The 144,179-nt window shown below is 32.0% G+C and overlaps 1 protein-coding gene and 1 long non-coding RNA gene across 3 annotated transcripts; one reads left to right on the top strand and one right to left on the bottom strand.

Moving 5' to 3' along the window:
- Window positions 1–29,619: 29,619 nt before the first annotated feature.
- LOC115888797 (chaoptin-like) lies at window positions 29,620–142,827 on the top strand. Of its 2 annotated transcripts, none has more exons than XM_030908638.1 (6): window positions 29,620–29,858; window positions 86,217–86,393; window positions 99,800–99,944; window positions 106,094–106,204; window positions 126,711–129,709; window positions 142,293–142,827. In XM_030908638.1, exons 1-6 carry the CDS (start codon window positions 29,837–29,839, stop codon window positions 142,634–142,636), a joined length of 3,798 nt encoding a protein of 1,265 aa, XP_030764498.1. In that variant the 5' UTR covers window positions 29,620–29,836; the 3' UTR covers window positions 142,637–142,827. The 2 variants fall into 2 exon arrangements, with proteins under 2 accessions (XP_030764498.1, XP_030764499.1); XM_030908639.1 differs by lacking the exon at window positions 29,620–29,858 and adding an exon at window positions 82,024–82,048.
- On the bottom strand, window positions 71,302–71,944 carry LOC115888799. Its single transcript, XR_004051316.1, has 3 exons — window positions 71,851–71,944; window positions 71,692–71,799; window positions 71,302–71,639 (listed from the first exon to the last, which is right to left on the bottom strand). It is a non-coding gene; the product is annotated as an uncharacterized LOC115888799 (long non-coding RNA).
- Window positions 142,828–144,179: the final 1,352 nt, after the last annotated feature.

The following is a 144,179-nucleotide window of genomic DNA, read 5'->3' as shown; positions in this document are numbered from 1 at the left end:
CCAGTTTGTATGTTATTTTTTTTTCCATCGCATAGTATTTGTTGCAATAATTTTATTAAATTACACACTGTTGTAAGTCTTATATTTTGTGTCGGTAACAGTGTTCCGTTCATACACAATTTCAAACATCAAAACGAGAAAAACCACCGTGATTTTTTATACGCATGATTCAGGGATGAATCTGATGGACGCTCTTACAACATTTTCGCAAAGAGCAGAAGATTTATAGTACAGTGGGCGGAGTATTTGGACACGTTAATGACTGTAATTTATCTCCATTTTATCCAGAAGATGTTTAAGACGAAGGGCATCTCCAGATTTTTCCATACTCCAAACGTATATAACCTTTAAGGGCTACTTTTCACCTGTTAAATTTCCAGGAAGAAAAAAAGGACTCACAATAGAATTTCTAAAAATACCAGCCCACACGTTCAATTTCTTAGGGTTTTGTGTGTGCATCTCGTGAAAGCCCCTGGGGTTGTCCTCAGCCCAGTACCGACAGTTGTGCCGATTAACTACACCTTTCAAAAAGAAAGTACACTCTACCTAACCCGATCGTTCATCCTTAGTAGAGGTAGAAGGCCGATTCTGCATCAGTGGAGCAGTGGTGCAGGTGGAGCAGAGCGCGTAAATCAGCTAGGAACATGTAAAATAGGCTAATAAACAAGAATAAACGGGTTTGAACTGCTTTGAACAGCTTTTGAACAGCTTTGAACGGGTTTGAACAAAAACTGCACAGGTCTGTTGTTTTACGCTAAAAAGCTATTCAAAGCTGTTCAAAAGCTGTTCAAAGCAGTTCAAACCCGTTTATTCTTGTTTATTAGCCTATTTTACATGTTCCTAGCTGATTTACGCGCTCTGCTCCACCTGCTCCACTGCTCCACTGATGCAGAATCGGCCTTCTACCTCTACTATCCTTGTGGCAAGTGAAAAAATGATTAAACATCTAGAAATAATAAGAAAAAACAGCAAATTGGTCGAAGGAATTTATCCTTATCATTTACTCTGATAAATCTTTAAATAAACTTTTCAAATTTCAATCCTTCATATTTTCTCAATGGCTCGACCGATTTTCAAAAACGAAGCGGGAAAGTATAGAGAATAGAAAGCCCTTTTCAATGCGGTACCACTTGACCCCCTTCCCATTTGAAAAAAATTGGGGGATGACACCCCCGCTTAGAGGGTTGAAGATTTTGCAATAATTTTTGGGGCAAAAATTGTCCCCCTCACAAACAAAATTGACGTGTTTTTGAATTTTCTGAAAAAAAAATTACCCTGGCCGTTATGTCTTGCGGAACGTTTTCGATGGGCCACCCTGTATATTAGTATAGATTGATTGGAATAATCGTCGTAGTTTGAAATTCGAGAAAAAAGACGAATAAGCGAATTTGCTGGTCATAAACTCATAAAATCGATGTCCTAAATAAAAATCAGTTTCCAATATTCCCAATCGTATATTACTTTTTTTAGAGACGTATTTGTAAATTACTTTTCGAACTGAAAGTGCTGCAGCGTACACACAAGTTTCCAGATAAACTGGATCAAATTATAAGTTGTTTGGTTTATGCAGTGCTTTTTTAAAATTTAGTTTGACGTTATTTTTAGCCCAAGAGACTTGAATTTGCAGAGTAATTTAAACGGGGTGAGTCTCACCTCTATAACTTTTTATTTTTCCAGATAAAAAAGGAGATTTGGTGTGTTAGTATAAAGACATAAATTAGGATTGATTGACCAATCATCAATTGATTCCTGTTTCACCGGAAATGCCTACAACTTTTAATTTTTTCAAATGGCACCTTCAGTATATTTTTACTTTATTCGATTTTTGTTGGTTAGACACATTTGTTGTACAAGTAAAACTTACTGAAAAGTTTGTCTTAATTTGGATTCCACGCATTGATATTTTTACAAAAAATAACTTATTTTTTAGAGGCCTTTTTTCAAGGGCTAATCTGGGCCTACTTCTGCACAGATTCCAAACAGTAAGGGTCCTAAGAAGTGTTTAAATTACCTCTTAAATTAAGCATAAACCTATCGAAAATTATAATATGTTTGGATTTGTTGGACTGTAAGTTTATCTTTAATCGATATAACTAAATATTTACATGTTTGTGTTTTTTGGTTCGTCTTCAAGTTTATGCTTGAATAACTAATAAATTAGCCTAAATTATGTGCGTACACTGAGAAAAATTACTATTTAGTTTAAAGAGCATTTTAAGTAATATCTAGATAAATCTTTAAACCTGATTTTTCCGCTTCGATAGACACCAAGCAATGAGCAATGTGCAATTTCGTACCATCAATTTGAATTCTTCGTATTTGAGTGCCTTAGAGCTTCTCTTTTTAGAGGGTCCATCTGCACTTTCTTCCTTTTGGCACTTTTTGCCTCCCGGGATATTTTCAATTCGGTGTCAGTAAAAGGATTAAATTTAATATTATATTTTTTTTGGTATTTTTTCCATTAATAGCATGGCTGTTACATTCCAAATAGTTTTTACCGTAAAATCCCTAGTCTTGGCCGTTTTTCCTTTTCATATCAAATGCCCAATCGGTCAAAATATTGACCAGTGCCGAGATTGAGATGTTCGCATCCAAAATGTAGTTTCTATCTTTTATAAAGTCCATAAACTGTTTCTATACATACTGGTGATTAATTATAATGTTTTTCGGCTTACTTTCGGCAACTTTTTCTTCAATGGCACTTAAACAATCGTTTTCAAATCGAGACATTTTTAGAATACCAATTAAAAATAATTTACTTCGTGACAAATGTGTCATTGTTACTTAGATTTCTGCGGGAAATTTTCGCCGGGTAATTTTCGATTTTAGCGTGCAATTTATTTTTTATTCATATGGGATTTTTTGTACATGAGTGAAATATTCTTTACAAAATCCTACTTGTTTCTTTAGTGTAGTAGGCCTCTACAAAATCGATAATCCAGGTACGAATGTCTGGACATTGACATTAGCCGTGTGACCTTCATGCGGTTAATTTTTCATGAATAATTCAACTTTTTTCATCAAAAAAACAGTTGCCGTGATATTCCGCTCCGGCCCGAAGAGAAATTATTTAGTTTATATTCAAAAAAGTTGTCAGCTTCTATTAAACTTGAAAAATAACATTTCTACACTTCAGCATAAAATATCCATTACCAACTAAATCGAAAAGATTACTAAAATAGCATTTTCTTTAGAAAAAAAAACGGATAAAATAGTTGATTAAAATTGAGAGCTATTTGGTTTCTATTTTTATATACAGTATATCCCCTGATTGTCTTTAAAAGAGGAAAACCTTCTTGAACCATTTTAGCACAAGCACATTTTTTTCTTAAAATGTCAGTAATAAAAAAAAAATTCTCTTGTAAAAACAATCCGGTGTAGTTTGAAAACAAAGAATATTTTTTATGTTTTCGTATTTTTGCAAAATTGCCTCAAGTTTTGTATCATTCATAAAACTCGCACATCACATATCTCTCTTATCATAATTTTTAACTGTATGACATACTTTTCTTTAAAAATTTTAAAATTATTATTAAGGTTGCCTACCTCTCAGGCAAAGATATTCATAGATATTTTAATTTTTATGATTATGTTTACTTATATAACAAAAATTAGCTAATCAAATGCTCAGAATGCTTCCTTTCCTGCTCACTGCATAAAATGATTCTCATTTCAAAAGATCTTCTTATTCTAAAATCAGATGTGGTGTTCTACTTTTAAAAGCAGCTACAATCATTTCCCTCATGTTGTCGACAATAGTTGGTGGAGTTTTGTAAACCATGTCTTTAACATATCCCCATAAAAAAGCCTAAACTAGATACAATCAGGAGCATTTAAGTATTCTATTAATTGGTGAGTGCACACTGCATTCACCAACTAATAGAATCATATCAATTCTCTCTGATGTAGGATAAGGTTCCATTTTCGGCAAATTTCTGACAATTTTTTTAATTTTGACTGACAAAATAATAACTAGTTCTTAAAGTTGGACTAATTAGAGAGCTATGTTGTAGTAACGTCAGACATATCACCAGCCACCTAGATTTTATCAAATAATAAAGATCTACTGACACCAAACACTAAATCATAAAAATGAAAATATCTAAGAAAATAATTGTTTGAGGGGTAGGTATCCTTAAGAGTATTTTGAAGTGACATGAATTCCCCATTGAATATCGGAATAATATACTGGGTGTTCCATTTAAAATAAAAGAGTAACTTGCTTTTAAAGGTAACCAATGTTCGATATTAATTTTGTCTCACCCTGTGGAACTTTTTGGGTCAAATTTTAATTTGATTTTAAGTACAATAGTTACCTAGTTTAACTACATATTAGGCTATACCGGGTAAATTTCAATTTAGGCGGTTTTTATTGACTTTAGAAATTGTTTTCTATTTATATCGATGTTCATTTCTAAGCCAACTGGACGCCGTTTTTTTTTTCGATCATACGGTATAAAAACAGGTTTTGTTTTCTAAATTATTTTAAATAAAATAGTAAATCTCCTAGAAAGGAATCGAAATAGGTTTCCAATGTAAAACCTTCTTCTGCGTATCAGTGGAGCACTTTCTCTTGGAGAAAAATGGTGTAAACTGGCGTTGTTTATTTCCCAATGACATATTTACGAGGCCTTGGCGTGACTCGACCTTAATAAATCGTCTGGCGGTAGGCTTGCCAGGATAGCACTGAAATTAATATGAGCAGGCAGTTTCTTACGACTCCCGCTACAATGTTACACATGTACATACACTTATGTTAACAACCATAAATTCAAATGCTAACCTACTCCAAATAGAGTGGTAATAATTGCCTGCAATTTGATATCTATAGAAAAAAGGAACCATTACACCCTACCTCAGACAAGGAAAGAGAGTGGACAGGTAACACGCATATTTTCCCGTGATCGGTTAGTGAGGCCAAAATTCGATCGGCGGCCATACTTTGGTGACAAGATTTCGAAGTGACACCGAGAGAATTTTTAAGTTTTTTGTGACAACCGTTTTGTTTTAAATTTATAAACTGTATTGTTTAGTATGGTGAGAAGTTCAGCGTATGGCTGCAAAGGCCGAAGCGAGAAAAAAGTGGCTGGAATTACATTTCACAGATAAAAATCGATACACAACTTTTGTTATGTGGTCATAAAATGTACATTTTTTCATTATAGCAGTAAAAATATTTAAAATGCTTTTAATATGTTTTGTACCGCATCCAAACCAAACTATTTTTAATAATTCCAAGTAGTATTTTCAATATCCTTTATTATAATTAATGTTTGAAACTATAAATAATGCTACTCAGCATGGATTTCTCCAGTGGCGTAGGGAATTATAATTAGAGAAATACAATTTCTGCAATAAACATTTTTTATATATTTTACATGTAAAAAAATGTATAAAGTATTGTTATCAAATATGTAAAATAATTGTAAACATATCTATATGTATAGTTGTTATATAAAACTTAAATTTACCTGCCAAGATTTGCTGGGGGTGGACAAACTTGTGGTGGGCTACTTGTTACTACATATATTTTTTTAAATATTCTTTCAAAAAATTTGCTAATTTAGGTGTATAATAATAGTCTCAGTGAGTAATTAATAAAAATTTAAAAATAAATAAAATAACACAAAGCTTCTAGAATTGTTTATTTTTTTGTGGAAAATTAGGATATTCTTATGATTGAAGGTAACAAATATTAAAAATTACATTATTCATTGAATTCGTACGCAAGTGTGAAGGGGAATGGCTAGATTCATTATTATACCGTATGGTCGAAAAAAAACGACGTCCAGTTGGCTTGTAAATGACGATCGACGACATTCCCCATATAATTTTACATATAAAATGACAGCGATCTTCATTTCATAGCTATCGCTGACGCCGTCTATTTTCGATGTCGTTTTGTATAGATTTTATGTCATTTTATATGTAGAATTATATGGGGAATATCATCGATCGTAATTTACAAGCCAACTGGACGTCGCTTTTTTTCGATTATACGGTATAATAATGAATCTAGTCAATTCCCTTCACACTTGCTTACGGATTCAATGAATAATGCAATTTTTAATATTCATTTGTGAAATTGTCATTTCCAAACAAACAAGACGCCGTTTTTTTCAATCATACAGTGCTTATTTAATTATACATTATACACACGTTAATAAATAAATAATTGTCTTGATAATCAGAGTCCACTGTGACTGTTAAACAAATTTTGCATTATCGACTTAGATATTCTAATATTATAAAGGTGAGACTATAAAATACAAAATTGTATATGCATTACTCAAAAATGAACGATATATTAGTTTACGTTTTAATAAATATTTTGTACCGTCTAGGTACAAGCTAATTTCTGATGCTACGCCATTGGAGAATTTCGCGTGGTGACAACTTGCCTCATTTTCAGCTGCCGTGTTACCTGTCCCCTCTCTTTCCTTGTCTAAGCACCCTACACATTAGGGTAGAACGAAAAAAAATTTTTTTTTCAAAATATTTTCACACAAGCCTCAAAATGTGCCTTTAGATAAGTAATTTTTTTTCTCAAAAGCGATAGTCTGATTCATTCGATAGTTCCCATCGCTATTCTGAACAGAATGACATATCATATGTCAACTTTTGATATTCTCGCTTAATAAAAAATCGTATTTTAAAATTCAATCTAGAGTGCCATGGCTATGTTAAAGACACTAATTCTTAATTAAAGAGCTTTGGAAAAATAAATTTCATCATCTAATGTTTTTAGTGTCTTATCCTGGCCAGCTCGTATTTTTAATCATATCTCAATTGTTTCAAATGGAACGAGGGTAGCTCATTAGCATATTTGGAAAAATATTTTTTTTACGAATAATTTGATACCACACCTATTTAGAGTCAAATTGCCGTTATGAACCGCATGTTACGATTTCAAATAAACCATATGCAAAAATGTCAAAAGTTGACATATGATATAGGTATCATTCGATTCAGAGTATCATTTTCTATTAAATAAAGTAAAAGAATACCGAAGGTGTCATTTAAAAATCAAAAGTTATAGCCATTTCCGGTGAAACCGAAAGTGACAGAAATCATTGAATACGTCAATCAATCCCAATTTATGTCATATTCTAACATACCAAATCTCGTTGTTTTATCTGAAAAAATAAAAAAGTTATAGGGGGTGAGCCACTTTTGAGACGCACCCGGTATAATTAGTTAGAACTACCTGGATCAAATTAAATTTATCAATCCATTCAAAGTAGCCATGCAATCTATTAACAAACGAAGATCGTATAGTTGGAAATGCTTTGCAAATGCAACGCAAAAGTTCTCTGGGTTATAATTTCGTAGACTACGTGCTCTGCATTTAAATTCGCACAAACTCATTCTATACTCGCTGCTATCCAGTCCAAATCTTATTGGCACAACACTATCTATTAATAGCTGTAAAATAAGCAAATTTGAACTGTTTAAAATGAAATTCTACGTTGGCTAACACTTTCGTAAAAGAGTTGGAAAAATTTAAAAATATATTTGATACCAACTAAACTTTTAGTTACGTAATCGAGGGCGCGATTTTTCAATCCATTGTTGGCAACATATTCGTCGCCGGGCTGACTAACTGGAATTTAAATTACGCGCTGGGGATTCAGGTGGCAGCTTTGCTGAAAAAAATGTCAAGTTGTCGCATTTTTTTATTTATTTCCTGACATTGTCATTCGTTCAGACATTTTTGTTTTGTATTACGAGTTTTTGGTTTAAATGAATTGTGTTGTGAGACTTTAAGCTTAAAAATGTTTACTAGCAGACTTTGCAGTCGAACATGGTTCTTTTTAGAACCTCTTCTAGTGCAAAGTGTATAAGATAGCTTAATGGCCGTAAAAAACTCGCAGTAGTAATGGCCCTTTATGTCCTTTAAGTGTTACTAAGAAGGTGAGTTTTGTTGATGTAAATAATAACTGCTTATATATTTGTATAAGGAAATTAAAATAACTTCCGTTGCACATCATAATACGACCACCAGCAAACTCCATAAGACGACGCATGGTGTCATTGATGGCGTGCAACGGAAATTGTTCCAATTTTCCTATAATTAATTTATTTTTCTTTCCTAAATATTTTCCAAAACAGTGGGCAACGCTGTGCCAGTCAAGCTTAATCACCTGATTAAAAGTTAATTTGATATAGACTTAAGTATAGGCCTATTTGGGTTTATATTAATTTGGAAAAAAATCATATTTCAAATAAATAAATTATTATTTAAACAATTAATAACAGATGAACGTAACGTGAGGATTCAAGGTGAAGTTCGTCGCAAATATTGGCGGTGGAAATATACAAAAAACGAAGATGAATATAAAATAATAAGACGCGGATGAATGATGAGTTGATAGTTTGATAGCCAGTGAATGTGTCGGTGAGGTAAGTAGTTGAGTTATAGTTGGTTATAGTCAGCAAGATCGCGCAGTTCCGAGATATTTCTCTAAGTATTTCAGTTATACTCTGTATGTTAGTATACTCTGTCTTGTTTTTTTTTTCCAGCTTGTTTTACTACACTGATACTATATATTTTTTTGTAATGATTCTTTTAATCTAAAGAAAGTAGAACTTAAGCGACCCTAGTCAAACAAACAAAGCTAGGTCGCGACATTATAACCGATTTAAGTGGCGTATGTTTCTAAATTAAAGTTTTATAGTAGATATAGTAATATGAAAAAGGCCACAAAATATATTTTTTCCATAGCAACTGTTAAAATAGCCTTATATCTATCAAAAATAGTAGATAAAATAGTACTTTAACAGCAAGGGTAGATTGAATGATACTTTAACATCGAGGATAGGTTAAAAATTTTATTTCTTCTCGCACTTTTTTTAATTTCTTCCATTTTTGAAAATTTTTGTAATCCTTTTCATAAGTTATTCGGGATTTAAATGGAAGTAGTTTGGATATGGCGTTTGTCGCCTCAGCCTGAATATCTGTTGGTAATTTACTTATTTCAATTTGAGCCATTTCTGGCTCCAATTCAATCAGCAATCGACACGAAAGAGAATTAAAAAATATTGACTCAAAACTGACAACTAAAGAGACAGCTTTATTTATTTTTATTTGTAAAAATACATAGAAATCAACGCCAAATCCAGCACAATATTTTTTTTACTCGTAATGAATTCCTTGAAATAATACTTTCTGAATATTTTTTAAAACGTAACTCGCTATGGAAAAGAATATTGTTTTATACACGACAATAAAATTGCATTATCGTCTCCCGAAATTAATTGCGCCTTGATTAATCTTTTCGGTCTACTATTCTTATTTTATTTTTACCAGTTTTCTTCTTACTATTCTTATTTTATTTTTTCTTATCTAATTCTTATCTAAATTTTATTTCTATAGTACTCTGTGCAAAGTGAAGCTCAAATTAGATGGGAGAAAATTAAATATCTTATATGATTAGAAATTCAGCAAAGGAATATAAAATAAAGATGAAAAACTTGAGGATTAGGTACAGGCTTGGAGCTGCCTGGAAGATGAAGGTAGGAAATTTATCAAGTGACGATGCAAGTCTAGGAATTATTACAGAGCGCTGTTAGAGCTTACGCTTAAAATACTCTATGTCCAACTGATATTGATTAATTATCTCTATATGTCCTGTTCTTTTCTTATTTATATACGTCATACACATTGGGATCTTTTTATATATCATATACATTGAGCTTAAATATTTTATATACGGGGTTGTTCACCACATACGACTCGGAGTAGCTAAACGATTAGAGTTTTACAAATTGTAAGTTTTGGGTTCGTTGAAGGACTATTAGAACTACAAATAAAAAATATTTTGACAAGATAAGGAGTGTCCCAAATAAATAAAAAATATGAAAGTTGTATTTTTTTAATGAAACACCCTGTATATTATTACATTTTCAGTTTCGATTAAAATAAAGATAAATTTGATTAAGGTTTATCACACTTCAACCTTGCCATTTTTGAAATATTTTAAATTTTGTGAAATTGTAGTAAAAATTTTAAGGCTTCGTTTCTCCAAGGGTATCAAAGTTTCTAGTACTAAATATTTACTGAAGTTTATTTATTGATCAGTTATTCTCTTGCAATAATAAAAATTATACTACCTCATACAGAGTGTCTACAAATTTATTTTAAATAATTCCTAGCTTTAAACGGCAATAACTTCTTTAATTTAAATGGAATACCCTATATATTTTAGGAGAATCAGATGCACAATTTAATTGTATATCAAATTGTATTATACCATTTACCTGTTCCTTCAAGTTTTCGTAGAAAATTTATTTTCTTATAATTTAGAACTCATTTGTCAACATACCTATGGAATATTGACATTTTAGATTGTTTTTTAAGCAACAAATGTACAAAATGTACAGGTGCTAAAAACGATATTATTACTTGTCTATTTGTATACAAAAAGAAAGCCATTTAAATATTTATAAAAGAGTATACCATTAATTAAATACGCCACCAATATTTCCGCCCAAATATTAATTAATTACATACTTAGTTGTGTTAGTTAATAGATTATTCTAAATAAATGTGGATTTGAACCAGAAATCAATATAATAATAAGTTATAAAAATAAACGTCTCTGTTATAAATAAGCATCCGTCAAAAAATGAAATAAAATTTTTAAGGTATTACTTTTTACCACACTGTGTAATACATACATATGTTCCCGTCATCCCTTCGTGGGACATAGGGCTTCTAAGAGATGTTTCCATCTGATCCTATTTTGAGCTGTCTGTTTGATCTCTCCCCATGTTTTCCCGACCTCTTGGGCTTCAGAAGTTACTGTTCTTCTCCAGGTATTCCTTGGTCTTCCCCTGGCACGTCTTCCCTGTGGATTCCATTCAAGTGCCTATCTAGCGATATCTCTGTGGGGTCTGCGCAAAATGTGCCCAATCCAGCCCCTCTTTCTTTTCTTAATTTTGATATCTATTCGATTTTGTGATGTTCTTCTCCACAGTTCTTCGTTGTTAATTTGATTGGGCCAGAAAATTCTCAATATTCTTCGAAGACACTTGTTAACAAACACCTGCAGGCGATCCATGAGACCACGCGTAACCTTCCATGTTTCGCATCCATAAAGCAAAATAGATTTGACATTGCTATTGAAGAGCTGGACTTTAGTTTTTTTGCTTTATATAGAGGAGTTCCACACAGGTGTAAGCATGCCAAAAGCTCTTTGTGCCTTCAAAATCCTTTCCTCTATATCTTTCTCTGTGCCCCCATCGCTGTGAACCATACTTCCCAGGTACTGAAATTCATCAACTCTTTCGATGGCTCGGTTGGAGAGGTATAGATCTTGGTTGTTGGAGTATTTGACCTCATTTCTTTGGTTTTCGCCACGTTGATTTGAAGACCAACATTATTAGCTTCCTCTTGGAGTCTAAGAAGTTTTTGAGACATATCCGAATGTGAATGGGAAAAGATGCATAGATCGTCTGCGTAATCCAGGTCTTCTAGCCTGTTTAACAGTCCCCATTGTATCCCTAGTGGTTCTTTAAATGCTCTATTTAGTGCTACATCCAGAACGATGTTAAAGAGTAGCGGCGAAAGTATACACCCCTGTTTTACACCTACTGCAATAGAAATTTTCTCCCCCGCTTGACTTTTATGTAATACACAGCTTGTAGCATCATGATAAAGCATTTTAATCATGCGGATTGTTTTTTCGGGTATTCCTTTTTCTCTCAAAGCTTTCCAGATGGCTATGTGTTTTATAGTATCGAATGCTCTTTGAAAATCCACAAACGCCATGTATAATGGCGATCTGAACTCTTGAGATTGCTCTATTATTATTCTGAGAGTATTAATTTGGTCGATACATGATCTTTCAGGCCTAAAGCCTGCTTGTTCTTTTCTCAAAGTCGGTTCAAGGGCATCTGATATTCTTTTTTGGATGACTATAGCAATTATCTTGTTAATGGTGTTAAGTAAGGTAATGCCTCGCCAGTTTTTACACTGGGATAAGTCGCCCTTCTTGGGGAGTTTTGCAATAAGTCCTTCTTTCCACGTTGACGGGATATGTTCTGTTTCCCAACTGCTTTTTATTATTGTCTCTAGTAGCTGTACAATGTTTTCTGGGTGTATCTTAAATAGTTCAGCGGGTATATTATCAGGACCTGCCGCTTTGCCAGTTTTAAGCTGTGATAATGCTTGCTTAATTTCTTGAATCGATGGAGCACGTGTTGCGATTCTAGATTTGCAGTTCTCTGTTGGAGACGTTGGTACCTCATCAATATCATTTGTTACCTGTTGAGGCTCACTAAAAAATTCTGTCCATCTGTGCAGCTGATCCTCTTTTGAAGTCAGTATATTTCCTTCTTTATCTTTCACTATGGGACACTGTGTAATACACATACAAAATTCATTTTTTTAGTATTTGGAGCAATTATTATTAATCAACGCAAACAGTCAATTAATGCAGTTTGAATACTGGAATCATGTTAACTGAATATTTAAACTATTTTTTTATTTTTATAATGACATAAATGAACTATAAAGGCAATATCAGTATCTGTAATTTTTAAAAATTTGATACATCTTTAAAAATAATCTAAAATGTTAATATTCCATGGGTATATTGATAAATGAAGTCTAAATTATAAGAAAATGCATTTTCTACGAAAACTTGAAGAGATAGGTAAAAAATTGTATAATACAATTAGATAGACAATTAAATTTTGCATCTAATTCTCATAAAATATACAGAGTGTTCCATTTAAATTAAACAAGTTATTGCCGTTTAAAGCTAGGTAGTAATTATGATTATATTTGCTATGTTTTTGACGCATTCGAAAATGCGTAAAAATAACCAAAAATGGACATGCTGTTATTTACTAATTAAAAGGTGTAAAATAAGAAAATATAGGCCATTATAATCTTACGAGAATCAAAGCGCCTAAACGGGAGGGTTTATGGGAGTTAATTATCTCTCTCAGAAAGAAATTTATAAATATGTTATATACAATAAAATTGTTACAAAAGGAATTAATAATACCAATCAAAATAGAAAATCCAGGTCAATCTAAATTATTTTTTTTGCAGCCTCAAAACCTTTCAGGCGTATATTTACGTAACTTAAACCTCGCACTTACCTTAAGTACTACCCCTACCCCTCCCAGACTCAATCCCTAGATGCGCCACTGTGAGTAATTTATTAGAAACAACTTATAAGAAAGTTGTTGAATAGGTGTTTTCCTAGACTAAAATAACTGACTTAGTTTTACATCATGGTACAAAGAATACAAGGTATGATATTGCGCAGGTTGGTCGCTACGTCACAGGTGATAACAGGCGCTATTGGTCAGCACGCTCCGCGCGCCAGTTCAAATCGTCAAGATATTCTTATAAACCTGTTTTTTTGTTTATATACCGTCATTGAATTATCGCTAAGCAAGTTACTGTGGAGCAGTGCGTAAGGAGTCGGGCTAGGAAACGAGAGACCGGAGTTCGTATCTCGGCCGGGACATAACTTTTTATTTATTTTTTTAAATACTGTTGTATTCTATAGTTTATTTTTGTAGTATAAAAAAAGAACTATTTATTCTGTTATTTTTTAATCTCCGTTATTAATATAAATTGATTGTTAGTACAATACCTCATTTAATATAAAATAATATTCTACTTTTTGAAATGTATCGGGCCCTAATTGTACCTAAAAGTAATATATTTTTAGTGATATACCATATTGTAAACTATTTAATATTTCAGTCACTTAAAAAGTTAATTTGCATTGAATAATTGCCTACCATTAAAGGAAATTTGAGCTATATAATCCTTGATGGGCATATTCTGGGTATGCAAATACTTCCTTTAAATTTTGGGTGTCGTTCAACCGATTTATTCTCAAAACCAGAAACATCTACATATAAAAAGAAGCACAGGTCACTAATTATAATAAACTTCACCCTTGGTATTACTTCCACTAATTATAATAAACTTCACCCTTAGAATTACTTCTATCACAATTACAATACGTTCATCTGCATTGGCATTTTCTACTTTTCGATGGGAAACAATAAACTTCCCAACATTTTTTAAATGATGTAACAATTCCTCTTGTGGTTACTTTTCCATAGATATCCTCAACTCTGTCCTCATGTGAATTCAGAGGCAATGAAAATGAAAATTATTTACCATAAACATCGCAAACTAAAAACCTAATAAACAATTTTATACCGAATATAGAAATAAATTTAGTATTCTTACCTAAGGCTATTATCGACCAAATCCATGTTAATAGGTAATTATTATTTTTAAATATATTTTTGGAACTGCTGGTTTTAGTAATTATTAAATTAAATGAACTAAAAAGTCTTAAAAATAAACAGTTCTTAACCATAACCCCAAAAAATGCAGATCTCCTGTCAATTTTCTGTATTTTTTATTTATTCATTATTTTCATAGTGACGTCACAGGTGGTATGCGCGAACTGAACGAAATTGGAGCCGCTATCGATCATACCTTGTATTCTTTGTACCATGGTTTTACATTAGAACTTTTTCTAGTGGAAGTACTGCTTCGCGAGACTTGCTGGTGAGAGCAGTTGTGAGACTTTCGGTATTACAAACTAATCTAAGGCAATAAAATCCTCTTTGATCGTCTAACTTTAACCCAGAGGGACGGCATTATAGGTAAGTAATTTATCAATGTATCAGTTCGACATCGGACTTGCAACACACACCGCACCAGGGAGCCCCGCACAGGCCCTGCAGTGGTGGTTCAATTTGCATGGGCTCGCCCGGCCCAACTTGGAATTAGGAAAGTTTGTTTGACACGCGACTTGACTAATTACACACCGTACCCAGTCGAAAACTTGATTTCGATTCGAGATAAATTCCGTGCCCTGTTGCCGGAGTCTATTAGAATATAAAGTAAATAGCGGGGTAAATATACTTCAATGAAATACGTAATTAGGCTGCCAGAAACAACTGCAAACACACGACGCTTGTTTCTCTGTACGGAGGCAATGTTTAGAGACGGTAGGAATTTAACGAGACCGTTATCAAGATATTAACTTCTTAATTTCCGTATTTAACTATTATGCATGCGATTACAGTGTTATAATTATTAGCCATGGGAACTATCGAATGGTTACTGAATGAATGATTCCAACTATCGAATGGTTTTATTCGAATAAAATCATTTATTCATTTGTATACTAAAGCATATGTGACAACATCGCCGTGCGACTAATACCCCAGTGCAGTTATGACATTCACTATGCTCAAATTGAGCTTGAATTTTGGTACTTTTTGGGAAAAAATGTAAATAACTCGAAAACGATTTGTTATAGCGAAAAACTTCAAGAGGTAAAAATTAAAGAGAATGAAAAACTCTATTAGAATCGATAAAAAATAGTTTATTATCCTAACGCAATGACGTACAAAAAAAATTTGAAAGTCGAGCAATTTTTAAAAGGAATCACCGAAATGCAAATTACTAATTTTTTAAGCTTATTAACAAATAACATGGATATTTAGCATCAATTCGACTGAAATACAATCCTTGTGACATTTTCAAGAAATATTTTTTATTGGTGGGTTAATAATGTTTCAAAATTATCAAAAATTGTAAAAGCTATCCTTTACTAAATACATGTGTACTAATAATGTGCGAAAGCAGTCTCCACCTTGTCCCGGTCGGGGCTATTTGCACTTAAACCAAGATCTTATTGTTACCATTTTGTAAACAACTTGTTTTTAAAAATACAGTGACAGTTTGAAAAATTAGGCTACAGGTTGGAAGAAAAAAATGAAATGTAATGTAAACTGGCGACTTTCAAAACGTTGCAAAAAGATCCTCATCTGCGACAAATTACATCCGTTTTTTTAGATCCTGCAGCACAAAAATCTGAGCTAGTCGAAGCTGGAAATACATTCTTATTTTCATTATATAGTCGACATAGGCTCGCAAAAGATTTAGATCAGTTGAGGTATTTTAAATATAAAGCCCTTACATCTCGTCAGGTACTTATAGTAAAAATTTTGATTTAGCTACCTTACCTCCAACAACTAACGCAGCTGAAAATCATTATTATAGGACCTATTTATAAATGCAGTATTGGCTAAATAACGGAAAAGAGGCAACAGAATGTGGATGGAGTAAAAAAACGGATACCTTAGTTCCAAAAACAATGTCAAACGCAGTGGCACCAGAATTTGTATTGAAAATGATTTACTGTAATTGCAAATCTGGATGTAATAAACTATGTACCATTGCGATAAAAAAAAGTAGTACAAGAATTAGTAGTCCCAGATGGAACTCCTGGTCTAAAAGGATATTTGAATTATATTGATTTTTTTTGGATTTAGCCAACAACACTGTTTTTTTGTTTATCCCTAATCATCTGCAATGTCCCTTATGGGAACCCCATCCCTTAATCGCGTAAATATAATCGATTTTTGCTCTGAAGTTAAAGGCATTTTTTAAAAATTACGTGACATTGACACAAGAATATAGACCAGCAGATTAAATCATATTTTGTTGTACTATTTTTTTAATCGCAATGGTACATGTTTAAAATCAATATGCCATGTTCATGCTTATGTGGTAACTGTAATGGTATTTCTTGCGAGAACAAACAAATATCGGTCGATGAAGAACAAATCGAATAAAATTGTAAATTTCATTTTTTTTTCTAGAGATGACAGTTTGAAAAGTTAGATTACAAGTTGGTAACACATTTTTATTAAAATGGTCATAATTTGAATTATTGTTATTCGATTTGTAAGGGTATGTTAATAATGTATTTATCATAATGAAAAAGTGTTAAGATTTTAGGTTAAGATCGTAGATGATATTTATGTCAAAAAGACATTCGCAAGTAGTTTATTACATTTTATTTTTTTCTTCCAACCTGTAGCCTAATTTTTCAAACTGTCACTGTATTTTTAAAAACAAGTTGTTTACAAAATGGTAACAAAAAGACCTTGGTTTAATTGCAAATAGCCCCGACCGGAACAAGGTGGAGGCTGCTGTCGCACATTATTAATACACATGTATTTAGTAAAGGATAGCTTTGACAATTATTGTTAATTTTGAAATTTTATTAAACCACCAATAAATATTTCTTGAAAATGTCACAAGGACTGTATTTTATTTCAATTGATGCTAAATATCCATGTTATTTGTTAATAAGCTTAAAAAAATAGTAATTTGCATTTCGGTGATTCCTTTTAAAAATTGCTCGATTTTCAAAAAAAAATTGTACGTCACTGCGTTAGGATAATAAACTATTCTTTATTGATTCTGATAGAGTTTTTTATTCTCTTTAATTTTTACCTCTTGAAGTTTTTCGCTATTACGCACTGTTTTCGAGTTATTTACATTTTTTCCCAAAAAATACCAAAACTCAAGATGGCGGCCGATTTTTTTTTGATGACGCACACATCGGACAAATGGGGACTTTTAGTATGTTAATAAGGGTTACTAAGGCTAACTATTTTCAATGGTCGCAGCTTTCTAAAAATTTTTGCAAATTCAAAATTATTTGCACTGGCCTATAAATGGTTATCGTTGAGCCACGACTATCCAATGCATTTGATAAATGAAATATTTAGTAATTCGTTTCATTTTTGTGTGCGTCAGTGCATTATTAGTTCTTCAAAATTTTTATAACTTCACCTTGTAAATACTGTGCTGTTTTTGCGTTTACTAAAATATTTAAAATACAAAAATAGTAGTTTTTTAAATTGACGATACGCAGACCTATAGACATAGCATACGCAGACATATGCAGGTGGTCAAAATTTTTCCGAAAATTTGCTTGTTTTTCCGTAGGCCGATCTTTCAATTATTTACTTTTATATGGTATGTGGTCTATTTTTTTAATGGAAAATTTTGGGAAGTAGCAATTTTTAAGAGAGATGAGTTGAACTTACAATTAATTTTAAAAATACATATTTGTATTTTAGATGTTTTAATTAATATGAATTAGTTGTAGTTAATAATCATGTTTAAGTAATGTGGTTATCGAAATAAAATTTTGGGGTCAGAACATTAAATTGAAAGTTTTACACCGGCCAATTTAAAAAAAAAGTTAACGATATTTGTATTTTGTTTATGCTAATTCTCTTACATGTAGTTTTTACGAAAAAATATTTCATTTATTTTTTAAGGTAAAAGTAAGTATTAAGTTTAAATAGTAATATAAAGTAATAAAAAGTAATATAAATAATTTTGATGTCTAATTTTTTATTTATATTTTTTTTCCATTACACTGCATGCTTAGAAAATTAATAAATGTTTATATTTCATGATTTTAAAATTTGTTGCTAATATAACAAATTAGGTTTGTAATTATTATTATTTAATAAACCAACGTTGCCAAAAAAATTAGAGGCTATATTATTTTTAAATAGGATCTAATGTAAATAATTTTGACTCCTAATTTGTTGTTTATATTTTGCTACTACTTAAAAAATAAATAAATGTTTATATTTCATGATTAAATTTTTTTTTTCAAAAGTCAGTAACATGGAAACGGTAGGTTTGAGGTACATTGTGTGTATTTCGATTTTTGCTTAGAATTGAAGCACGGCACATAAATCATACGGCAGGCCAACTCGCTTTAGCGGGAACGCTACGCGCATATCCTTGCGCACGCCGCCATTATGGGTGCCAGCAACAGATATTAACCAGTGCCGTAGTCAGTCGTAGTCTTTGTCATCGACAGTTACGGCAGCTTAGAATCAGTAGCGTGCGGCTTAATTTATTTCATTCTTTTCTTGAGTGATATATTTTTGTTTATTGTGTGATATATTTGGTTTTTGTAGTTTAGTAGTACAATGGAAGTCTGAAATTCTTTTAGGTTTAATACTCAATCATTGCCTACGGCATTCAAAGTAATTTTTATTATTAGATATCCTGCAAAATGACAAACAAGATTCATTTCTAAATTACTGTTTTTCTGATTATCCGTATCTATTTTTAATTTTTATGGATAGCTCATTACAATTCAGAGAGAAAAGAACAGAGGTCTCGTTGTTTTTTATAATAAGGTCTGCCGTTTTTACTAAGATATTTGCCAGATCATTTTGGCAATTTTCAGTACCAGTGTGTAATATTCGTTCACAAAGTTTTTTAAATGTTCTTCTAAACTGGATGGATTTATCCTGGATGGGAATAATGATAGGTTTACAAGATATTGGAATTACTTATAGCTCATGACAATTCAGAGAGAAAAGAACAGAGGTCTCGTTGTTTTTATAATAAGGTCTGCCGTTTTTACTAAGATATTTGCCAGATCATTTTGGCAATTTTCAGTACCAGTGTGTAATATTCGTTCACAAAGTTTTTTAAATGTTCTTCTAAACTGGATGAATTTATCCTGGATGGGAATAATGATAGGTTTACAAGATATTGTAAACCTATCATTATTTCTAAATTACAGGAATTACAAGATAAAGTTATCGTACCAGATTTTTATGAGTGCAACTGTACACTCAAATCTCGCGACGAGCTTTTATATACGTTATAAGTTCATAAAAAGCAAGTTAAATAAAAGCTTGTGAAATAAGCTAGGGACTGCTCATTGGTAAAGATCTTACCATATCAACATTAGACACCCGAGCTGGTGTAAACTCTCTGTTCCCCTTCTGGTCCTCAAAACCTACAATATTATCACGACCACTATTATAAAATAAATTGCACTTGTTATTCATATCATCAATACATAGAACACAATATCGATTAAGTTCATCCGGTTCATCGAAACTTTCAACTTTTCTTTTTCAGAGTCTCAAATACACTAAGATTTTCTAAGCCAGGCTTGATATCGATGTCATATATTCATTATCTTAGGTTCTCTGGGTCTCTCTGATCAAATAGATTTGTCAAGAGCGTCTTATATATTTTTGGTCCGGAAAAGTATATAGCCAAACATTTATATTTAAATTCATCAGTTACTTTTCTTCCTTTAGCTGATTTGTTAATTTGTGCAATTTAAATATTAACAAAATTTGCTATGTCCATTGATGGACATAATTTGTACGTGTAGCCTCTTTAGATTGTTCAATAGATATTTTATTGGGTATTTCTTTAATTCTTGTTTGTAACTCCTGGCATGTTTTTTTTAATTTTAATTGTCTATTCTCTACAGTTAAATGTTTAATTGATTTTTTTCATTTTTACTTTTCGAGGAGTATGCGCGGTTAACGATTCATTTGTTTAGATAAAAGTATTGTGTAAAACAATTCAGTTTCAGTCAATTACAGTATTTTTTTTAATACGACCCTGTCTATCAATTTTTTGATACGTTTTAATCCGGTCCTGACTCGGCACCCATAATGGTGTTTTCAAGGTCAAATTTTATAGAAATTTTAAACAATGGGATCTGAGCCGTGTGATTTATATGCCGTGATTGAAGGAAGAATTGAAATATGCAATAATAAATATATAGGGGATTCTATTTAAAAAAATGAAACTTTGATGTGCCATGACTTTATGACCGACCCTGTAAACATAAATTTAATACTCGCCAATAGACATTTAAAAATTTTAAAAAAACTATAATTTTTGTATTTAACTTTTTGCGGTACCTTGTATATTTTACCTAATAATCGACCGTTTCCATACATAAAAGCGACCCTGTATAGTTACGTGGATACGTAAATTACTATGGAAACTGTCGCAAACATATCAACGACTCACATTTATCTTCTTTCTTTGTTGCACACGCGGTGCTACTACTCTGTCTATCCTTGTCGAGGACCTATCGTCCAGGCGCCAAATTTTAATATTAATTTTTAAAATTTAATTGGTAAAATGAATTTATTTGAACAATAAATTGAATGTTTACTGTCACAGAAAACAATTATATAAAAATATATTTAGCCACTCCGAAGGAATATCAATATTCTCTAACCAGAAAGTATGCCGTGTAGTTTAATATAAATAAAAAGCTCTTCTTACATTTGAAGATCTCGATCCAAAAATAGCCTTTAGCAGTCCTTAGTATAAGTATTTTTATTAGTGACGTTTGAAAAAAGAAAAAAAACTCTATTAGAAGCCACAAATGATCTCTCAAACACAAAATACTTCGAAGCATTTTAACAATTGAGCAATAAAAAATACAAAAGGATTTTATTACAACCCCAGTCTTGTAAATTTCCCCGCCTGGCGTGTTGATGGCAAAGTGAAGGGCCTTAGAAAGGAATTACCATTATATAATTTACTGACTTTATTGCTGCTTAAGGTTAATAGCTTCTTTCTTAGGGCGTTATTTAAATTAATGGTGAAGTTCGTGGAATCTTTGCAATTTAATCTCGAATATCATCGATTTTTCAATAAGAAAATAATGTAAAATAGCTTATAAATAGCGTAGTCAGTGGTTTACTAGAGTAAACAGAAACGTACAACGTTAAAATGAATCCTCGAGTTTGCTAGTTGCAAGTGAGTGGCGTTTTATTTAACTTTCTTTACTTTAAAATGACGCGAATAAGGAAATTCACTTCAGGGGAACGAATAGAGCCAAGATTGCAAATAGTTTTATTTTATCGAAATACTATTTTTTTATTAAATAAAAGAAAAAGCAAGATATACATGAAAAAAAATAGTGTGTGCACTATGTGCGCATATTTAAAGTAAAACTTCTTACTAACAGCTATTAAATTGAAGGATTTGAAGGATATATACTCTGTTTTTTTTCTCAGGTAAGATTTCGACAGACGATGACAGAAGAAAAGCAGATGAGGTCCCATACCAATCTATTTATTTTACTAAAAAAAGTTTCTAATAATTTTTAAGTTAACTATGGATGGGTTTAAATATAAATTCGTCATGCGTCGTCACTTGTTGTTTTTAACCAGTTTTATTGGTTTATTTCAAAAATGACAGATCGTATTTCAATTTTATTGGTTTGACGGAACGATGAACGACAAACGGACGCCGATGCGTATGAACTCGCCTTTAGATTTTTGACGTTTGTCAAAGTCTTGCCAAATTATAGGTTATAATTTTCTGACAACTTTTGTCAAATACCCTGCGTTTTGGAAGATGATGCATTTTGATTCGTGTTATTACGAGTGTTCTGTGTCTTTTGAAGTCAAGTGGAGGAAAAATCGAGTGAAAATTAACTGTAGAACCCAGAGCACAGTTTATGGATAATACTCGCTGCCCAGGCAGAAAGTCTTATACAGATACACCAATAAAGTTACTATCAATAAAGTTCGTATACCATCTCGTCGTAGATAAGTGCATCTCGAATATGGTAGAAGAACCATACTAAACACATACTAAAAACTGGAGTAGCTGTAAAATATCGACATCACACGATAGGTAAATAATGGATTTGAGTACTGCAGAAAAATAATGTCAAAAGGTACTGGTTTAAAAAAATTAAGATTAAAGTTAATTAATCAACCTGTGAGGTATAAAATTTGGTAAGTGTTATTATTAATAAAATAGTTTGTTTTATCTATTCCTGCGGAATATTACAAATTTGTATTTGTACATAAGTTATATTGATAAAATATAATCATAAATGCGGGAAGTTTCATAAAGCTTGAAAGTAAGAAATAGTTCTTTTTTATATTTTTTGGTATGTGGTGTCTTGTTTTTGTTTGTTTTGTATTAACACATACCGTTTTTTATTAAATAAAATAACTCGATTACATTTTTTCAGTTTTATGCAGTTTTATTCACAATATTTTGAAGTTACTTGTCAGTGAAATTTTAAATACATATATTAATTTCCTGCTATGCGTTCCAGTTGTACCAACTTATTTCTTTGTAAAATAAAATAAAATAAACTACTTTGAAATTAAAATGACAGACACATCTATCACTGTCAAGGATCTTCTCGTTGGACAGACTATATAATTTTTTATAAATGCTTTTTATAAACTTCAAAAAAAATAGGGTTAATATAAAACCGTATACTATTTTAGCTTTATAATTTTTTAATGTTTTTTTTTAATTTTTATTAAAAAACGATAATTCTATTACCCGGCTGGATAGCTGAGGCCATTAACCCTTTGAATAAGAAGACTAAGGAAGGAGCATATCAAAAATCTTAGGTACACCGCGATGGGCCTCAAATATGGCCGACTTAAATTCCGGTTTATCAGTGTCGTTCTAATTTTATTTAAAAAATGTAAAACTATGATGTAGGGTAGACGTGGGGTAGACTCAATAATTTGTTGTTTTATTTTACGTTGTGAATAAATGTTGGTAGTTATTAAAATTGTTATAAAAATATATAATTCTAATAAAAATAGATAAGTTATAATAAGTATTTATTACCAGAAACATCCGATACGCTACTGAAGCAGGTAAGTCAAATTAACGTATCTAAACTCTTTGACATATAATCTTTGACAAGCAATAAATAAAAGCTAAAATGCAAGAAAAATATATAATTTAGTTAATTTAAGTGAATTTCATAAATGATCGGTTTACTACACGTATGTATATTATATAAGGTACCTGAACCAATTAAGGCCACGTTAAGGTTTAAAGGGGCATTGCAAGAAAAATATTAATCCAACCCTTGTAGAAAATATTGGGGAACAATTAGTGCTTCATATATGTTGATCCTACATCAAAAAAAGTATAATTTTTTGTTTGTTTTGTGGATTTTTTTTGTTTTTTTAAAAACACTGCAATTGGCCTTATTGGGTAACCCAGGCACTTTTAAAGGCCACGTGCAGAAATTGATAAATAGGAGCTATTACAATAAAAAAAACAATTTTTTGTTGATAACATTTTTATTTAACCAAGAAACTTACTAAATTTCGCAATCGTAACAAACAAACTTGGTTTTATTATCCCTGCATAACCCGACACATTCCTCATGGACGTATCGGCAACACAACACACAAAGTCGCATGTCTAACACCCTATCTTCCTTACAAATAAAGCAGTACCAACTCTCCGTTGATGGCTTTTTACTTTTTAAAGCTTTATTTTTATTCTTAACTTTGGAAGTTGAAGGAGTTAAATTTTCTCTGTTACTCGTCGAAGGTACCGCAAAACTAGTGGAAGGTTCGGCAAAACTAGAGGAAGGTTTGTTAAATAAATCTCTGACAACAACTTGAGCAGCTGAATTAATTGCTTTGCGTCGTTTAGTGACTGGAATTTTTAATTCAGGTGTTGGAAACAATTCCTTCATACTCTCCCTCGATTCATTCAAAATTGAGTCTTGATTTTCATTCCTAGTTTCAGGTTCAATTGCATCAGTAGTTTTATTACCGTTACAATCCAAAGATATTTTCTTCTTCAGAACCAAATTAATGAGTGGTTCATTATCAGAATCACTATCGGATCCTTCTTCTGATTCTGAAGAGCTTAACGTTACTTCGTTACGAGGATTTATTTGTGGATCTTCCATTCCATCTTCATTATTAGCTGCAGGAGATGCACGATAGGACAATCTACTAGGAGCAAATGCAATTTCTGGTATGGAATTAGGGTTGTATGGAAATATTCCAGTGGCTTCAAAAGCCGACTGTAAATTTTTCACAGACATAGCTTTTGGGTAAATTTCGCTGAGTATCTTACCAAACCGAGTTCTTGTTATTTTTCTATCAGGAAAAGTTGTCCAATACAGTAATACTTCTTCGTCCCAATAATGTTCAAAGCTGCGAAAAACGCATTTATCAAGTGGTTGTAACTCGTGTGTGGTGTTGCTAGGCAGACACAAAAGAGTTATTCCCAATGCATCTGCGGTTTCAAAAACAGAAATATCCAGGTGAGAGGCTGCTCCATCCATTATCAGCAAAACGTCTCCTTCGGGCTTAAATTTAGCGAAGTGCTGTAGCCACTTACAAAAAACACTTGTGGTCATGCTCCCCTTAGGTGTCATTTCAATAACAGTCCCAGGAGCCATATTTTCTTTCCATTCGTCCTTGCACCTTTTTCCTTTAAATAAGACCATTGGGGGTATGGCTTGACCAACTGCGCTGCCACAAGCGACCACAGTCACGTTTTCGGCATGCTCCGTTGCAATTATGTGAACCCTCCTTTCACCTTTTCTGGCAAGGACCTTTTGCTGATGGTGTAGGGTCAATCTGCAACCCTTTTCATCCATGTTAAATATCAAGTGCGGCTTGTCAATAAAGTTTTTTTCAGTCATTATCTGTTTTAGTTTAGTAAAATAGTCATTTACAATGGTTTTGTTCATTTTTTGGGCCCTAGCGGGATTAAGAAGCTGAGCTTTACGCTCGGTGATTTCTGGGTGCCTGGCAAAAAATAATTTTATCCATCTTCTGCCAGCCATTTCCTTTTCTCGATTAAAACAGTGTCTAATATTTCTAGTGTTTGCAAATGTATACACCGACTTTCGAATGATTTTGTTTGTCAAAGGTACTCCGATATTGCCTAACCTTATAATACGTTGACACAACTCATTTTCTTGTTCTACGGTTAGTATTGAGGATCTCCCCAATTTCTTAACGAAACTTCCAGTTGTGACATGGTTTCGAAGGGTTCGTCTCGGAATATCATAGCGCTTAGCCGCTGTCAGGACAGGCATTCCCTGATTTATACTCGCAAGAGCTCTCCTCAACTGCTGCTCGGACCATTTTGCTCTTTGTGTGGGTGGTATGTTCTGAGAATAGAGAAAAAAATAGGTAAGAACCTAATAAGGCCACATAGTTCCTAACAAGGCCACTCAGGTGGCTTTATTAGGAACGCATAACCTTAAAACAACAAACCCTCGTAACTCCTTTAAAGTTGAAAATAACAAAAAACCCAAATTACTTCCATTAAGCTAACTTACCTTGGTAACTCCTTATATAAAAAGAAAAGTTATAAAAAACAATTTTAATAAAAAATCACAAACAACATATACAAGAATCCCGTTAACGAAAACGGCTACAAACCACGATGTACTGTAACTCCATCTGTTGGCGATTTTTTGAAATCACCCATAGACTAAAGTTATAGAGCGCATGGGTATATATTATTGTTAGTTACAATTTTTACGTTAGGTTTGTTTTCTGTCGCTAAGGGGCGTATGGCCTTATAGTAGCACTGGCCTTAATTGGGTAAAGTACCTTAGTCACTTATTAGCGAAAAGTTGTTCCATTATTTCACTCAATTTTTGCCGAGATCTACCGCACGCTACACAACCAACTATTTTAGAGTCTTTTTCGATAAATCGCGATAGTGTCACTGTTAATTTAAGTTCTGCCACAATTTCCATCTAGATTTACTACCTTTATACAACTATCAGTAGTAGAATAAATAATAAATAACATAAAATAAGCTCCGTAAAGACTGACAAATCCACAAAATTTCAAATCAAATTCAAATGTGTCAAATGAATCGTCAAACAGAACTGTCAAGGATCCCCACCCTAGAGTGCTTTTTCCGCCCACCATGCATGAATACATGGATAGCATTATGCTCCTTCCTTAGTCTTCTTATTCAAAGATTAAACCAAAATATTACTACATCTATATCTCTGACTACTAGTAACTGCTACTAACCAACAATTTGTCTTGTGTAATCTGTGGTCTGTTTTTCTTTAAATGTTTTGTTCATTATTTCTGTTGGGGATTTATGTTTAAATTAATGTTAAACTCTAATAGAATATGTAGTTTTTTTGCATAATCAAAAATTGTCACTCTAAATTTTACATAACCAAATTGACACTCTAAATCGCTGTCTTTTTTAGACAGATGTCACTTGCCTTGTTTGAACGTTGTTAACAAGTTTCATCTTAAAATAAAATTTTAATCAATCACAATTGTTTATCTTTATCATTTACCGGATTAATAATGCAGAAATTACAGCTCAGTTAGAAACAATTCATTATTCATAGTGATTTACAGTAATTTTATTAAATTATACGAATATTCTCGTTGATTATTATTGGTTTGAAATAAATATGATATGATTACTATAAATTTTAATTCTGAGTTGGAAAATGAGCTACTACTGCCATTACTCGCTGACGAGTATTTGACACGCATCAAAAGATGGCCACGAAAGGCGTTTGAAAAAAAAACGTCAACGTGCTGTTAATTCATAAAAAATTCTATTATTACAGAGGATTATAAAGTAAAACCTAAAATCGTGTCGAGAAATCAACAGAACATAGATTCAGTGACACTATTTTATTTTCATCCAACTTACATACGTATGTAAATTACTTAGAACAAAATAGAGATATAATATATTTTCCATAGAACTTAATATAAATCTATAATACCTAACTGTTCTTAAAAACAACTTGTCCTTGTAACTATAAAAAAATAATATCTAGAAGGAACAATCTTCTTATACTAGAAAAAGTAAAATTTTACCTGCAAAGAAACTACACAAAGTGTAATTTTTGAAGTAAAGCTGGCCATACTCTAAACATTGAGTAAAATGTCCTGGAAGTTTCATTTTTTTCATTCATTTTTTGGTTTCGATTGATAATCTGATTTTTTTAAGTTAATTTGTTTTGGGTAATTGCTGTGGTTAATTCCTGTAACTTTTTTTTTGCAAAATAATATTTAGTACTATATTTTTAGGTAGACATCTTGCACTTGGGAATTTTGCGATCTTGAATGCTGATTACGAACAACCAATCAACAAATTTTGCGATATCGTCTGCTGTTTATAAAAGGAGTTTAGGCAGATTTGCGATATAGTTTGTCCAACGAGAAGATCCTTGACAGTGATAGATGTGTCTGTCATTTTAATTTCAAAGTAGTTTATTTTATTTTACAAAGAAATAAGTTGGTACAATAGGAACGCATAATTAATATATTTAAATTTTGAGTGACAAGTGATTACTTCAAAATATTGTGAAAAAAACTGTATAAAACTGAAAAAATCTAATCTTGGTTAATTAACTTTAATCTTACAGATACTCCAGTTTTTGGTACCATATACGAGATGGTATACAACTTTATTTGTGGCTAATACAATTCTTTGGCCATAATGTCTGGCAAACTGTGTTTCTGGTGGTCTCTGGGCACCGAATATTAACTGTAAACTATGGTCTGGGTCAACACTTAATTTTCCCTCGAGTTTTCCTACACTTGATTTAAAAAAAACACGAAACACAAGTAACAACACAGTTCAAAATGCAAAATATTTATCATTTCTATTTGACATAATTCGACACAAAATTATAACCTATAATTTGGCAAGAGTTTGACAACTCTCAAAAATCTTAAGTCGGCTTCATACGCATCGGAGTCCGTTTGTCGTTATCGTTGCGTCAAACCAATAATAGGGAGTTTTCGTTGCTTACAAATTGCAATTGCGGTTAACGCTAATTGACAACTTTAACATTTCAATTTTGAATATCGTATATCGTAACCGCTAGCTGCCGATATTTTACGGACGTTAGCCAAAGCCGTTAACATAGCGGTACGCATGCGCACTAGCGCAGTAGAAACACAACATTGAAAAATACAGATCTAACCTAACCTCATTCTATTTTGTTTATGTTTTGATTATTTATTTTATCTGTGTTAAACTCGTTGGGAATTCTTAGTGCTTCAACTAATCGAGGAATGTCTTTTTTTTCAAAGAGGAAGTTGGTGGGAATTATTATTGCTGAGGATTATTATTGCTTGTAGAAAACCCTTAATTTCCAGAACACTCTTGAGGCGCTGCTGACGCTGTGCAGAATTTCAGAGTCGATATTGGCCTTTTCCAAAATCAAACTGCCGAGGTAATTGAATCCTGCTACATATTCCAATAGTTCTTCTCCGATTTTTATAGCATTGTTGTGATCTACCAGGGAAGTGCACATGATTTTAGTTTTATCGATGTTCAGCTTAAGGCCCAAAGCCTCGTATGCCTAGGTATATGTGTTCAACATTTCTTTTAATTGCTGTAACGTTTTTGCAACTTTTATGTTGAACAGACCGCCGACGTATCTTTATCTAATGTCCAGCAAGTGAGCTAGATGCTTTACCTAGACCGTTATTCCGAAACTACAAACATATCGATGATAATATGCATAAAATCAAGGTTGGTATAAAATTTAAGGCCCTGTGTTACAGCCTTTAATATTTACCCCCAACGCGCGTAAAGACCCTGTAGCTCAGAAACGCAGAGTTTTATGAAAATGTTTTTTACAGCATCTTCCATTTGACAAAAAAAAATGGTACAGGTTTGTGCAAATCGCATCCTTCTATCTCATTAATAACGGAGATACCGTATGATTTCAATCAAAATGGCACACCCTTTACATTCTTGGTACGTTATCCACTGGAAGTTGGAGAAGTGGAATTTTCCTTTTGAGGATGTTCCAAGCTCTTGACTTATTAAAATAACTAATTTGGTTTTATATCATCTCGCCCAACTTTTTGTAGTGGAAGACTGCGTTGCGAGACTTGACAGTTTTTTACATTGTTGTGTTTTTGAGGTGATTATTTTTTAATTTATTTCTGTTACTTCAACAATCAATTAATCAAGCTACTCGAGCTTAATATAGTAATCGAAGGGTCATTTCCATTAATAATTAGACCTTTGACGAAACTTGGCACACACCTCTATTTGCTCGTCGTAAATTGCGGCGCACGCTCACTGGCAACGCCGCCTCGGCGCCGTGTTTTACCTGTCGTCCATCCGCGCGAACCGTCGCGACGTCCAACGTTTCCAAAGTTTTGAAATCGGAAACCCACAGTGGAATTTCGTGGGGCGTCGGGGCGGCATCGCGACGCTTTGCTCTCGGAACTCGGTTTTTTTTACGTCGAAGACGAACGATGACAAAAAATGACACGGAGTTTGACAAGTTGCCGTTGCTGCTTCTGAATTGGGAACGTCAAAAATCTTTCAAATATGTACCGGCTTCTAATAGGAATACGTAAAGGACGTTGTTGGATTGTTTAGGGGTTTAGTGGTAGTTTTAAAGTGACTGGTGTTATGTTAAAGTTTCAAATACCAAGTACGTAAACAAGAAATTTATTTTATAATTTAAATATTTTTGTTTGGTTTAAATTTATAAACATTTCTTTACTACAGTATGTCTCCGGATTGTCTTTACAAGAGGAAACACTATTTTATTAATGACATTTTGAAAAAAAATGCATTCTTAATGGTTAATATATAATGCTTTGAGAAAATAAAAAAAAATTAAAATATGGTGGAATTCTTCCTAAAGTGCAAAAGGATTTTTAGGTGAATGTCCTAAAAATCAAAACGCGGTTCTATGGTAATAACTTTGTTTTCATTCTTTGATAGACTGTTATTTATATAATTTTAATTAACATAATATTTTTTGTTGCTTTAAAATGTTAGAAAACCACAAAATTTATTTAGTAAGTAAGCTTAGGATCGATCTGAATTGAAATGTAACAATGATGTGCAAAAATCTCCGATCTAGATATTGTAGTTCTCTAGAAACTTCTAATGCACGCTCAGCCTGGGACACCCTGTATACATAAAAGGAGAAGAAGAAAAAGAAAACAACGCTTTATTGTACAAAAAGCCAAAACAGCTTCATCGACAAAGCAAAACAAAAAAAGCACAAAAACAAATATACAAATAATACAAAAAATGTCATACAATACAAATCAATTCAAAAAAAAATTACGTCATAAAATTACAAATAAAACATATATGGACATTGCAGAACACAGGCGTATCTAGAAAATTTTACAAAAGGAAAACTGTAAATGGATAAAATCAGTTATAATAACATAAAATCAAGAGTTATAAAATATTAAATACTAGACCTTTAACCAGTGTGTGAGATGATCAAAATATTAAAATTAAAATTCTAAATTGTTCATGATTAAACATCAACAAAAAAGTCGTTTACCGCATATAGGGCTCTCTCCAGTAAGTATGATTTCAGAGCTTTGCGAAATGCGGGAAAGAATGAAAGTGACTTGATATTCGAAGGCAAATGATTGTACATTTTCTTGGCATTGTACAGTATTGAGCCCTTAACTAGTTCTGAGCTCGGGGTTGGCAGATAAATATCGTGCTCCGCATTCCTAAGTGGATAGTTGTGAGAAGGCCTTTCCGGAATAGAGAATATGTGCTTGCGGATTAAGCAAACGGATTCAAAAATGAATAAGGAAGGAAGAGTCAGTATTTTGAAATTTTTAAAGAAATTCTGGCAGTGAGTTCTACTGTTTAGTCCCAATAAGTATCGAACTGCTCTCTTTTGAAGTTTGAAAATACGATCAAATTTTGTCGCGCAGCAAGTACCCCAGAATGGAAGGGCATAACGAAGATGCGACTCAAAAAGGGCATAATAGACCATTCTAGAGGTTGATGAGTTAAGTTCCTTAGACACTGATCTTAGCGCAAAACAGGCAGAGCTTAGTTTCTTTGATAAGGCTTCGATGTGCAAGTCCCATTTTAAAGAGTTGTCCACAACAAGTCCTAAGAATCTCACAGAGTCCACGACGTCAATAGTGGTGTTATTAAGTACAAAAGGTTGTATAGTACTTTTATATGACAAAACTTTAGTTTTTGAAAGGTTGAGGCATAGGAGATTAGAATCGCACCAAGATTTAATGGTGCGTAAGTCACTAGATATAGTATCATATAGTGCCGTAACATCTGGGCCGCTCCAAGTGAAACTAGTATCGTCCGCAAAGAGGCAGATTTTACCGCTAATGTCTAGATTTGCAATGTCGTTGATAAACACCAGAAATAAAATAGGACCAAGTACTGAACCCTGAGGGACACCACATTCTATAGGCTTACAAGAAGACATAGACGTATCAATCCTCACAAGCTGCCTTCTGTTGCCAAGATACGACTTAAGAAATATTATTATAAAACTAGTTTTAACACATTTCATATTATGTCATATCGTCTGACGGATTGTTGCATTGTTTAGCTAAAAGTAAACTGGTAAAAATAAAATGTGATTCATAGACAATAGAATTATGAAAATAATTTATATGGTGCATAGTGAAAGCACGATATTATTATCCTATTTACATATCTATTCGCGTATTTTTTGTGTTATTGGAATCAGCGTCTTTGTATCTATTTATAATAATTAATATTTCTGTTAATAGATATACAGGGTGTTCCTTAATGACATTCTAATATTTAAGGAGGCGATTCTAAGAAAAAAACTTCATATGAATATATGTCTTAAACATCTTACCTTTTCAGATACAGAGTGGTAAAATTTTATATCTAATGTTATATTTGTTACATGTCTTCCATGTATCAAAATGCTTATTTTGATACACAAAAAAATGTTTTATTTCTCAATTTCCTACAAGCCGGTCCAAAAATGATTGCCACACAACAGTCACCTTATTAGATTTTCAGCGATTTTACCCTGAAGTAAACTGATTAATTTTTTTAAGCAAAAAACCATGCGTTGCATTGGCTGAAAAAAATCAAGAGATAAAAAATGTTTAGAAATAAATGGAGATTTTGAAAATAATTTTTATTTTAAGAGAAGTCAGTGGTGTACTACTTTTTTCTCCAAAAATATTTAATATAAAACCTGTATGAAAGGCACAGGTTGAAATAAATAAAATTCTTTGTACATAAAAAAAGGTATTTTGATGCATAGAGATATCTATAATAAAATCAGAGGTATTATAAAAAAAAGTTTTTTTTTCTAGAAAATGTTACTACCCTGTATCTAAGAAATTAAGATGTTTAAGACTTACATTCATATGAAGGTTTTTTTCTTAGAATAGGACCAAGAATCACCAACTTAAATATTGGCATGTCATAATTAAGGAACACCCTGTATAGTATATAAATCCCATATCATTTACAATGACAGTTTAATACTGCTTTAGTCGAAAAATTTATGGTTGATATAGTATTATCTGTGTCTTATATAGCGTAGATAATTACTTCTGTTATGGTTAAATTCAAAGTAGAACTATGATTTTACAGTTTTTTTTGTACAGAGCTAGGAAGATACATAATTATATAAAAATAATTAAAACACCTTTGGGATTATCTCACTTCTGAAAAATTGAGAAGTTCATTGTGCTTAGTTTAAATAAAATATTAACAACAAAGTGACAATCACGTACAATAGAGTTATGAACATAATTATACTATGCATAGAAGAAGTAAGACATTTATTTATATTTTAATATAATCCCATAGCATCGAAAAAAAAACGGTGTCAGAGATAGCTTGGAAATGAAGATCGCTGTCATTTTATAAAGTAAAAAAAAGTAAAGATTTCAGTTAACGTCTCCTTTTTGCTGCCAGGGCTAATCTGGACGGGGCTTACTTTGTTTACGCGGATTCCGAACCGCGGTCCTCGGCCATATCGTGGTCAGTGGCCTACTGACTTAGGAAGTGTCTAAATTAACTCACGAGATATCCGATCTCATCCGGCCTCGAACCGATGTGAATGAGCAGTGTGTATCAATAGATTTACACTTTTCCCTTGGACAACAGCACGATACAGAGTTTCGAACCGGTCACCCGCCCATCCACCAGCATCGCCTTACGTCGCTTAACTTCGTTGCGCTGTTATTTTATAAGTAAAATTATAAAATGTTTAAAGCCACCGACAAACTAGTTTTTCTTTGGTTTTGAGGCAGTGACGTCTTACAAAAATTAACTTTTTTTTAGATTTCTCTTGCAGTGGTAAAATGCCCTTACTTTAAAAAAAACGTCAGAAAGGCATAGACATATATGCAAGAAACCGATGGTGTCTATGTAACCCATATCTTTATTTATTGTTATTTTTAATGTTACTGTTTTGCTACAGTACTTTTTTAAAAATCGTACCAGTGTTCTTCCTAAAATTAACTTTTTACATACATACAAAAATACTATTTTAATCTCATTTATGGCAATACTTGCATATATATAAATTTACGGTTATGGTAAATAAACTTTTATAGTATGTTCTGAATATGAAATAAAGACGCAAGTTATAACTGAACATTACAAAACAAATTTCACTCAATTATAGTTCCCATACTTCAAAGAATAATAATTTATTACAAATTAGACATCTAAAGTTCTGGTGTTCATTATTAATTCAATTTTTAACGATAATGACTAGACAGTGATTAACGAGCAGTACGGGATCTTAGTATATCTAAATTAGGAACATTGGCAATATGCTCTAGTAAAATCTTTTATATACCGGGTGAGTCTGAAACGTAGCTCACCCCTATATTTTTTAATTTTTTTTAGATATCAAAACGAGATTTGGTATGCTAGTATAGGACATAAATTAGGATTGATTGACGTGTTCAATTGTTTATGGTCACTTCCTGTTTTACCGGAAATGATTACAACTTTTGATTTTTGGATGACACCCTCGGTATACTTTTACTTTATTGGATAGAAAAAGACACTCTGAGTAGAATGACATACCACATGTCAATTTTTGACACTTTCGCATATGGTTTATTTGAAATTGTAACATGCGGTTCATAACGACAATTTGACACAAGTATTGAAAGAGCAAATGTGTGGTACCAAATTATTCATAAAAAAATGCTTTTTCCAAATATGCTAATGAACCAAGGAGGCCGAAATCGACAAAATATCAAGAGGCAAGTTTGAATCAGCATTTAACGGTCTGCTCAATTTTGCTAAGAAGCTAAAGTAAAGTCCATGGCGTACATATTTAAAAAAAAAATACTTTCAATGATAATCCATATGCACGTTCTTGGTGAATATGTCGACATTTTTTAGCATTAAAATATGTTGCACTTATATATACAGGGTGTCCCAGAAATGAGTGCAGATATTTTAAGGTGTGGTAGATCTGGCCAAAATAAACATATTTTCTCTTTACCATTTTTAAAATAAATTGAAAATAACCGAGTTACTTAACTTTGAAAATTTAAAAAAATAATCGCAACATTTTGAGACCCACCGGCAGATATTGCCAACTACATCCAATTACACGGATCAAGCCCGGATTTCAGTTAATTCGACGCACTGTGTTGCCATATGGACAAGAAAGTATATGTTTAAAAGTAAGTCATAAAATCACAACACCTGAGGAGTTTGCAGAGATGCATTACATTTTTAAGATTGTGATATTATTACATAAAATAAATTAAAAGTTAAATGTTTAAAAGTTAAAAAAGTTAAATTAAAAAACTTACCCAACATTAAAAAAGATACTTATGACAGATCGATGTAACTGCGATAGTTCTCTTTTTCGATACACCCTTAACTAAAATACACTTCATTGTGCTGCTTTACTTGTACATGCTATTATAAAAACTGCTAAAATAACAGTCCCCATTTTTAACTTAACACATTATTTTCATATAGGCTTCATCACAATTTGAACCACTGATTTACAAAACACCTTGAAAAGCACACATTACACATTACTTTGAATACTACCTCTCTGAATGAATAAATGTTGAGAATTATTGTCTCTTACCGCCACTTTACGAACTACTTTCAATCTAAGAAAATACATGTTTCACTCAACAATTTTGTTTTTTCGCTACTTTTTCGATGTATTTCGACAATTCCGTTGACAGCACAACCGTCGGCCAAGACAGTCGCGCATCACTGGTTGGTAACTGCTCACTGCTCCTTTGTCGCGTCGGCGTGTCGAGCTTGCGTCATGCGAGGTTGCCGTAGTTTCAACAATTTCAAATTCAAGACTCTAGAAGCAATCAAATTCTTATTAAATTTTAAAAATAAAACAGAAAAACATGAAAGGAAACAAACAAAACACAAATGAATTGATTATTGATAAGGTCACAAAAAAGAAATTTCTAAAATGTTTATCGTAATTCAGAATTCAATATATTAAAAACAGCCCGACGAATAATCAATTCATTTTTGTTTTGTTTGTTTCCTTTCATGTTTCTCTGTTTTATTTTTAAAATTTAATACGAATTTGATTGCTTCGAATGTCTTGAATTTGAAATTGTTCTAACTACGGCAACGTTGCTTAACATCATCGTCTGACGCAAGCCCGCTACGACGGCGCGGCTCAAAGGAGAAAGGACCAGTTCACACGTGGCACTCTTGGCCGACGCGCGACGGTTGGTCTGTCGAAATACATCGAAAAAATAGCGAGAAAACAAAATACGTATTTAAAATTGTTGAGTGAAATATGTATTTTCTTAGATTGAAAGTAGTTTGTAAAGTGGCGATAAGAGACGGTATTCAAAGTAATGTGCGCTTTTCAAGGTGTTTTGTAAATCAGTGGTTGAAATAAAACAGAGAAACATGAAAGAAAACAAACAAAACAGAAATTAATCGATTATTCGTTGGGCTGTTTTCGATATATTGAATTCTAAATTACGATAAACATTTTAGGAATTTCTTTTTTGTGACCTGGTTGTGAATAATATGATGAATCATTTTCGTAAACGTCATAAACGTAATGTTTCAGCCGTAGAGAAATCTCAGGTGAATAAACAAGTGGCACTAAAAAGTTTTTTCAAATTTCCCGGAAAATGTCAAGAAAAATTTTAAATTTTCAACATTTTTTTTTCGCAAAAAAAACTCATAGGCGTGTTTCTGGGGTTGAACTATACTACCAGTTAAAATATTTGCACTTATTTCTGGGACACCCTGTATATATAACAATAAAATAAATCGAAAGATTATTAAGACTTTAACACCCTGTAGCTACGAAACTAAACAGAATCGGACCTATGTCGACATGAAAAATAAATCTTATTTTTACGCCAAAAATCTCCCACGAGAGATGGCATGTTTTTGGAAACAATCTGTATATCATCAGTATGTTAGTTTTAAAAAAAAATATAAAAACTCCAGATGTGACAGATTACCATTTTTACTTAAAATTTTTTGAATTTAGACAGAGAAAAGATTTAATATCGGGAAATTTAAATGAATTCTTAGAAAAAGCGCATTTCTCATGAATAATTTTAATTTTTCCGACTGTGGCCGGCCAAAACCAATCCGTCTAAAATATCGCAGCGTCTAAAATGAAAATGAAAAGTTAAAAATATGCAGCGGAAAAATCTCACAAATGTAAACTATTTTATAGAAAGTCTTGGAATTTTAGAAGATTGCTATTGTAGAGTGGAATTACTAAAGTATTTTTTAATGTAAGAGTTTCGTTAGCCGGGAAAAAGGTAGAAAAGTGGAATTTAGAATTTTAGAATTTAGAATAAGTGGGAGGGGGGTTAATCTCTGCGACCTTAGAGATCTATTGTGTCCCCCTTTCTTGAGTTATAACTCATCATACAGTCCCAGGACTTCCTACGGAGACCCGTGTCCTTCACAGTCGAGGAGCTACGACCCAGGCCGGGTAGACGAAACGGTAGCTTGTGTCGCCTTGGGTTTAGAGGTAGGAGGTAGGCTCCCGACCCTTGGAGGAGGTGGTAGCTTGTATGCCACTTGCGGAGGATGGTCTCACGCAAGTGTCAGCCACCTCTCCTGTACTTCTCTTTGGGTTTGGCCCCTTGGAACTTTCATTGTTACTGTTCCCAGTGTCGCTAGGGGGTTTCCCCACAGCTTCACCGGTGATGTTTTTATTACTATTATTACCAGATCTCATAGTGTTCCCATGAGTCGCTAGGGACAGTCGGTCCACTTCTACAGAGCCCCGCATGTAGAAGTAAGGGGTAAAATATAATGGGGTGCCCCCCGATGCCCCAAGGTTGAAGCTGTCCGTATAGCCCCGCCCGGTATCGTTATATGTCTTGGTGCAATTCCCTGGCCACGACACTACAGTCAGGGACAAGACGATGAGTGAGATGCTTCTTAGACCAAGCCAAGTGCTAGAGGGGATTCCCCAAAGCACCTGACCAGGAGCTTCCCCACCAACGACAAGGTCTTGCATCTCCTAGGGGAAGAAAGTGGAATTAATCAAAGCGGTTTTTCCTGATTTTCTTTGTATATTAATGTACTAACAATAAGTTCAAGGATTATGATTTTTTCTAGTTAAACTTCTTTAACTTCCCCAGTGACTCACTCGCCGTCATCAAAATTCTAAGGTACTTCTAGATGTGTCACAAACTTCAAATTTCGAATTTTAGGTAGCTTTAAGCTTATAGTAAAAGGAAAAAATGAAAAACTCGAAATATCTTTATGGATCACCAAGTTATCTGTCTAATATAGTAATCTATACTAATATATAAAATCCTTAAGTGACTGACTCACTGATTAATCACGATCCTGCTCAAACCACTCAGCGTAAGAAGCTCAATTTTGGCATACAGGTTGATTCTAGGGTGTGATTAAAAAGCATTTTTCGAAATTCCAGATCCAAGGGGGTGAAACCACCCCTGAAATATTGCAATATTTTTTAATTTAAAAATGGTCAAGTTCCGAAAAAACGCTTAAACACGTATATTTTATTTTGTTTTTTTTAAATATTTTAAGATTTTTTAAAAATGTATACAGGGTGTTTCGAAAAATCTGGTCATTGATTAATCACGATCCCGCTTAAAGCGCTTGACATAAAAAGCTGATTTATGGAAAACGGATTGACTTTAGGGTGTAGAAACTCGAATTCTAAGGGGGTGAAGCCACCCCTCGAATAGAATATTTTTATTTAAATACCGGTGAGTTTTTCGTAAAAACTCTTAAACACGTAAAATTTATTGTGTTGTTTTACATATTTTAAGATTTTTTAAAAATTTATACAGTGAGTGTTTCATAAAATATGACCATTGAGTAATCACGATTCTGCTTAAACTGCTTGATGTTTAAAGCTGATTTTTGGCAAACGGATTGACTGTGGGGTGTAGACCTTCGATAAGGAGGGGTTTCTCAAATCTCAAATTCCAAGAGGGTGAAAACGCACCTCAAATATTAAAATATTTGTTATTTAAAACACGGTTAGCCTTTCGGGAAAACGCTTGGACACGCATAATTTATTTTGTTTTTTACATATTTTGAAATTTTTGAAAAATTATACAGGGTGTTCCAAAAAGTTGGGTAATTGATTAACCACGATTCTGCTTAAACTGCTTGACGTAAAAAGCTTATTTTTGGCAAACGGATTTTTCGAAAGTCAAATTCCATCGAGATGAAACTACCCCTCAAATATTACCAAGTTATATAATAAGATCGCCATATTGTTTTTTCTCATGCTGACATAAATGTGAGAAAATTTTATCCAGTTTGTATGTGAATGGAAATTCTTGCTTTGCTTTATCATCACCATTACAAATGATTAATTCGACGCGAACGAAGTCGCGGGTACACGCTAGTCTTTTATAATTATGGTGCTGTGCAATTGCCACGTCCTTATAATTATTACTGAATTAAAGATGACTAATGTTGATACTAACAATTTATAACAAAACTAGTTGAAGCCTGGCGCATCCGCCACGACATGCGACATCAGGAAAAAAAATACTTTTTATTTTTTTTTAATTAAACGATAAACAAAAAATCCGGCGACGACAGTTTTTAGAAGAGCCAATTAGAAATATTTTAGTAATAAAAGTAACTTTCTTTACGTCGTTACTTCAGTAGAGACGACACAGATAAACATTAACATTTTATATACAGGGTGTCCCACTTAAGATGGATACAAGCCAATATCTTGATTGTTTGTTGAGCGATCTTTTTCATTTTTGGCACGAGGCTGTATGGCTATAAGACGTACATTTTGCCTAGGGTAAGAAATGCGATACGTCATAGACGTACGTTTTAATGGGGTTTGATATTTTTCGAGACAAGAGTAAACTATCCTTAGGACAGTATTTATTTCAAATCTGATAAATTATATTGAATCCTCCTTACCCAAGATACTTAAGTTCTAATTTTGATAAATATTAATACAGGGTGTGTTATTAAAATAAGACATTTTTATTGTTATTATTATTTTTTAAGTACTTACGACGCCACTGGATAAACAACTGGTTTATTATCAATAACCAATTATGAATTAATAATCGATTTAAGTTTTCAGATAGCTTCCATAATAATTAAGATACGATACAAAAAAACTAAATATTTTCAATTTATTTTGTTTATTTTAAAAAATTGTTTTTTAAGTTTGCTAATACAAATGAATAAAATGAGTTACAAAATAATTTTAAAACCCAGTTTTCAATGGAATCTGCAATATGATTTTTATTCGTTTTATTGAGGAATATTTAAAAAATCCAATTAGTTGTTTAAAACAATCACTATTAACTTTGAAAAATATGCTCTAAACAAAGATTTATAAAACTGTAAAATTTTTTAAAGTAAACAAAATAAATTGAAAATATTTAGTTTTTTTGTATCGTATCTTAATTATTATGGAAGCTATCTGAAAACTTAATTCGATTATTAATTCATAATTGGTTATAATTGGTTATTGATAATAAACCAGTTCTTTATCCAGTGGCGTAAGTACTTAAAAAAATAATAATAAAATTAAAAATGTCTTATTTTAATGACACACCCTGTATCAATATTTATCAAAATTAGAACTTAAGTATCTTGGGTAAGGAGGATTCAATATAATTTATCAGATTTGAAATAAATACTGTCCTAAGGGTAGTTTACTCTTGACTCGAAAAATATCCAACCCTATTAAAACGTACGTCTATGACGTATCGCATTTCTTACCCTGGGCAAAATGTAAGTCTTATAGCCATACAGCCTCCTGCCAAAAATGAAAAAGATCGCTCAGCAAACAACTAAGATATTGACTTGTATCCATGGGATACCCTGAACAGGACAAAGTTGAACTAGTAGAGAAACTAGTGAAGAAATTAGTGAAAGAATTGTGTTGCGAGACTTGGCATTTTGTGAAATTCTATGTTTTTGATGGTTTTTGATGATTTAATTTTCAGACTCTTTATTATACAGTTGTTATAACTCTATTTCGAAAACTGTATAACTTTGAAACTTAAAATTTAACTTATAAACCTCTGCTACCGACGGACACGTTGGCGAAGGTCAATTTGAGCGAAATTATACAGCCTTCACTTTAATGTAAGTTTCATTTTACCAGCTAGATGAGGAACTCTAAAAACAATTAATATTAAAAACTAAATGAATTTTTAAGTTGCTTTGAAATATCCGGAATAATATAAAAACTGTTTGGCAAATAATTTCGTAGTCAAAAAAGTGCATAGCCGGAAATTGCTTTCTAGTTAATATTTTTTAATAACTCAGTATTATATAAAGATTGTCCTTTTTTGTAACTTAAAACAATTTTAGATATTCTCAAGAAATTAAAAAAAATCAGATTGTTCTCTACAATGCACAGTGGTTCCCAGATAGGTCATTACTTAGAAATATTAATTTCAAAATGTTTGCATGAAACTGTTGCTAATACTTTTCTTATATTCCCCTGTAAACGATACATAATAAATAACAAAATTAAGTAAGCCTAGTGTAGCACTTTTTTTATTAGAAATGTCACATTTTTGCTACTGGTATCAAGCTGACATAAACAGTTTTCAGATAACGCCAATTAATTACATATTTTATTAAAATTGATAAAAGCTGTTGCCTTTTTTGTAATGGACGTTCGAAAAGAAGGTCAAAAGAACTGTTTTTTTTTTCTTTTTTGCACTTAATTAAACCTAAGTAATATTAGTTTATGGCAATTGATTTGAAGGCAACAAAAATAGTATTTTTACATTTTTGCTTGTCTTTATCTTTCAAATCCTCTTAAACGGCATGATAATACTTGTTGCTTAAAGTATATTGCATATAAATTAATTGCCACTGGCTGCTGCGAATTGCCGCCGGATCTTATACCGGGTGGGTAAAGATTGACTTTTTGTCTTAAAATAAAAGTAACTTATTTTTTCCTCTTCGTGTCAACTTATTTCGTGGACACACTGTATATCAATTAACAATAAAATTGTATTTATAAAATGAAACAACTGTCTCTTTTATTTTTTAACATTTAAAATAAATTTGACCTCTTCAATATGAAAAAACATGTACAGGGTGGACCATTTTTGTTGTTTTTATAGGGTATCTAGGAAACCGTGAGAAATGTTCAAATTTTTATACTGCAGTCTCGGGTTCTTTTTTTGAAAAAATTACAATGGCGCAAACGGATCGTGGCTATCTTGATCGGTTTCGAAGCTACAGGGGGATTCTCAAATTTTGTACATTTTGAAGATGTTCGATAGTTTGTTTATTTCAGCAACCACGGAAAAATGAATTAAACATTCTAAAGGCACTCTTCTGTGTAGAATGCAGTGGCGTAGTCAGACTTTTTTCGAAAAAAATATTTTTTGAGATATTAACTTTACTTATGTTTTTTTAAATAGGATCCCCCGTATATTTTTAAATTTTCTTATTCAGCTTGGCATGGGCTTCTCGAATATATATATATAAGACTCTATATTTATTTTCACTATTAACCTCAACATTTCAAATTTTTCTTAAAATATCCACTTAGTGGATAGTAGGCCGCGCCGAGGAACAAAGTAAACGGTTGTCATGGTGATCGGAACATACCTTTGATGGATGCGGGACATTTCATTTCAACATATTGAAGTGTGTGTATTTTAAATAATAAAAAATGAGTATATTATAATATGTTAGAATGTTATATTGAGTCTAACAAACATAAGCAAATGGCAGCTGATTTATATTTTGTGCGGTATCCAGAGCGCGAGCAACCGAACCCAACCATTTTTAAAAGGTTAGAATCTTTTCAAAAACCGGGCCTGAAAAATTATCCGAAAGAAGGTGAATAAAATCAATATATGAATGTCCTCGAAGCCGTAACACTAGATCCAACAACATCAAGCAGAGCTATTGAAATCCTGTTAGCGGTGCGCGGCCAACTCTGTTTAGATAATAATGGGCAGCAGTCTGAACATTTAATGTAGTCTTTGTGTTTTTATTTTTTTTATATTAACTGAGAAGCCCGATTGAAGTAACCTCTGAATTTATATTAAAATATGTTTTTTGTGTTTCTGTCACACTTATTTTTTATTTGCTTGGTATTGTTCCATTTTATTTAACTCCGAGGACAATAATATATTGATTTTCTTCATCTTCTTTCTGATAATTTTTTGGGACGCGGTTTGGTTTGGTGGAAAAGATCCAAAATTGATTAAACTATCTTCTAACCTTTTAAAAATGGCTGGGTTTGGTTGCTCGCGCTCTGGATACCGCACAAAATATAAATCAGCTGCCATTTGCTTATGTTTGTTAGACTCAATATAACATTTTAACATATTATATTCCTCAAAATTTTTAAATTTACTCATTTTTTATTATTTAAAATACACACACTTCAATGTTTTTTGTAATGGAACACCCTATATATTATTTGATTTTCGGATTCTGTGGGAAAAATAAAGGTGAGTTTTATAAGAGAAGTATATGACTAAAATGTAAGGTTTTTGACATACTCAACATTTTCTAGAAATACAGAACAATTTTTAAATCAAAGCTACCTAAATTAGGATTTACCGGGTATTGCCTAATGTGTAGTTAAATTAACTATTGTACTTTAAATCAAATTAAAACTTGATCGAAAAAGTTATACAGAGTGAGAAAAAATTAATATTGAACATTGGTCACCTTTAAAAGCCCGTTACTCTTTTATTTTAAATGGAACACCCAGTATATTATTCCGATATTCAATTGAGAATTTATGTCTCTTCAAAATACTATTAAGGTTGCCTACCTCTCAAACAAAGATTTTCCTAGATATTTTCATTTACATGATCTGATGTGAGTAGATCTTTATTATTTGATCAAATCTAGGTGGCTGTGGTATGTTTGACGTTACTTCAACATAGCTGTCTAATTAGTCCAACTTTAACAACTAGTTATCATTTTGTGTCAGTTATAACAAAAAAAATTCTCAGAAATTTGCCGAAAATGCAAATTTATCCTACATCAGAAAGAACTGATATGATTCTATTAGTTGGTGAAGACAGTGTGCATTTACCAATTAATAGAATACTAAAAATGCTCCTGATTTTATCTAGTCTGGGTTCCTTTTATGGGGATATGTTAAAGACAGTGTTTACAAAACTCGACCAACTATTGTCGACAACATGAGAGAAATTATTGTAGCTGCTTTTCGAAAAACATATGCCTTTTAAAATAAAAAGATCCTTTTGAAAACATAATTATTTTATGCAGTTAACAGGTAAGGAAGCACTTTGAGCATTTAGTTATTTTCTGTCACGTAATTATAGGTTTATATCTAGTTTTAATTCGGTAATAATTAAAACATGTTTTAAACGTGTATATTTTTATTACCGTTGAGTATTTTACTCTACAATCTTTAAATTTTGTTAAATTAACAAAATGTATATCACACAGCCACCCCCCCTAGATTTTTTCAAATAAAAAAGATCTACTGACGCAAAATCATACAAATTAAAATATCTAGGAAAATCTTTGTCTGAGGAGTAGGCAACCTTAACAATAATAATAAAATTATATAAGAGTTTCTTGCCTTGAACTGCTAATATAGAAATTAATTCCACGCTGTGTTCGACATAATGTGGATCAACCTGCTCTCACTACCGGTTTCGGGGCCCTACCCCATCATCAAGTGAGCTTGGGTATTTCCACAATATGTCGAGCACAGCGCAGAGTGTATAAACACCACTTGTCGTAAAGTAGCGGTAAGATATTAAGTCCCGCATCGCGAGATAGCGGCCTGCGTGCAATGGTAGTACTTTCGTACCACCGAGGCACAACTATCGATAGTAAATAAAGGCTTTTTTCGGCTAGCCCCCTATATAATGAAAAATAAATTTCTTGCAGTTTTTAGGTATATAATAAAATTATATAAGAGTTTCTTGCCTTGAACTGGTGGTATATAGAAATTAATTCCCCGCTGTGTTCGACATAATGTGGATCAACCTGCTCTCACTACCGGTTTCGGGGCCCTACCCCATCATCGCGATGCGGGACCGCTACTTTACGACAAGTCGACGATCTTACCGCTACTTTACGACAAGTCGTGTTTATATACTCTGCGCTGTGCTCGACATATTGTGGAAATACCCAAGCTCACCTGATGATGGGGTAGTGCCCCGAAACCGGTAGTGAGAGCAGGTTGATCCACAATATGTCGAACACAGCGGGGAATTAATTTCTATATTAGCAGTTCAAGGCAAGAAACTCTTATATAATTTTATTATATACCTAAAAACTGCAAGAAATTTATTTTCCATTATATAATTTGGGCTAGCCGAAAAAAGCCTTTACTTACTATCGATAGTTGTGCCTCGGTGGTACGAAAGTACTACGATTGCACGCAGGCCGCTATCTCGCGATGCTGGGCTTAATATCTTACCGCTACCTTACGACAAGTCGTGTTTATATACTCTGCGCTGTGCTCGACATATTGTGGAAATACCCAAGCTCACCTGATGATGGGGTAGGGCCCCGAAACCGGTAGTGAGAGCAGGTTGATCCACATTATGTCGAACACAGCGGGGAATTAATTTCTATATTAGCAGTTCAAGGCAAGAAACTCTTATATAATTTTATTATATACCTAAAAACTGCAAGAAATTTATTTCCCTTAACAATAATTTGAAGATATAAAAATTCCCCGTTGAACACCGGAAAAATATACTGGGTGTTCCATTTAAAATAAAGGAGTAACTACTTGTTTTTATAAGTGACTAATGTTCCATATTAATTTTGTCTCACCCTGTATAACTTTTCGAGTCAAATTTCAATTTGGTTTAACATACAATGATTACTGTAATTAAATATCAGGCTATATAAGGTCAACTAAAATTTAGGTAGCTGTTATCGAAATTTAAAATTTACTCTTTATTTTCACAAAATGTGAAATATGTCAAAATTCTCAGATTTTGGGTATATGCTTCTTTTATAAAACTCACCTTTATTTTTTTCCTAGAATCCGAAAATCAAGTAATTTATAGGGTGTTCCATTAGAAAAAACACAACTTTGATGTGTAACTTTTTTTGGAGACACCCTATATAATTCTACATATTTTTATAAAATGCTTTCAGTTAACCTACATATGCTGCCAAAATTTCATTTGATATAAACACCGTTCTCCTTGGAGCTTTCGCGGCGTATGAGAGGCGCCACCCTGTATAAGCTGTCTATTGGGCAATGCGGGCCCAAGTTATCCCTAAAGCTAACTTGGGCCCACATAGCCAAGCTTAGTTTTAAGTTAATTTTTATTAAAAGAAAATGAATGCTATCTTCAAAAAAATAGAAACTAATATCACCAGCTAATACTGTTTACTTATGCATTATTAAAAAATCATTTGTCGAATATTTCACATAAAAAATATCTAATACAGTCCTCAAACAAAGAATGTATTTTATCATTCCATAATTTATTGTACCATATATTTATGTGATTGTATCAGATAAATACAGACATAAAAATGATTTTTTTACTATAAATTCGATTTTCTTGATGACTATAACTATTTAATCCATGTCAGACCTTGCGTGTATATTAGAATGCCACAAATATTCCGTGCTGAAATTATTCAAATGAACTCGGATTTGTCGTACAGATGCGTAAATGACACATTTGTGTTAGTTAGTTTTTGAAGTCCACACATAATTTTCCATTTAATTTTATGAATACGTAACATTTATTAACAAGATTTTATCGAGTATATATAAAATATTCAAAATGTATTAAAAAATAAAAGAAACTTTTCTTTAATTTTGTCCTTACGACAAAAGTAGGTGGTTTATAAATATTAATTAAAAATTACGCTGATTCATTTCCACTACACCAAAAAATAATTTTATCAAGATAATCAGATTAAAATGGAAATACATAAAACTAACAGTGTTTGGGTTGTGAAAATATGAATTGATAAAATCATGATAGCTATATAAAATTTAATTAATACTACAAACATTTGATTTTGTCTATTTCTAAAAACACACATGCTATGTATTAATAAGAAGAAATATATAGATTAGATTTTTGAGGTTATCTCTTTTCCGCACTCCGGACATTCAAAAATCTCATTACATTGTTGCCTCGTTATTGTTTTTTTGTTTGTCGAGGTTAACTAAGTTTACAGTTTTTCTCCATTCCGTCCATGGGCGCCGGAAGAATGAAATTTAGTGGGGGGGCAAGGTAAAAATGAATAAAAAATTGACATTTTTGGTAATTATTGGGAAAACTGGAAATCGTCCGATTTTCACCAAAATTGGTATACACCCTATTTTGAAGTCGTAGATTACGAATCTTTTTTCTTGGCGGTCTCTTACCGTTTTTCAGAAAAACGGAAAAGAATTTCAATATCGAATTTTTCTTAATTTCTCATATTTTTAAGGGTTTCTAGCACATATTTTGTTAGGTATTCAATAATCAATAATGTTTTTGCTATTTTCTGTAACTTTTTTAACCAATTCTATGCATAATAGAGGAAAATTTGCTAAAATAAATTTGTAAACAATCTGAAAATATTAGGTTATAGCTTTGTTTGGGTTCTTGTTATTACCGATTCTGAACCGTCCAAGAACTCTGCAGCGCATGCGCAAATGAAATAATGTCTTCATATTTCCTTCTGCGCATACGCATCACAGTTCTAGGACGGTTCAGAATCGGTAATAAGAGAAACCCGAAGTAAGCTTATGTGTTTCTGCCATTTAAAGCAACGTTGCCAATGCTAAACCTAAATTTAGCGTGTTTTTTTTGCTCATTCTGGAATTACGAAAGGCGGTCGCCAGAAGAACGGCTACTTCCCATAACTGCTATTTTACCAACGAGATCTGACTATTTATACCCATGAAGTTGCACGAAAGCGTTTTGATTGCATTGGTTACAACTTCCATGCAGAGGGTGTTAATCTTTTGTTGTTATATTATTAGATTAACTAAAAAAAGATTAACCCCCTCCGCAAAGAAGTTAAAATCAATGCAATCAAAACTTTTCCGCGTAATTTTGTGGATATAGGTGTATATTTAATTATTGTCGATCTCATAATAGGTAGGTAATTTATTTAAAATCCCCAATCACCCGAAAAAATAGAAGATATGGCAACGTTGTAAATTTTCAAATTTCTAGATTAGGTCTAGAATATATTTGTCTCTCTCATTATATAGGAGAGAGAAAGAAGGATATATCAAATGTCAAACTTCCATCTGGTCCCAATTTTCTTTGCTATTTTGTTAAGAAAAGTGTTTTTCAGTAAAATGTTGGACACTTTTCTATCCCCAATCAAGTGTGGCTTTTAGATAAACTATAATATAATGAAAATATAGTGAAATTATTACTTTATAGGGCCGAAATAAAGAAAAATTCAATGTTGAAATAATTTTCCGTTTTTCTTGAAAAACGGTAAGAGACCGCCAAGAAAAAAGTAGATTCGTAATCTACGACCTCAAAATAGTGTGTATACCAATTTTGGTGAAAATCGGACGATTTCCAGTTTTCCCAATAATTACCACATTTTTTATTATTTTACAGGCAACACCTAACAATTTCATAATAATGATTATTTTTTTACAGATGGATGTAAGAAGATAGCTTTTATTTTTAATGTTTCAGTGATCCAGGGGGGGGGGGCAAATGCCCCCTCTTGCCCCCCCTGTCCGGCGCCCATTATTCCGTCTCCATCTCCTCACAACCTAACCTAACCTACCCTACAAGCTCACCGTACAGAAGATATTTTGGTAGGCGGTAGGCTTTTTTTTTCTTGTAGTTGACAAATGGAAAATATGCAATCAACGGTACCGTGGTTGGTGCGAAAGCCCGTTTGTAATTCTGCGAGGATTTTCCCTCGAGTGAAGTTCCCCGAAAGTTTCTGCAAGCTGATACACTGCCTTTGTTCTTAAATATATTTACTGTTTATATACTATTACTATTCCCTATTCTAACAATTTGGAGACTGAACCCTCCGTATACCTCTTTGTCGATGAATTATTATTGCCTAGTACAAGGAACTGCATATTTGGCATACTGTGCATCGTCATAAAATGTTTCCTGTTTTTGTTTCTTCAGATTGACTAAATTTGCACAAGGTTTTGTCCGTCAATCCTGTCAGCATTAGGCACCTATTAAACTTATAATGCCATGTTAGTAGATCTACTATAGCTTTGACTGTCTAAAGTTCTTAGATTGTTAACAGTCTTGTTCGAATCGAAACACTGTTTTTGATATTGTTTGTTTATAATTTTTTTTATAGTAAACAAATTGGAATTGACATTTTAAAGTTGAAATAAATGAAATAAAACGTTTTATTTTCAAAATATTTTTTTTATTTATTTGCTAACCTAACCACTAATACAATTCCGAGTCTTACTGCCTCAGTCTTATTAGGCAGACAACTATTTAGACCTATATATCTTTTTTTGTGGTAACTTGAATAAATAAGCAGAAAATCATTATTTCATTAAATATTTGATCAAAGAAACAGAGCTACGATAAGTTTGATATAAAGAAGTTTCTCTAATATAAAATTATTGTTTATAAAAGAATGAAACAAATGTGACACATGTCTTGAATGTTTCTGAACATGCTTAACATGCAATTACTAGAAATTAAACTTTGAAACTTGGGTAAATTATATGTATAAACGAAATAAAATTGTTACGGCCTCTTTCGAGCAAGCATTTTCAATAAAATATACATACTATATCTATAATAATAACAGATATATCGGAATTGACAATACGCAAACAATATAATGACGAACTGGTTATCGTAACCAGAATAATTATGCTAGAAACGTAATTTTCGTAAATATCCATACCGATAATAAATTTAATTTACATAAATGACATGTTTTAAAGCTAAATATGACTGATTTAATAATTACTAATCAAATATACCTAATATAACAACAAATGTGATGTCAGTATTATATTCAATTTAGATTCAAATATCTATACTGATTAATCAAGGTTGATTTTTAATATTTAATTTAGGAGATATGTTCTAATCTTTTATATTGACTTGACATGATAAAGAAGACTTAAGTAAGTATATTTTTAAGACGTGACCAAATTTAATTGGTTTCTTACAAGATACTTGTACGTTTACGTAAAGGAAAATAAATCTAAAAATACATACAAATTATGTTAAAATGAAACCTACCCTTACATTTTTAAACAGGTGGTCTAGTGCCATTTCATTAAAAATCCAGTCAATGTTCTTTACACAAATTTTTCACGGTAGGATTTAAAAGACACTTAAATAACAAAGTCACAAAAATATAAACACATATACCGGGTTGTTCAGCACATACGACACGGAGTATTGTGGCTAAACGATGATATTTTTACAAATTGTAAGTTTGGGGTTCGTTGAAGGACTATTAGAGCTACAATTTAAAAATATTTTTACAATATACAGAGTGTCCCAAATAAATAAAAAATATCAAAGTTGTATTTTTTTAAATGGAACACCCTGTATATTATTACATTTTTAGTTTCTACGATTAAAATAAAGGTAAATTTGATTAAGGTTTATTATACTTAAACCTTACCGTTTTTGAAATATTTTCAATTTTGTGAAATTGCAGTAAAAATTTTAAAGCTTCATTCCTCCAAGGGTATCAATGTTTTTAATACTAAATATTTAATGAAGTTTATTTATTGATCAGTTATTGTGTTGCAATAATAAAAATAATACTACCTTATACAGAGTGTCTAAAAATTTATTTTAAATAATTATTAGCTTCAAACGGCAATAACTTCTTTAATTTAAATGGAATGCCCTGTATATTTTAGGAGAATCAGATGCACAATTAAATTGTCTATCAAATTGTATTATACAAATTTTTACCTATCGCTTCAAGTTTTCGTAGAAAATGCATTTTCTTTTAATTTAGAGCTCATTTATCAATATATCCATGGAATATTAACATTTTAGATTGTTTTTAAAGCAACAAATGTACAAAATGTACAGACTAGTAATATTATCGTATTTAGCAAAACGATAATATTACTAGCCCATTTGTATGCAAAAAGAAAACTATTTAAATCTTTATAAAAGAGTTTACCATTAATTAAATATAACACCATTATTTCCGCCCATATACTAATTAATTACATACTTAATTGTGTTCGTTAATAAATTGTTGTAAATAAATGTGGATTTGAGTCAGAAATCAATATAATAATAAGTTATCAAATTAAAGTCTCTGTTGTTATAAATTAGCATTTATTAAAAAACGAAATATCATTTTTAAGGTGTTACTTTTTATCACACTGTCTAATGCCCATACAAAATTCAGTCTTTTAGTATTTGGAGCAATTATTATTAATCAACGCAAACAGTCAGTTAATGTAGTTTGAATACTGGAATCATATTAATTGATCCTCTTTAACAAATATTTAAACAGTTTTTTTTAAATTTTTTTAATGAAATAAACGAATTATATCGACAATATTAGTATCTGTACCCTTTAAAAATTTGGTACATCTTTAAAAATAATCTAAAATGTCAATAGTCCATGGGTATATTGATAAATAAGTTCTAAATTACAAGAAAATGCATTTTCTACGGAAACTTAAAGAGATAGGTAAAAAATGGTAAAATATAATTTGATAGACAATTAAATTGTGCATCTGATTCTCGTAAAATATAGAGGGTGTTCCATTTAAATTAAACAAGTTATTGCCGGTTGAAGCTAAATAAATTATTAAATAATAATTATTTAAAATAAATTTTTAGACACTCTGTATAAGGTAGTATTATTTTTATTATTGCAACACAATAACTGATCAGTAAATAAACTTCAGTAAATATTTAGTATTAAAAACTTTGATACCCTTGGCGAAATGAAGCCTTAAAATTTTTACTGCAATTTCACAAAATTGAAAATATTTCAAAAACGGTAAGGTTTAAGTATAATAAACCTTAATCAAATTTACCTTTATTTTAATCGTAGAAACTAAAAATGTAATAATATACAGGGTGTTCCATTTAAAAAAATACAACTTTGATATTTTTTACTTATTTGGGACACTCTGTATCTTGTAAAATTATTTTTAAATTGTACCTCTAATAGTCCTTCATCGAACCCAAAACTTACAATTTGCTAAAATCTCATCGTTTAGCTACAATACTCCGTGTCGTATGTGTTGAACAACCCTGTATACACATACACATTTCTAAAAGTTTTATTTCACATTTTTTTATATTTTAAGTCAATTCTTTCTCTAAACGTTTTTCGAAATTTAAGCAAATGTTTTCGTTTAACCGCACGATTTTACAAACTAAACACCATATGTTGTCTATTTGAAAATATATCCATTCCAGAATCAGTCAACAAGAGTTCATCATTTATCCAGAACCAGAAAATTATGAATTATTACCTACACAAATTTCGCGCTGCATCTCAAACCCTCGACTACGACAAAGCTACGGCAACTAAAACTAAAGTTTTTTTCGATATTAAAAATTTAAATATTGATTTATATTGACATCAAACATTATACGCGATACGCGATAAACGATATAAAAACCTGGGTTGTTTTATAATTTGAGTTTTTATAAACACCTAAACGGCGAAATGTTTCCAGCGATATGACTGAAATCCTGTAATATATTTATATAGAAATAATGCACTCGATATTTCTTAATCAACTATATTGATTCTCAACTAATAAGCAATATTACAAATTACAATAATATCATGCTGGTTTCTAGACAAAAACAAAAACCGCCACTTTTTATATCGTCTGCCAGTAAACTACCAAATTGACGGAAGCTACACGGAGGGAGAGGAAGAGAGAGCAAATCTCCTACTTTATACACACTTTCCAGGTAGCATGCCTATTGATACTCATGTAGCTCCCACTGAACCCCACAATCCTTGCAGGGAAGATTGGGAAGTGGCCAAGCTAGTAATAACAGAACAAAAACTGAAATGGGCGATCGACACCTTTCAGCCCTATAAAGCAGCAGGAGTGGATGGGATCTTTCCTGCCCTTCTGAAGGAAGGTCAGCAAATAGCTACTCACCATCTACTAAGCATTACAAGAAGCAGTCTAGCGATGGGATATATACCAACCACATGGAGAAGAGCAAAAGTAATCTTCATACCCAAAATAGGCAAAACTGACTGGACAAATCCCAAGTCATTTAGGCCTATTTGTCTCACATCGTTCATACTAAAAACGCTGGAGAAAGTAGTTGACAACCATATTGGAGAAAATCATCTAAAGGTTAAACCACTGCATGATAGTCAGCATGCATATAGAACGGGCAGATCCACAGAAACTGCTCTGTACCAATTAACGGAGCTAATACAGACAAGTCTGGATAGCAAAGAAACAGCAATTTGTGCCTTCTTGGATATTGCGGGGGCGTTTGACAATATACCACATAAGGTGGTCAGGCGATCTCTAGAAACAAGAGGGGTGAACAGAACTATTATTCGCTGGTTTTGGGAAATGCTGTCAACACGAACAGCAGAGGCTCAGATGGGCACCAAAACTGTAGCTGTTAAAACAACGCAAGGAACTCCACAAGGTGGAGTAACCTCCCCTTTGCTGTGGAGCTTGGTGGTGGATGAACTACTAGATGAATTAACTCTAGCGGGAATACACTGCATTGGGTATGCAGATGACATAGTCATGATCGCTCGGGGGAAACATGAAGGCACCTTGTGTGATATTATCCAAAGAGGACTCCGTATCACTGAGAGATGGTGTAGGACTGTCGGGCTGAGTATCAACTCAGACAAAACCGCGATAGTGCCATTCACCAGAAGGCGAAGTCTGAAAAACTTGAAAAGAATCCAACTAGATGGAAAGGAAATACTGCCAACACAGGAAGTTAAATACCTGGGAATAACCCTGGACAGTAAACTCCTGTGGAACAGGCATATTAAGAACACTACCAGCAAAGCCATAAAGGCTCTCATGATATGCAGAAGACTGGCCGGAAATAGATGGGGCTGCTCCCCTAACATTTTGCGCTGGATGTATACCATGATAGTAAGACCCATGATTACTTATGGAGCAGTTGCCTGGTACACAAAACTGAGCAACGGACGGCAAGGCTAAACCTATGCAAAGTCCAGAGACTAACATGCGTTTGCATCACAGGAGCCATGAGAACCTGTCCAACAGCAGCAATGGAGGTCATTCTAGATCTAACACCACTGCACATTGTCATTGGTAGATATGCCAATGCGACATTGATTAGAATGGTCACTAACGGAATTAGTACTGGGAGAATTGTCAGATCAGGGGCTTGGAACACCCTCATAAAGGAAATACCACTCCTGCAACTCCCAGTGGACGATATGCTAAGAACGTACAACTTTGAGAAACATCTCCATGTAGTATTGAGCAATAAAAAGGATTGGAAGAGCGAAACGCTTGCCCAGCAGTTAAAAGACCATACCATAACTTGGTATACTGATGCTTCCAAAACCAATACGGGAACAGGGATCGGAGTGTTTGGACCGAGAGCTAAATACTCCGAACCAATGGGCACTTACCCTAGTATCCTACAGGCAGAAATCTACGCTATCGAAAGATGCGTACAACTTATCTTAGATAGCAACTATCGGAAACAAGAAACAGCCATCTTGTCTGATAGTCAAGCAGCGTTAAAAGCGATCAACTCAGTATCGATCAATTCGAAATTGGTCAAAGAATGCATAGAGAAGCTGAATAAATTAGGCAAAGAAAACAAAGTCCTCCTACTCTGGGTGCCTGCTCACCAAGGGATAGAAGGCAATGAAAAAGCAAATAATCTAGCTAGGAAAGGAGCTAACACTCCACTAACTGGACCAGAACCGTTCTGCTTTCCAAGTGGTAACCAACTCAAGGCGGAACTCAAGAACTTGGAAGATTCCATCCGCAACCTGGAATGGAAATCTTGCAATGGTCTAAGACACTCGAAGAAGTTTCTGGGGCTTATGATCAAGAAAAATCACAGATCTTCCTGGGTTTAAGTAAGAACAACCTTTGGATTGTGACGGGGTTTTTAACAGGACACTGTCTCCTCAATGAACACCTCAGTAGATTGAAACTAAGAAGAAACGGCGAATGCAGATTCTGTGGGGAAGATGGGGAAAACACCACTACACCTCATCACTAAGTGCGCCGAGACGACAACCATTCGTGCCATGAATTTTGGTACGACTGATATTGGAGATGGAGAACTACCCTCTATAAAACCGTCCCAGATACTGGCTTTTGTCAAAGCCCTGGGACTGTATGATGAGTTATGACTCAAGAAAGGGGGACACAATGGATCTGTAAGGTCGCAGTGATTAACCCCCCTCCCACTCATTCTAAATCTAAAAAAACTACCAAATACAAGTGTATATAAAATTGCCTACCCTACAAATACTTTTATGAATGACGCGGTCAATGGCCAATATAAACTATATCTATCGAACCTTAACCCATTATATTTTCTATACGTAGTATACCTTACCTGGTTGGCGTCACGAGTCGCTGCACTTGGAGTTTAATACGTGTAAAACATAGCGGGAAAGAAGGTCAAAATGAAATTTTGACCGGCAGTAGAGAAAATGGGTAAAATAAAATGTTTTCAAGCGAAAATTGAACAAATTGGGAATAGTTTAGAATATTTTAGGATGGGAAAAAAGGGATTTACAAAAAGTATAATTTAGCATTGACCATTTGACTTCATGGTTTGGTTTGGTACTACTCTGAAAGTAAACTATTTCAAATATTTAAATGCCGGACTAAAGGCAAATTTATTGATGCCTTGTAACTTGTAAATGCTATGTAAATTCTCGAAAGCTATACAGACCAGCAGCTGCATTTCGAGCGCATCATAAAATTAATTCAAACGGTAAAATGAAACGCTATGAAATTTTAAACCAGGAAAAAATATAAATAACTTTACTCATAAAAGTTGGGCTAGTGCAATACGATCTTTTTTATGATATCCTCGTCGGAGTAACAACAGTTTATATTGGCGGAATTTCGATTCAAATCGACTCATGTTTTGTGCATTATTGCCCATCGTTCCGCCAGAACTTTTTATTATTAGATACGCGAAACTTTTAGAAAGCTCGGGGACGGTTGAATATTAGTTTTAATGGTGTTTTTTGCAGATTAGCATATAAAGTAGCAGACGATCGAAAAAAAAACGGCGTCAGAGATGGCTGGGGAATGAAACGATGATAATTTTGGCGAGGTCAAGCCCTAGACATCATTAATTGGCCCGTAGATTTTAATTTATTTTTGTGTTGAATAAAAATGATTTTTACTTGTCCACAGGGTGAGTCAAATTGGATGCTTTTACAGGAGAATACCCTTTTCTATAGCAGATAGACGAAAACTAAGAGCTCAATTTTTGTCAAAAACATGATGGTGAAACCCGCATATCGATATCTGTTTTAATTTTTTTGCTATGAAAAATTTTGTATTTTTTTGAAAACATTTGCAAAGCACCCTTTTACGTAGAATTTAATGGTTTAAGAATATTTTTTTTAAATTAATAATTTAAGAATTATCAACAGAAAATTTAATTTTTCATATGGGCCACCCTGTATATTTTTAATTTATTGACTGGCACACCATATATTTTGCTCGATTCCTCCTCGAGATATAGAGTTTATAAAAAATCGCCCACTTTAAATAAGTAGGCTTTGAACGGCGCCGACTGTAATGCAAAACAATTCTAGCTGTCAATTAAAACGAAATTAATATTTGCAATGAGAGATGCAGAATTTTATAAGAATTTAAACTATATTTAACCAACATCAACACATTTAAACTATATCTAATAACAGTAAAAATAAATAGCAAACCAAGACATGAGATTTTGCTACAGGTGTTCGAAATATCGACCGTCTTCTGTTATGGACAGACGGGGCCATTTTTGTGGGGGTGAAGGATACCCTGTCATAACTGCTAAGTATTTCTAATTCTTGTCTAGATTATACGGGCAATTTAAAAATAAGAACCTTTATTCTTCCGCAAAGATATCCATAGGCACTAAGTCCGGCGACCTCGGCGGCCAACGGCTGGGACCTTGATTAGCCATTCAATTATTTTTGAAATTGGCTGCAAAAATTTGCTGGTAACTTCAGCGTTCTGAGGCGGTGACTCGTCTTGCTGGAAAAATATGTTTTCGAGTTCTATTAGGGGCATATCACCAATAAGGGGTCCAAAGCCTATACTAGTTAAAAGTGGCGAACTTTTAAAAATTCTGTATTTCGAAGGGGTTTATAACAAAATATCAAGTGTGCTATATTTTTGAAAAGGCAATTTTAAGTTCTTTTCAGTTAATTAAAAATATACCGGGGTGTCCAAATAATAAATCAATTTTTCTGTTAATAACTTTTAAATTATTAATTTAAAAAAAATATAGTTTTACCATTAAATTCTATATACGTAAAAAGGTGCTTTGGAAATGTTTTCATAGAAATACAAAATTTTCCATAGCAAAAAAGTTACACCGATTTGTTAAAATTGCACATTTTTGAAAAACACCCCATAACTCGAACGGTAAAATATATCGATTTGTGGTGTTCACTATCATGTTTTTGATGAAAATTGAGCTCCAGACACCGATATTATTTTTCGTCTATCTCCTAGAAAAAAGGATATTTCCCTTTAAAAGCGTCCAATTTGATCCATCCTGTAAACCGAAAGAAAATAATTTGTTAATTTAATAACAATATTGAGGGTTATTTCTTGCCACAGATTATTGTGTGACGACTTTTCTGTCGTTACCCAAATAGAATGAAAAAAGAATCCGTTGCTCAGGGTTAGAGGAAAGCTGGGTTCGTAGGTAAGGCTTCTGACTCAATCCAATGGTGACTTTCCAATATTGTTAAATATTAAAATAAAAAAATGATAATATATAGGCTGCAGAGATTTTAATATTGATGTTAAGAATTCAAATAGGTATGGTCAAAGGCAGTGAAAAGGGCGCCACTTACTTTGTTTATGAGAGTGGTAAAGTAAGAAACCAAAAAGAAAAATACGATATCACAACATAGCTAAAATAAAGTAATCAACAGCATTAAGGGTCTATTATGTTTATCAGGAATAAAAGTCAGAAATAACTATCCTACATTAAACATTTACTGAAAACGAACACAAGTATCATCAATTAGTCACAGTGATCCCAATAAAACCGCAAGTTATTTCAAATAGATTTGAAATTTAGTAACTGTATTCTTTGAACTAAGTAAGCTACTTAATAAAAACAGGTGAAATTTATGTATGTCTCAATACGATGATGTTTCGAAACATGTCGTGTACAAAAACCTTTAAAATGAATACGTGTTAATAATTTTCATATAAAATATCATAGCTAAGTAAGAGTGTACTGTACGAATCAAATTATAACTTCTAACGTTAAATAAAAAAATAATTTCGACTACAATATGTGGGATAAATAGTGATAATTTACCAGGTTATTAAATCTGTTGTCTCAAAAATTATAAAATAAAAGCGTACCTTGTGTATCAAACTTAAGACTTATCTGTATATAGTTTCTTATGATGTAAATAGGTAGGTAGGTATTCTCCAGACTAACAGAAGTGGATGCAGATGACTATGACAGGAGAAGTCTTCGATATCAGCCAAAAGAACGATTGTAATGTCAGGAACACTGTCTTAAGGTCATGTGGTAATTATTGAGTACCATGTGGTAGTTACTGAGTACCATGTGGTAGTTACTGGTCTGAAAATCAGCTTTACATAAATATATTCAAACCATATGCCGATCCAAACCAGTAATTAAATACTCAAATAAACGAAATAAAAAACGGAAATAAGGTGATCATTCCAAGAGGAAACCAAACAAATACGATCTATACTCTGGATTGCATACTTTACAAGGTTTTCAAATTTCCAAATCGGATACCCATGCAATGGAAATCGAAAAGTGGATTCATAGTGCTTTTCAGTGGAAAATTTGTCGGACGCCGAAACACGCGTCTTCTTCAGATCCAAATTCCCAGAAAAAAAGAAAAAGAGAGAGAAAAAAGTGATATCATATGATCGAAATCATTAGAACAGAAAATCGCAATCCACAGCGAAGTGAGATTTAGACAAGTGAAATGTAATAAATGAAGTTTGACATCTAGCGAATAGATGCGCTAATAAAAATTAAATATCGAGACAAGTGAGCTGTAACAAATGGAGTTTGGTATCTTTGGCATCTAGCAAATAGATGGCGCCAATACTAAGAAATTTAAATAAAAATAGATTTTTAAATTCAATTTTATTAAAGGGAATAAAAAATGCTACAATTGTAGTAAATTCACCATCTCTTCTTTAATTTTACAACTCTTTTGTAAAATTGCTAATTTGTGAACATTTATAAAAATATATTACATTATAATCTTTTTTCAATTATACAACTTTATACAACTTTATACATCTTTTCCAACAGTCAAATCTAGAAGTTTGATCAGTCAGATGTGAAACTATCAAAGTATACCCATTATTTCAAGATCGATATAGATCAGTTGGTGTTTGAATACATTAACGTGAGATTATACGGTTTAGGGCAGTGTAGGGTTAATGGATACCGTTTTTCCATCAAGACCAGTAATTATCGACCATTAATTGCAGATTAGACATTATTAGTTTCTAACATGTTTCATTAGCGAGATTATTTTTACGCTTTCATTCTGCTGTAATGGATGAATTAAAATGTTTGCTGCTGTTCTTCTCAAATGAAAACTTACATTTTTATTTTATCGATAAAGGGTAATTGGTAGATATGTACCGGGTGTCCCACTAAGAATAGCTCTCGGCTGTATCTCGGAAAGTATTAACAGTAGGGCCTACGGAAAAATATATATAACTAAAGGGGCTACGAGAAATTGCTGGAAATTATTTTCAAGTTTGTAGATTGGCCGCTAGAGGGCGCAACTGCTACGGCAAATAAGAAAATGCAATTTTTACAAAATTCTGCCTAGATGAATAATAACTTCATAATCTTAAGAAAATTTTGGACTTTTTTTGTCACAACTATTTTTCCCTATCTGCTAAAATAAAGTGGTGGGGGAAGGTTAGATCTGTTTTTATTTAAATATTAATAACTCCGGACTGGATGACCGGAATTTAACAAGTGGGGGCTCGTTTAAAAGAGCGTTTCGTACTCTATATAAAACCATATAAACAATAATAATATGCCTTTAACAGTAGACGCTATAGGGCGCTGTCTTGCAATTTAACAAACAATGCGGGATTCCCCAAAAAAATTAAATACAACGGTATATGTAATTTCAGCTGATTGTAAGACGAATAAAAGTGTAAGAAGTCAGTGAAAACCGCATCTTGATATCTTTTTTCAATCCGAAGATATTAGCAAAAATATAATAAATACGAAAAAATTTGCCCTTAACTATATATTTTTATAACACGGCATCAGTAGCCCTCTAGATTATGCCCATTTTAACAAAAAAATAAGATAGAAACAGTTAGTTTATTTTAATATCAACGAAATACCAGAATACCATAATACCAGATGTATTAATATCTAATAATTAAGATATTAATAACAGTGAATAAGAAACGATGATTCAGTGAAGTCATGGTAGGCTTTGGAAAAAGTTGCTTTTGACGTAATAGTATAAACGTCAAATTGTTATTAGATCAACATTTTGATAGTCTTAGCAGCGTTTTTTATGTTTTAATTGTTTTTTTCAAAATGTCTTTATTATTTGAAGTAGTTGAAGTTGTTGGCATTTTGAAAAAGGAATCAAAGGATAAAAGACTATCAAAATGTTAATCTAATAAAAATTTGACGTTTATACTATTACGTCAAAGGCATCTTTTTTCCAAAGCCTAACGTGACTTCATCGAATCATCGTTTCTTGTTCACTGTTATTAATATCTTAATTATTAGATATGAATACATCGGGTATTATGGTATTCTGGTATTTCGTCGATTTTAAAATAAACTAACCGTTTTTATCTTATTTTTTTCTTAAAATGGGCATAATCAAGAGGGCTACTGATACCGTGTTGTAATCCCAAATCCGATTTATATTTGAATACGTAAATCAATCTTAATAATATATCGTACCTTGAATACGTAAATCAATCTTAATTTATATCATATGCTAACATACCAAATCTAGTTTTTTTATCTAAAAAAAAAATAAAAAAGTTAAGGGGTGATCCACTTTTGAGATGCACCATATTTATTTATTTTTTCCATAGCAACTGTTAAAATTGTCTTATGTCTATCAAAAATAGTAGATAAAATAGTACTTTAACAGCGAGGATAGGTTAAAAACTTTATTTCTTCTCGTACGTTTTTTGATTGCTTCCATTTTCGAAAATTTTTGTATTCCTTTTCATAAGTTATTCGGGATTTAAATGAAAGTAGTTTGGATATGACGTTTGTCGCCTCAGCCTGAACATCTGTTGGTCATTTACTTATTTCGTTATGAGCCATTTCTGGCTCCAATTCAATCAGCAATCGACACGAAAGAGAATTAAAATATATTGACTCAAAAGTGACAACTAAAGAGACAGCTTTATTTATTTGTCAAATTACATAGAAATCAACGCTAGTTTTCTTTCGTGACCGGGACAATTACTTTTTAAAAAACAACACAGAGACTTGATCAGTTTATTAATATGTTTGGTTGAACAGTACTAACAAAAAGATGAGAAAATATAAATGTAACTTATATTTATAAGCTTCTACTGCTGAGGTAGCAGTGACGTCAAAGGCGGGTGACGTACCCAGCTACGTGGATATAATTCGCTAACCCAGCACAATATTTTTTTCTATCGTAATTTATCATCATATCATATTTTATCATCTTGTATAAAAAATAACTATTATTCTTATTATATTGTGGCATTATTATCCAAATTTTCACATTGAAAAAACGATTTAGCGAAAAACTAAAAGCAATTTAATTTTCGAATGTAAATTATTCGGGCTAATGCAGTAAATATCGATATTTATTTTTGACAGAAAAGCAATCAACCGCCCAACCGGCCGAGGATCGTTTTAGTGAAAATAAAGCGCTATTAAAACGAACATAGAAAACATATTATTTATTGAAAGCGGGCTTGAAATAGACGTCTATAAAACAGGCTATAAATTATATGATATTGGTGTATTTTAAAAAACATTTTCCAAAATGGCCATATTTTACATATATTACTGTTAAAATGGCCTGTTTGGGGACACGGAATCTGTTTTTTTTTATAAAATGTAGTTGGGTCGTTTTTTAACGGTCCAACGTGTCGCAATTTTGTAAACAATGTAATTTGAGGTAGTTTATTTTCGTTTAATATACAATACGATACTCTATTAATCCAATATTGGGTTACATTAACAAATTATTACGGAAATAAATTACTTTATAACTTATAACGTATGTTACTGGTTGTACCAACTTAGTGTTACCGACCAACTTAAAGAGGAACTCATAACCTAAATGGGAATTCTTCAACTGTCTCAGACAGTGTTTGTTAACCTGTTGTCCGCGAGTATGTGTGTGGGAGTCCGCAGTCTTATCTATGAACATTTGAATTAATAACTAAATGTCAGCAAGTCATCGGAAGTCTTTTTGGATGAATTTAAAAAAGTTTATAAAGAAATATCAGAAGAAGCACTGAAACATTTACTGCTTCTCTCATCCATATACCTCTGTGGAACTTCTCCAACTCCCTGTGGATGACATACCAAGAATTTACAACTTTGAGAAACACCTCACTGTAGTATTGAGTAATAAAAAGGATTGAAAGGAAGAAACGCTTACTCAGCATATAAAAGACCATACCATAACGTGGTATACTGATGCTTCCAAAACCAAAGCAGGGACAGGGATAGGAGTAATTAAGCCGAAAACCAAATACTCCGAACCAATGGGCACCTACCCCAGTATCCTTCAGGCAGAAATTTACGCTATCGAAAGATGTGTACAATTTATCTTAGATAGGAACTATCGAAAACAGGAAATTGCCATCCTATCCGACAGTCAAGCAGCACTAAACGCGATCAACTCAGTAACCATCAATTCGAAGTTGGTCAAAGAATGCCTAGAGAAGCTCAACAAGTTGGGCAAAGAAAATAAAGTCCTCCTACTCTGGGTGCCTGCTCACCAAGGGATAGAAGGCAATGAAAAAGCAAATGATCTAGCTAGGAAAAGAGCGAACACTCCACTAACTGGACGAGAACCGTTCTGTTTTCCAAGCGGAAACCAACTGAAAGCGGAACTGAAGAATCTGGAAGACTCCAACCGCAACTTGGAATGGGTATCCTCCAACGGTCTAAGACACTCGAAAAAGTTCCTCAGAACCTACGACCGAGAAAAATCAAAGGTTTTCCTTGATTTAAGTAAAAACAATCTTCGGATTGTCACGGGGTTCCTAACAGGACACTGTCTCCTCAACGAACACCTCAGTAGGCTGAAGCTGAGAAACAACGGCGAATGCAGATTCTGTGGGGAATATGGGGAAACATCAGAACACCTCATCACTGAGTGCGCCGAGACGACGACCATTCGTGCCATGAACTTTGGTACGGCTGATGTCAAGGATGGAGAGCTGGCCTCTATGGAGCCGTCTCAGATACTGGCTTTTGTTAAAGCCTTGAGACTGTATGATGTGTTATAACTGGTTATAGCTCAAGAAAGGGGAACACACAATAGATCTTTAAGGTCGCGGTGACTAACTCCCCTCCTAAACATTCTACATTCTACATTTTACATACCTCTGTGAAAAGGCATGCTCTAACTCTTGTATACACCAAAACAAATACAGGAACAGATTACATAAATCGGATTTGAGATTACAACACGTTATCAGTAGCCCTCTTGATTATGCCCATTTAAAGAAAAAAATAAGATAAAAACAGTATTCAATTGTTTTCGGTCACTTCCCGTTTCACCGGAATTGACTACAACTTTTGATTTTTAAATGACACTCACGGTATTTTGTTACTTTACTCGAAAGAAAATGACATTCTGAATAGAATGACATATCATAAGTTAACTTTTGACATTCTTACTTAAATAATCGTGTTTTAAATTTCAATCTAAAGTGATAGATTCTAGAAAAATCTATATTTGATAGTCTAATGTTTTTCGTGTCATGTCCTGGCCGGTTAAAAGATACCCAAATCGTATTTTTAATCATATCTCAATTTTTTCAAATAAAACAAAAGTGGCTCATTAGCATATTTGAAAAAAGCATTTTTTTACGAATAATTTGACACCACATACTTGGTATTTCGAGTCAGATTTTCATTATGAACCGCATGTTATAATTTCAAATAAACAATATGCGAAAATGTCAAAAGTTGACATATGATATATCATTCTATTCAGAGTGTCGGTCGTTTTCTATCGAATGAAGTAAAAAAATACCGACGGCGGCGGTGCCATTTAAAAATTTAAGGTTGTAGTCATTTCTGGTAAAAAAGAAAGTGAACGAAAATAATTGAATACGTCAATCATCCTAATTTATGTCATATACTAACATACCAAATCGCGTTTTTTTTATTTGAAAAAATTAAAAAAGTTATAGAGGTTAGCTACTTTTGAGACGCATCCGGTATAGATTTTACCAGGGCATATATTTCCTAACATACACTATCGGACAAAAGTAGAGCAACAAAGTTCATTTTTATTCATGTTTGAATAAAAAAACTATTAGGTTGTGATTTTCGGCTATGTTTACTAACACACTATCCTTACACTATTACTATAGTACTATTTTAGTACTAGTACTATTTTGGTGTACTTTAAATCAGTTTAAAAGTGGTAAATAATATTAATTATAAAAATTGATAAGAATAGGGGCGACAAAAGTAGAGCAACAAATTGTATTCAACAAATTTTATTGTGTCTTATTTCAACAAAAAAATATTTAACACATTTAAGAACAATACTAATTGAAAGTTATACATTAGTAATTGATAGAATATCCATTATTATTAATAACTTGCTGACAACGGCGCGGCATTGAAGCAATCAACTTCTGAATGACATTTTCGGAAGATTTGTACAAACTTCATTAATTTTATCTATCAAGGATTGTTTATTTGGAAACATTTGGGTACGAATACGACGTCCTACTTCTTGCCAGAGATTTTCGATGGGGTTAAGGTATGGGGATTGTGCTGGCCATTGCAAAAAGGCGTCAAAGACGGCTGGAGACGTCATTACTTGGCCCGTACTTTTTTATTTTTTAATGGCACTTACTGCCAGTTGGCCTTAGGAATTTTTTTTTAGGCCTTAGGAAGGTTTATGAAGGAATTTATGTTTATATGGAGTAAATATGATTTTTAAATGGTAAATTATTATATATTATTGGTTATTGGTACTAACATACCAAATATCGTTTTTTTATCTGAAAAAATAAAAAGGTTATATGGGTGAGCCACTTTTGAGACGCACCCGGTATATATAAATAGTAAGGGTATTGTATTTTTAATTAACTAAAAATATTCGGTTAAATTTCATACAAACAAAAACTTTGCGAAACATAATTAGTTCATATACCCTGACCCAACATGAAAATGTAAATTTACTCTCCTCTGACAACTCGGAGAGATCCAACTTCCCAGATTAGTTTCTAAACTATTTTCTATCTGTCATCACGTGCATCCATTGCAGTACAGACTCTGACGTAGCGAGTTTAATGCATCAACTAGCAAATCCTTTAAATAAAGATAGTAAACTATAGAGAAATTACTAAGAAGAAACTATTACAAAAACAAATTTCTAATAGATGAAAATTTGTTTGAAATTTTGAGCGCACTTTTTCCTTTTTTTTATAGTTTTATATCATATTTAATAAAAAAAAATTGTGTGTGCACTATGTGCGCATATTTGAAGTGAAATTTGTTACTAACAGCTAACAGCTATAAAATTGGAAGAATTGAAGTATATACCGGGTGTTGCATCGTCGGACGGGACCTAGGAAATCCAATGTAAATTTTAATGGAGTCAATTATTGGTTTCCCTAATTATTTTAGAGAATAATTCTATTTAGGTTTATTGAAGAGCACTAAACCCCACATTCAATAGAATAACTTTAGATATTTTTGATTAGCTCGTTTACGAGTTATCGCCGATTTCTTTTTAAATATTTCTCCTTTCTTATGGCCCTGTATTTACTTATGAGCACCAGTCAAGGTAAAAGATAACTGTCAAATGAAGTTGTCATTTCAGAAATTTACCTATTTAGTGCTTTATTATTATTGAAAACTCATTCCTACATCGGAAATCTTAAAGATGTATTTATAAATACAAATTAATATGAATTAAAGTAAAATAAAGTAATCAATTACAAGGTTAATTATAGTATTATTACAATATTCAATAACTTACTAATTTAGATACTATTAAATTGTTAGAACTTTAGGATTTAAGAAGATGTTCAAATATTCCTCCATCGACTGCTAGACAATAACCCAGGCGATCATAAAATTCTCTTCTTACATTCGCTAGTTGGTAAACTGAAATTCTATTGCATTCGACAGAAATAGAATTTTTTAACTAGTCTAGATTTGGGTATTTTTTTATCCTTGTATATCCTGTTTTTTAAATGGCCCCAGAGAAAGAATATCAGGAGACCTTGCTGGCCAATTTACTGTATGATTTAGGCCAATAACGTTTCCGTTAAAACTATTGCCTAAATATTCCCGAACAGCCAGGGTACTATGTGCCGGGCAGCTATCAATTTGGTACCAAACTTCCTGATTTTCCCTAGCGGCATCATGTAAGGCAGGTTTGAAATCAAAGGATCCAAATAATATTCTGCATTTAGATTTCGCGTAAGAAATAATGGCCCGATAATATTGTGTCCGAATATCCCTGCCCAAACATTTACTTTCTGTGGATATTGCGTCCTTGTTTCGACAAACCTGTGTTGGTTTTCTTTGTTCCAATATCGATAATTTTAAACATTGGGTTCATTATTTAAGGTAAACGTGCATTCGTCAGTGAAACATATGTTTTTTAAAAATACCGTATCCGTGTTCTCATCTCTTTCCATCATATCAAAACAAAACGCCTGCCGCCGTATTTCGTCCCCATCTCGTAGCTCTTGGTGCTTTTCATATTTGAAGGAATAGTATTTATGTCGTTTCAAAATTCGAAACGCTGTAGCGTGATCTATTCCTATTTCATCCTCAAGTTTCCTTGTGCTGATCTTTCCATCGTTCTCTTCCACGCACAATAAAACTTCCAAGTCGGTATAATTTCTTGCATCTTCTCTTTGTTCCTGCCTTGCTTCACATCTGCAGTTATTTATTAGGGTACTTTTGGTTTCAAATCTCTGGATATTCCTTGCGATTGTAGATTTTCCAGGTATCAGTCAATTCGGATACAGAGCAGCAAACATGTCCGACACCTTTTGATAACTATTTCCTTGATAATACCATTTAATCATCAATACTTTTTCTTCGGTAGTGTAATACATGGCTAATATTTTCGATATAGGTATGAGTTTTTAATAATAATAATAAAGCACTAAATAGATAAATTTCTGAAATGATAACTTCATTTGACAGTTATCTTTTACCTTGACTGGTGCTTATAAGTAAATACAGGGCCATAAGAAAGGAGAAATATTTAAAAAGAAATCGGCGATAACTCGTAAACGGGCTAATCAAAAATATCTAAAGTTATTCTTTTGAATGTGGGTTTTAGTGCTCTTCAATAAACCTAAATAGAATTATTCTCTACCCGACCCCATTAAAATTTACATGGGATTTCCTATGTTCCGCTCGACGATGCAACACCCGGTACCTATATTTATTATAGGTAAATCACAATTGTTTATCTCCATCATTTACCGGATTAGTAACACAGAAATTAGAGTTCAATTACAAATAATTCATTATTTATAGTGATTTACAATAATATTATTAAATTATACGAGTATTCTCGTTGATTATTAGTTTGAAATAAATATTACAGCGTCCTCCAATCAAAATGCGAGTTACTAACTCTAAATTCTAATTCTGAGCTGGTAAATGAGCTAGATGCTTTACCTAGACGGTTATTCAGAAGCTACAAATCTATCGATGAAAATATGCAAACTAAAGGTGAGCCAAGAATATATTTGTATCATTGTAATATTAAAATAATGTTTTAGCAATTTTATTCTCACTAAGAAGAGAAGCCACGGAATTTGTTATTATTATTTCATATAATATCCATAAAAATCGGTAGCGGAAGTTAACATTTTGATTAAAACAATAACGAGAGAAAAGAAAAGAAAAGTCCCAAGTAAACGGGAATATTGCTATACAGCCTGCGGCAAATTGTTTGTTATAACAAGAAAAGAAATATTTTTTTTTTCTTGCAATATACACTTTTTATTATTTTATTTTTGTTTTTTTCCAGAATAACTGAATAATAGGTAGAACGATATAAAAGAAATATAAAAGACTAATACAAGAACAGCAAGATTTTTATTGGATATTCTGTCACTGAAGTATAAATATAACTAAGTTATTAATTTTTATACCCAATTAAAAAATAACTATTTTTTTCCATAACAACTGTTAAAATTTCCTTATATCTATCAAAAATAGTAGATAAAATAGTACTTTAACCGCATGGGTAGATTAAATGATACTTTAACAGCGAGGATAGGTTAAAAACTTTATTTCTTCTCGCACGTTTTTTAATTGCTTCCATTTTTGAAATTTGTTGTATTCCTTTACATAAGTTATTCGGGATTTAAATGGAGGTAGTTTGGATATGGTGTTTGTCGCCTCAGCCAGAATATCTGTTGGTAATTTACTTATATCGTTTTGGGCCATTTTTGGCTCCAATTCAATCAGCAATCGACACGAAAGAGAATTAAAAAATATTGACTCAAAACTGACAACTAAAGAGACAGCTTTATTTATTTGTCAAATTATTTAGAAACTGTAAAATCGCTTATTTCTGGCTCTTACTCAACCGGGTCTCACAATGCAAATTCACCTCAAATATCCATTTAGTTGGTCATTGGCAAGCACTCTCTCATTGTACATGAAAATAACAAAACAAACATCTACTGATCTGGATAAAATTGATAATTAAATAGTAAGACTTTCCCGGGGGTACTCCGCCCCCTAACCACTGACATCATATTCTATTCAATATATCACATTTCATATCTTCCATCTAATTCAAATATTATTCGGATCTATTGGTTAATAATCTTCAACAACTAGCTAGTGTCCCCTGAAATAGTATAGGGCTTCCCCCGGACGCAATTCTGCCGCTAAACAGACTCGCATCCCAATCGAATAAGCTAGTTGGGGTACCTCACTAGTCTCACTACCCCAACGCCGCATCGTGTCAATCGAGAAGACAAGGGAGACCTCAAACTCTCAAGACCAACCTCGAAGGCAAGACGTCACAAGAGGTTTTCTTCTGGTCAAACGACCCGTTGCCTTACAGTACTTGCAACGTTTATAGTCAAAAGACTCGCAACCCCCAAATATCAGCTCTATGACAAAACACAACACAACAGCCTGCCGGCTTAACAATTACCGATTCGCCTCAGGCAAGCTAAGCCTCCTCTTACATCACAATTTTACCGGATCGTAAATATTTACATTACTTGCCAATGAATCATACTATTTTCTCTAATCGACTTTAAAATAGAGCGTTTTAGCATTACTAGATAAATAAATAGAGAGTTTCCGAAGGAATGCATATTGTTTATTAGAATAGTGAATAAATAAAAGCATTATTATGACGAACTTATTTTCCAAGTTTTACAAAACCAATGCCAACCCAGCACAATATTTCTTCTACTCGTAATAAATTCCTTGAAATAATAATTTCTGAATATTTTTTAAAACGTAATTCGCCATGGAAAAAATATTGTTTTATACATGACGATAAAATTGCATTATCGTCTTGTATAAAAAATAACTATTAGTTTGTTCTTTGAATATTTTATGGGAATGTTTCACTTTATGTCCCTAAAATTAAGAAATATCTTATAAAACGAAGTAGATATTCTGAATTTTTAGACAAAAACAAAAAGCTTGAAGTGAGAAAAAAATGCAATTTTCGTAAAATTTTCGTATTATTTGCACCAAGTGATTTGTGATATAGTTTTTTAAACTCTGATTTGAGTTTCCTTTTTAATTTTTTTATCTGCAATAAAATTTACCTATAGTAAACGCCACGAATGTTTGGGAGTGATTCATCGGTCGCTACCATGTGAACTAATCTGTTCAAGGTCACATAAAACTAAAGTCCCTAGATATATAAAGTACCGCAATTGGTTTGTTCAATGTTATTGGCGCCAAAATGGCGGATTTTTAGGGTATTTCTGGAAAAACTGTAGTGGTAGGACTGTTTAAATGTCAAATTTGGCTGAATTTGTCATGTCAAATGTTGAGAGGTTGTCAATTTCAGGATAAAAATATTTATCCACATATTTTAAAATAATTATAAAGCCACTAAAATGCTACAAATTTATTAGTTAATAATGTATAGCCGTCGATATCTTTAGTGAAGAAATGTGTATTACACGAAAAGGCCGCCATTTGATGTGTTTTCTAACATCGTCGATATTCAATACACGTTAGGTAGTGGATTGAATTTATTTATGCTCCAGTGAATATTTTTAACAATCTTATTTGTAGTATAACCTACTGGTACATAAAACTTCATTATAGAACAAGACAAGACCACAATAGATCTGAGAAGGTCGCAGTGGGTCAGGCCGAAATCAACCTCTAGAAATCTAATCTAGAACAAGACAAAGACCTTACTTGCAAACTACCATACATATCTTTTAAAAAGGATGCTAAGTGTAAGTGAAATCTCTACGTAATCATTCCCTAAAATGTTTAGTGTAGTTTAGTTTTCAACATTTTGCAGCAAGAAGTTTAGATAAATCTACAATATATTATCATCAGACCAAACGAAGGATAATTATTTAAAAGAATAAGTTATGTTATGATACATATATAGATTTGGATGACATCGCTTCAGGTGGTTTTACCAGTCAGGACTAACAGGGATATTAATCAAAACAATGAAAAAAAGCTCAAATAAATTTGATCCTAATAACAAGAATGTTGTTTATGCATATGCTAACTATATAGTTATTTTCATGGACTTAAATAGATTAGTTTTTATGTATTTATTGATAGTAATTAATATTTTTTGGTTCATATTGTAATTACTAATAGAAAGTAAACAATATAATGTAAGCATGTAAAGTTATATTTAAAAATTTGGTCTTATACTGTCAGTTATAAATAAAAGTGTGTGATTTAAATTTGATTTTTATACATGACATAAAATTGTTAAGATTCATTTGAAGTTTTACATATTGTCGAGGTAAAATTATTCCTACTTAATTTATGTATAACAATAATTACAGTTATTTCAATGTTAAATTTATAGCAGTATAACTTTTTTATTATAATGATACTTAAACATTATGACACTTGTTGTTTTAAAAATATAACATTAAATTGCAGAGTAAAATATATTTTAATTGTATTATGTGGTATTAACTTGCTTTTATTCAACTAATAATAAATTTGTTGTATAAAATCCCTCCATAACATACAAACCTTAATTATACAGCATACATAAAAAGCTCCTATGCGTTTCAAGCTTCTTTCTAAGTTATTTTTAAATTAAGTGCACAATTACATACCTAAAGTGCCGAAACTACCTGAAGTAATACTAATTGAAACAATCTTTCTATCAATATATTAATATATTTCAAAAATAGCAGGTATGTATCATATCAATTTAATTATTACATTTATTTGTTTCAACCATGGTTCAAAATTTTCTCGCATAAAAGCCGGCCTTCAAATTTAAGTTTGTAGCTTATTCATAGTTCCAAAGACTTTCGTTAAATCATGCTTATTTGTCAAAACTAACTACAGCATAACTGGTATAATAAGGAAAGTTTACTTATGGTATAGGTATCCTGTTCTCATCAACAAAGTTTTTCCAATTGTTTCGACTGAATTAAGTACTAAAATTCTAAATGTTATTCCAACTTTATTTCTTCTTACCTATTAACTTACTTCTGTTGGCGTACTTTGCGCTAAAAGGTAACATAAAATAAATGCTAATACAAATGAAAAACACTTGTACGGAAACCATTCGTTTATAACCTCTTAACATATATAGGCCTAAAAAATTAAATTTATGAAATTGAATATTAATATACCACCTGATATTACGTTAAAATGAAGGTAAACTGTAGATAATAAACGTAATTCTATTACAATTAATAAATATTTTATTTTACGGCTTGCCTGTCAATGTTGGTCGGCCACATTGGCGCCGGACCGACCAGATGCTTAAAAAGCCGAAACAGCGAAATGTTGGCCTCCTTTTTAAATTTGCCGCTAGTTTTGGCGCCAATATGGCGGTAATTGCGGTACTTTATATATCTAGGGACTTTACATAAAACTTACTTCCAGTGCCGTGGTGTTTCAAGTCATATAATAATCAATATATTATCTATTGTAATTTGTTGTTTTAACTGTCAAAGTCTTGTCAAAACATATTTTTGATTATAAATATAAAATGGAATGCCCCATTGGTTGCACTGCAAGCACACCAATGGACTGACGCACAAAAACGAATCAATCAAAGAAACGCGATATAGTATCGTCTTGTCAATCACGCTAACATTTTAGAATAAGTAGGAGGAGCGCAGGTAGATGATTAGACCGGGCCTTTAAAAACCTACGTCTGCGGTAAAAATTTACGTTTTTAATGTAAAAATGATAGCGCGCGTGTCGATTCTAACTTCATCAAGCGATGAATCACTCCCAAACACTCGTGGCGTTTACTTTATATGTTTTTAACATACGCAATTACACGCCTCGTTATATTTCGTACATTATACAAATTATACAGATCATACTGTGAATAATTCTGACTGACAACGAAATCTATTAACAAGCAACGGGAATGTCAATGTTAGTCGGGAACTATTGTGAACTAAAGACCTAGTTCAAGGAACTATTCCTTTGGAGGAACTAGAACTGAGGATCTAGTTCCTTCCAAGGAACTAGAATTCCCACCTGTAGTTAGATCGTTTTTTTTTCATTATCTTCTATCCCTTGGAGGCAACGGCCCAGCTAAGTCGAAACACCGGTTCCCATTAGAACACGGAAGTTAAGCGACGTAAGGCGATACTAGTGGATGGACGGGTGACCGGTTCGAAACTCTGTATCGTGCTGCTTATAACTCTGTATCCTCGAGGACCGCGGTTTGGATTCCGCGTAAACAAAGTAGGTCCCGTCCAGATTAGCCCTGGCAGCAAAAAGGAGACGTTAACTGAAATCTTTATCTTTACTTTACTTTACTTCTATCCTTTGGTATTGGTATCCTAGGTCCTTAAATATTACCATATTACCATGTCATTAAGAAACCCCTTGTACATTTTTTATTTTTCTAAAATCCTTTCCTCCAAAATAATACCCACCTATCTCCGAAAAAAAAACACATTTTTCCTGTTTTGATAAATAATTAATTCCAGGGCTCGCTACCTACCACCGGTTTCGTTTAAGCCCTTATGTTTTCCCAGCCCTTATAAATTTATTAACCCCCACCCCTATAACCGGTCATTACTTAAATTATAATGTTTACAAAGGGCCCACGGAAAAATCAATTAGCCTGCGCGAGAGAGTTCTAGATCCCTTGTTAGCTCGGGCTTCAAACTTATTAAAATCGCATTAATGAATTTTTAAGGGCATCAGATTGAATTTTAATATCTGTGCCGTAAAAGCTACGATATTAAAACAAATTGATTTTTAAGAGTAATAAAAAGAGGACGATTTGCCTGCTGCAGGCTGCTGGGGAGCTGGCTAGAAAGATTTTATTTTAAAGTTAATATGGATTGAAATAATATTTAATGAGATATTCAATAAAGGTCGTAAAAAGGCAATTTTCGGACGGTTTTTTTTTAATTTTTGACCGGTTTTATTGAAATTTTGCACCACTTTGACTGAATATTGCAAATTTTATGCTTCTACGGGGTCCGGCAATAGTGCGTCGAGCTTTTGTAGCTCCTAGAATAAAAAACTTGAGAATTTTGTTTAAGTGTAAACCTAAAATATGCACGAGGATGTATTTCAGTAAAATATTTTAACTTCTCTAGGGTGGGCCAAAAAAGTGTGAGTGGATTGGGATGATTTTTTTTAACTGGAACACCGTGTATATTATTGCATTTTTGGCTTTGTTTCAGATCACTTTTACATAATCCTAAGATATAAGTAAATGTATTTCGATAGTTTCAGAGATATTAATAAATAAATTAAAAATATACAGGGTGGTCCGAACTGTATTCCGGAAACTTCGGCAGCATATTCTACAGATAAAAATAAGTAAAAAAGTTCGTATAAATGTATGTCCTAAAATGCTTAGTTTCGGAAATACAGGGTGTAGAAGTTTCATTTTTATTTCGATTTTGTCCAAATAATTTCTGAAGTAACGTCAATATTTCGATGAAAATTCGTGTCTAGGAGTTTTTTGACATGAGAAATTTGATTTTGATGTCAATATGACTCCTATTTGTAGGGGGCGTAATTTCATCCAAATATTGATGCTACTTCAGAAATTATTTGGAAAAAATCGAAATAAAAATGAAATTTTTACACCCTCTATCTCCGAAACTAAGCACTTAAGGACATACATTTATACGAACTTTTTTACTTATTTTTATCTGCAGAATGTTCTGCCGAAGTTTCCGGAATACATTTCGGACCACCCTGTATATCTTTCAGCCTTTTTTAAAATATTAAAAATAATAATATAGAAAATAAATATTTTAAAATATTAAAAATAATAAATGTTAATATTAAAAATGCAAGAACTTTCCTGAGATCAAAACTATATCAGATGTCAATATGTTAATACTTACTTTTCTATAAATAGCGTAATCTTGAATCATACAAGGAGTTCCAAATTGTACGCCAAATTTCTAAAATATATTTTTTTTACATCCTGTATATTATTTTTTTATTAGATAAAGAATTCAAAAACGAACATTTTTTGTATTTAAAGTATTCCAAAATTTTTAACGGTGTTACAGATACTTGCAGTATTATTTCATATGGCTCTTTAAACGGTCAATTTTTATCAAAGCCACAGAGTGATTTTTCTCAAGACAAAAAATGTTCATTTTTAAAAATGAACATTTCTCAATCATACAAAAAATAAAAAAAAATAGTCTTCTGAAATAAGTTAACTTGAACGTATTTATTAACATTCTTGTGTCAAAAGAATTTTTCTAATTGCCTTGTTCATCTTCTCTAACTTTTCTTGGTCAGATAGTAGACGTACTTTTCATGGTCAGATTGTAGCGTACAGTTTGACAAATATAGGAAGAGACTTGGGGATAGCACCGGTCGCGCACACGATAGAAAGAGAACGCATTCGGCGGAAGAGAGATGCAGTTACGCTACGACAAATCTGATTAAAGCAAATTTGTGTGCTGTCCACTGCGCATCGAGGGGCGTCTCTTATTTTATATTTTTCACGTCTCTAGCTATACTTGTTAAGTTGTACCTGTTTTATAACATAACTGTGATTTTCCGGAAATACTATTAATCTTGGTTATCACGAATTACATTTTTTTCAAATTAATTTTTTCCCCACCTTCTTCCATATGTAAAAAATAGGCCATTCATGATTTAACCAATAAAACATAATATAAACATCCCTTTGAAATGCTTTGAAATCACAACCTTAAGAGAAGTTTTCTGAAAAAACAGCATTTACGATTTTCCATCTTTTTCGGCGCATACAAAAACATTTTATTACAGTTACTGGTAAATGTTATCCAACAATGGAACCATTAATTTTTTAACATGATTGAAAATAGTTTAAATACAAGTTTAATTTAAAATCATTTAAAATCAAAAATAAACAATGTCATTTTGACATTGAATAAACAGCAATGCTGCCAACATCATAAAATTCACCTAAGGAAAACAAGTTTATTTCAAGACGAAAACCAGCCAATCATTTTGGCCAGGGCTACATACGTCATCGCAGCGCGCGTAATTGTGAAATTCAAACTTTTACCATAGATTATACAGATTATAAACTTTGTCTTTTCTTTATTGTTTTTCGTGGTTCCAATTTTCGGAATCGGGCACTAGTTAGGTTACTAGTTTGCGCATATAGCACCCACTTATAGCCTCTAAAATTGTGCACAGCGCCTGACCGGCACAGTTATTAGAGAGATATCGGAAAACCGAATAGCGTCATGTAATATTTAGGCGTACCTTATCATGGTTACAATATGCGCGACGCAACACCCACTAATAACGTTACCGCCTGACGTAATTTGCGGATCAATTACACCAAGCGCTATTTCTAAATAACGTTTAAAAATTCTTAACTTAAATGGGCATGTGCGGGTATTTGACAACCGGGGCCGGCCGGCGAGATCTTTTATTTTACGTTATGTTTGAATTGTTTTGAATTATTATTTGTTTTATTAGGTAATTTGATATTTAAGTAGCTGGGATCAGTTTTAATTAAATAAATATGGCCCAAAATATGGACTCCAACTCTTCCAATATTAAAGAACCTATAAAGAGGCTTAGGTTTACAGCAGATGACGACTTAGCCCTTCTCAGAGAATTTGTTGCTTGTTGCCCTAAATCCACTGGCAGATGTTGAGCAATAAAGCACTGGAAATAAGCACTTTAGCACTTTAGTTTTAAAATACCTAGTAAACAAAACAATTTCAAAGTTTTAAATTCAAAGTTAGGTTAAGTTTCTTTCCGAATTCTTTCCGATCCGATAACTATAAATGAAGAGAGTTAATACCACCTCACGTAAAGGAAATAACACCTGGCCTTATTAACGTCCATGCACGCTATTCGGTTTAGCGATATCTCTCTATTACGCTGTTTATTGTTATTTTACGCGATTTTATTTTTGCGCACAGGAAATTTTACTCGTTTGCACATCGTCATAAAAACAATTTTCGTACCACGAATTAGGGATAAGATTTTTATCTGTATACATATAGTATACCTAATCTGTGCTTTTACCCCATTTTTTGTCCTAATATTAAGTTTTATATAAAAAAGGCTAAGTAGCAAGAACTAATTATGATGAAATCTGCATAATTACGTGGAAATTGAAAAACATGAAACATGCCTATTGATGAACTGCATCACCATTGAACAAAAATTAGTCAGTACCGAAAGTACCGGAAAAAAACGGGAAATCCCGGTTCCTAAGAGGCGCGATACCGAAATTCCCGGTTCTGAAAAACAGCTCAGGTTCGGGAAACCCTAGTGAGCGCCAAGCTTGTTACAAAAAAATGTTGTTTACAAAGATAGTATACTTGCCAAGCACGCAAATCATCAGAATCCGCCTTTAAAGTAATGTCGAAGATGTAAAAAAAATCCACCTCTTTATAGACCATATTTTTTCAAAGCTAAGAACAATTAATGCTAACAACCTGCATTCATGACCGGAAATATACGTGGCATTGTCACCACAATGCCTCGTTACAGCAATAGTGTAATTAGAAACCTGTTTAACTATTGATCCTTCTATAGCCCGACTGAGGAAAGATTACGTTTCCATCATACTGAGTATTTACTGAATAAGCTAAAAAAAGCATAAGTAAATTGAGATCAGAATAAAGTTAGTATCTTTCCAAATTGCCATAACATTGAATCGCCAATCGTGTGTGAATAATGCAAAGTCTAAAATGCAAAATATTTCGTGTTTATGGAAACAGCCAGGGGATGAAAATCGGAAGAGACAAATTTCTCAGTTCAACTGGAAAAAACGGAGATAATATTAAAATATTGCCGCCTAGAAAAGAGCTTACTAAAACTACAGTCTTTCAAAGCAAGATGAAAAAGTGAGGAATCTTTTTTAACACAATCCTAATATATTTTTTTAAATTAGATAATTTTCAGATATTCAAAAAGTTAGCTTAAAAAGAAAGAAATTCAAAGAGCCTTTTTTTTAAGACACTCTGTAAAAGGTGCATTCTCACGACTCGTCTGCTTGGCAAGTATTTTTTATTGGCATACAGGGTCTGGCAAGAATACGGCTTGGTCTATACCTATACTAATATATAAAATCCTTAAGTAGTTTTAGCACCAATAATGCCAAATAAAAACAACTAATTTATACTCATAATATATCTATACACGATTCACCTTTTTTTACAAAGCATTTTACAACCTGTCTGTTTATGATACTATTATAGAGTGAATCAGCTCTAATTAAGCAGAACAGATCATATTTACACAACGTAAACAGTTAATTAATGTAGTTTGAATACTGGGATCATATTAATTGGTCCTCTTTAACAAAAAATATATAAACAGTTTTTTATCTTTTAATGAAATAAGCGACAATATTAGTATCTGGTACTCTTTAAAATTTTGTTACATCTTTAAAAATAATCCAAAATGTCAATATTCCATGGGTATAGTGATAAATGAGGTCTAAACTGTAAGAAAATGCATTTTCTACAAAAACTTGAAGAGATCGGTAAAAAATGGTATAATACAATTTGATAGACAATTAAATTGTACATCTAATTCTCGTAAAATACACAGGGTGTTCCGTTTAAATTAAAAAAGTTTTTGCCGTTTAAATTTAGAAATTATTTAATATAAATTTTTAGATACTCTGCATAAGGTAATATTTTGTTTATAATTGCAACACAATATCTGATCAATAAATAAACTTCAGTAAATATTTATTATTAAAAACTTTGATAACCTTGGAGAAATGAAGCCTTAAAATTCTTACTGCAATTTCATAAAATTGAAAATATTTCAAAAAACGGTAAGGTTTAACTGTGATAAACCTTAATTAAATTTTTTTACCTTTATTTCAATTGTAAAATCTAAAAATAAAATAATATAGAAGGTGTTCCATTTAAAAAATACAAAGGTTTAACTGTGATAAACCTTAATTAAATTTACCTTTATTTCAATTGTAGAATATAAAAATAAAATAATATACAGGGTGTTCCATTTAAAAAATACAAATATAATATTTTTTACCTATTTGGCTGTACCTTGTAAGAATATTTCTAAATTGTAGCTCTAACAGCCCTTCAATGAACCTAAAACTTACAACTTCTAAATAAATCTAATCGTGAACAACCCTGTATATATGCAGCTACCAATATGAAATACTGATACCAAAAAATACGTGACAAAGGACCAGAATAATATAACTCTATCAGTTTTGTTATGAAGATTTTGTTTAAAATAATTATTACGCACGGCTGCACATTATAAACAGCGCCAGTACGAAACCGCACAAATACTCGCGTTTATGTTAACATTGTCAAACGCAAAAACATTATTTAGTAGCGCATTAAAATTTTAAATGAGCAATTTGAATTAATACTATCGTTTAAAAACATGTCAATACAACAACAGATGCACTATATTGATATTGTTCGGGGCGCAGTAAAAACTATTTTCCACGTTTATAACGATTATTTCTTTTTTCTGTTAAATAGGGGATCTCCATTAGGGTGGATCAAAAAAATCGACTATTTTTTTCAATTTATACTCTGAAAAAAGGTTGGTAGACACCTCAAAAAAATTCTCTCTCAGTATGAGCTTTTAATTTTAATAAGAAGGTCCTCCGCCTTTCAGTTTTCTATTTTTTCCTTATTATTAGAAAGAAAAATTTACATCTCGGTATATACTATTAATAAAAAATATATCGTCTCATATATTTGTAGGAAATTGAATTCTCTACAAAAAAGGTTTTTTACAATTTTTTTGTAAACCTTACCGTTCGAAAGTTATTAAAGGTTGGAATTTGATTATTTTAAGGCAGATTTCTTTTTTCTTATGAATTTCATAACTCGTTAACAAAAAATCATTATGATACGTACTGCTCACGGTTTTATAGAAAATTCACTGCTCTACAAAAATGGTTTCTTATGATCAGTCGATTAAATTAACCGTTTAAAAGATATTCATCGTCAAACTTCAATGCGCAATAATTTTAACAGTTTTTGATTAATAATTCGAACAATTCCGATTTATTTTATGAATTTCGGCAAAATTTTTACAAATTTAAGTTTCTGTCCTGAAAGTAACTACTATGCAAGATCTCTGTTCGAAAATCTATTTGAAATTCATTTATACTAATATATAAAATCCTTAAGTGACTGACATACTGATTAATCACGATCCTGCTCAAACCACTCAACGTAAGAAGCTCAATTTTGGCATACAGGTTGATTCTAGGGTGTAGAGGTTCGATAAGAAGGGATTTTTCGAAATTCCAGTTCCAAGAGGGTGAAACAACCCTTCAAATATTACAATATTTTTTATTTAAAAAACGGTCAAGTTTCCGAAAAAAACTCTTAAACACGTATATTTTATTTTGTTTTTTCCATATTTTAAGATTTTTTAAAAATGTATACAGGGTGTTTGGAAAAACCTGGTCATTGATTAATCACGATCCTGCTTAAAGCGCTTGACGTAAAAAGCTGATTTTTGGAAAACAGATTGACTTTAGGGTGTAGAGGTTCGATAAGAAGAGATTTTTCGAAACTCGAATTCTAAGGGGGTGAAACTATCCCTCAAATATTAAAATATTTTTTATTTAAAAACGGTGAGTTTTTCGGAAAGACTCTTAAACACGTATATTTTATTTTGTTGTTTTACATATTTTAAGATTTTTTATAAATTTATACAGGGTGTTTCATAAAATATGACCATTGAGTAATCACGATTCTGCTTAAACTGCTTGACGTTTAAAGCTGATTTTCGGCAAACGGATTGACTGTGGGGTGTAGAGGTTCGATGAGGAGGGGTTTCTCAAATTCCAAGAGGGTGAAAACGCCCCTCAAATATTACAATATTTGTTATTTAAAAAACGGTTAGTTTTTCGGGAAAACGCTTGGACAAGCATAATTTATTTTATTTTTTACAAATTTTGAAATTTTTTAAAAAATCATACAGGGTGTTCCAAAAAGTTGGGTAATTTCTTAACCACGATTCGGATTTTTCGAAAGTCAAACTACCCTTCAAATATTACCAAGTTATATAATAATATCGCCATATTGTTTTTTCTCATGCTGACATAAATGTGAGAAAATTTTATCTAGTTTGTATGTTAATGGAAATTCTTGCTTTGCTTTATCATCACCATTACAAATGATTAATTCGACGCGAACGAAGTCGCTGATACACGCTAGTTATTCTTATAATATTGTTACGGATTCCGTGGGTCCACTAATTTAAACTCACTATAAAATACTTAAAGAACTTATTAAATAACAATAACAATATAAGTAACAGGATGTACCAGGATGTATCAGGACAGAAACTTAACTTTGTACAAATTTCACCGAAACTCATAAAATAAACTGGAATTGTTCGAATTATTAATCAAAAACTGTTAAAATTATTATTAATTGAATACCTTTTAAACATATAATTTAATCGACTTATTATAACAATAATGTAATATTAATCACTCAGTTAAATTATTAATTGTAATTCAATTTTTCACTGATATTTTAAAGTATGTCTATACAGCAACAGATGCAATATGTTGATATTGATCACGGAATGTTCCAAATGGAAATACATTTTGCAAATGGATGGGGATTATTTCTTTTTTCCATTCAAATAAGCTATCGATCGATTATTACGAACAAAGAACGGGCCGGGTTAAGTACGAGATAGGTATATAATTTACGAAATTCTCTTGTCTTACTTTATTATATATTTATGAATCTGTTCACGTAATTCTTAATTAAATAAAAATCAATAGAAGCAAAGTCTTCAAAATTGTTATAAATAATCTACGATATTATATTAACTCAATATTGGACTATTCTTTTAGTTTAAAGCATCATTCAAAACTTCGCAATTAGTGGTTTCAATTACACTTTATATTTTTTAGTTTACGATCATTCGCAATGTTTAAAAAACACAATTAAAATTAATAGAATATGCTAGCAACAGCTCGCGTTAGTAAATTGTTGTATCCATAGAGAAAGCCTAATATTTAGCTTATAAAACAATCAAGTATTTTATTTTTATAACGACAATTTCTCTTGAGGGAAGATAATCAAAGGTCAAAATGACATTTCTGGCAAATTTTGGAGTATAATTAGTGGAAAAGTTAAAAGTTTGATAACTTTTTCTACTAATTGAAAATGTCCACCACTAATTTTGATGTTCTGAATGCTTACATTGAAATTACATGATAATTATTAGATTACATTGATTACAGAAGCTGCTACACGCACACTGGTGCCATCACGGCCGCGATCACGATCTCCACGCGGCCGCGGCCAAAAATTGCTGAAGAATATAGTCTGTCCATAAAATAATAAATACAAGAAGAAGTGTCAAGTCAATGTTAAATTATGGAAACAGCTTGGCTGCCTGGGTAACTAATTTTCAGATATTGCGGCTGGGACATTTGACATGACATAGACATGACAATTTCAATTTTATGAAATTTATTTCCGTTTCCGGTTTTTAATGGCGGGCTGTTCAGGAGGTTTAAATGAGGTTTAATATACTTTTTACTCTTTCTAGTAGTAAATAATACAACAAAATTACTCAAAAATATTTATTTGGAATTTAGAACAATGTAAATATGCAAATCAACACAATTAAAGAGCTATAAACCAATAAACTACTGTATCAATATCAAATATTTAAATAATATCAGAGATGCTGTGTTAAAGTGAATTAGTAAAGTAACAGTGCATTGACTTACAGAAACTTGAAGATAAATAAATGTTTTCACAGCTTCACGGGCATAAAACTAAATAACTGGAAGCAGGAACAAGGCAACCGGAACCCACATAAAACCTGGAATCAAAAAAAAAAATATGTAAAAAACATAAATATAGGTACATAAGACTTTTGTGAATTAAATCAAACAGGACTTGAATGAAAATAAAATGAATAAAAAATATAATACATATACATCTAATACCTCATTTGTATTTTAAAAATAATCTACATACATAGATTTATAGCATTATTGCTATGAAAATACATAATAGGTACCTATGTGATATGTAATTACGCATTTCTGTTCATCTTGTAGAAAATTAATGTAGACTAATAATAGTTCAATAATCATAATTTACCTTGTATAAATTAGAGATACGGAAAAATCCTTGGCAAAGAATATCCCAAGATCCTTGGGTTTAAAGCTAAAAAAATATAAAAACAGTTAATATATTACCTATTTTTACATATAATATGGCCCATACCTACTACACGCAGAAACGTCGATTTCATCATTTTCTTCATGTAATTAATATCATATATATACTTTATTAAAGTGTTAACAAGGAACTTTATATCAAAAAACATCTTTGTACTTATAAATTTCAGCCGAAATATCAGAAACAAACTTCCAATCAAATCTAAACAGCAAAAATTAAAATGGCGCCCGACCTTGCCAGAGGCCTCGGGAGCTGACGCTGACACACAGACAAAAGACAAAAGAACAGGACGCCGACGTGCATAAAAATGTTCCGTAGCAGAAATTGACAGAAATCATATAGAAATATTCAGATTTTTGTCTAGGACAGTCTAGAAGGCCATGCTTTCTGCCTGGGTAGAACCGCGCCACAACTGTTTCCAATTTTCCGGTTTACTGTCACCCCCCTGAGTCTGTCCAACGAGAAGACCCTTGACAGTGATAGATGTGTCTGTCATTTTAATTTCAAAGTAGTTTATTTTATTTTACAAAGAAATAAGTTGGTACAACTGGAACGCATAGCAGGAAATATTTAAAATTTGATTGACAAGATGACAAGTAATTACTTCAAAATATTGTTAAAAAAACTGTATAAAACTGAAAAAATGTAATCGAGTTATTTTATTTAATAAAAACGGTATGTGTTAATACAAAACAAACAAGAACAAGACACTACATACCAAAAAAATATAAAAAAGAACTATTATTTACTTTCAAGCTTTATGAAACTACCCGCATTTATGATTATATTTATCACTATAACTTATGTACAAATACAAATTTGTAATATTCCACAGGAATAAATAAAACAACATAGGTAAATAAAACAAACTATTTTATTAATAATAACACCTACCAAATTTTATACCTTAAAGGTTGATTAATTAACTTTAATCTTAATTTTTTTAAACCAGTACCTTTTGACATTATTTTTCTGCAGTACTAAAATCCATTATTTACCTATCGTGTGATGTTGATATTTTACAGCTACTCCAGTTTTTAGTATCTGTTTAGTTTGATCCTTCTACCATATACGAGATGGCACTTATCTACGACGAAATGGTATACAAACTTTATCGATGGCAACTTCATTGGTGTATAAGACTTTCTGCCTGGGCAGCGAGTATTAACCATACACTGTGCTCTGGGTCTACAGTTAATTTTCACTCGATTTTTCCTCCACTTGACTTCAAAAGACACAAAACACACGTAATAATACGAATCAAAATGCATCATCTTCCAAAACGCAGGGTATTTAACAAAAGTTGACACAAAATTATAACCTATAATTTGGCAAGACTTTGACAAGCGTCAAAAAATGACAAAAATCTAAAGGCGAGTTCATACGCATCGGCGTCTGTTTGTCGTTCATCGTTCCGTCAAACCAATAAAATTGAAATACGATCTGTCATTTTTTAAATAAACCAATAAAACTGGTTAAAAACAACAAGACACGACGTATGACGGATTTATATTTAAACCCATCCATAGATAACTTAAAAATTATTAGAAACTTTTTTTAGTAAAATAAATAGATTGGTATTGGACGTCATCTGCTTTTCTTCAGTCATCGTCTGTCGAAATCTTACCTGAGAAAAAAAACAGAGTATACATATGAGCCGTTTCACATTGGCGCGATCGAGTTTTGGAGACGAAGGGGCCTGGCGGCGTTCTATTCTGCGGTGGCGTACAGATTCAACTTGTCTAGTTTGATCGTGTGATCGCCACCCAACTGATAGGAATTTTCCATTATTTTGTGTGTTTTTTCTTGTTGCAATTTAAAAATGAAGTTAACAGAGCAGCTAATTAAGGCTGTAAAAATACACAAAATTCTATATGATTTATCCGATCGAAAAATTAATAGAATTAAAAATACAAAGTTTGAGACAAAATTGGAGTTGCAATTGGATTGGATAGTACATATGTATACATTTGTATTGTTTAAGTTTAAATATTGTAGGTAAATATTTAACAATGTTTTTTTTCGGTATACATAATTCACATTGTACCTATGTATACCTACAGGATAGCTCACTACATATAGGTACAGCGGTGAACGTGAACGCGTTGGTGTGTGCTAGAATGATCGTTCATGTTATCGCTGCCCTGATCGTGATCGTGATCGCGGCCGTGATCGCACCAGTATTATTATGTATACCGAAAAAACATTCCTAAACATTTACCTACAATATTTAAACTTAAACAATAAAAATGTATACATAATATGTACAATCCAATCCAATTGCAACTCCAGTTTTGTCTCAAACTTTTTATTTTTAATTCTATTATTTTTGTAACTTGGATTGGATAAATCATATAGAATTTTGTGCATTTTTACAGCCTTAATTAGCTGCTCTGTTAACTCCATTTCTAAATTTCAACAAGAAAAACACACAAAATAACGGAAAATTCCTATCAGATGGGTCGCGATCACACGATCAAACTCGACAAATTAAATCTGATCGCCATTAAGGAAGGAACATATAAGAAATCTTAGATAGACCGCGACGGGGTCATAGAATGGTGGACTTAAATTCCGGTTTATCAGTGCCGTTCTAATTACATTCAAAACGTGTAAAAATAAGATGTAGTGTAGACATGGGGTAGACTCAATAATTTGTTGTTTTATTTTACGTTGTCATTAAAAGTTGGTAGTTATTGAAATTGTTATAAAAATATACAATTCTAATAAAAATAGATATAGTTATAATTATTTATTAACACGAACATTCGATACGCTACTGAAGCAGGTAAGTCAAATTGACGTATCTAAATTCTTTGACATCTAATCTTTGACAAGTAGCAAAGAACAGCAAAAACGCAAAAAAAAATATATAATTAGTTAATTTATGTGAATTTCATAAATGATAGGTTTACTACACGTATGTATATTACCAATATAGTCACTACTAGTGAAAATGTATTACATTATTTTCCTCGATTTTTGACCGAGATCTAACGCACGCTACACAACCAACTATTTTACGGTCTGTTTCGATAAATTGTAATAGTGTCACTGATAATTTAAGTTTTGCCACAATTTCCTTCTGAATTTACTACTTTTAAACAACTACCAGTAGTAGAATAAATAATAAATAACATAAAATAAGCTCAGTAAAGACTGACAAATTCACAAAATTTCAAATCAAATTCAAATGTGTCAAATAAATCGTCAAACAGAACTGTCAAGGATCTCAACCCTAGGGCCCTTTGTCCGTCTACCATGCATGAATACATGGATAGCATTATACTCCTTCCTTACTTTTTAATCAAATGTTTCATTAAGTTATTTTTTAATTATTTATTTATTATTAAGTGTACTTTTTATTTGCAGTGGCTCTACGATTGATGTGCCTGTTCTCGATAGAGGTGGTAGTGCTGTGCGACGTCCTAGAATCGAACAGTTGCATATTTAATCCGATGTGTTCATGCTCAGAAGACCAAAACTATCTCAAAACTCGATCTATGCACAGTATTACCTGTTTGTCAACGCAGTACTACAAATTTCCAAGTAAGTATTAGATCATGTTTGTCTTAAACTGTATAAATTGCTCTATAGTTGACTTACCCTCTACAAAAAGTCCCATTTTCGTGTTTTAATGGGGTTCCTTGTTTATGAGTAGAGATACAAAGACACGGTCATTTTTATGAAACTAAAGATGCTATACACAGATTTGTCATAGCCTTCTTAGTTCCTGAAATGTAGTGGAAATTTGAGAGTTTTTCGCGTAGAATTTAGTGATATAATTAGTTTTTCGCTGGGATCTGCCATGTTGGCAATTTGCCTCAAATTTTTCACTCTGTATATTATTTTTTATATTTTATTTGCCTTGATATGAGCATTTACTTTCTGTGGATATTGCGTCCTTGTTTCGACAAACCTGTGTTGGTTTTCTTTGTTCCAATATCGATAATTTTGAACATTGGGTTCATTATTTAAGGTAAACTTGCATTCGTCAGTGAAACATATGTTTTTTAATGATATGGTATATATATTATTAATATGATATAGTCAAATTATTATTTATGCTATTGCTCCCAGTTACAAAGCAAGTTGCGCCATTGAATTCTACGTGAAAAATTACGAGACTCAGTTACCCTGTTACCGAAAAATTATGAGACCTCAGTTACCATTCTTTAAAAAATGACGTCACCAGTGGCGGATACAGAGGGGGGGCCCATGTTGTTATAGAAGATACCAAGGGGGTCGAGAATTGCAATATTTTCAAATTCGCCCTGTACTTCAGAAGCCAATGTGGCCAATCTGTGTGCAGCATATTTAGTTTCATAAAAATATGGCACAGTGATAAAAATCGCATCTTTGTAACTCTACTCATAAACGAGAAACCCTGTAAAATACACGAAAATGGGACACCCTGTACAACAAAAATATGCCGTTTCCTATAAAAATTCATTACGAACCTTCACATCGATTTAGGGATCATCCCAATAACAGACCCGGCGATAAATCTTCCAAATGTCATGAAAAAAAAAACATGAAAAATTGTCGGGGATTTTCGTTTTTACAAATTCGGTTTAGGTTAAATATATTCTCGAAACGATTGTAGAATAGAATAAAAATCTTATCTAAGAAAAACAAATCAAAATTATTCGTGTTGTATATTTTGTTAAAATAGTTAGTTAATGGTCCTAAAAATCCTAAAAAGTCCTGAAAATCAAAAGGTTATGATAATATCATTTCTATTACATTCTTTGATAGATAGATATTATTAATTCTGATTAACGTAATTTTTTTTGCTATTGTTAAAGTATCACATTTTCCGATAACTATTATCACCCTTTCCGTAGCATTGAACTAAATAAATTCGGTGCTCGATAGATTTTTTAGGTAATACTGGATTAGTTGGGATTCGAAATCAAACAGAAATCGCCCTTTAGTAATTAAATTTAGTAGTTAGAAAAGGGATCTTTTGGTGTTAGTGTTCGATTAAGTAGATTGTCCAAAACTAATTTTAATACCTCAAGGATAAAGGTTTAACGAAAAATAAATTGTGGTGGAGAAAATATGTTTTGAGCTCCGGGGTGCTTTTTTGACAGAGGCGTCTATACGGAAGGTGTAGTGGGGGAAATTACCTTAAATAAAATTGTCCAAAAGGAATTAATAATTCCAATCAAAATATACAAAATTCAGGCCAATCCAAGTTATTGTTTCCGCAGTGACATTACCTTTCAGTGCTAATTTACTTAACTTAAACCTCGTAATTTACGCCAGTAACTCTCCCAGACTCAATCTTTAGATGCGCCGCTAACCGAGAACAGTAATAATTGACCTAGGGGATGTTTTAACCTTCATCAAAAATAGCTGGAAAACAAGGGTCCAAAAATTTATTTTTCTCACAAAGCCAAGGTATCTAAGCCGTCAATGGAGTATATATTCTGAACCTACATAAAATTTCCTACAAATTCTAAATTTTATGACTATGTTTTCTATGTTTCTAAGGCCTTTGGAAATGTGTACCGGGTGGCCAACTAAGAATGAACGCCGGCTGCATCTCAGAAACTTCTTCTTAAAGTGCCTTCTCCATTCAGTGAAGATCGGCAACAACCATGGCAAATTCCTCTCTATTTTTCGCTCTTCTCAGCAAAGTATGTGAGTCCAGGCCTGTCCAATCTCTGATGTTCTTCAGCCAGGAGCATTGCCGTCGTCCGGGTCCGCGCTTTCCCTCAATTTTACCCTCTATGATGAGCTGAAGGAATTCATACTTGCTATGTCTCCTGATATGGCCCAAATAGGCTGCTTTCCTCTTTTTTATTATGTCGAGGAGTTCTCGGTCCTTGTTCATTTGGTTTAGAACTCGTTCATTCGAGACACGGTCAGTCCATGGTATTCTCAGCATTCTGCGATATACCCACATCTCAAATGCTTCCAACTTATTCATTGCGCTTACTTTGAGTGTCCACGACTCAACCCCGTAGAGAAGTGTGGAAAGTACGTAGCACTTGACGAAGTTGTCTTTTATATGGATGCTGAGACGTTTATCGCACAGTAGGTTCCGCAATTTTAGGAAGTTTGATCTAGCTATCTCAATTCGAGCTCTGATCTCAATGTCTGGGTTTAGGTCTTCACTAATCCAACTGCCCAAATATCTAAACTTTGAGACTCTTGCTATTGGTGTCCCACCTACGACTACCTCCGTTGCCTGTCTTGCATCTCTATTTATCACCATGACTTTTGTTTTGTTTGTATTTATCCTGAGACCCATTGAGTCGCCCACCGAGGACAGTCTATCAAGAAGTCTTTGCAGGCCCTCAGTGGTGTTTGCAATAACGACGGTATCATCAGCATATCTCATGTTGTTAATCAGCCTGCCATTCACTTTTATGCCGTCTTCTGATCCCTCAAGCGCATTTCGAAATATTAGTTCGGAGTACATATTGAAGAGCATAGGGCTCAATACGCATCCATGCCTAACTCCACGCTTGATAGGTATTGCTGTTGTTTCAGTGTCCTGTAGTTTTACTGTCGCTACTTGTTGTTCGTATAGCTTTTGGATACTTTTCAGGTCTTGGGTATCCAGGCCTCTTCTTTCAAGGATGCTCAGCAATTCCCTGTGGTTGACGCAGTCGAATGCCTTCGTGTAGTCTAGAAACTATTACTCTATCTCAGAAACTACTTATCGTATAACATTGGGAAAAAAATTCTAATAATTAAATCGACCAAGAAAAATCGCTGGAAATTATTTTCAAATTCAAAAAATGTCCGCTAGGGGGCGTTTCTCTGGTAGCCAATTAGAAAACAAGTTTTTTTTCTCAAAAATATGGCAGGTTGTAACAGGTATTTTAAATATTACTATTGTAATCATCGAGAAATTTGTATTTTTATTTGACAAAGAGTATTTTGCTATATCTCACAAAATAAAGTGGTGGGGGAAGGTTAAATTTGCTTTTATTAAAATAAGGATAACTCTGGTTTAGGTTATCCGATTTAAACAAACTAGGGCTCGTTTAAAAGAGCTTTTCTTCCTCAATGATCTCCAGTATAAATTTCTTTTCCTTAATTTTTTTTTGTGGTAGCCAGAGGGCGCTGTTTGACATCATAACAGATATTGCGCTTTTGCGTAAAAAAAATTAAATAGTAGGTTATGTTTCTTTTTACACAGTTAAATAGAGCACAAAATTTCCAAAATATAAGCGCAAACTGCAACTTTCTATCTTCTCTCTAACCGAAGATATTAAGAGAACAAATCATGTTAGGCTGCCGCTTATGGTCTAAAAATTATATTAGTAGGCTAGGAAAAAAAGAGGTAATTTTGTTACGTCGAAATATCAAAACGTTTAAGTTCAATTTTCATGCATCCGAATTTCGGGCGTTTTCTTTAAAAATTGACGTCACCAGTGGCGGATACAGAGGGGGGGCCCATGGGGCCCGGGAAGGTTAGGTTAGGTTAGGTTTAGGTTTGAGGAAGAAAAGCTCTTTTAAACGAGCCATAGTTTGTTTAAATTGGGTAACCTAAATCAGAGTTATCCGTACTTAAATAAAAGCAAGTTTAATTTCCTTAAAAAGCAGTTCCACCACTTCATTTTATGAGATAGAGAAAAATACTTTATATCAAAAAAATTACAAATTTCTCGATGATTACAATAGTAATATTAAAAATACCTGTTCAGTTGCATATTTTTGAGAAAAACCCTGTTTTCTGATTGGCTACCAGAGAAACGCCCCCTAGCGGACATTTTTTGAACTTCAAAATAATTTCCAGCGATTTCTCTTGGTCGATTTACTTATTAGAATTTTTTTTCCAAAGTTATACGATAAGTATAACAACCTATAATATAGGTCGTTATACTTATCGACTTAATTGTCGTTATACTTAATTGTAGTCTTACGAGAACAGTAATTGATGTAGGGGACGTTTTAACCTTCATTAAAAATGGGGTAAAAAAAGGCAAGGTACACAAGCCCTCCAAACAATACATTTTTTTGTCTTTGCCTAACACTGTTTGACAGAACTGAGATGTTACTGACATGTGTGAGACTATACCCTTATTCAGAAAATTTGATAATTATCAGAGGAATAAAATTATAACTACCAAAATACATATAGTTACTGGTAACTTTGATCTCCTTTGATGTAAGTTCGACGTTTCCAACTATACGAGTATATTCAGCATATTTCATCACTTGAAGAATTACTTAACACCAACGGTCTAGAAAACGGAACAGTATCTGAATATATCGAGCACACATCGCTGTGCATAAATCAAAATTGTTTTCAGTTAAATAACTCTGAATAGCGGTTGTACGTCTTGGAATTGAGGGAAAGGACTACAATAGGCAATCATTGCCATCTCCCTTTTTTGGCTAATATATTCATGAGGGAGGGGTGATAACAAAAAAAAAACAGTCTATGACTGGATAATATTTGTCATCTTTGCTACAAAATGTATTATAAAAGTTGTTTGAAAAATAGAGCATCAGCTTTGTTTAATAAATTTTGTTTTTCATGTTTTTCATGTAGATTGGTATAGAACAATTAATTGAACATTTCAGTATACTAAACACAAAGTGTGACTAGATTATTTTACGCGAAAAATATACAAAATACTAGACTTTCTAAAGTTTAGAAAGCTTAGATACATTCTAATTTTTCTAAACTTATACAGGGTGAGTTTCCTACGATTGATGTTCTCTATGGGTATCTCGGAAACTAACGGAGATAGAGAGTCGGTTAAATGGGGAAAGAATTGCAGTTTTGTGGGGTCATAAATATGCGCCTTTCAGATTTTTGAAAAAGTTCATGGCTTACTAGATATTTCGAAAAAACAAATTTTGGCTATTTTAAAAATTGTCCCTAGTTCATGTTTAATCTATTTTAGACAAAAAGTTTTCAGATAAAAGTTGTAGATAATCACATCTCTAATAAGTTTTTGTTCTCCATTTTTTTCTAAAGCCTGTCATTTTTGACATATGACACAAACATATGTTTTTTTAAATGGAAACTATAGTTGAGCATGACTTCATAAAAAGCGCCATTTTTTAAGCTTTTCAGCGATATAAGCTATAATATGTTTTTGTCGCAAAATTACTGAGTTATAGCCAATTCTTATCTTTCTTGACTAATTTGACTTAGTTAGCCATGGAAACAAGTTCAATCGTCGTTGCTCTCAGTCAGTTGCTCACAATGTGAAATTGTCCCATCCCAACATTGTAAATTAAAATAAACAAAAATTGTAAATATTAATAATTTTTCAAATAAAGAAAAGCGTGTAGGATTGTTGGTTCAACTTTTCTTGGTCATACAGTTTCAAGGATACGTTGACCGGTTAACGTTACTTACGTTTTTTACAGAACGCTTTTCAAGACAGCTAAATTTAGATAGATATTCGCGCATCAATAGAGTGGTTTCAACATGACTTTAATTATGACAAACCACGTCCCCAAACAATGAAAGAAATGTTAAAAATTATTTATATCATAATTATGTAGACTCAGAGATAGAAAGAAGTGGACCAATTGCATGGGCCTCCTCGATCACCTGACCTATCCATTTTAGATTTTTTATGCGGTATGGTTAACAACAAGGTTTATAAAAGAACTTATGAATTAAGAGAGGCACTTGAAGAAGCGGTACAGGAGAAGTTTAATTAAGTCGACCGGTCGTTATGTGAGAATAGCTAAAAATTCAGTTTTAAGAAGATGCATTTCTAAACTCAAAACAATGGCAGATTTTTTGAACATTTTCTAAAATAACTTAAAGTGTATGTAGTGATATTTTTATTGTTTTAGATGTGTAATGTAAATTGTAAAGAGCCGTTTAATAATATGTGTTGTCTTTTTATAAGTTATAAATCATAACAAAATAAGAACACCATGCCAACTAAGTGAAATTGGTCAAGAAAGATAAGGATTGGCTATAATAACTCTAAAATTATAGCTTATATCGCTAAAAATGGCGCTTTTTATGAGGTCATGGCCAACTATGGTTTTCATTTAAAAAAACATGTGTTTGTGTCATATGTCAAAAATGACAGGCTTTAGAAAAAATCGGAGAACTCAAACTCATTAGGAATGTGATTATCTACAACTTTTATCTGAAAACTTTTTGTCTAAAATAGATTATAATGGAATTAGGGACAATTTTTAAAATAGCCAAAATTTGTTTTTTTTTTCGAAATATCTATCTGTGCCGGTTAAGCTTAATCACGTGATTAAAAGTTTATTTGGTATGATCTATATACTGTGTGTTTACTAATTGAAACAAAAACACGTTTAGTTATTTACCAACCTTTATTTCCAATGGGATTTACAACTGAGTTAACGAAAAACCTTCCATTCAGTCCGGAGGGAATTAAAAAATATTAAATAGACTTTTTCATTTTACGACGGGCGGGCAGGTACGGAGAAAATTGCAGCTGTTTTTTCTTCTACTTTGTAATTAAAAATTCGATAATAAAAACCGGGCAAAATGAAACACTGTATTTGCTGACAATTGATTTATGGCTCGGGTTTAACTAATTTATAGGCGAGAACGAAGCGTTTATTTATTCGTTTTGGGCATGACTGATTTTTACCTGCCGGAGTAACTCTAATATACCGGTTGTCCATATTTTTTTATACAGGGTGATCCGAACTGTATTCCGGAAACTTCGTCAGCATATTCTGCAGATAAAAATGAGTAAAGAAGTTCGTATAAATGTCTGTCTTAAAATACCTAGTTTCGGAGATACAGGGTGTGGAAGTTTCATTTTTATTTCGATTTTTTCCAAATAATTTGTGAAGTAACGTAAATATTTGGATGAAAATTGATGTCTGGGAGTTTTTTGACATGAGAATGATTTTGATGTCAATTGGACTTATATTTGTAGGGAGCACCTCCTACATATGTTTTAATTGTTTTGAGGAGTAATAACTTCTCGTCCGTACCTGTATAAAACTACCGAGTAAAAAAATATATATTTCCGTATTTTTATCATAAAAAATCTCTCTTTGTAAAAATCGCTACGAGTAATGGTTCTTGAGATATTTGTCCCTCATTTTATCATCATATTTATTTCAAACCAATAATCAACGAGAATATTCGTATAATTTAATAAAATCACTGTAAATCACTATAAATAATGAATTGTTTATAACTGAACTGTAATTTCTGTATTATTAATCCGGTAAATGATGTAGATAAACAATTATGATTGAACAAAATTTTATTTTATGATGAAAGTTTTTTTAACAACATTCTGAGAATTCAAATAATGAATTGAATAATAACAAGTGACATCTGTCTAAAAAAGACAGCGATTTGAGTGACAATTTGGTTATGTAAAATTTAGAGTTTTTTAGAATTTTGATTATGCAAAAGAAATTGCGGTTGTCTAACGATTAACGCTGATTTAAAAATAAATCCCCAACATGAATAATGAACAAAACATTTAAACAAAAACAGACCACAGACCACACGAAACAAATTGTTGGTTAGTAACAGTTAGTAGTAGTCAGAGATATAGATGTAGTAGTATTTTGGTTTAATGGCCACAGCTATCCGGCCGGGTAATAGAATTATTGTTTTTTAATAAAAATAAAAAAAAAACATTATAAAATTATAAAGCAAGAATAGTATACGGTTTTATATTAACTCTAATTTTTGTGAAGTTTATGAAAAGCATTCATAAAAAATATATATCTTTCAAATCCTTCAATTTAATAGCTGTTAGTAAGAAATTTAACTTCAAATATGCGCACATAGTGCACAAACATTTTTTTTTTAAATTGGATGATTACTATTTTAACCTGTTACATTTTTTGTATATTTTATAAACTGCCCGTCAAATTAAATACCACAGCGATTTTTTTACTCATTTTCAACGAGTTGTAACTTTGAAAAAAATGGACCAATTTTGTTGATTTTTTCAGCATATTAAAGATCGTTTTTCGTAGATTGAACTGATTTTTCTAAATTTTGTATGAGATTTAGTTTTCTATGATATACAGGGTGTGAAAAAATTTTCTAAAATTTGACGGGCAGTTTATTTGTAAAAACGTCTTTAATTTGTGTTCAAAATTAAAGACTTCAATTAATAACAAAGAAAAACAATTTGTGTTGGTAAAATATTAATTGCAGTTACTTATTACAACCCCTTGTATTGATGCCATGCTCTGCAGGCTGCAAATTCATTGCAATACAACTATACTTACATTAATAAAAAAAGATATATCATAAACCTAAAAAAATAAATTTGGTGAAGATATGTCTATCGGGCAATACGAAAAATAAGTAATCAAACTATAGATTGGGAGTCAGGAATGTATCCATGCCCTCGAGATCTCTGACCAGAGAATAGTAATAGTTTAGATAGTTTACCAAACTTCTAAATATTGCCTCACCTCGAGGTTTGCTAATTAAGGCACGATCGTTAGCCTGAGATTCGATCCCTCTATAAACCATAACGTCTAGCTCATATTGATTTAATGGTTCCCATTCTTCTTGTTCAAATACTTAAATTGACACAATTTAAGTTAGCTATTAGTTAATACTCTGTGAGTATAATTATAGTTAATTCGTGTAAACAGTGTAGCTATGTCCTGTCAAGATTATGTCTTGACAGGAAATGTTAACTTTACTATAATAAAGCTCTTATTAATATAATGTTTGATAAAGAGTAGTATGTCTGACAAGTTGTTTCTTCTTTATACAGGGCGATCCGAATTGTATTCTGGTAACTTCGGCAATATCTTCTGCAGGTAAAAATAAGTAAAAAGTTTCGTATAAATATATGTCATATAATGCTTAGTTTCGGAGATACAGGGTGTAGAAGTATTTAATATTTTTTCCAAATAATTTTTGAAGTAACGTCAATATTTGGATGAAAATTAGTGCCCGGGGATTTTTGACATGAAAAATTTGATTGTGATGTCAATATAATGCCTATATGTACAGGGCGCCACCTACATACATGAGTTTTAACTGTTTTGAAGAGTAATAACTTTTCGTCCGTACCTGTATAAAAATACTGAGAGAAAAAAATATACATTTCCGTAATTTTTTACGTAAAAAACGTCTGGTAAAAATAGCTACGAACAACCGTTTTCAAGATATTTAGAATGGAAGCAAAAAATAACTGTTGAGTAGATATTTGACCGAAATGATAAATTTGGGATATTTTATTTATTTAAATTAATCATAAATTTTTCTTCGAAAAAACGAAGATAAAACAGTTTCTGTTGCACTTTTGACATAAAATCATTTCAAATTTATAATTTTAGTCTAATAACTATATGTATGTATAGTCAGGTGCCCGGTGGTGTAGAGGTACAGAGGTACAAATGGTAAAAAAATAGGGGTTGCCATTTAAAATTTTAGGGGTAGGTGCCCTGGGGGTCAAAGGGTTGAAAGTAACACGACAACAAATGCCTCAAAAATTGTCCCCCTTGATATTTAAATTGACGTATTTCGCCAAATTTTCATACTACCATCGGTAGAGGTAATATTAAATACTGTTCGTTTTCAAATTGTCACCCTGTATATAATTAGAAATCTGTACTTTAATCTGTCTTTTGCGCCATCTAGCGATCCGGAAGACACTAAATTTGAAGTTTTATAAAATTACTTTTGATTATTTAAGGCCTGATTAGGCGGTTCTAAGTTAGCTACGGCAGCTATTATTTATAAATTTCTAGATTTTTTCGATGTATGTAGTTGTATTGTAGGTAGGCGTTCTTTTAGTTCACTTATATAATTGCGTAATTTTCAGTCTCTTTTACGTTGTCTATATAATTATAGGTCTATTCACTTCTCTATAATTAACCCGACATTATCTATTTTAGGATGTTAAAATCTCAGAATATAAATAGGAGGTCATCCTTCACGTTGATATTTTTGTATCTTTATATTCTTGGACCGAATGGTTTTGATAATCAATACTTTTATTTATACTTATTATTACATTCATTATTAATTGGTTCTTATATAGAATATACCGGGTGCGTCTCAAAAGTGGCTCACCCTTATAACTTTTTTATTTTTTTCAGAAAAAAAAACCAGATTTGGTTTATTAGTATATGATATAAATTAGGATTGATTGACGTATTCAGTTAATTATGTGATTGTGTCATTAAAAAAAGTTATATGGGTGAACCACTTTTGAGATGCACCCGGTATATAATTATATAGGGTTATACTAACAATATTTACTTTCATAGATACTTTTTTAGATTGAATTTGTGTCAAGTGGTGTGGGTAACATTTCCATATATATTTTTTTTTCAGATTTACGAATTTTAAAAGTATGAAACTATTTGGAAAAACCGATATTTCTCTTTGATATAAAATTTGAGTACGATAACTTTATAACGGATCCAATCGTGTTAATTGATGCTTTGAAAACGATTGAATTGCAATAGTTGATTTTTAAATTTATAAAGGTAAAAAATATTGAAAATATCTGTGATCTATTTTGATACTAAACCTTTTTAAATGTTATTTGGTTCTACTGTCATATAACTGCTCTGTCATTTGAAAATTTATCAGCTTTTAAAAAATGAAATAAACAATCCAGATTCGTATTTAAAAAGATAAAGTTTCTGATGGTATCTCAAAACCCAAAATGTTAGATTTGAAACACATACCAAACTTTGGTGTTTATCGAGAGAGAGAGAGAGAGAGAGAGAGAGATCATCATGCTTTGGAATTAAATAATACAATAGAAAATTTCATTAATGACTTATATTAAATTAACAATTTAAACAATTAATGCAATTGGCTGTGACAGTCTTGTCACACTTCTGCTTCGGTTGGTTGGGAGAAAGGCCTCACCCTCTTCGCTGCACTCGCCCGCTGGTGGGTAGCGTGGTTGTCCGGCTAACGTTGGAGAGCTTGTGAGACTCCACCAGTCTCAGTACGTGAGCTACTTATGGGGACGGTCAATTCTCGTATCTTCATAGAAGATAATAAACAGCAGTATTCTACTCAACACAATTAATAAGTACCCAGTTTTGTGGTGGTGTTCAAAAATCGCTAAGTAGACTGTCTCTTCGTTGCCAATAGCTTGTACAATAATAATATTTATTGTACAATATATTTATGGAATTCTACAATATCCAAATGAAGTTAACTACGTAACTAATTATAATTAAAATGAAAGTTAACACTAGCATTAAAATTAAAATTGATAAAATTCTGAAATTAGGCTATGACAGTTTAAATTAAGTTATAATTGAAAAGTTTGTCCAAATTATTTAAAGAATATAGAGAATATAAATATAGTATTATAAAAAAATATAAAAGAAAAATATTTTGCTCTCTCTCTCTCTAGAAAATTCCAGACCACCACAATTGCTTCGGTAAGACTTGAAAAAAATTGCAGTTTTGTTGCAGTAAATTATTTGATTTAATTTGTAGACACGTGTAAAAAGAATAAAAAAATATGTAAGATAAAAAAACTAGAAATATATGAAAATTTAAATTAGAACAAAAGTTAATACTAAAATGCGATATTAAAAGATAAATTAAAAAAAAAACAGATAGAAAGATAAAGGTAAATAGAAAGATAGAGATAAGATACGATAAACGATAAATGCGGCAATTCGAGAGATAAAAACTAAAAGAAAAGATGTCACTCCAGGAACAAAGATAATGCATCCGCCAAATAAGATAAAGATAAGGTAAGGTAAATTTAGCAGATACGGGGTAAAGATACGTTTCCTAGAGTAACCCAAATACAACAAAAAAAAACAAAAATCTATCTGTCGAATGGCCTGCCAGTAGACACCACCACTACAGGGTCCAGATAAAATAAGAGTTGCCTTCTGGCAAGCAAGGATTCGTTAAAGGTGACATAAGTCGTATAATAAAAATATTATAAAAAATCCTTACTTACCAGAGTCCCTCCTGGTTCGTCTCTGAGAGTACTCCTGCAGTGGCTGGTTCAATTCATGACCCCTGAGATTGCTAAATCGAACACCTTTGCGGGTTCCTGTTCATCAGCTTGCGTTTCAGTACATAAGGAAAAAAGATAAAATAATAATTAGTACTAGATAAAAGTTAAAGGATTAGAAAATTGAAAAAAAAACTACTAAAAAAAGAAATTATGATAAAAAAATGAATTGTGAGATAAAAAGGTAAAATATAAAAAGAAATTTAAAGTTACAAGATATTTAAATAATTAAATCAAAATATTAAGTCAAATAACTACATTAGATGGTAAGAAATGTTTTAAAAATAAAACCAATAAATAAATTCCAAGCCCTACCTCGTGCCGGTGTCTGCAACAAAAAACGCTAGATGTTAATTCAAAGAAGATCGAGATGAGAGAGAGATATTTTCGGCAAAACAGTTTCTTTTATAGAATACTCCCATTCATTTAGACATGCGTTAAGTACCAAATGTCAATATAAAAATTCTATAATTAATAGTAAAAATAATACGTACGACAAAATTTCTTACATACCTTCAAAAAAATGTGTGTAACAATTGCATCTTAATTATCAAACCAAACCAAAAACAAAATATTACGCATAAACCTTCGTCTTCAATAAAAATAACAAATTATAAACGATAACCGAGAGGCAACCAGAAAATAAATAAAATATTTCAACAATTTATACTAACAACCATCGCTAGTGATGTGTACCACTATGGAGGTTCCGCAAAAAATCGATAATATATAAAAACGTATCAACGATATAAAGGAAAGAATAGGTATGTAACGAAAATATTTTCGTTAAAACCTTTCCTGATTTGTAACACAGACTATATTTAAATTTGCAATTTTTAAGTATGCACGATATAGTAGCGTAGATAATTTTAATTTTACGGGATCGTAAGTCAATTAAACTTAAAGGGCTAAAACTTATTGAAATCCTGAAGAAACTACAGCCAGACAATAAAACCAAAGTTTATAGAGTATATATTCTGTGATAAGAGGCCCTTGATAAATTAATTAAAATTAAATTGTTTGTTTCAGATGTACCAAAAGGCCACATTAGCCAGCTGGAAGTTGTAGGTTCTGAAATATCGACCCTTGAATCGGACAGTTTGGTTGGCTGCCAACTTCAAGCTTTTGTATTCAGTAATAATTACCTTCAGCATATATCAGAGAAGGCTTTTAGGTAAGACACATTAGACTAATTTCACGAGTAAACATATTTCTTAAAGCGGGTTATACACTTTAATATTTTTTAAGTACAGTATGATCGAAAAAGAGATTATATAATATTATTATTATTCAATACCAATTAAACTTTTAGTTACGTAATCGAGGGCGCGATTTTTAAATTCATTGTTGCCAACCATTCGGCGCCGGCCTGACTAACTGGAATTTAAATTTCCCGCTGGTGATTCAGGTGGTAGCTCTGCTATAAAAAATGTCAAGATGCCACATTTTATTATTTATTTCCTGACATTGTCATTCCTTTTGACACTTTGGTTTTGTATTACGAGTTTTTGGTTTAAATGAATCGTGTTGTGAAAGTTTAAGCTTAAATTTTTTTACTAGCAGACCTTGCAGTCGAACATTGTTCTTTTAAGAACCCCTTAAAAACCCCTCGAAACTTTATTAGAATATATTGAACGGGAAAGCGGTAGTAATGGATCTTTATGTCTTTTAAGTGCTGCTAAGAAGGTGAGTTTTGTTGATGTAAATAGTAACTGTTTATATATTTATAATTAATTTATTTTTCCAAAAGAAGAAAATACTCAAAGTATTTTCAATTTTTTTTTAATTATATTTGCAACAACTTTTAAACTGCAACTTTTGGATTTATAAACCAGGCCTTTTTTGGAAATAATGGACGTTTTTTTTTAATTTATTCTTGTCTCCTAAAATACTTCGATTAAAAGATGTAATGGTTGGCAACGCTGTGCCGGTTAATCTTATTGTTACTGTCAATGTTTTAAAATATAGGATTTACCAAAAGCAAGTGATAGTAAAAACCAACCAACCCCACCAAATAACCACCTAACCAATACATTAACACCCCCCAAATAACCAGACTAACCAATGCATTAACACCCTCCAAATAACCAGGCTAACCAATGCATTAACACCCTCCAAATAACCAGGCTAACCTAGTTAGTTAATGCTTTTGATAAATCTTAGGTTTAGCGCGCTTATCCTAGGTTTTGCGTGAGTAAAGTAACCTTCCAATTTTTCACTTGACTTTTTTCTTATAATATTTAAAGCAGGGTTGGAATGATTTAAATCAAATAAGTGATATTTTTAATTTTAATCATGTGATTTAAATAAAAAAAAATAATTTTATTGAAACTTTATTATAAATCAAAAAATAATTGTAAAAGTTATAAAAATGTGTCCTAGAAAACTGTAAAAAATATTTCTATAACAGATATAACAGATAATAAATCGAAAAATAATTGTAAATGATATAAAACTATATAAAAATATCTATTCATCAATTTAATTGTTGGACCGATTTTTGAATTAATTTCGTGCGAATCCATTAGACCGCTAAACGCAGGGATTTATTTTAAAAGTGACAAAAATTCGCTGTTCGAATACATATTATTCGCCAAGTCTAGTGCAGAACTAGAGAACTTCATTCCCGAGAATCTATAATGGTTGTCAGAAAATATGTTGTTTTATATTTAATTTGAAAGGGTTGTATGTTTCCAAATTCCTATTGACATTTTGATCTGCAGTAAGCACTTTGACATTAGATAGATAATACGTACTAATTTCATTCTCGACTTAAGGCTATTTCCGAACAATAGTGTATTGTTTTATTAGGAGTAAAAATTATACTTTTTTGACGATGTTGTACCTGTGAAGGACCATGAGGCAAAAAAAGTACATTTTTACTCCGAATAGAACATACAATTTTTTTAAACATTGCAAAAAATAATTTTTTAATAATTTTTTTTTTATTTTTTTTTAAAAATCATGATTTTTTCCAACCCTGATTTAAAGGGACTTGTTGAAATGTCGAAAAATGTTGGTAAAGTTTATATTCGTTCAATGTTTAAAAAATAAGGCCGAATTGAGTAGTTAATTATTTAAACCCACTTTTATGAGACAAAACCTTAAATTTGATAAGAGATCGTAAAAAAGGAAATAGGCACTAAAATTTTACAAGTAGGCCATGAAAATCGAGGCGGATCTGGCTGATTCACAAATTCCCCAATAAAATCTTACTTATAATACAGTACACATGTGCATGTGAACTCCTAAACTTAATGCTTCTTTTTGAGGAACAAAATGATTTAAATTTTATAATTTTTCATTAATTCAATTTATTCTAAAAACGGTGCATCATAGATTTGAAAGTTATGCACAGAAACATAGTCTAATTTCTTGTTTGGTCTTAAGGCTTTAGCTTTATTCAGAATCTAAAAATTAGTGGAAAAAAATTAACAATCTTAAAAATAAACAAAATATATTATTTTTATTTAATTTTCGGGGGCTGTAACTTCTTCAGGAAGCATTTTAGGGTATAATACAATATGTTCATAGGAACTTCTTGTGTTATTTTTATCTGTAGAATCGCTCACCTGTTTTATATCAAAACTTCCAATTGCTATACATACAGGGTGGCGCCTCCCATACGCCGCGGAGGCTCCTAGGAGTACGACAGTTTGTATTGAAATGAAATTTTGTGAGCATATGTAGGTTAATTCAGGGCACTTTTTAAAAATATAGAGAGTTCTACAGGGTGTCCCCCAAAAAAATTACATATCACACTGTAACTTCTTCAGGAAGCATTTTAGGGCATAATACAATATGTTCATAGGAACTTTTTGTGTTATTTTTATCTGTAGAATCGCTCACCTTTTTTATATCAAAACTTCCAATTGCTATATATACAGGGTGGCGCCTCTCATACGCCGCGGAGGCTCCTAGGAGTACGACAGTTTGTATTGAAATGAAATTTTGTGAGCATATGTAGGTTAATTCAGGGCACTTTTTAAAAATATAGAGAGTTCTACAGGGTGTCCCCCAAAAAAATTACATATCACACTGTAACTTCTTCAGGAAAAAATTACATATCACACTGTAACTTCTTCAGGAAGCATTTTAGGGCATAATACAATATGTTCATAGGAACTTTTTGTGTTATTTTTATCTGTAGAATCGCTCACCTTTTTTATATCAAAACTTCCAATTGCTATACATACAGGGTGGCGCCTCTCATACGCCGCGGAGGCTCCTAGGAGTACGACAGTTTGTATTGAAATGAAATTTTGTGAGCATAGGTAGGTTAATTCAGGGAACTTTTTAAAAATAGAGAGAGTTCTACAGGGTGTCCCCCCAAAAAAATTACATATCACAGTTGTGTTTTCTGTAATGGAACACCCTATATATTAATTGATTTTCGGATTCTAGAAGAAAAATAAAGGTGAGTTTTATAAGAGAAGTATATGACTAAAATGTAAGTTATTTTGTTTAACATTTTCTAGAAATAAAGAAAAAAACATTAAATTTCAATAAAAGCTACCTAAATTGGAATTTACCGGGTATAGCCTAATATGTAGTTAGATTAACTATTGTACTTTAAATCAAATTAAAACTTGATCCAAAAAGTTATACAGGGTGAGATAAAATTAATATTGAATATTGGTCACCTTTAAAAGCACGTTACTCCTTTATTTTAAATGGAACATTCAGTATATTATTCCGATATTCAATGGAGAGTTCATGTCTCTTCAAAATACTATTAAGATTTCCTACCCCTCAAACAAAAATTTTCCTAGATATTTTCATTTAAATGATTTGGTCTGGGTAGATCTTTATTATTTGATAAAATCTAGATTCTATTCGTTGGTGAATGCAGTGTGCCTTCACCAATTAACAGAATACCTAAATGCTTCTGATTTTATCTAATCTTGTTTTTTTTGTGGGGATATGATAAAGTCAATGTTTACCAAACTCAATCAACTATTGTCGACAACATGAGAAAAATTATTGTAGCTGCTTTTCGAGGTAAAACTCCACATATGCCTTTTAAAGTGAAAATATCCTTTTGAAAAGACAACCTGACCCCCTTAGATGTTTTCAAATAATAAAGATCTAGTAACGCAAAATCATAAAAATTAAAATATCTAGGAAAATCTTTGTCTGAGGGGTAGGCAACCTTAATAATATTTTGACGATATATAAATTCCCCATTGAATACCGGAAAAACTCTCCATTTTCACAAAATGTGAAATATGTCAGAATCCATAGATTTTAGGTATATGCTTCTTTAATAAAACTCACCTTTATGTTTTTCCTAGAATCCGAAAATTAATTATTACATAGGGTGCTCCATTAGAAAAAAACACAACTTTGATGTCTAACTTTTTCTAGGGATACCCTGTATAATTCTATATAATTTTATAAAATGCTTTCAATTAACCTACATATGCTGGCAAAATTTCATTTCGATATAAACTACGTTCTCAGGCGCCACCCTGTATATTATGCTGAATATGTTCTGTCTTATTAGTAGCGATGGGAACTATCGAATGAATTAGACTATCGAATGGTTAATGAATGAATGATTTCGACTATCGAATGGTTTTATTCGAATAAAATCATTCATTCATTTGTATACTAAAGCATATGTGACAACCTCGCCGTGCGACTAAATGGTTATCGTTGAGCCACGACTATCGAATGCTTTTGATAAATGAAATTTAGTATTTGTTTGATTTTTGTATGCGTCAGTGCATTATTAGTTCTTCCAAATTTTTATAACTTCGCCGTATAAATATGGTGCTATTTTTGCGTTTATTAAAATAGTTAAAATACTAAAATAGTAGTTATTTTTTAATTTTATTTATTGACGATTGTGTGCATGTGCAGGTGGTCAAAATTTTTCCGAAAATTTGTGTAGTTTTCCGTAGTCCGATCTTTCAATTATTTAATTTTATATGGTATATGGTCTATTTTTTAATGGGAAATTTTGAGAAGTAGCAATTTTTAAGAGAGATGAGATGAACTTACAATTAATTTTAAAAATACATATTTGTATTTTAGATGTTTGAATAATATGAATTAGTTGAACTTAACAATCATATTTAAGTAATGTGGTTGTATAATCATATTTAAGTAAATGGTTATCGAACTCAAACTATGGGGTGAGAAAATTAAAATGAAAGTTTTACACGTGCCAATTTAAAAAAAAAGTTAACGATGTTTATATTTTGTTTATGCTAATTCTTTTACATGTAGTTTTTTGCGAAGAAAATATATTTCATTTATTTTTTAAAGTAAATGCCAGTAAAAGTAAATATAATTTTTAAATAGTAATATAAAGCACCTAATATAAATAATTTTGATTTCTAATTTTTTATTTATATTTTCCTTCCATTACCCTGCATGCTTAGAAAATTAATAAATGTTTATATTTCATGATTTTAAAATGTGTTGTTAATATAACAAATTAGTTCTGTAATTATTATTATTTAATAAACCAACGTTGCCAAAAAATTTAGAGACTATATTATTTTTAAATAGGATCTAATATAAATAATTTTAACCTCTAATTTGTTGTTTATATTTTGCTACTACTTAAAAGAAAATATTTATATTAAATGATTTTAAATTTTGTTGTTAATAGGTATAATAAATTATTACTGTTATTATTATTTATTAAACCAGTCTTTGCTAAAAAACATTAAAAATAATTTTACTACATCCAAAATAACAAGTATTATTGCAGTGTAACAACAGAATATTAATAAAAAAATGCAGAATATATAGTATCTCTATATATTCCCTAATTAACTAAAGCCAAACAATAATATTCTTTGCTAATATCAACTAATACCAAAATATGGCAACAGCGCCTTTCATAATGTATTTTCTGTGTAAATACTAGCACCTCAATAAAAAAATAATGTGTCCTTATCTATATCTGACTCCGCAAAAATCAAAGATGCCGGCTTTTTCATAGCATTGCCACCGACCGCTGTCGGGTTTCTCGAAAGAAACCTACGTCGCCGGGCGACAACTAAAATTCAGTTAATATTTTATTATAATCGATCCTGACGAATGAATGAATTTCATAAATGAATGAATTTTATAAATGAATGGTTTTTGCTGCCGAATTACTAGAATACAATATTTCAAGGCAGATGACGGATCTATTCGATAATTTTTATTCGAATAGTTTTCAACGAATGTTTTCTTACTAACTATCGAATTATTCGAATGAATTGCAACTATCGAATGTTTCGATAGTATTCATTCGATAGTTCCCACTACTACTTATTAGTACAGACAAAGAAATAATAATGTTTTGTTATGATTTTTTTGCAGTTCATCTTGGAAAAACCTGACATCTCTGGATCTCAGCTACAACTATCTGGACAATACTCCATTTCCGGCGTTGAAAGAAGTAAAACAATTACAGTGGCTCAATTTACACAAGTACGTATTATATTATACAGGGTGAGTCTTAAATAAGTGAAAATATTTTTAGGGGTAGTATAATTCGACCCCAGAAACGCTTTTTTGAAAATTTGGAATTTCTAGTTAAAAATATAATATCTTAATAATATGGCAACATAGTAGATTAAATTTACAAGAAAGAATACCCAGAAAAGATCCAGCGGTTCTAAAAATTTAAGCAAAAAGTGATTTTTCTTTTAATTTTCAAAATAAAATAATTCAGTTATTTTGGACTTATTTGAAAAACGGTAAAAGGAAAATATGTTTATTTTCGAGATCTACCAGCTCTAAAAATATTTGCACTTATTTAAGACTTTTATGGTTAAGAATTTATTCATTACCATGTAAAAAATAAAAATCGGTCATTAAAAAGACCCCCTTATGCTATGTTGATACTACAGTATGTCCGCGGATTGTCTTTACAAGCGGAAAAACTTTTTTATTATTGACATTTTGAGAAAAATGCATTCTTCATAAAAAATTTTGCTTGTTCTAAAATGGTTAATCCCGTTTATACTTATCCAAATTTCCATACGATTTTAGAGAAAATTAAAAGAAACATGAAATGTAATTGAATTTTTTCCTAAAGATCAAAACGCGTTTCTATGGTATTATAATTTCGATTTCATTCTTTGATAGATTGTTATTGATAGAAGCTCAAAATTTATTTAATTCAATGCTATGGAAAGGGCGATAATAGTTATAGGAAAATCTGGTACTTTAAAAACAGCAGAAAATATGACGTTAATCACAATTAATAATAACAATCTATAAAAGAATGAAACTGAAGAAAAAATCAACAATATTTTCGTGTTTTTTTAATTTTCTCTAAAACGGTATGGAAAAAAAGTACAAACGGGATTAACCATTTTAGAGGAAGCAAACATTTTTATGAAAAATGCATTTTTTCCAAATGTCAATAATAAAAAAGTTTTTTCTCTTGTAAAGGCAATTCGGGGACATACTGTTTAATAAAAAAATTGAAATAAAAATGAAACTTACAGAGACATAAGTTTATACGAACTTTTTTACTTATTTTTGTCTGCAGAATATACCGCCGAAGTTACCCGAATACAATTTGGATCAGCCTGTATATTAACATTAGCGTAATTGCTTTAGAATAATAATAATACAAATTTGGATCGTTTAAATGTGCATCCAGGCTTAAGAGTATTATGCATTTTAAATCAACGTATATGGCCGTTTCAATATTCATTTCCAATAATAGAAATCCTACATCGGGATTAGAAAAGCGTGCAATGCATTAGCTAATTAGCTATGTAACGAACTACAAATCAATACTAATTGTTTTGCTATAAAAACATAAAATAATAATAGAATAGACACTCAGATGCAAAAAAAACACAAGGAAAAAATTTTTGGTTAAGTTTAAAATATTATATTTTTAGCCCTATTTCCTTGATTTTTTTACCAAACTGTATATAAATATATCAACTTTAATTCGTACTGTTTGACCAGCGGATCTGAAGCTACGGAAGGAATGCGAGAAAAAAAAATCGACATTGCCACGTTTATCTATAAAATTGCAAAATTGCCAGAAATGAACTATAAATTTAATATATTTTTATTATATATAATGTGTTTAGCATATATTCTGACGTATATTACTAAGGAATTTTAACGTAGTTCATATTGTTCGATATGTTTTATTTAACAACTTATTTCTTTCATTCTGTATAATCTGCTTATTATGAAAGTTGAAGATTTTTCAACGATATCATTGGCAAACCGGCATCGCCGCGCATGGCCGCCTATTCATCGAACATGATTGGCGAGAGTACGTCACAGGATTTGTTACCACGCGGTTGCCATGGCTTTTACGCCTTTCCTATTCGCTTGCTTTATCCCCAACTTCAGGGTCTCTTCTGAAAAGAGTAGGAATATTGAATACTATTGAAATACCCAGTGGCGGTGTCATTTTTTTGATCATTATTACTTTATTTCATTATTTTATACCGGTTATCCTAAACTTTATTCCTATATTGTTCGTATATTTGATAGTTAAGTTGTGTTTTATTGTTTTGTTATCTTGTTATAATGTTTTTCGTTCGTAGTTTTTAATTATTAATATCAAGCTTGATCGTATATTTGTATTTTAAAATGAATAAATTTGTTAAGAGTAAGACGCTACATCAAGAGACGTCAGACAAGAGAAATAATAGCTAATTTATATAGGTAAGTTAATAATAACGTGGATGAAATCTCATTTGGTTTATTTCCTTGTGTTCATAATAAGGTTTGCGATGAAGAAACTACAGAGAGTTCGCTTAAGTTGCCGCTTAAACGTAAACTTGAGCGGATATTTTTTTATACCGGAGTTAGCGTATCGGCTATAAAAAATCACACAGAAGATAAATAAAAAGGCTGAAAACTAACCCCGATAAAATGATATCCAGCTCTGGAAAGAAACGACCACGTGAGACTGATGTCGAAAAGCTCGACGACTTTTTCGAAGTGGTCAGGAATTTGATAAATAGATTTTATCTCGAATTCAAACTCGTCCCCGCAATTAGAAAGCTTTTGCAAAAATTGCAGGAAAATCGAATTTTCCTCTTGCAGGGAAACGCTTAGGGGGTTATTAAAATCAAATTAATTTTGTTGGCGTAAATGTCAAAATAACGGATAAATATTAATGGAGCGGCCCATTATATTGCAGAGAGAGATATAAATATATACGCGAAATTCGAAAATATAGCCAAGTATTATCTATTTGGATGAAACATATGGGTAGACAATGACCTAACCTTTAAAAACTGCTGGGGGAGCGATACCATATTTGGTGTAATAGGCAATATTGGATCTACTGGGTGAATAAAATTATGTTTTGTTTGCGTTTCCAAAGTTAACTATTTTCAAGATTTTTTTTGCTGGAAATAGTTATATCTAAAATTATGTATTATAGAAAAAAATATAGTTAGTATAGATATATAAATAAATATACCTCAAGACTCAGTCTTGATCATCTACTGATGGCAGACATGGTTAGCGAAACGTGCGTCCAGTGTAAAATTAAAAGTGTTTTGGTGTATTGTACTGATTTAGTGTTTTATTTTGCTGTGTAACACCAAAGGTTCCAACCCCCAGCTGTAATTATTTCTTCTATTATATTAACAACACAATAATAAGATGATTCAAAATATTTAAGGGAGCTTTATTAAAAGCTTTTAGTGTTTATCTGCTAACTCAACAGTAACGATTCAAACAGCATGAAGTTTTTTGAAAAAAAATATTAATCTGAGTATTATATTTATGATACACATTATTTTCATATAACACCGTACGCCCCTGCCTATTTTATGAATGAAATTGGGCGTGTTTTGTTTACAACTGCGTTCCCCTAGCCCCGTAGCTATAGATCCGTTGGTCACACTATAAACTTAGCTTATTATAAACTTTAGTATTTCAGTTATTATACAGGGTTAATTAAAGAGTGGTTTTTACCCTATGTTAAAAACACCCTGTGCAATAATTTCATGAGCAAATTTTCCTAAAACAATATTTTTCAATCAGAACCATATCTCTTGAATATTTTGTTTTTTGTCTCATGTCAATACGTGCCTTGGTTAATTTTTAGGAGCAAAATAAACTTGTCATAAACATTTTTCAATTTTTTCAATTATCGTTACTTTTTGATGTTGTTCTTCATAACGACGAAATGGTTTTGGTGATTAATGTTTTGTACAATTGAATATGGTTCTTAGTGTCGAAGATTTTGCAAAAGTTATTAATCTTGTTGAAGATGGCCGATTATGAATATTTGCTTGGTCCTTGAAGAAGAAGCCTTATTAACATTATGAACCGATGTCTGCAGACTGTTAGTTATTACAGTTTTTTTAATAGTTCTTTTAGTATTACCATATTAAAACCAAGCCTGTATCGTTATATTTTTAGTTTTTTTTTTAATTTTAATATAGAATTCTAATCAGTGCTGATTTAATAAAAAAATAATATCATGAAGTAATGAAAAAAAAAATTGCAAATTGTTGGTGGCAAGGTCATTTCGCTCTTAAAATTTAACCGAGGCATGTGTTAACATGAGTCAAAAAACAAAATGCTCAGGGGACATGGTTTTAACAGAAAAATAATGTTTTAGAAAAAATTACTCACAATATTACTGCAGAGTGTGTTTAAAAGTTAGCTTAAAAAACAACTCTTCAATTAACCCTGTATAATAAGCAAAATACCAAAGTTTATAAAAAATTGAGCTTCTGAATTAAAGTTGATAGATTTATACAAGGTTGTTCACCACATACGACACGGAGTATTGTAGCTAAACGATTATATTTTTACAAATTGAAAGTTTTGGGTTCGATGAAGGACCATTAGAGGTACAATTTAAAAATAATTTTACAAGATACAGAGTGTCCCAAATAAGTAAAAAATATCAAAGTTGTATTTTTTTAAATGGAACACCCTGTATATTATTACATTTTTAGTTTCTACGATTAAAATAAAGGTCAATTTGATTAAGGTTTATTATACCTAAACCTTACCGTTTTTGAAATATTTTCAATTTTGTGAAATTGCAGTAAAAATTTTAAGGTTTCATTTCTCCAAGGGTATCAAAGTTTTTAATACTAAATATTTACTGAAGTTTATTTATTGATCAGTTATTGTGTTGCAATACTAAAAATAATACTACCTTATACAGAGTGTCTAAAAATTTATTTTAAATAATTTCTAGCTTTAAACGCCAATAACTTCTTTAATTTAAATGGAACGTCCTGTATATTTTAGGAGAATCAGATTCACAATTTAATTGTCTATCAAATTGTATTATACCATTTTTTACCTATCCCTTCAAGTTTTCGTAGAAAATGCATTTTCTTATAATTTAGATCTCATTTATCAATATACCCATGGAATATTGACATTTTAGATTGTTTTTAAAGCAACAAATGTACAAAATGTACAGGCTACTAATATTATCGTTTTTAGAAAAACGATAATATTATTAGCCCATTTGTATGCAAAAAGAAAACTATTTAAATCTTTATAAAAGAGTATTAAATATAACAACATTATTTCCGCCCATATACTAATTAATTACATACTTAATTGTGTTCGTTAATAAATTATTCTAAATAAATGTGGATTTGAGTCAGAAATCATTATAATAATAAGTTATCCAAATAAACGTCTCTGTTGTTATAAATAAACATTTATTAAAAAATGAAATATCATTTTTAAGGTGTTACTTTTTACTACATTGTCTAATACACACACAAAACTCAGTTTTTTAGTATTTGGGGCAATTATTATTAATCAACGCAAACAGTCAGTTAATGTAGTTTGAATAATGGAATCATATTAATTGGTCTTCTTTAACAAATAATATTTGAACAGTTTTTTTTTATTTTTTTTAATGAAATAAACGAATTATATCGGCAATATTAGTATCTGTACCCTTTAAAAATTTATTATATCTTTCAAAATAATCTAAAATGTCAATATTCCATGGGTATATTGATAAATAAGTTCTCAATTACAAGAAAATGCATTTTCTACGGAAACTTAAAGAGATAGGTAAAAAATGGTATAATATAATTTGAAAGACAATTAAATTGTGCATCTGATTCTCCTAAAATATTCAGGGTGTTCCATTTAAATTAAACAAGTTATTGCCGTTTAAAGCTAATAATTATTTAAAATAAATTTTTAGACACTCTGTATAAGGTAGTATTTTTTATTATTCCAACACAATAACTGATCAATAAATAAATTTCAGTAAATATTTAGTATTAAAAACTTTGATGCCCTTGGAGAAACGAAGTCTTAAAATTTTTACTGCAATTTCACAAAATTGAAAATATTTCAAAAACGGTAAGGTTTAAGTATAATAAACCTTAAGCAAATTTACCTTTATTTTAATCGTAAAAACTAAAAATGTAATAATATACAGGCAATTATTATTAATCAACGCAAACAGTCAGTTAATGTAGTTTGAATACTGGAATCATATTAATTGGTCCTCTTTAACAAATATTTAAACAGTTTTTTAACAAATTTTATTTTTTTTTTGTAAAATTATTTTTAAATTGTACCTCTAATAGTCCTTCATCGAACCCAAAACTTATAATTTTTAAAAATCTCATCGTTTAGCTACAATACTCCGTGTCATATGTGGTGAACAACCCTGTATACAGTTTGCGTTTTTTGTATCTGAGTGTATAATCGTTAAAATTTAGTAGATATTAATTTTGGAGAATTATAATATTTTTTTGGAGGGTATCTTATAGATATTCCTATAGTTTTACTGTTAAAATTGCCACCCTGTGTATGTTTGGTTTGGTAAAAGCTCACATTCACTGATTCGGCAGTAAAGTATTCTTAACAGCTATTTTTGAAACCAACTTTTACTATAGTCTGTCCAACGAGAAGATCCTTGACAGTGATAGATGTGTCTGTCATTTTAATTTCAAAGTAGTTTATTTTATTTTACAAAGAAATAAGTTGGTACAACTGGAACGCATAGCAGGAAATATTTAAAATTTGATTGACAAGATGACAAGTGATTACTTCAAAATATTGTGAAAAAAACTGTATAAAACTGAAAAAATGTTATCGACTTATTTTATTTAATAAAAACGGTATGTGTTAATACAAAACAAACAAGAACAAGAGACTACATACCAAAAAAATATAAAAAAGAACTATTATTTACTTTCAAGCTTTATGAAACTACCCGCATTTATGATTATATTTATCAATATAACTTATGTACAAATACAAATTTGTAATATTCCACAGGAATAAATAAAACAACATAGGTAAATAAAACAAACTATTTTATTAATAATAACACCTCCTACCAAATTTTATACCTTAAAGGTTGATTAATTAACTTTAATCTTAATTTTTTTAAACCAGTACCTTTTGACATTATTTTTCTGCAGTACTAAAATCCATTATTTACCTATCGTGTGATGTCGATATTTTACAGCTACTCCAGTTTTTAGTATGTGTTTAGTTTGATCCTTCTTTACATACGAGATGCACTTATCTACGACGAAATGGTATACAAACTTTATTGGTGTATAAGACTTTCTGCCTGGGCAGCGAATATTAACCATAAACTGTGCTCTGGCTCTACAGTTAATTTTCACTCGATTTTTCCTCCACTTGACTTCAAAAGACACAAAACACACGTAATAATACGAATCAAAATGCATTATCTTCCAAAACGCAGGGTATTTAACAAAAGTTGACACAAAATTATAACCTCTAATTTGGCAAGACTTTGACAAGCGTCAAAAATGACAAAAATCTAAAGGCGAGTTCATACGCATCGGCGTCCGTTTGTCGTTCATCGTTCCGTCAAACCAATAAAATTGAAATACGATCTGTCATTTTTTAAATAAACCAATAAAATTGGTTAAAAACAACAAGACACGACGCATGACGGATTTATATTTAAACCCATCCATAGATAACTTAAAAATTATTAGAAACTTTTTTTAGTAAAATAAATAGATTGGTATGGGACGTCATCTGCTTTTCTTCTGTCATCGTCTGTCGAAATCTTACCTGAAAAAAAAACAGAGTATAGTGAATGCTAGCATTCCCTGGACGATACCAGTGAGTTTGACAGATTCAGTTAGCGCGGTTGCCACATGTTGTAAAATATAAGGATAAATAAGGATAAGTTGAATAATAGGTAATATAAGGATAACATTAAATTGAGCTAAACGTTGGCAATGTTGACAGAAATCTGGCGTAAATTCGCTTTGTTTTCTGTGGTTATGTATAATTGTTTTGTTGTCGTTGTAAAAAGTGCTGTGCCGTATTTTCCCTATAGAAGAAATTTTCTGTGAAAAATTAAGGTAAACTAGGCACTCGCAAGAATGTAATAGTGCTTGTTTTTTATTGTTGCAATATAACGAAGCCATAGCAAAAGTTAAGCGTGCGAGAGAAAAAGATATTAAGGAAACTAGTGACTATGAACTTATTAAACGTTTTGATGTGCTTGAAGTAGCGAGTTTGAAAAAACGAATAAGTCCCGTTGAAGAAAATTTGGGCATATTATATTTTGTCCACGATGAAGACCTTTATTAAAAAAACCTTGTGCCAATAAGTAATTTTATGTTTATGAATGTTTTTTAAATTGTTTTGTACCTTTAAAATGTTTACTATGTTTTCCCTGTTAATATTTAGAAAGTTTATTATTTTCTATAATTTTTAATAAATATACTAAAGAAGTCAATTGTAATTTTAAGATATCGACGATGGCGATCCAATATTCTTAAGAGTTTTATTTGTTCCAAACCTCACCACACAATAGAAAAACTTTAACTAGCAACCTTTAGTAAATGTTTCTTTCACAAGTGAATATTAAAAATTACTAGGAAAAGTCGACAAATTTCTTTAAAATGCCACATTCACTGGTCCAATGCTTAATTGCTAGCATTTCCGAGTGAATGTTAACAATCACTGAATTTCCTACTTTCACTGTAACATATACAAGTAACGTTAATGAAAATAACAACGCGACGGTAGCATGATATAAATAATATCAGTATAATCAATACATAGTGACAATAGATGTACCCCACCAACCAATTTTTCAAATTTAACAAGACGACTGAATGCATCCACGTAAAAACTTTTACCGTAGAACAGAGAGTGTGCAGGTGTCTTTCAAGTTTTATTGCTGAGCAGCCAATTAGAATGGTCCCTTTCTCTAGCCAGCAGTAATAAAACGACTTTAGTGCACTCGATCTCCCTGTTATTTTTCCAGTCCAGTTTGAAAATCGATCGTGTAAAGTTGGTAAATTTTCGATAGATCGTGTTTTCGACTTTCGTTGTGAATTTTCTTTTCTTAAGTAAAAATTAAGTTCATTAAAAATAGCTGAAAAACTTCCGAAAAATTATTTTTTTTATAAAGTCAACGTACCTAAGCCCTTAAAGGTATATACAGGGTGGTACAAACTGTATTCCGGAAACGGCAGCATATTCTGGAGATAAAAATAAGTAAAAAAGTTCGTAGAAATGTATGTCCTAAAATGCTTAGTTTTGGAGATACAGGGTATAGAAGTTTCATTGTTATTTCGATTTTTTCCAAATAATTTTTGAAGTAACGTCAATATTTGGATGAAAATTGGTGTCTGAGAGTTTGTTGACAAGAGAAATTTGATTTTGATGTCAAAATGATTCCTATTCATCGGAGGCGCAACCCAAGGGTACTATCTTTGAATAAGAAGACTAAGGAAGGAGCATAATGCTATCCATGTATTCATGCATGGTGGGCGGAAAAGCCACCATAAAAGCTCTCTAGGGTGGGGATCTTTGACAGTTCTGTTTGACGATTCATTCGACACATTTGAATTTGATTTGAAATTTTGTGGATTTGTCAGTCTTTACGAAGCTTATTTTATGTTATTTATTATTTATTCTACTACTGATAGTTGTATGAAGGTAGTAAATCTAGATAGAAATTGTGGCAGAACTTAAATTAACAGTGACACTATCGCGATTTATCGAAAAAGACTCTAAAATAGTTGGTTGTGTACCGTGCGGTAGATCTCGGCAAAAATTGAGTGAAATAATGGAACACCTTTTCGCTAGTAAGTGACTATATAATATACATACGTGTAGTAAACCGATCATTTATGAAATTCACTTAAATTAACTAAATTATATATTTTTCTTGCATTTTAGCTTTTATTTATTACTTGTCAAAGATTAGATGTCAAAGAATTTAGATACGTTAATTTGACTTACCTGCTTCAGTAGCGTATCGGATGTTTGTGTTAATAAATACTTATTATAACTTATCTATTTTTATTAGAATTATATATTTTTATAACAATTTTAATAACTACCAACATTTATTCACAACGTAAAATAAAACAACAAATTATTGAGTCTACCCCACGTCTACCCTACATCATAGTTTTACATTTTTTAAATAAAATTAGAACGACACTGATAAACCGGAATTTAAGTCGGCCATATTTGAGGCCCATCGCGGTGTACCTAAGATTTTTGATATGCTCTTTCCTTAGTCTTCTTATTCAAAGGGTACTATAGAGATAAGGATAGTTCGATTCCTATCTTCCTGCACTGTCAGTTTTTTTACGTCATCTACTGATCGAGTTGAAGTTGGCGCTAAATATTTTAGACAGTGACAGTTATTTTTGCATTTGACGGACGAGCGCACAGTGCGTTGGAAGATAAATTTAGCGGGAGAAAAGCGTTTGGTTTGGTTAACTGATAAGAATAAATAGTAGACATTCCAATTGATACAAAAATGCATGAATATTCTTTGTATTTCGATACATTTTTATCAACCAAATTTGGTCGTTTTCTGCTCAGCAAGGCAGAGATCATACGAAAACAAAATATTTACAAGTGCTTATACATTTTATTAGAAAGCCAAATTATGTTGAAGATTGCCAAAGGTATGTACTTTTTGTGTATGTACGTATATTATTTGTTAAAATCCTTCGTGCCTTTGTTCTGCAGATATCAAACTTTCACTTTTTTTTCAAATATCGATATATTGAATGATGTAGATCTTTTGAGTTACCAATAGTTACCAACACAGGTAGTCACAGTCACAGGGAGTTGAAGCTTAACAGGTGAATGCCCAAAAGATTCATTTCAATCGGATAGTATAAAAACAAAACAACTCCATCAAAAGGCACTGAGTTTAAAAAATTGTCTTAGATACTTACTATATATGAATTTACAATTACCGAGTGTTAAAATTAAAATTAAAATATCTATCTTATTTATTATTTTCAAAATAAAATATATTTTTTTTAAATAAATTATAGAGGGTGTCACAAGATTACAAATTAATTTAAAAAAAACTGCTAAAGAGTTTTTTGATATCATAATTTTATGTATTTGGTAATAGTTTACAATACGGTTTTTGTGTGTCATGTACGAATAATATCATAGTTTTATTATCTTGTATTTATTTATTAATAAATTAAGTTGTTAATAAATAAATAAATTTAACCATATAGTTGCTATATATCAGACCATTTGCTACGTTCTTAGATTTTAAGTCCCAAACATTGCTCTTGAGATTTTGTCCCGCTAGAATAACCAACCGCCGCACTGTGGAGCGCTGGTCAGCGCGTGACGTAGCATTCCACGGCGACTACGACAGCGGCGATTTGACGCGATCGAACTGTCCTTTAGAATATATACAGTCCTTGGGCGCAACCTACATGTGTTATAAATAACTGTTATAAAGAGTTATAACTTTTCGTTCCTACCTGTATAAAACTACTGAGTAGAAAAATATACATTTCCGTGACTTTTTGCGTAAAAGATGTCTCTTGGTAAAAATTTCTACGAGTTCTCACGATATTTAGAATGGAAATAAATAGTCAATACATGTCATTATTGACAAAAAATAAACACATTGAGTAGATATAGTCTGTCCAATGAGAAGATCCTTGACAGTGATAGATGTGTCTGTCATTTTAATTTCAAAGTAGTCTATTTTATTTTACAAAGAAATAAGTTGGTACAACTGGAACGCATAGCAGGATATATTTAAAATTTGATTGACAAGATCACAAGTGATTGCTTCAAAATATTGTGAAAAAAACTGTATAAAACTGAAAAAATGTAATCGAGTTATTTTATTTAATAAATTTATTTAATAAAAACGGTATATGTTAATACAAAACAAACAAGAACAAGACACTACATACCAAAAAAATATAAAAAAGAACTATTATTTACTTTCAAGCTTTATGAAACTACCCGCATTTATGATTATATTTATCAATACAACTTATGTACAAATACAAATTTGTAATATTCCACAGGAATAAATAAAACAACATCGGTAAATAAAACAAACTATTTTATTAATAATAACACCTACCAAATTTTATACCTTAAAGGTTGATTAATTAACTTTAATCTTATTTTTTTTAAACCAGTACCTTTTGCCATTATTTTTCTGCAGTACTAAAATCCATTATTTACCTATCGTGTGATGTCGATATTTTACAGCTACTCCAGTTTTTAGTATGTGTTTAGTTTGATCCTTCTACCATATACGGGATGCACTTATCTACGACGAAATGGTATACAAACTTTATCGATGGCAACTTCATTGGTGTAGAAGACTTTCTGCCTGGGCAGCGAGTATTAACCATAAACTGTGCTCTGGGTCTACAGTTAATTTTCACTCGATTTTTCCTCCACTTGACTTCAAAAGACACAAAACACACGTAATAATACGAATCAAAATGCATCATCTTCCAAAACGCAGGGTATTTAACAAAAGTTGACACAAAATTATAACCTATAATTTGGCAAGACTTTGACAAGCGTCAAAAATGACAAAAATCTAAAGGCGAGTTCATACGCATCGGCGTCCGTTTGTCGTTCATCGTTCCGTCAAACCAATAAAATTGAAATACGATCTGTCATTTTTTAAATAAACCAATAAAACTGGTTAAAAACAACAAGACACGACGCATGGCGGATTTATATTTAAACCCATCCATAGATAACTTAAAAATTATTAGAAACTTTTTTTAGTAAAATAAATAGATTGGTATGGGACGTCATCTGCTTTTATTCCGTCAAATCTTACCTGAGAAAAAAAAAAACAGAGTATAGTTACTTGACTGAAATAATAAATTTGGGAAATTTTTATTTTTTTTTAAATTAATCATCAACTTTTCTGCGAATAAATAATGATAAAACAGTTTCTGTTGAACTTTTGGCACAAAAACATTTCAAATTTATGATTTCAGTCTAATAACTATCTAGTCAACATGTTTAATTTATGTCAATTATGACAGGTATTGATAAATTCGATCCCAAAAATTCGATCCCAAACATGCAACGATTTTTACCAAGAGATCTTTTTTTACGTAAAAAACGTGGTAATTATTTATTTTTTTTATTCAGTAGTTTTATGCAGGTACGGACAAAAATTTATTACTCTTCAAACAAGTTAAAAAAACCTAGGTGGCGCCCTCTACAATTAGGAGTCATATCTTCATATTGACATCAAAATCAAATTTCTCATGTCAAAAAACTCGCAGACACCAATTTTCATCGAAATGCTGACGTTATTTCAGAAATTATTTCGAAAAAAATCAAAATAAAAATGAAACTTCTATCTTTTTACCTGCAGAATATGCTGCCGAAGTTTCCGGAATACAGTTCGGACCACCCTGTATATTCTGAATTTACATAAAATTTCCTGCAAATGCTGAAATTCTCATAATTTTATTTCTATGTTTACTAAGTTGCCAACCCCTTTGAAAATGTGTAAAAAATAGTCAAAAATGGGCATTTTTTCGACTTTTTTCCATACAATATTGTCACGAAAATTGGCGATTTTCGTCATGTCACTTTTTTATTAAAACAGCTGTTATTTACTAATTAAAAGAAATAGAATAATAAAATACAGTAGGGGATATTTCTTAATATATTACGTTATTACATGGTACAATCCCCACAAAACTAGATCCAATCATAGTAAGTAATAATCGACACGTTTCAAACACTCAAAAATACCAATAATAATTTAACGAGCTTTAGCCTGGTGGTCGATGCGAGCAGGCTAATGGCTAAATGGAGCTTGATAGAGCTTTCTTCCTAGTTTTGCTCGATTATTGAGGCAGTTCGAACATTTTAGAGGCCTGTTGAACGAAACAGTTGCATCGAGTTAACGTGTTTAGAACTTCGATTAAAAATTATGGTTCGAAATCAATGGCATTGTTCGATTGTGTACGATAAGTTTAATATTTTACAAAATAATGGTTGCTAGAAAGTAGAACACCAAAAGAAGATTTAATAGAGGATTTAACAAAATTTTTTGTCTTTTATAGATACAGTATGTCCCCGGATTGTCTTTACAAGACGAAACACTGTTTTATTATTGACATTTTGAGAAAAATGCATTCGTCATAAACATTTTCGCTTGTTCTAAAACGGTTAATCCCGTTTATACAAATTTCCATACCGTTTTGGAGAAACTTAAAAATGAAAATGTAAAAATATGGTTGAACTTCTTGTTTTTAACAAAACGATAATATTACTAGCCCATTTGTATGCAAAAAGAAAACTATTTAAATCTTTATAAAAGAGTATACCATTAATTAAATATAACACCATTATTTCCGCCCATATACTAATTAACGACATACTTAATTGTGTTCGTTAATAAATTATTATAAATAAATGTGGATTTTTGAGTCAGAAATCAATATAATAATAAGTTATCAAATTAAAGTCTTTGTTGTTATAAATAGCATTTATTAAAAAATGAAATATCATTTTTAAGGTGTTACTTTTTATCACACTGTCTAATGCCCATACAAAATTCAGTTTTTTAGTATTTGGAGCAATTATTATTAATCAACGCAAACAGTCAGTTAATGTAGTTTGAATATTGGAATCATATTAATTGGTCCTCTTTAACAAATATTTAAACAGTTTTTCTTTTATTTTTTATTGAAATAAACGAATTATATCGACAATATTAGTATCTGTACTCTTTAAAAATTTGGTGCATCTTTAAAAATAATCTAAAATGTCAATAGTCCATGGGTATATTGATAAATAAGTTCTAAATTACAAGAAAATGCATTTTCTACGGAAACTTAAAGAGATAGGTAGAAAATGATATAATATAATTTGATAGACAATTAAATTGTGCATCTGATTCTCGTAAAATATACAGGGTGTTCTATTTAAATTAAACAAGTTATTGCCGTTTGAAGCTAATAATTATTTAAAATAAATTTTTAGACACTCTGTATAAGGTAGTATTATTTTTATTATTGCAACACAATAACTGATCAGTATATAAACTTCAGTAAATATTTAGTATTAAAAACTTTGATACCCTTGGAGAAATGAAGCCTTAAAATTTTTACTGCAATTTCACAAAATTGAAAATATTTCAAAAACGGTAAGGTTTAAGTATAATAAATCTTAATCAAATTTACCTTTACTTTAATCGTAGAAACTAAAAATGTAATAGTATATAGGGTGTTCCATTTAAAAAAATACAACTTTGATATTTCTTACTTATTTGGGACACTCTGTATCTTGTAAAATTATTTTTAAATTGTAACTCTAATAGTCCTTCATCGAACCCAAAACTTACAATTTGTCTACAATACTCCGTGTCGTATGATGTGAACAACCCTGTATACTATATGTGGTAAACGACTTTTTTGTTGATGTTTAATTATAAACAATTTTGAATTTTAAAATTTTGATCATCTCACACACTGGTCAAAAGTCAAGTATTTAATATTTTATAACTCTAAAATTATATCTATTTACTGTGCGTACTGTTCTATAATTGTCCATGTATATTCTTTTTGTAATTTTAAAGACTTCATTTTTTTTGAATTGTATTATTTGTATTGTGTATTTTTTGTTATTTGCATTTCTTTGTGATTTTGTTGTTGAAGCTGTTTTGGCTTTTTGTACAATAAAGCGTTGTTTGTTGTTGTTGTTGTTGTTGTTGTTGTTGTTTAGGGATTTTTTTAATTCATCTTTTATTATTCTTTTTAATATTCTTAATATTTTAAATCATTTTTTATGTATTCTGTAAAATTTATTTCAATGGACTTGTCGGGTTTTGCGTTTAGACGCCTGAGTTATAGGTAGCGGCTAGGTGTTTGACTGCAATAATAATTATTTTACATTTAACGAGCAATGACATTTAGGATTTTTTTATTCCTTTGTAGTGCCATTCACCAGAAAGCGAAGTTTGAAAAACTTGAAAAGAATCCATCTAGATGGAAAGGAAATACTGCCATCACAGGAAGTGAAATATCTGGGAATAACCCTGGATAGTAAACTTCTCTGGAACAGGCATATTAAGAACATTACCAGCAAAGCCAAAAAGGCTCTCATGATATGCAGAAGACTGGCGGGAAATAGGTGGGGCTGCGCCCCTAACATTTTGCGCTGGATGTATACCATGATAGTAAGACCCATGATTACTTATGGAGCAGTTGCTTGGTATACAAAACTAGAGCAACGTACAGCAAGGCAAACCCTGTGCAAAGTACAGAGACTGGCATGTATCTGCATCACAGGTGCCATGAGAACATGTCCAACAGCAGCAATGGAGGTCATTCTAGACCTAACACCACTGCATATTGTCGTCGGTAGTTATGCCAATGCGACAATGATTAGAATGGTCATTGACGGAAACAGTACTGGGAGAATTTTCAGGTCAGGGGCTTGGAACACCCTCAAAAAGAAAATTCCACTTCTCCAACTCCCAGTGGATGACATACCAAGAATTTACAACTTTGAGAAACACCTCACTGTAGTATTGAGTAATAAAAAGGATTGGAAGAAAGAAACGCTTACTCAGCATATAAAAGACCATACCATCACGTGGTATACTGATGCTTCCAAAACCAAAGCAGGGACAGGGATAGGAGTATTTGGGCCGAAAACTGAATACTCCGAACCAATGGGCACCTACCCCAGTATCCTTCAGGCAGAAATTTGCGCTATCGAAAGATGCGTACAATTTATCTTGGATAGGAACTATCGAAAACAGGAAATTGCCATCCTATCCGATAGTCAAGCAGCACTTAACGCGATCAACTCAGTAACCATCAATTCGAAGTTGGTCAAAGAATGCCTAGAGAAGCTCAACAAATTAGGCAAAGAAAATAAAGTCCTCCTACTCTGGGTGCCTGCTCACCAAGGGATAGAAGGCAATGAAAAAGCAAATGATCTAGCTAGGAAAGGAGCGAACACTCCACTAACTGGACAAGAACCGTTCTGTTTTCCAAACGGGAACCAACTGAAAGCGGAACTGAAGAATCTGGAAGACTCCATCCGTAACTTGGAATGGGTGTCCTCCAACGGTCTAAGACACTCGAAAAAGTTCCTTAGAACTTATGACCGAGAAAAAATCAAAGGTTTTCCTTGATTTAAGTAAAAACAATCTTCGGATTGTCACGGGGTTTCTAACAGGACACTGTCTCCTCAACGAACACCTCAGTAGGCTGAAACTGAGAAACAACGGCGAATGCAGATTTTGTGGGGAAAATGGGGAAACACCAGAACACCTTATCACTGAGTGCGCCGAGACGACGACCATTCGTGCCATGAACCTTGGCACGTCTGATGTCGAGGATGGAGAGCTGGCCTCTGTGGAGCCGTCTCAGATACTGGCTTTTCTTAAAGCCCTGAGACTGTATGATGAGTTATAACTCGTTATAACTCAAGAAAGGGGAACACACAATAGATCTATAAGGTCGCGGTGATTAACTCCCCTTCTAAACATTCTACATTCTACATTCCTTTGTAGAGGATAAACTCCAATTAAAACCCAATCAAAAAAAATGTGAATTTTATTTTCATGGATTTGAGGACTATAAATAGTTGAAACTAGGCAACAACATCGTGCATAACTCGTTGTTGGGAGACACTATTTTGTTAAAATCCTGTTGTTTTGCGAAACGGGCATTACGAGATAGCACTAATTAAACAAAACAATGCTTGTCCCCACTGGTTACATAAATTGGTATTTTACGACCTTTTGACAACCGAGCTAATATGATTCGTTAACGCTGTTTACAAACAACATTAAAGCCAGTAATCTATTTAAACGGCGATAAGTTCCGTGAATCTAACTGATGATGTTTTAATGATAGTTTATATTTTTTTATCTACGTCAGTGAGTTAAGAAGCTCTTAATTCACGCATTTTGAGTGAGTTAAGAGCTTTTTAACTCACGCATTTTTATTACCGCATCTCAGTTCATCTTAACAGCGTATCTTAATAATGCTGTTAACTCACTTGTATCGTAAATATCTATTAACATTGACTTTTTTTATAAACGAGACTCTTAAAATTATTAAATTACTTCAAAATTGAAAAAAGGCGTCCAAATTTTCTAATACACGGAAAAATCCGGCCTGCGGATTCGGCCTTTGGAGTCTTTGGCAGGCCAAGCCTTTGGCGGACTAAACCCGTCAGAGCCAACTCCGTAGATTTAGCCTTTGAGATTAGATTTGTCTAAAAAAAACAACAAAAGTAATAAAAATTCACCAATAAAAATTCTTTCTTATTTTTGAATGGATTTATACCAAACCATATTATATAAATGTATATTTTACAGTTTTCTCTTAAAAACAATAAGAGAACATTGCTTTTTGAAATGTCCGTGGACTATATTTTTATTGACATCGGTTCAATCAATAATTTTCCCAATCAGCTCGATATATCGATGATGTATACTAATACTGGCATATTACCCATCAAGCAATACTACAACTACTAAGGGCTGGCAAAGGTTAGTCTTGGGTCGAGATTTCCGTATGTAAGAAGAGTACAATGCGTTTATAATGTACTGAACAAAGAGAGAAAAGTAAACAAGTTGCCAAACGTATGAAATAAACCGAGAAACTGTGCACATCGCTAAGAGACGTGGACGGGGATATAGCAGATTTGTCGCAGTTGATCGGTCGACCCAATCAATACCTCTGTCAGTACTTAAAGTTCTAGGGGAAGGTGTACGTCATGCGTTCAGCTTCACGATTTAATTACGTCTCGTGATACTTAATTTGTTTATTTATTAACGAGTTGTTATAATTTTTCCTATAGCTTGAATTTTTTTAAGTGCAAGCTAGAAATATTTGCATTTTTGGTAAAAATCAGTGGAATTGAGTGGGTGTTCGATAGTGGTCGCGCTATTAGAACTCTGAATTCAAAAATCGATATCTCGAAATCTATTAGAAATAATAGATTGTAGTTTTTTCAAGAACTTTGTTAATATTTCTGGCTGTATTTTCTTTGTAGACAGTATGTGAAAATCTTTATAAATAAAAAATTACCCGATTGCTGAAAATTGCTATGCTCTAAAAGTAAATGGACGGATTGTTTCGTTGGAATGGACGTTCGATAAGGAGGGATTTTTCGAAATTCCAGTTCCAAGAGGGTGAAACCACCCCTCAAATATTACAATATTTTTTATTTAAAAAACGGTCAAGTTTCCGAAAAAACGCTCAAACGTATATTTTATTTTGTTTTTTTACATATTTTAAGATTTTTTAAAAATGTATACAGGGTGTTTCGAAAAATGTGGTCATTGATTAATCACGATCCTGCTTAAAGCGCTTGACGTAAAAAGCTGATTTTTGGAAAACAGATTGACTTTAGGGTTCGATAAGATTTTTCGAAACTCGAATTCTAAGGGGGTGAAACTATCCCTCAAATATTAAATATTTTTTATTCAAAAACCGGTGAGTTTTTCGGAAACCGATGAATTTTTCTTAAACACGTATATTTTATTTTGTTGTTTTACATATTTTAATTTTTTATAAATTTATACAGGGTGTTTCATAAAATATGACCATTGAGTAATCACGATTCTGCTTAAACTGCTTGACGTTTAAAGCTGATTTTTGGCAAACGGATTTACTGTAGGGTGTAGAGGTTCACTAAGGAGGGGTTTCTCGAATCTCCAATCCTAAAATTCTCAACGCCCCTCAAATATTACAATATTTGTTATTTAAAAAACGGTTAGTCTTTCGGGAAAACGCTTGGACAAGCATAATTTATTTGTTTTTTTTACATATTTTGAAATTTTTTAAAAAATCATACAGGGTGTTCCAAAAAGTTGGGTAATTTCTTAACCACGATTAACTGCTTAAACTGTTTGACGGATTTTTCGAAAGTCAAATTCCAACGAGATGAAACTACCCCTCAAACATTACCAAGTTATATAATAATATCGCCATATTTTTTTTCTCGTGCTGACACAAATGTGAGAAAATTTTATCCAGTTTGTATGTTAATGGAAATTCTTGCTTTGCTTTATCACCACCATTACAAATGATTAATTCGACGCGAACGAAGTCACTGGTACACGCTAGTTCATTATAATAAAGTTAAATAATAAAAATATCGTATTTATATTCCTGCAGATTAGAATGTAGAATGTAGAATGTTTAGAAGGGGAGTTAATCACCGCGACCTTATAGATCTATTGTGTGTTCCCCTTTCTTGAGTTATAACGAGTTATAACTCATCATACAGTCTCAGGGCTTTAAGAAAAGCCAGTATCTGAGACGGCTCCACAGAGGCCAGCTCTCCATCCTCGCCATCAGACGTGCCAAGGTTCATGGCACGAATGGTCGTCGTCTCGGCGCACTCATTCCTGCAGATTAAGTAAAAAGTGATTTTCTTAAATATCTACTGACTAAATATTGACGTTACTTCAGAAATTCTTTAGAAAAAATCGAAATAAAAATGAAACTTCTACACCCTGTATCTCCGAAACTAAGCATTTTAGGACGTACATTTAAAAGATTTTTTTTACTTAATTTTATCTGCAGAATATGCTGCCAAGGTTTTCGGAATACACTTCGAACCACCCTGTATTGGCCTGTATATTGGATTTTTTGTTTCTAAACGTAAAAAAATCACCCTTTACTATAATTTACATTTTTAATCTACTCTCTATCTAATCATAATTTTTTATTTTCAGAAACCAGATTTCTTCAGTTAGCGGCGACTGGTCCGAGATGCGCTTTTCCCTAACAACCCTCTTTCTCGGCGAGAACGACATCCCCGAATTGACAGATTCAGCAACCCCCTCCTCGCACGAAGACCTACGACAACTCACCACCCTTATCTGGCTGAATCTCGACGGCAATCGCATTCATAAAATCCACAAACACGCCTTGCCCACCACTTTGCAAACAGTCAGCTTGTCGTATAATTTAATCGACCATTTTCCCCTAGATATAATCTCCACTATGCCACAGTTACAGTGGCTGTATCTACGAGGGAACTACATAAAAACCATTCCACAACATACGTTCTCTAAGAGACTGTGGATACAGAAGATCGACCTTAGCGAGAATTACCTTAAGTTCCTCCCTACCATCCCTTTTAACAACTCTATTTACATCAAAGACTTGAACTTGGCTCTTAATGATTTCATTACTATAGCACCAAATAGCTTTTCTGGCTTGGAATGCAGAAGAATTATACTGTCGTACAATCAAATCGAAAAAATTGAAGACGACGCGTTTCAAGGAATATCAGAAATACTCGAATATCTCGATCTAAACCACAACAGACTTACCACAATACCCAGTGCAATAACTCAACTAACCTCAATAAAATACTTATATCTATCGTTCAATTATTTAAATGAATTCCCAGAAGAAACATTGGAAAGCTTTAAAGACAGTTTGAAAGCTCTAAGTCTCAGTGGGAACCACCTATCCAAAATACCGTCCAGTGCTTTGAGAAATTGTTCAAAAATCACTTATCTTAACATCGGGTTCAATCAAATTCACAAAATATACGAAGATGATTTCATTGACTGGGGAAATTCAATTCAAACTCTTATTTTGAATAACAACCGTATAAGTCATTTAAGTAACGAAATGCTCATATACTTAACCGACTTGAAAGAACTAAGCTTGAGTTTCAACCCTTTGAGAAACATCGAGCGAAATACTTTTTTAAACCTCACAAAGTTGGTAAGTCTGGAACTGTCTCACATATTTGATCGTGACGATCTTCCCTTTGATTTTTTTCAAAACCTGGAAAACCTACAAATACTCTCTTTGGATCACAATAATTTTCACGAAATCAAGCCAGAATCTTTTGATTTTTTACCACAACTAACCTATCTTAATTTAGAGTACAACAAAATCAGTGTTATACCTTTTGATTTGTTTAAAAGTGATGTTCATTCAAAACTAACCAACTTAAGGTTATCGAATAATGAGATAAGTCATATAGAGTCCAGGACTTTTGAGTCACTGGATGGAATGATAGAAATCATCATGTCGGAAAACAAAATTCGTTACTTACAGGCTGAATCTTTTCGAAATATGTCAGATTTAAGCAGAGTGATTCTCTCGAATAACTTGATTTCTCATATTAGTTCAGGAGCATTTTCAAACCTACCTTCATTAAGAGTACTTGATCTTCAATACAATCAACTAACTAAAATATCATTTAAATCTTTTTTACATACAACCATGCCGCTGTATTTGAATCTCAGTTTCAACACTTTATCTTCTTGTGTTTCTGATAAATCTTCTCTGAGGTTAGAAGTTTTAGATTTACGTTATAACTCATTCACAGTTATTCCACAATGTTTACAGCATGCAGAATTTCTCAAAAAACTCTATTTAAACTCGAATTCTATCCTAAGTTTGGAATACAGAGACTTTATGTCTTTGTTTCTGCTGAATACTTTGGATTTAAACAGAAACCAAATATCAGTTCTGGATAAAAATGCGTTTTTTGGTTTGAAAGACTTGCAGGTTCTGGATTTGTCCAAGAACATGATAAGTCACATTCACAGTACCCAGTTCATTGAAAATCGCAAACTGAGAGTCTTGAATTTGAGCAGGAATAGTTTAAACTATTTACCAAGAGGAGCTTTCAATAATACACTGTTAGAATTTGTAGATTTGAGTTACAACGCGTTTTCAAACGTGCCAAGTTCTACACTGGTTGATACAGGATTAACTTTGAGACATCTAAGTTTACAGTCAAATAATTTAGAACATATCGATATAACAACTTTTCCGGATATTTCTTTTTTGTATCACCTGAATTTGAGTAAAAACAAACTGACTATTTTGCCTGATAACGTTTTTACCAGTCTGAACTTGTTACAGCATCTCGATCTGAGCTCGAATCCTTTAAGAGCTAATTTTAAGGAACTGTTTCACTACGCTCAGAATTTAAAGTATTTAAACTTGGCTAATACCGGTATAACTCTCACTCCGAATTTTCCTTTACCTAACTTAGTCCATTTAAATCTCTCGATGAATGGAATAGAGTCGATCAATAAGAACTCCATGTCAAAGTTGTCACGTTTAAAGTACTTGGATTTAAGTAATTGCAGACTTAACTACGTACCTTCACACTTATGGCCGTACTTAACTAGCCTGAAATATCTGGATTTATCGTACAACCACATAAAAGAACTGACTGTGGATAGTTTTTACGGATTAAAATCTCTGCAAGTGTTGAATATTCAGCATTTGAAAAGGCTCACGAGGTTCGAGGGTAAAGCTTTGACACAGTTACGGATTCTGTCGGAGATCCGTATGCAAACCTGGCCAAACATCGAGCATTTTTATGAGGAAATGTGCTACCTGTTTTCACACGCGAATCAGCTGAGGATTTTGAGTATAAATATAATCGAACATATCGTAGAGGACCAGTTTTCTTGTTTGACCAACAGGAAAATCACTCGGTTGGAGATAACAGGGAGGAATATCCAGATTGTGGATAAGCACGCTTTTGCGAAGATCACAAAGAACCCGAGTTTGACGATAAAAATCTCTGGGACTCAGATAGCGGAGTTGCCTTCAGGGTTGTTCGTGCATATGAAGAAAATACAGTATTTGTCAATAGACTTGTCGAATAATATGCTGAGTTCGTTGGGCCCGGAGACTTTCTATGGGAACAGTACTACGTGGGATGATATTGGAACAACTTTGATATCAGGTGAGCTAAAGAAGATAACATTTTTTTTTTAATTTGTTTTAACATTTGAGCTTCGCAAACAAAAACAGAAAGGGTACTAGAGAGGTGAAGTGTCTTTGAACTTCAACGATATCTGAATTTATTTTTCGTAAAAAAGTTCTTGTAGTATTTACTACGTTTATTGTCTTTTAAAGTACACTTCCCCAATAAATTAACGCACCGCAAAAAAATAACCAAAAATTTAAGTTAAGTTTTTGTCAAAACCACTTATCGGATTTGGCCGATTTTTTTTTGAATGATAGGTTATAGAGATGGGCAAAAGTAACCGGTTTTTTGAATAACCGGTATTTTCCTCTAAAATAACCGGTTATTTAAAGTTAGTTTTTTTTCACCAATTAACCTAATAACCTTGTATTACGTTCAATAACCTATAGCCAGTTATTTTTTAAAAAATCGTACTTGTTTAAAACAACTAACAATTAAATATTAGCTGTTTGAATCGTAAATTTCGAAGAAGCGAACGGCACGGATCTTCCCGATATTACGACGATAACGGGAGATCCCGCTCCCGCTCCCAAAACGAAAATATATGACATCAAATGTCAAAATTAAATCAGGCATCAGGCGAACCCTGATGATAATAATCAAAACAACGGCCGAATGGCCCTGACAGGTCAGGGCCATAAAGCAAAGTACTAATGCCATAGACTACTACTAGCCACCAGCTAGCCAAGTGATACAAACCTAACTTCAAATAGATTCTCTAAATTCTATATTTAAATTTTAACCGACTTTAATGGATTTTCTACGGTTCTTCAAAAGTTTTCCATGGTTTCGCTCAGTTTCACCCACGTTTCACCGTAAATATATTTTATTTGTAGTTTGAAGTCTCTCTTGAAGCTTAGATTAAGAATACAAAATTGAAGTTCAACATAGAAGTTCAAGTAATGAATGAAGATAATCTTTCATTATTTATTCATTCAGTCTCCTTATTTTTCTTTTGGTCTATTTTTCTTGTGGTCTATTTTTCTCCATATTTGATTAAAATAACTTGGTTGTAGATTGTAGAACTTGTGGGTTGTGTGGTTTATTTGAACGTTAAGTAATTACTAGTTTTAATATCATATCCATGTCTACTCAAAAAAGTGAGGTTAGCATTTTTATTTAAATTCATTTTGTACATATACAGACTTACATTGCTACAATCTCTATTTAATCATGCGATTTAACTAAGTTTATTATCTAAATTTGAAGTAGACCTATGGAGTGTAGAGGTAAGTAAACCTATAGGAAAACTAAATATTTAGTTTTGCTAGGTTAGGTTATTTGAATAACCGGTTAATTTGTGTCGGTTAATTTTGTCAAGTTATTATTTTTTAAAGATAATTCCGGTTAACCTATAACCGGTTTTTTACCAATAACCGCCCATCTCTAATAGGTTATTCTTCCTGAATTTTGATAGGAACCCTTTTTATACTAATACCGGGTGTAGCAAATATAACGTGTTTTTTTAATAAAATTTGTGACACCCTGTAGAGTTGATCAGTTACAGTATCAAGTTAAAATTGAAATCACATTTTAGCCTTATCTTTTTTTTTACATTTTGTTTTTTTTATTTACTCCATTATCTTCCTTATTACACGAGAAACAACATTTATAGGATGACATGATTTAATATTGGTTTTAATTAACATTTTTCCATTTTACTCACTAAAGTAAGTAGCAGGCTATGGAATCTGGGTCGGAAAAATGAGTCATAAAAATGGGAATACTTAAGATGGCGTTGCTGTAGCACAAACCTAAAATTCAAAATACGCGCCGAAAATTTTTAGAACAGGAAATTATTCAAAAGAGTTAAATATTTGATGTGAAGGAGCGGGTTTCAAAAAAATACAATGTTTATTTTCATGTCACATAAAATAAATTATCGATTTTTATTCAGCAGCTATAGACTTGGCTTCTAATATATAAAAATAACTGTTTTATATTCTAAAAAATAAAAACAAAGCTTTTTTGGGTAATGTTTGGTTCTTTTTCTTCTTATCACGCCCTCTCCTGCCGAAGGTTGGCGATCCAAATGGCAATAAAATTGTGGCTTTGGAAGATTTCCGCAGACGAGCGTTCAAACCATCTCAAATCTTTTAGCCATGAGTTCTGGCGTCTTCCTACTGATCTTTTCCCTTGCACTTTGCTCTCTATTATTTCGTATCTACCACCTCTCATCACATGACCCAGGTATTGCATTTTACTTTCCTTGATGGTGTTCAGTATCTCTTTTTGTTTCTGCATGCGCTGGAATACTTCATTGTTGGTGATCGTTTGTACCCATGAGATTCGCAGCATCCGTCTGTATACATACATTTCGAAGGCTTCTATTCTCTTTTCGGTCTGTGAATCCAGTGTCCAGCTCTCACATCCATAGAGTAACAGAGAGAAGACGTAGCATCTGGCCATTCGAGTTCTGAGTTCCGCACCGAGGTCTCGTCTTGTAAAAAATGATTTCATTCTCACGAAGAATGTTTGGTTATGTTACTTTTATTCTCTTCTACTTGGGGCGTAACCGCATCCACTCTTAAAACACCATCTCTCAGCCTAGTTTACTAAGTTGCTGAATATTGCGCTCCAGTTTGGCTAAACAGCTGCCACGTAAAGATAATTAACACCAAACTTCATGAGACCATGAGAATAGTCAGCGGCTGTTTAAAAAGCACACCTCTACCTTGGCTGCCCACTCTGAGTCATATTGCACCTCCCAGTATTCGAAGACAGGAAAGACTCGTTAAGGAATATCAGAAAATATTATCAAATCCCCACCTTCCAGTCCACAACGACTTGCCAGATGCCCGTCTGCGAAGACTGAAGTCTAGATCCCCCCACTACTATTAGCAGAACAACTTTTGGGAGAAAACTTCAGTATCAATGATAAATGGAGGGAGTACTGGGACTCTTTGAAACCAGATCAAGCAGCTTATGTCATCGACCCTACAGCAGCTCTACCAGGGATGGAGCTGCCCCGCCACGAGTGGAAGGTACTCAACAGGGTAAGAACGTCTCATGGCATATGTCATGATTCTTTTTATAAATGGGGACTGACCGGATCACCGACTTGTGACTGCGGAGAACCACGTCAAACTGTTCATCACATTGTAACTGAATGCCCTCTTACAGCATATGGAGGAGAAGCGACTGATTTCTTTGAAGCCTTATTCTGATAGTAAAGCATTCAATAATTCTGGTAGTTAAATAAAAACAAATATTTAATACTTTACTATTAGAATATAAACGAAAATAAAATAAGAAAGTCTTTGCCCCGAACCGGATTCGAACTCTGAATCATCGGTTCGTGGTCCGAAACTCTACGCACTGCGCTATGGAGAAATGTTCGATTTATATTCAATACTAGAATTTAAAGGATTAATAAAAATACAGGATCTTCTTTCAATGCGCAGTAGGGAACGCAACGTTTACCGGCATCCAGACGGGCCGCATGCTGTTCTAGAGAGCATAGTAAAATATATATCAAAGAGCCAGACGTCTTAAAATAGTTGTTTTTCCGACGTTGCTAGCTCTCGTACTATAACATCCTCCTTGAATTTACCTCCATTTTTACAGAAACACCATTTGACAAACGAATCGTATTCTTTCTTGTTACGAAAACCGGATTTCTCTTGTTGCCCTAGCTTAAAAATTCTCCCTAGCAACTTTGGCCAACTTTGAAATCCAGTTATTTTCCTGGTTTTCGTATCACAGTTCAAACTGACAACTTTCCGGACCTAAAAATCACGATATTTACCGTACCTAGTGAGAAAAAAATTATTCAGTTTTGCTGTTATGGATGTGAGAGAGAAAACCATTTTATAATAAAATATAAAAAAAACAATAAAAATCTGCTGCCATATCATCAAGATTTTATGTTTTTTAACTTAAAATTTAAAGCTTCCTAAATTTTTTTAAAAAAATTCTAAATTTTCTATGGTTTAAAATATACGTGTTTCTGGGGTCGAAATAGACTCACCCTGTATAGGCTTGAAATATTTTACCACAAAGTGACTAATATTATAATAGTGAAATGGCATCGTTTTTTTTTCAACGACCCACTTATTTTTTGCAAAGCCACATTTTTTTCCGATTTGAAAAAAACACTTTAAATTCCCGAATTAAAAATTTTAACGATCTATGCTCTATCCAGGTCCAGTAGTTGGATTTCATTTCGCCTCATTCAGAAAGTTTTTAAAAATTTGTGTTATTGGCTAATTGCAAAGGCTAGGTATTTCTGAGAGCGCTATACAGAATTTTTCGCCGATGAAGCGCTTTAAATGAAATTCATTTTAAAATATCCGATATGAACTTTTTAAAAAGTCAGATACAGCAGAAAAGTTCGAATAAATGGGAAGTAGGCAAAAAATTAGTTATTTCAAAAATAAAAAAAAATCTCGTGATTTATAATAATTAATACGGCTAACTTTAAAAATGTTTTCGAATCTGCCAGAAAGCACTCTGAATCACCTAACTACTTTAATAAACATGTCATTGCAGCATGGTATTTTTCCAAAATGTCTTAAGACGGCAATAATCATTCCTCTGCATAAATGAGGAGACAAAGAACAAGCTTCTAACTATCGCCCAATTGCACTCCTTCCAACGCTATCTAAGATCATAGAAAGGTTGGTTAAAAGAAGGCGGGTAACTTTTCTGTTTAAGTACAAAATACTTACTGAACATCAATTTGCATTTCTAAGCAACAAGTCCACAAATGACGCTATGTTTTCCCTCCTTAATAAAGTTTACTCCAGCCTAAATAACCACCATTCTACAGCAACAATTTTCTGTGATTTTTCTAAGGCGTTCGACTGTGTAAATCATAAGATCTTAATTAATAAACTGCAGCACTATGGGTTCAGGGGCATATCTCTCGATTGGTTTAAGTCGTATCTGAGCAACAGAAGTCAACTTGTGAGGGTGGATACCACGTTGTCTTCTAGCAAGCCAATAGAATATGGAGTACCTCAAGGCTCAGTACCAAGCCCTATTTTTTTTTCTTCTTTTTATTAACGACATTACTAACATAAAATATGTCTTTTTGCGGACGACACTAGCTTCACTTGGAGCAACAAGGACGTCACGGCACTTCATAGGATTATATCAAATGACTTAATCACCATTAAATTTTGGTGCGATTCGAACCTCCTGAGTCTCAACATTTCTAAAACTAACGCTTTGTCGTATAAAAACTCGCTGCAGCCTTTTGTACTTAACAACACCACCATTGACGTCGTAAAATCTTAGGGCTTGTTGTAGACTCTAAAATGGGACATGCATATCGACGCTTTGTCGAAAACATTAAGCTCGGCCTGTTTTGCATTAAGATCTGTTTCTAAGGAGCTTAACTTGTCAGTGGCTAGAACTGTTTATTATGCACTTTTTGAGTTGCATCTCAGATATTCCCTTCCATTCTGGGGCATGTGTTGTGCGACTCCATTTGACCACATTTTCAAGCTCCAGAAAAGAGCTGTTTGATATTCACTGGGACTAAACAGAAGAACTTATTGCCAGGACTTTTTTAAAAAATTAAAAATATTAACTCTTCCTTCCTTATTTATATTTGAATCCGTTTTCCTAATACGTAAGCATGTATCAGCTTCTCAAGAAAGGTCATCTCACACTTATCCACTCAGGAACGCCGGAGCAAGATCTTTATCTACCTACCCCACGCTCAGAGTTGGTTAGAAGTTCAATATTATACAACTCGAAAAAAATTCACAATCACCTGCCATTTGAACCCAAATCCATAACATCATTTTCTTCATTTCGCAAAACATTAAAATCTTATTTACTAGACAAAGCTTTCTACGCCGTAAATGACTTATATTTTGATAATCGAATTTGATCTTGTAAACACTGGTCTAATATTTGCTATTACTATATTTACTATAAACTTACTAGATCTTTTTGAATCTTATTTTTTTATTCTTTTGTAAACATTTATAAATGTTTATTTTAAACAATACTTTCTTCCATGTAACATTCTGGAGGACAAAAGAAAAGGAACGCCAACGTGCCAGCAAAATACAAATACAAGTTGGGACATCCAAAACTCTACCCTAAACATATTCAATAATAATATCGAATCTATAAAAGATAATAACTCATCTTTACCTGTAGCTTCGAAATGGCAGCTGATTCAGATTTCGCAGCAAGATTTAAATTGCCATTTCTAAAAGCAGGATTTGCAACCGTGGCCAAAAACAAAGTGAGGTTAAAACGCAGAGAGGCGCCTTGACATATGACAAGGATCTTGGCAGCGCGCGCCTCCACAGAACAGTGAAACGATAGCAGGGTTGGCGACTAGGGAACGTAAAAATTACGCCAAGCGTGCCAAATAACTATCCGGCCTGAACGAGAGGGAATTCGGTGATGATAGGCCAGACATCATATATTATATATAAAAAAGACATGTAACTTGTATACTTGTTTTGTATTTTTGTTTGTTTGTTTACTTTACCTTTGTCTACAAATTGTCTACAATCGGGGTACATACTGTATGGTACAAATATGTTTTTCTTTCAATCCAATAACATGCTGATATTATCGTGTAAAATATATTCAGATTTTAATTAAAATAATTTGAAAATTTTATCAACTAAATTCGTTTCGAGAAACACAATATGCAAACATTAAACTCCATTAATTTACATTTTCCGTTTTACGGTTTATGCGCTTTAATAGAATTCAAAAACTCGTTATGAAGTCGCGAATGAAACTTAGACGCCAGATTTTAAATTGCTATTTTGTTTCGAAATTCATTTATATCGGATAATTATAGCGAAACTTTATAGATATATTTTAGGTACCCATACACCAGCGTTCTTTCCTGCAGGAATGTCTAATCCCGCTGGAAAGAACGCCAGTTAGTGGGTATATGCACGACACATGCACCTTCCGTCTTTCTTGTCAGGATCTACTGGCGTTCCAGCCCGACAAGACAAAACGTGTAAAAAATGTGTATTAGTGGTTTGGGGTCATTTCATTTGAGAGATGATATCCGTGTGTTCTCTCCTGTTAGGAAAGTCTGTTGTTAAAACGCCAGGTAGTTTTTTTAAGTCTTAAATATTTATTAGCTAGTTAGTGTTTTACGAATTAATTACGATGAATTTTTGTATGTATGGACTAGCTAATTTTAACAGTTCATCAAATGTTATTAGAATCCATTCTTAAATAATTTTGGAAATCGGTAGGCTCACTTGTCCGTAATTCTCGTAACAGATACATATTGCTGTACATTTTCCGTTTCCGAAGCCACTTCTTTGATCACATGCGGCGTTTCTGCTTTTTCTTAAATAAAACTTCAATTGCAATATTAAATACAGCAATTGCAATTATTCTTTTAGGTTTCATCTTAATATTAATAGTTTAATAATAATAAAAATAAATATTAATATTATTATTCAAAGCACACCACTTGTTTACTTGTATTGCACAACACAAATTTTATAAAAGTCAAATCTCACGATCCTTAGTAAAATGATCATCTAGCGGGAAAATTTTAATAATCGTGTCACATTTACAGTACAACAAACTAAATCCTTTAAAAACTGCAACGAAAGGTATTTTGTGTTAGTGGGCTTTGCAAGGAATATAACTCCTTCAAAAAAGAACAGGCCAGTCTTACAGTAAAAACTGACAGGAAATTCAACAAGATTGCGTTTGTGTTAGTGGGATTGGACCTTCGTTCTTTCCTTTAATTTTTTGACAAGAAAGAACGGATAAGGAAAGAATTACAGGAAAGAACGCTGGTGTATGAGTACCTATTCCTATTTTTGACGGTATTAATATAGAGAATATCGATTTATACAGGGTTGTTCACCACATACGACACGGAGTATTGTAGCTAAACGACAAGATTTTTACAAATTGTAAGTTTTGGGTTCGTTGAAGGACTATTAGAGCTACAATTTAAAAATATTTTTACAAGATACAGAGTGTTCCAAATAAATAAAAAAATATCAAAGTTGTATTTTTTTAAATGGAACACCCTGTATATTATTACATTTTTAGTTTCTACGATTAAAATAAAGGTAAATTTGCTTAAGGTTTATTACACTTAAACCTTACCGTTTTTGAAATATTTTCAATTTTGTGAAATTGCAGTATAAATTTTAAGGCTTCATTTCTCCGAGGGTATCAAAGTTTTTAATACTAAATATTTACTGAAGTTTATTTATTGGTCAGTTATTGTGCTGCAATAATAAAAACTTTATTACCTTATACAGAGTGTCTAAAAATTTATTTTAAATAATTACTAGCTTTAAACGGCAATAACTTGTTTGATCTAAATTGAACACCCTGTATATTTGATGAGAATCAGATGCACAATTTAATTGTCTATCAAATTGTGTTATACCGTTTTTTACCTATCTCTTCAAGTTTCCGTAGAAAATGCATTTTCTTGTAATTTAGAACTCATTTATCAATATACCCATGGAATACTGACATTTTAGATTATTTTTAAAGATGTACCAAATTTTTAAAGAGTACAGATACTAATATTGTCGATATAGGTCGTTTAGTTCATTAAAAAATAAAAAAAACTGTTTAAATATTTGTTAAAGAGGACCAAAATATGATTCCAGTATTCAAACTACATTAATTGACTGTTCGCGTTGATTAATAATAATTGCTTCAAATACTAAAAAGCTGAATTATGTATGTGTATTAGACAGTGTGGTAAAAAGTAACACCTTAAAAATGGTATTTAATTTTTTGACAAATGCTTAATTATAACAACAGATACGTTCATTTTCACAACTTATTATTATATTGATTTCTGATTCAAATCCACATTTATTTAGAATAATTTTTTAACGAGTACAATTAAGTATGTAGTTAATTAGTATTTGGGCGAAAATACTGATGGTTTATTTAATTAATGGTATACTCTTTTATAAAGATTTAAATAGTTTTCTTTTTGCATACAAATGGCGTAGTAATATTATCGTTTTACTAAAAACGATAATATTACTAGCCTGTACATTTTGTACATTTGTTGTTTTAAAAACAATCTAAAATGTCAATATTCCATGGGTATATTGATAAATGAGGTCTAAATTATAAAAAATGCATTTTCTACGAAAACTTGAAGGAATAGGTAAGAAGTGGTGTAACACAATTTGATAGACCGTTAAATTGTGCATCTGATTCTCATAAAATATACAGGGTGTTCTATTTAAAGTAAATAAGTTATTGCCGTTTAAAGCTAGTAATTATTTAAAATAAATTTTTAGACACGTTGTATAAGGTAGTATAATTTTTATTATTGCAACACAATAACTGATCAATAATAATCTTCAGTAAATATTTAGTATTAAAAACTTTGATATCCTCGGAGAAATGAAGCCTTAAAATTTATACTGCAATTTCGCAAAATTGAAAATATTTCAAAAACGGTAAGGTTTAAGTGTAATAAACCTTAATCAAATTTACCTTTATTTTAATCGTAGAAACTAAAAATGCAATAATATACAGGGTGTTCCATTTAAGAAAATACAACTTTGATATTTTTTATTTATTTGGGACACTCTGTATCTTGTAAAAATATTTTTAAATTGTAGCTCTAATAGTCCTTCAACGAACCCAAAACTTACAATTTGTAAAAATCTAATCGTTTAGCTACAATACCCCGTGTCGTATGTGGTGGACAACCCTGTATATTTATAAAAAATGAACATTAATTTCTAAAGAGTTACCAACATAGTAAAGCCTTTTTTATCGGCCAATACATTTACTTTATGCGAAAAAAAAATATTAATTATTATTTTTTTTAAATTAATTAAATCAAATTGTTTAAGTCATATTTTCAAAAGTCAATAACTCGGAAACTGTTGGTTTGAGGCACATTGTGTGTATTTCAGTTTTTGCTTAGAATTGAAAGAAGAACCGAAATATGCATTAATATACAGGGGGTTCCATTTAAAAAATGAAACTTTGATGTGACACGATGACACGACTTTATGATCGACCCTGTATACTTAAATTTATTACCCCCTAATAGATATTTATAAACCCTATAACTTTTTTTTTACTTTTTGCGATACCGGCTATATTTTACATAATAATCGACCATTTCCATACATAACAGCGACCCTGTATACAGGGTGAGTTTCCTACGATGTTCTCTATGGGTATCTCGGAAACTACTGGAGATAGAGAGTCGGTTAAATGGGGAAAGAATTGCAGTTTTGTGGGGTCATAAATATTCGCCTTTCAGATTTTTGAAAAAGTTCATGCATGGCTTACTAGATATTTCGAAAAAAACAAATTTCGGCTATTTTAAAAATTGTCCCTAATACCATTATAAGCTATTTTAGACAAAAAGTTTTCAGATAAAAGTTGTAGATAATCACATCCTTAATGAGACCGTGTCCTCCGTTTTTTTCTAAAGCCTGTCATTTTTGATATATGACACAAACATATGTTTTTTTAAATGGAAACCATAGTTGGCCATGACTTCTTTTAGCGATATAAGCTATAATATGTTTTCTTCGAAAAATTACTGAGTTATAGCCAATTCTTATTATTTTTAAACAATTTCACTTAGTTAGCCATGGAAACAAGTTTAATCGTCTTTGCTCTCATAAATGTGAAGCTGTCACATCCAATCTTTGTAAATTAAAATAAACAAAAATTGTAAATATGAATTTTTCAAATGAAGAAAAGCGTGTAGGATTATTGGTTCAATCTTTCTTGGCCATACATTTTCGAGAATACGTTGACCGGTGAATGTTACGTATTTTAGAGAACGGTTTTCAAGACATGTTGGAAAAGTTAAATTTAGTTATAGCCAATTCTTATCTTTCTTGACTAATTTCACTTAGATTGCATGGTATTCTTATTCTGTTATGATTTATAACTTATAAAAAGTCAGAATATATTACTAAACGGTTCTTTACAATTTACATTACACAAACTAAAACTTAAAAATAAATCACTACATACATTTTAAGTTATTTTAGAAAATGTTCAAAAAATCCGCCATTGTTTTGAGTTGCATCTTTTTAAAATTGAATTACTACCTATTCTCACAGAAGGACCGGTCGACTTAATTAAACTTCTCTCGTACTGCCAGTTCCAGTGCCTCTCTTAATTCATAAGTTCTTTTGTAAACCCTTATTGTTAACTATACCGCATAAAAAATTCTAAAATGGATAGGTCAGGTGATCGAGGAGGCCCATGCAATTAGTCCACCTCTCCCTATCCCTGCGTTTGTATAATTATGATATAAATAATTTTTAAAATTTCTTTTTTTTATATTATTATATTTTTAACATTATGAAGGGTGGGGGGTGGTGTGTCATACTGAAAGTCATGTTGGAACTACTCTATTGATGCGCGAGTATCTACACGCTTTTCTTCATTTGAAAAATTCATATTTACAATTTTTGTTTATTATAATTTACAAAGTTTGGATGTGACAGCTTAGCATTTCTGAGAGCAACGGCGATTGAACTTGTTTCCATGGCTAACTAAGTGAAATTGTTTAAAAATGATAAGAATTGGCTATAACTCAATAATTTTTCGAAGAAAACATATTATACCTTATATCACTAAAAAGCTTAAAAAATGGCGCTTTTTATGAAGTCATGGCCTACTACGATTTCCATTTAAAAAAAAACATATGTTTGTGTCATATATCAAAAATGACAGGCTTCAGAAAAAAACGGAGGACACGGTCTCATTAAGGATGTGATTATCTACAACTTTTATCTGAAAACTTTTTGTCTAAAATAGCTTATAATGGAATTAGAGATAATTTTTAAAATAGCCAAAATTTGTTTTTTTTCGAAATACCTAGTAAGCCATGAAATTTTTCAAAAATCTGAAAGGCGAATATTTATGACCCCCCAAAACTGCAATTCTTTCCCCATTTAACCGACTCTCTTCAGTAGTTTCCGAGATACCCATAGAGAACATTGTAGGAAACTCACCCTGTATATTTGTGTATTTAAATACTGTTTGTTTATTGTACCCAGTGAACTTATTTTGATTCTAAAAATATGTAGTAGTTTTATGTTCACAGAATATTGGGACACCCTATAGACAGCGTGATTTTTAACCTATACGCATAAACTTCCGAAATTATTGCTGATGATAATAATGATTAATAATAAAAAAAAATGTTAGTAAAATATTTTTAGATTCTGAAATAATTTGAGTTTTTTTTTCATTATTTTAATTTTTTTCTTTAGTTTTTTTTCATTATTTTTTTATTTTTTTTAGTTTTTTTTTCATTAACTTTTTTTTTCATTATTAGTCATTATTTGTCATCAGCAATAATTTCTCAAGTTTATGCGTATAGGTTAAAAATCACCCTGTATATTTGCACTTATTTAAGACTCACCCTGTATAGGAACATCAATAAAAGTTGGTTGTATTAGTTAAAATATAATTAGTGGAAATAGTTAAAAGTTTGTTAACTTTTTCTACTAATTGAAAATTTATTAATTTCGAGCGGTTCTGAATGAATCTGTATTCTTAGACTTTAAAACTTACTGAAAAATTATTACCATAACACACTATAAACTGCAATAATTTTCTCTCTGTTTCCCAGGTGGATTGCGACTATCCGGCAACCGGTTCCGCTGCGGCTGCCACCTCGCCTGGCTCGGCCACTGGCTGCGCCGCTGGACCAGGGAGTCCCTCCAGGCCCACAGCGTCCCCCTGGAGTCCTCCCTCAAGGTGCATCGCGCAGCCAAGGAGGCCACGTGCTGGGACTCCACGTCCGAGCGGCACGTGCCCATCGTCAAGCTGCCCTCGATGTACATGAGCTGTCCGGCCAGCGCGCTGAGCAGCGGTTGCTCGAACAATGGCCGCGAATCGAAATCTGTGATACTAGTTTTAGTGGGGTTGGCGATGACTTATTTTAGTACTAACTTACGTATTGTTTGTTACTGAACTTGTGGGTTTATGGTGGACTAAAGTTTGGAAGTGTCTTAAAAAGGATGTGACTGAAATGAAGGGGGTTAGGACCAGTGATATAATTTGTGCTGGATTAAATCAATTTCTTGTGATCTCGATTTATTAAAACTAGATGAATTTTTAGGATATGTTGAAGGTGGACTAGGGTGGATGATGATAGTGTTATTGGAACAAATAAATAATTTAAAAAAACTGTGTGTTTTCAATAAAAAAAATCGATTCCTATATTAAAACAAAACGTATGAAGTAAAACTTCTTACTAACAGCTATTAAATTGAAGGATGTGAATTACATGTTTGAAAAAATGCCATAAAATGATGTTCTAATACACACACCGGAAAAATCTAGGGATATCATTTTATTAAAGTTAAAAATAAATGTTTTGAATAAACAACCACATATTTGTAGGCCGATTCTTTCTACTTCGATTGAAACGAAGTAGTCGCACTAGTTATTTCTAAATTTGGGATATTTGCAGAAGTGTTCTTTTTTGGGATTTTTGCAGAAGCACCTAGCATCAATTGTTCGAATTTAACCTGTACTGGCTATGTTTTTATTATCACTGGCCAGAATTCATTCAAATAACTCTGTTTAGTATTGAACGACATTATGGAGCGTAGACATCTTAACAGAGACGAAATGCTAAGGGCCATGGGTACGCTCGAAGCTGGAATGCGCCAAATCGACGTAGCTAGAGTATTAAATAAAACGCAAAGTGTAATATCGCGATTAAGTGCACGCTACCGTGAAAGTGGTGATGTTGCTGAAAGGCACACAGGGCGACATCGCATTACTACCCCTCAGCAAGATCATTTTTTATAATTAATTGCTCGACAACGACCGACTCTTACAGCACCAGAGCTTAGTTTAATTCTCCAGGAAACACATAATGTAACCGTTAGTCCTGACACTGTTCGCAATAGATTAAGAGAGGTCAACTTAAGAAGCAGACGTCCCTGGAGAGCTAAACACTTAACGAGAGGAAATCGAGAGGTACGATATTTGTGGGCTCAAGATCATGTTCAGTGGTCGAATGAACAATGGGCCAATGTTCTCTTCAAGGATGAGTCACACTTTGGAATTCATCCGGATTCGAGAAGGCTTAGGGTATGGAGAGAACCGGGAAATCATATTCGGTTGGATCATGTTCAGGAAGTGCACCCTTATCAAGGTGGAACAGTTATGGTCTGGGGAGGAGTCCAGTTAGGCCGAAAAACCGATCTCGTTTTTCTTGAAAGGTTTCTAACAGGAATTTCGTGATTTAATTCTTGAGCCTGTCGTGTTACTACTTAATTTTTGCATTTCTGATATAATAAAATTAAAATAAACAAATAGTTTACAGGACGTATTGAAAGTAAAAATGCGAAATTTACCGATTTTTTCAAATTTACCTTGATTTTTATTGAACTTAAAAAAACACACATTTTTTTTATTCTAAACTGTGAATAAAAAAAAAGATAAAACCAATTTTACTTAATAAAGGGTATGGCCTCCTCTATTGTTCATTACAGCCCTACAT

This window comes from Sitophilus oryzae, unplaced genomic scaffold, assembly GCF_002938485.1.
Source record: "Sitophilus oryzae breed Bouriz unplaced genomic scaffold, Soryzae_2.0 scaffold_808_pilon_pilon, whole genome shotgun sequence".
Lineage (NCBI taxonomy): Eukaryota > Metazoa > Arthropoda > Insecta > Coleoptera > Curculionidae > Sitophilus > Sitophilus oryzae.
The sequence above is the reverse complement of the archived record's forward strand: the minus strand, read 5'-3'. Positions and strand labels throughout refer to the sequence as shown.

What these genes read in the sequence shown, in the direction of transcription:
- LOC115888797 (XM_030908638.1), top strand. Translation starts at nt 29,837, where the DNA reads ATGTTAAAGTTTCAAATACCAA. An exon ending in GCAGTACTACAAATTTCCAA is followed by an intron (nt 86,394 to 99,799) that starts GTAAGTATTAGA and finishes TGTTTGTTTCAG; the next exon opens with ATGTACCAAAAGGCCACATT. An exon ending in TGGAACAACTTTGATATCAG is followed by an intron (nt 129,710 to 142,292) that starts GTGAGCTAAAGA and finishes TCTGTTTCCCAG; the next exon opens with GTGGATTGCGACTATCCGGC.